The following is a 119,690-nucleotide window of genomic DNA, read 5'->3' as shown; positions in this document are numbered from 1 at the left end:
TGGCAGGGGCACAGGGATGCAGGCTGGCAGGGGCACGGGGATGCAGGCTGGCAGGGGCACAGGGATGCAGGCTGGCAGGGGCACGGGGATGCAGGCTGGCAGGGGCACAGGGATGCAGGCTGGCAGGGGCACGGGGATGAAGGCTGGCAGGGGCACAGGGATGCAGGCTGGCAGGGGCACGGGGATGCAGGCTGGCAGGGGCACAGGGACGCAGGCTGGCAGGGGCACAGGCAGCGGGCAGACGCGGGGCAGGCAGGCACTTCGCTCGCGCGCCGGCACAGGCTTTTGGGGAAAGAGCAGCGCCCGGGCGGAGCGGAGCGGCGCGGCACGGTACGATGTGAGGCAGGGCGATGAGACGCTGCGCGGTGCGGGGCGGTCCGGAGCGATTTGCGGCGTTCTGAGGCGATCCGGAGCGGCCCGAGGCCACCGGAGCGGAGCCGAGCGAACGCCGCCGCCTTCCCCGCGCCCCCTGCCGGCGGCGCGCCCTGCCGGGGGGAGGCCGCGGGACTACATCTCCCGTGCGCCGTTGCGGCGGCGCCGCGCGTGCGCGGTGCGGGCCCCCCCCCCCCGCGCGCGCCGGAGGCCGGGGCGGCCGCCCCGGCCCATCATGTAGGTGCAGCCGCGCCGGCCCCGCGCCAGCCGCGCAGGGACCCCCGGCCCGGCCCGGCCCGGCCCGGCGCGGCCCGGCGCGCCCCGAGCCCCGCGCCGCCCAGGCGGGAGCTCGCGCGGGGAGCGCGCCTCGCATCTTTTGTGTGTTGGGCAACTCGCCCCGGAGGAGCCGCACGGGGAAGTCTCTTTGTGCGCGCGCCCTTCCCCCCACCCAGGCGGGGGACAATGTCTCAGCCCCGAGGTGAGAGGGGCGTGCGCGCGTGCCGGCCGCGCGTGCACGCGCGTGTGCATGTGCAGGCGCAGCTGCGGGTGGGTGCATGTGCGCGTGCATCTGCGCGTGCATTTGCGCGTGCAGCCGCGGGTGCAGCCGCGCGCGCGTGTGCGCGCCCGCGCGCGCGTGCAACGGCCGCGGGTGCAGCCGCGGGTGCGCGTGCATGTGCACGCGCGCGTGCACTCGCTTGTGCAACTTCGCGGGTGCGTGCGCGTTCGCTTGTGCAACTTGCGGGTGCAGCTTGCGGGTGCGTGTCCGCGTGCGGGTGCACGTGCAGCTGCGGGTGCAACTGCGGGTGCAACTGCGGGTGCAACTGCGGGTGCATGTGTGCGCGTGCAGCTGCGTGTGCAACTGCGCGTGCACGCGCGGGTGCATGTGCATGCACGGGCGTGGGTGCACGTGCTGCGCGTGCCCGCGCGTTTGCACGCCCGCGCGTCCTGGGGTCGCCGCTCCCGGTGCCGCTCCCGGTGCCGCTCCCGGTGCAGCTCCCGCCGCATTTCCTGCTCCCTGGCGCTGCTGCAGCCCCGCGCTGGCTCCAGCCGGGAGCCGCTCCCGGGATGACCGAGCCCCTCGCCTGCCTTTGGCACGGCCGGGAAAAGGGGGGTGTTGGAGGAGCAGCTGCAGCCGGGGCTCGGTGCGGGGTTAAAGCAAACTTTTAAACAAGTCCGCGAGGGAGATGAAAGGTGAAACTGGAGTGGAGTTACCAGGAATTAAATATATACCTATGTTTCCATGGGAAAGTATTGTTCTCGTGCCAGCGCTGAGATCATTTTCCACCCATTTCTCTCCCCCCCCCACCCCGTAATATTTGGTAACTTTTGGTCACAGGCAGCAGTGGGGTTTGTCACACCAGCACGCTCCGAGCGTGCAAAAAGGCAGGAACGGAGCGTTTGGGAAGTGCAGGGAGGCAGGAACTGGGTATTTGGGAGCTGCAGAAAGGCAGGAATGGAGCGTTTTGGAGCTGCAGGAATGGGAGCATTTAGGAGCTGCAGGAATGGAGCATTTAGGGGCTGCAGAAGTTGAGAATTTAGGAGTTGCAAAAGGGCAGGAATTGGGCATTTAGGAGCTGGAGAAAGGCAGGAATAGAGCATTCAAGAGCTGCAGGACTCGAGCATTTAGGAGCTGCAGAAACTGAGAATTTGGGAGTTGCAAAAGGGCAAAAATGGAGCATTTAGGAAGGGCAGAAGTTGAGCATTTAGGAGTTGCAAAAGGAGAGGCATTGGGCATTTTGGAGCTGCAGAAGTTGAGAATTTAGGAGTTGCAAAAGGGCAAAAACTGAGCGTTGAGGAGCTGCAAAAGGGCAGGAGTTGAGCACTAAGGAGCGGCAGGAGGGGGTTTGGGAAAGGGACAGCAGTGATTTATTTCTGCCAGCGCGGTGGCACAGAGCGCTCGCTCTTTGCGTTTTAACTCGCTGCTTATTCCGGAGAGGCTCTGCCTTGTGCCCTGCAAGGGCGGGGGGGGTGGGAGGAAGTGGAGAATTTAATATTGCAAAAATGCTGCGGGAATGCAACAGCCCCTGCAAGAGCAGGCGGAGGGAGCTTTAAGGAGGAGTTGCTGCGGCCATTCATTGTGGAAATAGATGCCCATATGTCAGCGAGCGGCCACACAGATGCAGCTTTTGGAGCTTTTGAAGTGCTTGGATTGGATATTGCAGCTTGGCTCTCCCTGCATCCTGCAGCCCTTGCACATACTTGGGATTGGGGATGGGGGGGGTGAGAGGTAGCATGTGGCGGGGCAGGTCCCAAACTGGGTTTGGAGCTGCCTCTTGTTGTGTTTATTTATTTATCTATTCAAACTAAGCCGTCTGTGAAGCCTTCCACAGTAATCCTTGCAAGAGAGGATGTTGGGAAGGAGGTGCCTGCACAGCTCTTGCCACACAGTTTTCCTTTGTAGAAGAAAAATGTAAAGTTGTTGTATAATTTATTCCTAATTTGGGTTTGCTGCAGTCATCCTTTCCAGCCGAGCAGGGAATTGTAAAAGTTTCCGATGCAAAGAGCCAAGAAAGTTTGATAATGCAGGATTGAACCCGGTGGTACCCAGAGCACTCTGCCACTGGCAAGGAGGGTTCCTGGGAGACCCTCGGGGGGGCAGGGGCTGGCCAGGGGGGGCCCAAAAAGCCTGGGGGTGGCAAAGGTGGAGCATGCAGAGGAGGTGACGGGCAGGGACCTGTGCTGGTGGCCCTGCAGGGGTGCTGAGCGTCCCCCACGCTCCCCAGCACCGGCCTTCTGCGTCCTCCCCAGTACCAGGAAAAAGGGAAGATGGAAGTAGCCAACCCACAAAACATGATCTCAATGAATGGCATCATTCTTGAGTCCCGTTCCCGTCCTCCTCGCGCTCCGCAGCACCAGTGCCTGAGCCCGCATTCCTCGCACGGATAACTTTTCCAAGTTCAGCTGTTCAGGCCGAGCTTTTGCTCGGGAAGGGGTTTCAGCTCCGGGGTTTGCACCAGAGGTGTCGTTCTTTGGGATGAATCAAGGGAGGCATAATCTGCATTTCGGGATCGGCTTTCATGTGTTGCACAGGAGGTTCTTCGGCAGCTCTTGAAAATACAGCCCAGAGCCCCAGCCAGCTGCTGAGCCCTCTCCCTGCTTTGAATCCTTTCCAGAGTTGTTCTGAGAATCTGCCAGAGATGAATTTTTTTGATGCAGCTTGTCAGGGGAACATGTGAGCAGCAGAGTTGTTCTTATTCCCTGCAAGGAATCCCACCTGGTTCAGGGGGATCCTACCTATGCCATGTGAACAATGGGAGGGGCTCTGCCTCCTGCATAGTCTGTAAAGGTTAAAACTCTCCCTGAAATCCAGAAACAACACTTTCCTTCTGGCCCTTTCCATAGCAGGAATGAGCAGATGCCTCCAGTGTTGTGCTCGTGGTTCTCGGCCACATTACCTGTCCTGATGGGCTCCCTGAGGGTCCATCCAAATACAAAATCCACCTGAAGTCAATGACATCCCTGCATTTCACCCTGTGCTTGTTCCTACCTTCATTCCCTCTTTTAAACTGCAAACTGGTATTTTTTTGTTGGATGGACCAATCCATAGCAAGTCAGCTTTTCCTGAGCACAGCAGGTTCCTGCAGCCTGTTCCGTTCCTCACCTTGGGAGTTGAGCCTGCTCTGGCCCAGAGGGCCTTGATGTTGATGGGAGTTCAGAAGTTGAATCGTTGCCCAAATCCAGCCCGTTTGGCTGTCGTGACTAATAGGATATTATTTGGGAAGAGGAGGGGGGAGAAAAAACGGAAGTCCATATTAATTTCAAGCCAAGTGCAGTTTGAGGCTGTAAATCTGAACTCTGGTGACAGCAGATATATAGAAGAGTCTCCCAAATTCCTTGCAACGGGGGAATTATTCTCTGGTAAAACCCACATGGGAGAAAACACCTGCAAATATGCAATTTTCTCCATTGAAATCAGAAAAGGGAAGGGGGAGCAGTACCCATTAGAGCACTGATTCATAAATACATGGAAATGATATTTAAACTAGGTATTGCTGCCTGTTGATCTCCCACCTAAACCTCAGACTTTGTTGTTTCAAATACAGTTCTCAGTGCTCCAGCTGCAAAGGGAGGCTGGGATTATGAGCAGCACGTCCCACGTGATGCTGGCTGAGCATGCACCCTATGGACTTTGACCCAAGGCCCTGCACCTATTCCAAACACCAGTTTTGTGTGAGACACTCTTGCTTTCCCCAGCTAGAAGTCTCAGTGGAGCAGCTGTAAAGCCAAAATGTGAGTTGTTGGTGTTTTTTTTGAAGCCCTAGGTAGGTGGCAGGTTGTTGCTGGTGTAAGATTAACCTGCAGGCAGCTCCTGTGGCTTGTGCAATGTGCATTTTGCCTCGTCAGCACCACCTCAGCTTCTCCCCACTTGCACACTCCCATGACACAGGCACTTGGCAAGGGCACGGGGAGCAAAGCCGTGGCACGGTCAGGTGCAAGCCTAGCAAAGCCTGGACTAGCAGCAGATTTCAGCTCGAGCTGTTGATTTATTTTTAATTAATTTTTTTTTTAAGGGTGCCCTGTTGAATTAGTTTAGGTGCTGCCTGCTGTGCTGCAGTGCTGGAGGTGCCTGTGTGTCTGCTTTGGGTGAAGAGGGGGCAAATGTTTATAAAGAGGTTTAAAAACCTCATGTAATGCCAGGCTGGAGGAGTTACCCAGCTCGGGAAGAAGGAAAACCTGGTTGGGGCAGAAAGTGTTTGGCTGGAGATGATGTCTGGCGTGAACCAAAGCACTGCTGTGCCCAGGTGAGCCAGTGGGAGCTGGGACAGCTGGGTGAGCCCCTGCCTTCACCCTGCACTGCTCTGAGGTGTCTGCAGGGTGCCCTGTCCCCGTGTCCCAACCCATCCCAGCACTGCTCAGGGCAGCAGCTCCTGCGTGCTACCCAGGCTCCTGGCAGGGACAGGACATAAACATTTAAAAGCTCAAACTAGAAGCAATTCTAGCAGTAAAAGTGCAAAGTTGCAGGAAAAAGGGAGCAGAGAGCTGAGTGCTCCTGCCAGGCTCCTCAGTGCCACGCCGAGCGTGGCTCCTTTTTGTTGTTTTAGTCACCAAAACCTCGGCGCTTCCTTAGGGGTGAATTCCCTCCCGTGACACATCCACAAGCTGCTCAGGTGAAGCGAATGACGCTCCTTGAAAACCACAGGAGTTGTCTGGAGAGATGAGGCACCTCACTGCTCCCAGGTATGGAGCCGTGCACCGTGGTTACAGCAGGTTTGCACACTCTGGGTCCTGTAGTTGCAAATACACAAGATGACTAAAAAGTTGCCTTTTCCCCCCAAACGGTGCCTGTGTTTGTTGTCACTTGGGCTTTTTTTGTTTCTGAAAACAGCTCTGACAACACCTCTAGAAGTCTCTCCAAAAAGGATGGAAAACCAACACACCTGAAAAAAGCTCTGATCCTTTTTTTAAGCTGGAAAAAGAAGAATAGTGTGGGAGTTTTGTTGGCACAGGAGTGGGGATGCTTTTCCAGCCCTCTGCAAACACACTTGGAGGCCCAGGGCTTGTTACCCTGGTCATTGTGATGATTCCCAACCCTTCCCCAAGGCATTCACCCCATGAACTTGCATTCCTGATGCTGCTGCAGCTCCAGAGGCAAAGCTGACACCTGACAGGGAGTGCAAGCACAGGGCAGGTCACAGCTGATGGCAGAGGGTGGCACAAGCAATTCTGAGTAAGAATTACTCACCAGGTGTCCCTTCCTGCTGTCACTCACGTTCTGGGGGACCATTTTGGGGTGCATTTTACAAGTTGGCAGCATGGCCACCAGCAGCATCATTAGCTGAAGAGTTGAGTCAGCCTCCAGTGGCTGGAGAAATTGCAGGAGTGTTCTTTCAGTTTGAGACATGGACAGAGCTGTAATTAAAAAAAATAAAAATCGGTTTCATTACCTGTGGAGTTACTTAGCTCCTTTCCTTAGGGCCTGTCTGGGAATAGTTGAAGGGATTAGCATTATCAGCTAGAGCAGTGTTAGCAGGGAAGCAGATCCAGGAGGCTGGAGCGGTGCCACGTCAGATATTATGGTCTGTGGTGGCCAAGTGATGAAGGCCATTCGGTGCAATTTCCATATCTGCTCATTGCGCAAAAAGCTGGGGATTTTTTTTTTGCTTTTGTCTTCCAAATCCACAATATTCTGCACTTGACAAGTGTGAATGGAAAATGACTCCTGCTCAGTGACCTTGGCACAGTGAAAAGCAGTTTGGAGAGGGGAGGTCTGGGACTGTTGCTTGTAGGGCTTTCTCTTGCCTCAAAGCCAGAATTAAACCCAGCCTTCAAACCTCCCTGTCCTTTTAAACTGGGAATTCCAAAGACAGAGTGTCCATCCCACCGTGAAAGCCTCCAGGCATTTTTGAGTCATCTTTACTTTGGAGATGGTGCTGAGAAATGCTGGACATCCTCAGTGGGATCTCCAAGAAGCTGCTCATGCATCATGGTCTGCTGGTGCTGTCAGAGCTGTGGCAGTTCCCTTTGCATTTGCATCCCATCCTCAAGCAGGAGCCTGGATTTGTAGGGGCAGGGTCAGAGATGGCATCAGGGAATGCTCTGAGGTAGGAGCTACACTGGCTGCTCCCCCCAGTTGCTGTTGGAGCAGTGGCTGTGGCTTGTTGGGCTGCAAAACCTGAGTGCTGTGAAGCCCAATGCAAACAACCTCTGCAGCTGGGGTAGGGTTTCAGATTTGTAAGGAGAAGAAGCATTTTTTTTTTCCCTTACTCGAGCAGGAAAACTTCACAGGAGCAAAGCTGATCCAGTTTCTTGCTGGTGCTGTTTTGTTAGCCTACTTAGCCTGCAATTTTATAATCAAGGCTGGGTTTTCTTAGCCTGCACCCAGGCAGATCAAAAATCGTGAGAAGAACTGAAGCCTGAGCAGCAGCCACTTCTGCTGCATTCAGATGAAAACAGTGGGGGGACAAAAAAAGAAAGAAAAAACCCAGCAGAAGTTGCAGATGAGATGCCAAAGATAAGGCAGCAATAGAAAATCGGTGCAGGAGTCAACACTTCAGTGTCTGCAAGAAGAGGCCTTTAATGAAGGCTGAATCAGCACGGACTCGGGAGCTGCTTTTGAAGGAGAATCTTTTTCTAAACAAAAATATGTAATTGCACTCAATGAAAAATGCTTATCAGTGCCAAATGGCCTCAGAGCATCGTGTGGCTGCTCTGTGCAAGTCCCAGGCACCGTGCTTGTGTGCCTGTGTTCATCCTGCACTGGGGGCTGATCCCTGAGTTCCTTGCTCCTGTGTTTTCAGCAGGGCTCATTTCACACTCAAGCAACAAGTTATAAAAATTACAGCTTCACTCCATGGTATCATTCCTCTCGTGAATGTTTATTGCTTCTCCAGTAGTTCAAGGTCAGATATAGAAAATGACTCAAAAGTCTTTTGTTGTTCTGACAGCTCTGAAGTGATGGAAGGCCCAATCCAGCAAAGACAAACCTTCCCAGAGAGCTGGCACCAAAAGGGAAGGGAGGGAGAATATTCTAAAGGCAAACCCGGCATTGATTACTGACGTTTAAAGTAGGTTTGGATCAGATACTAAGGAAAAATCTTTTCCTGTGGGGGTGGTGAGGCACAGGGTGCCCAGAGGAGCTGTGGCTGCCCCTGGATCCCTGGAAGTGTCCAAGGCCAGGTTGGGCAGGGCTTGGAGCACCCTGGGATAGTGGAAGGTGTCCCTGCCCGTGGAATGAGATAAGTTTTGAGGTCTTTTTCAACCCAAACCATTCCATGACTGGGTGACTGTTTCCCTGGATCTGCTCCACTCTGCTCTCAGCACCTCCGTGTGCAGCAGCCCTGTCAGAGCCCGCTGGAGTGCCAGGCTGCCTCAAGTACCTGCACACAGGAGGGGAGCAATCCCTGCCAGAGCAGGGCACATGAGCTCAGAAGGTCCTTCTGGCACCGGCTCTGCCTGCAGGGTTTGTGCAGCACCAAGCACAGCCCTGGGCTCAGCTCCTTCTTGCAGGGCACCTCTCCAGCGCTGGCAGCTGCCCCCAAGTTAGAGCCACACTTCCCAGCTTGGATTTCAACACAGCCTTTCTGCTAGGGCTGCTTTAATTGCCTGCAATTAGGGTCTCCAGCGCTGCAAAAGGATGGAGAAATAAAACCCGGTCTGGCTTTGTAAGGGCTAGGATTGATTTCTTCTCTCAACCAGCTGATGCTGTGACCTTTCAGAAAGGAACTGCCAGCCTGTGACTGTGGGGTTTGTGCATGTGACTGCCCAGGGTTAAAGCACAAATACGGGATATTTCTTGTAGTTTTATCCAAGGAGAGGAGCACCTGTAGGAGCTGAGAATAGCTGAAGGAAGAGACAGGGACTTTACGTGCTGTCATCAAAATGCCAAAACCCCTTTGGGCTAAGCTACATCTTAAGTAGATTTGTTTAAGCACTTGACAAAAACGCCTCGAGCACAAGTCCAAGGCACAGCATGGGGCTCTGGCAGCCCTGAGGGGCTCTGGGGGTGCAGGGGGTCACCCCAGCCCCTGCAGAGGGGGGTCAGGGTCTGGCCAGCTGGGACTCTGCTGGCTCTGAGCTGCAGACACAGCTCTGACCACGATGTCCTTGCAGGTCTGGCAGTAGCAACAGGACAGGGCAGCTGCTGCACCTAAATATGAGCAGCACTGAGGTTTAGGACATGGAGATAAAGATAAATTCTGCAGTCAGTCCCCTCTTGCAGGTTGAAGAGGAAGATGCTGCTGGTTAATGCAGAAGTTCCCTCCCAAGCAGACCTTGGTGCTTAACCATGTTAATTAAATGCTTTCAAAAACCACAAGATTGACCTTCACTGCATGCCCACAGATTTTTCTCTCATTTAACAAGCAGAGGGTTGTCAGAGTAGCCTATTAAAGGAGAAGAAAGGCAGTGCTCTAATACTGTTGGGTTTTGACCTGTTCCAAAGTGTTTTTCTGGTTTTTAACTCCTAAGAGATGAAAACCACAATCCCCTAAGAACCTACCAGGAGAAACCAGGCTGGGACAAGGAGTTCTTGCCTGAAACAAGACATAAAATCTGATAAAATAGCGAACATAATACTTATAATTGAAGTTTTTTCAGATATCTATGCAATAAGATATCTGACAACCAAGACAACCATTAAATCTACAGGTCCTTGTGTAGCCAGAGAGCTGTTGCTGTGTGACATGGAATTATCCTGTGGGAGAGACCCTCTGGAAAAAAATAAAGGCAAATAACACAGACTCTGACTTCCTTACCTTGCCCAAGGACACCAGCAATTTGCTCATTACTAATAAAACTTTGGAACCTCTCTACAGAGAATTTGGATTCCTGCCAAGGAATCAGTTTTATAAATTAACCACAAGAGCAGATTGTGCATTGCGTGGAAGGACATCCCACATCCCAAAGCAGCCCCCTGACAGCAGCATCGGAACTGGAGGGAGAGCCCAAAATAACCCCTGGCAGCTGGGGAGGGCGACGCCAGTGCTGCACTCAGAGATGATGAGAAACAAGTTGCTTTCTGGAGACAAGAAATGAAAAAATTCTTCACTGAAAGAGTGATTGGGCACTGGAATTGTCTGCTCAAGGAGGTGTTGGAGTCACCATCCCTGGAGGTGTTTAAAAAAAGACTGGATGTGGCACTCAGTGCCATGGTTTAGTTGATGAGGAGGTGTTGGGTCATGGCTTGGACTTGATGATCTCAAAGGTCTTTTCCAGCCTGGTTCATTCCGTGATTCTGTGGAGTGAGACAAGGCTGAATTCGCAGGGTTTGGCAGAGAGAAGGACGCCAGGGCTTGCACCTCTGCAGGTCCCTGTGGGGTGCCAGCAAGGGAGTGTGCCCTGGGAATGTCCCCTTCCTGGGAGCCACCTGAGCTGGGCAGCACCTCAGGCTTCCTCCTAGCATGACTTCAGCTCCATTCATGTCACCAGGCAGCTTCCTTTAAAGCCAGGCATGCCGTTTTTTCCCTTTCTTTTTTTTTCCTTCCCCTCAAAAACATTTGGTACTTCCCCCGCAAGAAATCAGGAGCTTGCTGTCTGATAAGGGGCTGGAACAGCTTCCTGCAGTAGCAGAGAATTCCTCCTCTGGCTCTTCCTGCGCCGAGCCAGAACAATGCCAGCGCTTCCAGCATCACTTTACCTCGGAGCACCCTCATTTAGGGTCCATCCTGTGCGAGCATCTCCTGCCAAGGGGGGCTGCTTTTCCAGCAGTTTGCTTTAAAAAGGGTTTTAAAAAAGGCACCGCCACAGCAGAAAGGCAGGAGCAATCCTGAGGTTCACTCAGAGCTGAGGCAGAGCAGGGCCCTGTTTGGAACAGTAGGGACTGGAGAATTTTTTGTCTTTTCCCTTAAAGGAGAGGCTAAATAGGATTTTTTTCGTGTCTTCATGCTGAAAGTGCACACGTGCTAAACTCAGAGCGTCCGAGTCCTTTTGCAGGACTCAGTGGGACTGAATGTGCTTGAGTGGGGTTGAGCACACACATAAGAATTTACAAGGTTGGGATATATTCTGTCCTGGTTGCTAAGTGGGATGGACACTGTGGATCTGTGTTGATGATTTGTGTTACCCTGCTTCTCTTGGTTACTTTTTCCCCCCCATTTCTGCTTATCTGCTCATGCACATGGGAAGCAGTATCATTTTGGGGAGTTTGTGTGTGTAAGTGAAACTACAGCCTCAAACCTCTCATGGGGAGTTCTGTGGGGGCTTTGACAGAAAGGCTCATGAAGGGAGGTTTGTATTTTCAGCTCCTGCTTTAGAAGGCTGGGTGGAGAGATGTGACCTGATGGGCTTTGATCCACGTGGACATAAGTAGAGAGAAAAAAAATCTGCCCACTTGTGTCACTTTATTGGGAGGACAAGACTTGCTGCTGCCACAAGTCTGTCACAGTGCTGTTCTGTCATGGATTTCTTCAGTGTGTTCTCCAAACTGAGATAAAATTGCGTGATAAAAACTGGGGAAAGGCTTTTGTTCTTTATATATGGCTTGTGTTTTTTATATTCCAGACAAGCAAATGTGTGCTCTTCAGCCTGGAGGAGGCTGAGGAGAGATCTCGGCAATCTACAGCTTCCTCCCGAGGGGCAGCTGCAATCTCTGCTCACTGTGACAGGGACAGGAACCTGGGGATGGCTGGAGCTGTGTCAGGACAGGGTTAGGTTGGATTATTAGGGAAAGGTGTGGGCACTGCCCCGACTCCCCAGGGAATGGGCACAGCCCCGAGGCTGCCAGAGCTCCAGGAGCGTTGGGACAGCGCTGCCAGGGATGCCCAGGCTGGGGTTGTTGAGGGGTCTGTGCAGGGCCAGGAGCTGCACTGGATGATCCCTTTGGGTCCCTTCCAGCTCAGGATATTCTGGGATTCTTTGGAGGTGTCTGGAAGGTCGTGCTCTCTGACCTCTGGCTAAAATGGGTTTCAACTTGAAAGAGCTTCCCTGGGAGCTGCATCCATCCACCTTGCCCTGCACAGCCTGGAGCTCCTGGAGCCTTCCTGCTGTGCCAGCCTGCTCTGCCGAGGTGTTTGGAGCACCCAGAGCTGGTGCCCGTGGTCGCACGGCTGCTGCCATGGTGGTGCTGGAGCAGCTCCAGTCCTCGCCTCTCTGTGCCCGTGGGCTCCTGGAGCAGCCCCTGTCGCTGCTGGCCGTGCCATAACAGGAGGGCAGTGCCCGGAGCTGCGGCGCTGGAGCCCTGGGTGGTGCCAGGGCTCAGAGGGGACGTGGGTTTGGTTTCCTGTGGCTTCTCCCTGGGAATGGTGTTCCTGGGTGTTTTTGAAGTGGGACCTACCCTTTTGCTGGAGGCATTGCCAGCAGAGGGAGCAGGAGTTAGTTCCTCCCCTCTGCGCTGTCTGGGACTATAAAATGCCATCTTTAATAACTGAGATATAAAAATAAGCAAGCTCTTACATCATTAAAGAATAGCAAGAGAGCTGTGTGATGGTGTGGCACAAAGGCAGGTTGATCAAAGCCTTGACCATGTTGAAACTTAATCACAATATTTGGCTGGACCTTTGCAAAAATTCCCCGTGACTACATACAAGGAAGCAGATCCTCTCCTTCCATGCTAGAGCTGCTGGTGTTGTGGTGTTCCTCTAATGCAGGAAAACTCACTGGGCAAAGTTGCCACCTAACTTCTGACCTGCACATGGATGAACACAGCCCTGCTGTTCATCAGGGCCTTCTGCAGAAGGTGAGGATGCTCGATAAAGAAATGCCTTGTGGCACATTCCTCTGTTTCCACCTGGCTCTAAAAGTCATTGATATTTTATAACTCATGGCATGACCAAATCAATGGGCAGTTTTCTTTCTGTGGAGCATAAATGGCCCATTTTTTCCCAAGGTATCTTTACTCACGAGCAGAAAATTATAACTCCCAAGTTTTACATGCAGAGCATCAGCAGGAGATGTCTGATAGCAGTGCAGCTGAAATGTCCAAATTTACAATATGCTGAACAAACCCAATCTGGGCTTGGTAAAACGAGACTCCTGTGGCTGCCTGGAGCCCCTGGGGACAGCAATAAAACTGTACCTCACATTGCCCTGATTGGATTTTATTGCAGCCTTTTGTGAGGGTGATGGCACCAGGACACGCATCCCACAGGGGAGGTGCTCAGTGAGCAAAAACGTCTCCGTGGGGGAATGGGGCTGCATTAAGGCGTGGGAGCAGGAGCTGAAGGATGAAATTTCCATGCATTCTCTTCTGGGGATGGGGACTGTTGGCAGAGGGGCTGTTGGCAGAGCTCCCCAGGCGAGCCCTTCCTGTCCCAATCACACCCTTTTGATATCCAGGCCCTGCTTTTCTCATGTTTAAACCTCCTGACTCCCTTAGGCTGGACAAGCCTCAGCACTTGCCCACAGGGCTTTGCCAGTGGGTGCTACGAGGCAGCATCAGGAAGCTGTCCGTGTGTGGGGTGTCAGGCTGTCCCTTTTGGGGCTGAAGGATGGGCTGAAAGCTGTAGCCAGCTGCTACAGCTAAGCTGGGAGTCTGGCACAGCCTTTACATCCCTGACCCTGCTCAGCCTGGCACTTAGGCCAGCCTTGATGGGAACGTGAGCTCAGGCTGAGCACGTGCTTAAACCCGAGCAGCAGCAAGGCCCAGGAACGCTCCCAGCATCAGCGAGCGGGTGGCAATGTCACCTTCCTGTCCAAAGCCATTTGCCTTTCTCTGTGCTGGCAGCACAGCTGGCAGCTCCAGGAGGCCCTGGCTCCTCAAGTGGGTGCTGGCACTGCCAGGCTGGCTGCCCCTGCAGCCGGGGCAGAGGCAGGAGCTGGTCTGTGTTCTCAGGGGAGATGTAGCTGTGCTGCAGAGCTCCCACTCTGCTGCTTCAAAACTCCTTTGCAAGATCTGCTGGGAGAAAATCCCAGCTGCACCGAGCACATTAGAAACCCGAAAAACAATATTGGAGCTGGAGAGAGACCTTGAGCAAAAATGTGTCTGTGGAGAAAGAAAACTGGGGTTTGAGGCTCAGCAGAGCAGTGGGAAATGGAGTTGAACTCGATGATCCTTGTGGGTCCCTTTCAACTCAGGATATTCTGTAATTGTATGAGGTGGATGCTTTACTGTTGGGAGCAGTGGGTTTGGGAAGTACAGAAGTGTTTGTAGCTGGGCTGGGGCTCATGTATTTAAGGCAAATCCTGCTCCCCTCGTGACTGAGGCAGATGGAGCACCTGCTTTTGTGTTAAATATGGGACAGTGGCTGCTGCCCGCTTGGGATATGTGTGGGAAGTTGGTCAGAGCCCCGTGGTCACTCACGGTGGTGTTCTGAGGTGAAATCTTGGTGGATAAGGGGAAGTAAAAAAACACAAGTGGAGTACCGGAAGTGATGCCCAGCTCATGGGCAAACCCACAGCATCCCCTCAGCTCACCCACTGGCTGTGGGAGCTTCATCCCCTCATCCATGGGGCTGCATGGGGGGCACCCACTGGCATGGCAGAGTCCCTTGGGAGACTTCATAGGGTGCTGCTGCTGCCCTGAGGAGCAAAGCCCTCCCTGCCTTCTGTTGGAGGGGCAGAGCCAGGCACAAAGGCTGGGATAAAACACGATGCAGGAATATTTGGGAAGCTCTTGGCCCTTCTGTGCTGCTTTTCTGCTGCTGGCAGGTGTGGGAGGTGTCTGTGCCCCTGCCCATGTGTCCCCTGTGCTCGGGCAGAGCTCACCCCCTCCTCTGCCCACCTCCTCCCCATCCCACCTCCTGCTCTGCCATGGGCAGGTGCTCTTTGGCACGGGGAAAACAGACACAGAGGTAGCGGCAGTGAAAGCTGCCTCGTCCTCCAAATCCTCCTGCACAAAAGCCCTTTTGTTCCCCGGGTGAATTCCAAGAGCTTTTCTCCAGTTTTGATTCCAGTAAACTCCCACTGCAAGCAGACAGGCGAGGGCTGAAAACAAAGCGGCAGCAAAATGAAAAGTCCCTTGTAAAAAACCCCGGCCAGGGCTGGAGGCTCTTGTCTAACAGCTTTCCTGGCCTGCAACTCCTGTGGATTTCCTGATTGGAGATAAGCAGCAAAGAAAACAAGCTCTGGGATGGGGAAGCAGCGAGGCCAGTGGACCTTGGCAGAGGGAAAATGGGGCTGTGATTTATGGTGTGCGGGGGACTGGGGGAGCGCCTGCCCCATCCACTGGCTCCCCGGAGCTCCACTGCTGGGATTTCTCATGATATAGGGGAAGGGGAGAGGCCATGAGGCTCCAGTGGCCTCTGTTGCTCCGTGGGGTCTCCATCACCATCACATCTTTCCCAGAGCAGCAGGAGGATGTGGCCATCTCACTGCTGGAAGCCACAAGGATTGCAACCAGCTCCAGTGACCACAAGGAGCACAAAACCCAGTCCTTTAGGGCATCTCTTGGACCCCAGCAGGATTTCCCTGAACCTTGGTTGTATGCTTCTTGCAGCTTCCCTGTCCTGCAGCTGTGAGTGATTTGTAGGATTTGAGGGCATTTGGGACGGTGTGATGGGAGGAGTGGAAGGGGGGCTTGGGCCACCTGTGAAATCAAGTTGCTGGGTAGAAAAACAGTTAAGCAAAAGAAGGTGAGAAGAAGGAAGAGGCTTTGGTCCCGAGGGGATGCCCGTCAGGCTGTTGGAGATGGGAGGGTGCATGGACAAAGCATGGAGTTCTGCATTTGTGGGCTGCGTCCTTTGGCAGCTGCTGACATCCTCATCCATGGAAGTCCCTTGCTTTGGGGGATGTGACTTGGAGCCCACAGCTGCAGAGGTGTTTCTGCCTGAATTCCTCACTGCACACACCAGGCGGAGGGGACACACAGACAGGACTTGTGCAACTTTGGGAGTTGGTGAGGTCCTTGTGGGTCTCTTCTAGCAGTTTGTGATTCTCCATCTCACCCATGGCCATGGGTGGGGTTGTTAGGGATGATATTTGAGCGTGCACATGCTGGTGCTCATCCCTTCCACCACCGCCTCCTCCCCTCTTCATCCCATGGATCCGAGGCACTGCCAGTTCCTCACGGAGCCTCTTGCAGCTGGGGTGAATCAGCAGAGAGCTGAACATTCCCACCTTGCACTCGCCTGGGAGGAGAGTGTTTGGGATCTCCGAGGGCTGATGCAGGGGTCAGCTTGGGGCAGCCAAGCCCCGGGTGAGTGGAATTCCCTGGGATCAGGTGCCCGGCTCAGGTGTGTGCGGGGTGGTGATGCCACTGTCTGCACGGAGGTGCTGCCGTTTGGGAGGAGCTGTTCCCTTTGCCCCAGGCCACTGGAGCAGCTGGATGCACATGCCAGATGAGTTCAGCCAGTGTTGTAACAGGGTTTTTAATATTCCAGTCTCCTGTGGCCTGTGCTGAAAGCTGTAGGCAGGCAACAAACGTGCTCCTATCTCCCATCTCCCATTAGCACCTAAGGGACCAGGGATTTCAGGCTGCTTTGCATTGCAGCTGCTGTTTGATGGGAAGCTGGCTGATCCTGGCAGGGCAGGGTCTCAGGGGAGGGCTCTGTGTGGCCTTGTCACATCTGCAGATGCCAGCGCGGTGCTGGCACCAGCTCAGCAGGAACAGGACGGGTGGCCCCGCGCTGTTCCTGTGATGGATTGGAAGTGATGCTGTGTCTGGGCTGGGAAGGGACATTGTCTGGCAAAGCTGTTTGTTGTCACCTCCCCATTAGCATCAGGAGAGAGCATGTGTCTGCTCTTTGCTGATCTGTGAGTGTGGAAATGGGCACTGAAGGCCTCATTCCTTCTCATGCTGGTTTTCCCGCAGGCCAGCACTGGAAGGGGGTGGAGGGAACACATTGGGGCAGAGCCCAGTTGGGAAGAGAAATCCATGGTACTGGAATGTCCAAGCCATTGTGGGAGCCCATGAAACAGCTCAGTGAGGTGTCCGTGACTTCCACAGGACAAAAAGGATCCCGAACTCCCATACCTTTAGGATCATCTCTATTAGATGACCCTCCTTCATCTCCAGACCGGCCCTGGGTGCTGGTGTCCCACAATACCTGCTGGTTGGTTGCTCCAGCATGTGATTATCCCAGTGCTCCCTGCAGGAGCTGCAGGGGGGCTCAGGTTTGTTTGGTGGGGGGCTCCAGGGGGTACAGAATTGCCCCAAAGCTGTATCAGCTCCCCGTCCCCTCCCCAGCATCCCTGCAGCCCCTCCTCAGGGCATGTGTTAGCACAGAATCTCACATCTGATCTCTATCAAAGTGTCTCTTCCTCTTTGCACTCAGAAGGTCTGAACTCTTCTAAAATTTGGAAATGCACTCTTATCAGAGTGACAGACAGACTCTCGTAACCAAAATGTGCAGATAAACAAGAAGAAATTGCATCCCTCTGGTTTCAGTATTGACATGAGTAATCCAGCAGCCCGCAGCCCTTTTGCAGGGTGTGTTAAGAGGAAAATGGGCAGAGTAAGAGAGATTAGCCCGAAATTACCTTCAAAATTGAATTACTGAAGTACAGAGCTTGAAAGGCGGGCAAATAGGTCCTGATATTTACAGAGTTTGGTGACATTTCTGTCTGTGTCTGCACTGCAGGATCCGCAGATTAAGCCTGCTGGAGTCCGTGTTGTGGAGCTCTCTGCTCTGCCTCATTCCAGTGTTTTCTTCTGGTGCTGTTCAGAGCTTCTCCTGCTGGAGGCCGGTCTGAGGCAGGCACGAAGCCCTGACCTTGTGATTTTACCTCGCAGCAAAGCTGAAGATCTTTGTCTCCTCAGTGTTTGTGCCTCAGCAGGGCTGACCTACGTCAGCCGCCGCCGGTCAGGAGCGCGGCTCCCGCGGCACAGCCAGGCCCTGGGCCGCAAATAACCCTGGCATTGCTCAACCCCACCATTGGTTCACCGGGTGCACCTTGCCTGCTCCCTCACAGCCCTGCTATTTTGGTTTGGAGCCTCTCCTGCCAGGGGTTTATTACAGGTTGCAGGGTTGAGTCAGAGGAGCGAGTTCAGCCCTGCGACAGAGAAACCCCGGGGCAGCTGCTGGCATGGCTGGGTGCTGGGGCACGGCTGGGTGCTGGGACAGGGCTGGGTGCTGGGGCACGGCTGGGTGCTGGGACAGGGCTGGGTGCTGAGATAGGGCTGGGTGCTGGGGCACAGCTGGGTGCTGGGGCACGGCTGGGTGCTGGGACAGGGCTGGGTGCTGGGGCACGGCTGGGTGCTGGGACAGGGCTGGGTGCTGGGACAGGGCTGGGTGCTGAGGCACAGCTGGGTGCTGGGACAGGGCTGGGTGCTGAGATAGGGCTGGGTGCTGGGGCACAGCTGGGTGCTGGGGCACGGCTGGGTGCTGGGACAGGGCTGGGTGCTGGGGCACGGCTGGGTGCTGGGACAGGGCTGGGTGCTGGGACAGGGCTGGGTGCTGGGGCACAGCTGGGTGCTGGGACAGGGCTGGGTGCTGGGACAGGGCTGGGTGCTGGGGCACAGCTGGGTGCTGGGACAGGGCTGGGTGCTGGGGCACGGCTGGGTGCTGGGACAGGGCTGGGTGCTGGGACAGGGCTGGGTGCTGGGGCACAGCTGGGTGCTGGGACACGGCTGGGTGCTGGGGCACGGCTGGGTGCTGGGACAGGGCTGGGTGCTGGGACAGGGCTGGGTGCTGGGACAGGGCTGGGTGCTGGGGCACGGCTGGGTGCTGGGACAGGGCTGGGTGCTGGGACATGGCTGGGACAGGGCTGGGTGCTGGGGCACGGCTGGGTGCTGGGACACGGCTGGGTGCTGGGGCATGGCTGGGTGCTGGGACACATCTGGGTGCTGGGACACATCTGGGTGCTGGGACACATCTGGGTGCTGGGGCACAGACAGGTCGTGGGCATGGCCAGCCTCGGGACAGGACAGTGACTTGCATTCCCACCGTTACGGTGTGGGAGCTGACGGTGCCAGTAGGTAGTTTGGGGTCAGCTGGTGCGTGGTCAGTGGGGCAGCTGTGCCCAGGCCGTGCTCTTCTCTTCAGAAGCCTCGGGAATTCAGATGGGATGCGAACGCAGCATCGTCTGCTCCGGTGTTGTGCCAGTGTTTCAGGGTTTCCTGCTGTGCTGTCAGTCTGATACATGTTGGAAAAATTCACCACAGCCATAAAAGTGCTCTTGCCTTTCCTGCTTCCTGACCCAAAATGTGGCTCCTGGGGGACAGAAAGGAAAATAAGTAATGCTTTAATTCAGACATAAAGGTGTGAGTCACAGTGTGGGCACCATGGGGCCGTGGTGTGCTCAGACCTGGATGTGCCAGTGGCCGCCAAATGTGCCAGCAGCTCCATGGCATCCAAACGAGAGGAGGAAAGCCTGGAGCTGGGAGCCACCTTGGCCCCACGACCGTGGTGGGCTCTGCTCCATTCCCCAGGCAGCCCAGAAGTGTTGTTAAGGAAACACATTCCAAGTTTGCTGTTTCCAAGGAGTTGTTGCAAACGGCCATGAGGGAAGACACAGATAAAGGACGTGTGGGAAATGTCCCTATCCTGCACAGAGGACACACCATCATCCCTGGAGCATCTCCATTTGCTTCCAACAGATCCAGTTGCTCCTGGCAGTGATGGAAGAGCAGCCAGTGGCACTTGGCCACTTACTGGCAGGGCTAAGGAGAGAGCAGCTCCATCAGATTTCAAGGAGAGAAATGAAGCACAAATCTATCTTATCCTGTCCCTTGGCCTTTGGTTGAAACTTCTACAGCTTTTAAACATATTAAATTCTTTTTTTTGTGGCTTAGTGCAAGATTGGAAACCAGATTTTCAGACCCACTTATCCACATCATTGGTGCTTACAGGAACACCTGGTTTTTGGTTTTCTCCAGAAACAAGGGCTTGGCTGAAGCTCTGCATTTACAAACTGGATGGTGGGCACAGCTCAGGTGCTCACCCACCCTGTCCCTGGGGCTCTGCACCGCAGGGATTTAGGCACCTTTACCAAAAGGTTACCAAGGCACACAACCCAGTTATGGGGGCAGAAGTGGTGAGAGAACTTCCCTGGTGCCTCCCCACCACAGTCACCAACGTCACCAACTCCCCTGTCACCTGCGGGTCTGTCCCACAGGCATTTGAATCCAAGAGCCCTAGCCTGGTTCCACACTTGGACTGCCCAAATAACAAATTTCAGAGGGATTCACCCATTTGGACCCTGTGGGAGGAAGGGGGTGATGCAGGAGTTGCTGTGGTCGTGGCTGTGGAGATGCCACATGGGAGGACATGTGCGGCTCCCTCGGGGAAGTGGCCACCAGGGTTTTGTGCTACAAAACCCACCAGAAGTAGCTACTTGAGGAATGTGCCTCCATTTGTGTTCTCTTTGAGGGCTTGATTTCCATTTCAGCTGGAATGGAGCCAGAAGGAGTCTGGGTATGGCTCCAGCAGCACAGCTTCTCCTCAGGCCCACTCACTGAGAATATACTTCGTTATCTCTGTGTATTTTAATTTTCCAGCACAGCAGCTCGGCAGGGAGCCCCAGGCTCTGCTCGGTGGCCGTTGTTTAGTCTGGACTGGGCAGTGTGTGGCTGTGGGGACACCAGGAATGCTCCCGGCCTTCCCGCTCCTCTCACACTGGGCTGGGATATCCCCACGTGTGGGATCCCATGGGGGAGAGACCTGGGTGGGATTAAAGGCTTTTCACCTTGAGAACTGGGCAGTGGTGACGAGCTGGTGCTGGGGCAGGTGACGGGACTGAAGGAGATGAACAAGTCCATCCCCAGCCCTCAGACTGTGCCAAGATGGTTTGTATAACAACCATAAGAATTTGCAAGTATAAATAATGAACCTGTGAGATGATCCTTAATACTTGTTAAAAATATTTCTTTCACTTCTTTGGTCATTTTTGGTCACTTTGTGAAAATACTTTTAAATACAAGGTTGTTACACCTACAGCAGCAGTTGGTGACCCTGCTCTGCCCTGGCTGCCATCAGCAGCTTTGAGATATCTCAGTGTTTGTGTCCAGGAGGGCTAATGAGTGGATTTCTCAGACATTTGGGTATTTCCAGGTGTCCTGTAAGGCTTAAAGTTCTCTTTGACAGCATCAAGCCCACCATTGTTACTGCAGTGTGGGCTGGAACCATGCTGTGGATAAGGGATGCCCTTTGCACTTGCAGACCAAGGCTTTGCATGAAGAACTCTCCTGCTGGGCATCTCCAGGGTGGCTGGGACACAGAAAAAATAATCTTAATTCCTTGCTTTTGCAAGAACCGTCTGGGGCTGGAGTTTTGCACCTAAGCCATCGCCAAGGGTCCTTTCCCTCTGCAAAGTGGCACTTCAGGATCAGGCCAGACATTGGTTGTGGAGCTTTGTGAGCTGCCCATGAGCTGCCAAAATTCACTCTTCTTCTGTGGAAACCCACCAAACATTCCCATTTTGCCCTCATTTTAGGTGTGGGGGTTTGCTCACACAGAGAGTACAGCTGCTAGGGGAAAACCAGATCATTTAGCTTTCAAAACCTTCCAAGAAATCAGACAAAAAATCCTTGGGAGAGACAGGAATTGTAAATGAGCCACTTTTATCTCCTAAATAAATGGGAGAAAGAGGCATTTCCCACCTGTGCAATTTTACCAGCAAGTTATATACTAAAGAGTGTTGTTTGAAAGGAAATGTTGCTACATGGCTATTGAACACAGCTTTAATAATAAATTGTGGTGAAGACAGAACTAGTTAATATCCTTTGAAGGAAATAGGAGCTTTTTGTGGCAAGGAACCATTTATTTTGGATTATATCATAAAAAGTGTTCGACTGCAAGTGAAAAGTCTGGAGACTGGGGAATGGGATTTTCCTTCAGAAGTCAGAGTTTATTTTCTGTTACAGCCTATGTGGGCAGTGAATTCCTCTGTCTTCCCTTTCTTTGTTATTCTCTGTTCTTTTCGCTGTGAAACGTTGAAGTTTCCTTTTTCAATATTGATATTTAGCACTGCCCGAATTGAAGGGGGTTTACAACATCCATCCCTGAGCTTTGTCAGTGCTGGTGGGAAAGAGGTTAACAAGCCCCTTGGAAATGTGTTTTTCTCCCCTCCCTCAGGAATTTGGTTTAAGACCTTCACAGGGAAGTATTTAATGTGTTTTCATTAAGTCAGGGTTTCTTTTTCCTATTGCAGTTTTGCTTTCAGACCTCCTTTGGTTCTCGGGGTTGGTTGGGCTGGTCCAGGCCCTGCAGGAGCAAATGGGGTCAGTGCCGGGGCACAGGAGGTTCAAGTGATGCTGCAGCCAACTGCTGGCATTAGAACCAGAAAATCAGGGAATCATTAAGGGTGGAAAAGCTCTCCAAGCTCATTGAATCCAAGCATTAACCCAGCACTTCCAAGCCCACCACTAAACCATGGCCCCAAGTGCCACACCCTCCTGTCTTTTCGGGGATGGTGACTCCACCACTGCCCTGGGCAGCCTCTTTTAATGCCTGACCACCCTTTTGGTGAAGAAATTCCTCCTAATTTCTAATCTAAAGTTCCCCTGGCATGACTTGAGGCTGTTTGCTCTCATCCTGAGATGGAACTGCTGCCTTGAGCAATGCACTTGCAAGAAAGGCTTTGGAAAGGCGTCCCCTTTTCCAGCACCAGTCGGTTCAATATTTACTGTGGGTAATTTTTTTTCCTAAAAGAAAGTAGATTTAAGCTTCTGCTTAATGTCACAGATACCCTGGACGTTTTGCTGAATCAAAACTGGGTTCTGGAGATGTCTCTCAGCATCCACACTCCAGACTCCAATCCAGGCTCGACTTTTTCCCCCTCAATTATTCTTAAAGCTGTGCTTTTGAGTCAAGTGCTTGTGGATGTCTCCATGTGCCAAACTGCAGGGAGAGCTCTCAAATGAGCTTTAGCTTGAAGGCTCAGGGACCAAGCAAGGCTCCAGGGCTTGTTTACACAGAAAATCCATGGTTTTTTGGGTACTGGGGAGCAGATGTACGATCCCATCTGCTGAGCTACCAGCAGAACCTTCTGCAGAGGGAGCCACATTTTGAGTTTGTGCTGTGTGTGGTGGTTCACTGGGGCTTTCCTTATTGCAGATTCCAAGGGATTGCAGTGAAAACCCTCTGCACTGGTGGTTTGTGCCTCAGGACTGAGCCCTGTGCTGTTACTTTGGTGTCTGAGGCACCTGCGGCCTGTGTGGACACTGGTGCCTGCCGTGGGTGGCTTTTGTGCTTCAGTCCCTGAGCTGGGGACTCCTTTATTTAGTCACCTGCTTTTCTCAGATTTGCAATCTCCAAAAGCTCAATTTCTCTGTCAGATGGGGCTGAAATGGGCCCGTGGCTTTTGCACTTGCCACGAGGGACACAGACCGGCAGATAAACACATGTGGTGATTTTTTCCAGGAAACAAAGCTAAAAATAGTAATGATTCATAAAAACGCTGTGGAAAATACTGGTTTTCTGGTGGATGGAACAGGTACCATCCAATTTTGTGTGTTATTAAGCTGCCTCCACATTTGGAGCTCCTGTGCAGATGATTTTCTGTGCAGTTTAATACGGCATCATCTCCCCAAGCCGACGTCTGCTCTGGCAAACTGGGGGATTTTATTTTGACAGCGAGACACTTGCTTGGCAGTTCCTATTGAACAGAACTGATCTTGAGACTTCCAATTATTTTTTCCTTAAAAAAAAAAGAAGCCTTTTAACTACGTTTGTGTTTGAGGAGAAAGTCAAGCATGTGTGAGCTGGACTGTTGAGTTTTGGAGCTGGGGATTGGGGTAAAGGGGGATCCTGGTTCCTGCATCCCACTGCAGCCTGCTGGGGTGGCTCTGCTTCATATTTCTAGTTTGAAAGTAGTGCCAGGCTCAGGATTGCTGATGCTTCCTGCAAACCACTCACAGACATTGGCCCCAGAGGCTTGGAGAGATGAGTGCTTTGCATGTTGGAACAAAAGGAGCTCAGAAATTTGCCCTGATCCAGTTAAAAGCCATGAAATCGCCTGATTTCAGCCCAGGATTTGTTAAATAACCATGGAGACAGCACATCTCCCCTCAGCACCTGTGGGTGCTGTAGGTGCAAGTCCTGGCCATGGCAATTCCCATTTCCCATCCCTCCTCCCGCTGCCATGGTGAAACCCGTGTCTTACCTGAGCTACTGTTGCTGCTTTCTCCTTTCTTGAAAAGAAAACCCCAAAGAATGTTCAGCTGTGCTTGTGCCTTGGCAGCTCGAGTGCATGGACAGATTGTGCTTCAAAAAAATGGCAAAGTTTCAAAATATTGTGTTCTGTGAAGAAGAGACAAGGAAAATAAACTCCCCAAAGTGCAGATTTTATTTCACCAGGAGGCGGAAAAGCTTTTAGTGTTTATTTGGGTTTGGCATTTTGCTCCCTGGTTCTGCTGACACCACTGGTGAACCACGACCAGATTCGAGGCTGCACAACCTGTTCTGAGTCCAGTTCAAATCAGCTTCATTTCCAGTAGGTTCATTTCCACCCTCCCAGAGCTGCCTGAGGAACCTTCCTGAGGCTTGGGGACAGCACAGAGGGTGGTGCAAGCAAAGCCATGAAGGAAAAAACACAAAAAAGGGAATAACAGAGCAAATCTGTGCCTGTTTCTCACTTGATTTTGGTGGTGCCAGTGTGACTGCAGCAGAGGGAAGGGCTGGTCCTTGGGGTTTGTCAGGAGGCAGCTGCTGAGTGTTCGTAGGGACAGTTCAGCCTTAATAGAAGCAGTTCCTCCACGAGAAATTTGGTGGATTTTGTGTCTTGATTTCCACGTGCAAAATCAGTGTGCAGGTGCTTTTCCTGTGCCTGTGGCTGTGTTGTTTCCTTGAGGATGCAGACAGGGAGCAGAGAGGTCTCTGGGATGACAGCTTGGAAGATGCCAGAGGAGCAGGGATTTTGTTTGCCTGCACTGCCAGACCTGTATTTCTGGGATTCCTTTTTTTGGCTAACATCCAGAACACCCCTCCCCGTTTAGCATCCCCATGGATCTGAGATGCACTTGGCACAGCTTGGGCAGGAAAGGGAATCTGGAGCATCCAGCACAGCAGGGCTTGCTCCTCACTGCTGCCTCCTGGATACAACTGAAAAACTGGAAGGAAAAGGGTCAAAGAGCTGCTCTGCTCACTGTAGGGGTTCCTCCACTGGATTTTAGAATCGTTTTTGCTTCCTTGCAGACCAGCTTTTACTTTTTGGGAAAACTGAGAGCTGTTCTTTGTGCTTCTACATGACCTTGCTGCTTTTATTTTGCTTTTCCTGTGTGAGATTGGGAGCTCCGATGAGCAGAGAGTTGGCTTTTTTTCTGGTTTTTTGTTTCCTATGTACATTCACAGCTCTGTTGATTTCTAATCCCAATAGTGAGTGTGCACAGGAGTTTCCAATAAATGCTTTTCCCACAAGGTGTCAGCTGGGTTCTTGCAGCCTGCCCCATGCTGGAATGACTTTGTCAAAAGGAGTGAGCAAGATCCCATCTTTTGGAGCCAACAAGGAAAAAAATACTAAAAAAACACCCAAAAAAGCACCAAAACCTAAAAAAACCAAACCAAAAACGAAACAACAACAAAAAAACCCTTAAAAAACAAAACAAAACCAAAACCCCCCAACAATAACAACAAAAAAAAACAACCTAAAAACCAAAACCCTAAAAAAAAATTTTTTATTCTGAATTGATTAATTGATTCATGAAGGTCATTTTCCATTCTGGGTGCCTGCCCTTTGATCCAGCACCCCTCTGGCACTGGGATGCACAGGCATCTATTGATGTGTTGAAAGGAAAAACAAATTCAGACATGTATAGGTGAAGTTTGAGAGGGAGGCTTGGGAATAGGGAGTAAAACTCACTCTTAAAGAGTAATGGATATAAATTGTTAGGTTAAAAACACTGTACACCTAAATTAGGTGCTTGTGCCTTTTCTGGGGGGCTGGACCAGGGATTTTATTACCCAGCCAAGCAGCCAGATGTTTACCTTGGGGTTTGGTGACATGACTGATGCTTCCAGGTTATTTTCTCCATGAATTCAAGCCCCCGTGCTGAAATGTGGCTGAATCTGTGCAGTCATAAAAAGGTTCTTGTGTTTCTCTGCTCTGCCTGGCTCTCGTGGCTGGACTCCCTTTCCAGGAGAGCTGCAGCTGAGCTGCCTCAGAGCTTGAGCTGCATCCAGCTCAGAAAAGCTTGGCTGGTCAGTGTGAATAGAAACAAATGGCTTTGGAGCCTGCAAACTTGAATTCTGCTTTATTTTTGCTGGGTTTGCACAACTTTAATGACCAGGAGGTGAAACATGCAGTTAAACAGAATCAGAATGGGGACTTTCAGATGCAATTTTAAAAAGATGTTTCATCCTGCCAGGGTTTGAAGTTATGTATCTGGAATGGTTTTAAATCTAAGAAATGTTTGGAGGGATCCTCCGTGGGTAGGAGGAGAAATACCTTTCCATTTGCATGTTCTCGTGGCCTGCCTTTGCCAGAGCTCTTGCCTGTTCTCTGTACCAAGCTGGCAGCCAGAGCTCGCAGGTTTAAATGAAACCTTGCTGAACAAAGGCACTTTATGTTTGAACTCTGTGCCCTGAGTCTGCCCCACCAGCCTGTCTGGGCATTTATGTGAAATAAGGTCAACAAATATAGACAAGCTGTGTTTTGCAAATTAACCCCAAACAAATTGTAACAACAACAGAAAAATGCCTTTCTTTAACTCTGCCTCTTTCTTGTTTCACAGGCAAGAAGAGAAACCCTGGGCTGAAAATTCCTAAAGAAGCATTTGAGCAACCACAGACAAGCTCCACGTAAGTCTGCAAACACTGGTGCAGAATGAAAAGCAAACCACGAAGCCCAGCTGCCTTCCAGCCTTGGCTGGCGCCTGGCAGTGCCCAAGGCCAGGCTGGATGGAGCATGGAGGCCCCTGGGACAATGGAAGGTGTCCCTGCCCATGGCAGGGGGTGGAATGAGATGAGATTTAAGGTCCCTTCCAACCCAAACCATTCTGGGATTCTGTGATAATTTCACAACCCTTGTATTTCTCATGGGGTCTCAGCCCATCACCCTCTGCCCATCTGTGAGTCTCATGTGCTTCTTACTGATGCAGAAAAAGAGAAAAACCAGAATGGCCCCCAAGTTTGACTGGTGTGGCACTTTGGCCACCAGTTTGAGTAACGTGCATTGGACCAAGGCATAAAAACTCATCCCCTTCCCTGCCTGCTGAGCCTTGCAGAAGGAACGCCTCTGTTTTTAAGGCACTTTGTGCAACTCCAGCCTGCTTGGCTTTCTTTGCTTCTTTGAGGATTGAGTGTTTTCAGCCTGTCAGCCTGTGCTGTGTGACTGAGGTGATGATTTATAGCAGGTTTAGATGTTCGTGCCCATTTAATCCATTTTTCAGCAGGCTGGCTGAGGTTTGGTGCTTGCCACCTGCCTTCCCTGTCCCAGTGAATCCCTCTGGGTTGCTGCAGGGCAAGCTGGCTGTGAGAAATGCCAATTCCAGTCGCTTTTATCCTGAGCCCTTTTTGGGGTGACTTTGTGGATCTTGGCTGTACCTGTTGATCCAGCAAGGCCAGGAGGCTGCTCAGGGCTGCAAGGGCTGCTGGTCTGAAGGTGTGAGGGGATGGCTTGGGGCTTGCATTTACTCACTGAGGGAAAACTGATCTTCGTAGGGGATATTTCACATTTTTTCCCTTTTCTTTCGTGCAGGCCACCCAGAGATCTGGACTCCAAAGCCTGCATTTTTATTGGTGAGGAGGTAAGACTGAGAGACCTCTGGGATCAGATCAGCCATCCTGGGCTGGCTGCTTGTGGGACTGCTTCACTCCAGACCCCCCAAAAAGGGCAGATAATTAAATACCAGCTAGTAAAAACAATGCAGCCCATTTCACTTGAAAGGGAAGGCAGCTGCTGGATGGATAAAAGCTGAGAAGATCCAACCTGGGAGCTCATGAGCTCTGGGGGTTGTCCAGCCATAAATATCTAAGTGACACCTGGTGTTTGTGTGGGTGGGACCCCAGTGTGGCCCTGTGGCCAGCTGGGCCTGCTGGTTGGCACTGCCCTGCTGAACATGCCCCCAGCCCTCACCCTGTGCCTCCCATGACACGTGGGCTCCCTTCATACTTTCCACCATGGAAATTCCTTCCTTGCTGCACTGAGGTGCAGCTAATCCCCTGGAAATAACCATTAGAGAGCAAGGGGTTGCTAACAGAGTGTTTTACTCTCCTCTGCAGTTGCTTTGCTGATTTAAAGCCTTCACCCAAAGGATTTCCCTTTGCTAGTAATGAGAGTCATCTCCTCAGGAGTCTAACTTAGGGTAGATGTCCCTGCACTGGAAGCAAATCCTTCTGACAGCATGGAAACCAATCTACCTGGTCTAAAAAAATAGCAGGGGAAAAACAAACCCCAGGACAGTTGTTTTGATAGAAGAAAAAGGCAGAGCAGAATTCAAAAAAGCACTTTAAAGCTGGACAATGAATTTATGAGGTGCAAAAGATAGGCCTTGGTGTCAGTGAGGTAATTAATGAAGTGAAATGCTAATCCAGTAGTGGTTTAAAATGCCTATCTTTGGAGCCTTTCCTTTCATTTTAGATTTTGTGTTTTCCCTGGCTTGGAGCAGGGGCTGGGAGGTGGAAACAGTGTGAGATGCAAAATGGTACAGCACGGAGGCAGAGAAAATGCCTGCTCCAAGAAAATCACCTCTCCCTGCATTCCCAGGGATGAGGGAAGGCTCCAGTGCTCCAGAAAGGCTCTGTGCAGGAGGCAGGGAGGCCGTGGTGGCCGATGCAAAGGAGCCACGCTCACTGCCCCCAGAGCTCAGGCTGTTTTCCAGGCACGGATCTGTGGCTGTCTCGGAGGGACTGGCACGCCTTGGCTTCCATTTCCCATGGATCTGTGACCTGTTTATCCAGCCAGGTTCCTTTAGGATGGGCTCCCTCTTCCACCAGCATTCCCACACTCCCCCTGATCCTAAGGGGAAGCCACTTTCCCTCCTCTCCTTTTAAACTCTGCTACTCGTTTGAGGAGAGCGCTCCAAGCGCGTTTTTGGAGCGGCTCCTGGTGAACAGCAGGAGCGGTGTCAGGCAGTCAGAGATGCCTAAATCTCTGCTGTGACTCCAAAATATCAGTCAGGGCTCCTTGTGCACATTCCCAGAGTGTCTCCCTGCTCTCTGTGGCATCCCCAGCCGGCTCATTACAGGCTGCAGGGTTTTTTCTGCTGCGCTGGCAGAAAGCCATGTGGGGTTATTCCCTGGGAATCAGTTCCTTCTCACCCGCTGCAGGGTGACTGGCTGATGGGGTTGTGCTTGCAGCAAACAGAAGGGCTGGGTTTAGTGGCAGAGGCAGATTTGAAACATCCAAAATAATAATAATAATAATAATAATAATAATAATAATAATAATAATATGATGGAGTGGCTGCATGATATCACAGCAGAAAGGAGAAGGGCATGGATGCAGGGTCTGAACAAAGTCATCCTTTGTGTCAGGCCAGGAGAAAATGATGATGGACAAAATAAATCCTCCCTGGTTTGAAAATGGGGCACATTCAGCTGGTGTTTGGCCCATCTGCAGGTCTGGAGAAATAAGCTTTAAAATACCTGGAAATGTTTCTGTGATTGTTTGGGGGAAGAGGACGGTGGAAGGAAGACAAAATGGAGTAAGACTGAGGGTGATTCCTCGGGGAGAAGCTGCTGTGGTGTTTTCTATCCCAGCCCTCAGAGGATGGAGAGGCTGAAAGTGCTGCCAGCTGAAGGTGCCTGGGAGGGACAAGACAAGAGCATGGAGTGACAGGGCAAGGGGAAATAGATTCAAAATAAAAAAGAGTAGGGTTAGGTTGATATTAGGAGGAAATTCTTCCATGTGAGGGTGGAGAGGCCCTGGCACAGGTTCCCAGAGAAGCTGTGGCTGCCCCTGGATCCCTGGAAGTGTCCAAGGCCAGGCTTGGACAGGGCTTGGAGCAGCCTGGGACAGTGGAAGGTGTCCCTGCCCGCGGCAGGAGGATGAAATGAAATGATCTTTAAGGTCCCTCCCACACAAACCATTCCATGATTCCCCCTCAGAGTACTCTGTGATCCATGACTCCATGACCCTGGCGTGCAGGTGGCTGTTGGGCAGAGCATCCCACTGAGGGAATGGACCTTCTGTGCCTGCCCTGCTCAGGACACTCCTCGACACAGCCTGAGCAGGGAGGTTGGACCAGATGGCCCCACCGTGGTCCCTTCCACCCTTAGCCATGCCGTGACTGTGGTTTGGTGACACATGAGACACGTCCCCTCAGCTCTGGGGTCGCTGTGGTGGTGGCTGATCCTCCCTGCAGCCTCCCAGGGCTGTGAGTTCATCGCAGACCCGCTGAGCACAGCTGGGGAGGGGATGCACAGGGCAAGGATGTGCCACGCAGGGCTGCACCGTGGGGCACTGCGCAGAGCAAACGCCCAGGGGCCACTGATGGCTTTTGTCCCCCAGAACTTTGAGGTGAAGGCCGATGACCTGGAGCCCATCTCCGAGCTGGGACGAGGTGCGTACGGGGTGGTGGAGAAGATGCGGCACATGCCCAGCGGGCAGATCATGGCAGTGAAGGTAGAGTGAGCCTCGGGGGGTTCTGTCCTTGTGGGGTTGCCGGGCACACTTGGAATCCCCCTTGTTCCTTTCCTGAGATTTGCTGCTTTCCTCATGAAATCCTCTTTCCACACAGGGTCCGAGGGAGATTTGGGTTGTTTAACCAAGAAAAGGGGGGTGTTTTGAAGGTGTAATGCTCCAGCACTGTAGTGCATCAATCACATTGTTCACCTTTATCCACAATATTCCTGTTTTCCTGGGATTTAATTTACCAGCATTTTTTAAATATACATATAAATTTACATTATTTTTTTCTGCTGTAGCCCCTCAGATTCGCTTCATAATTATAAAGAAGAAAAAATCTAATTGCACAAGAGAATCTTCTTCAGCTGGGACTTTTTCACTCTCCTTGGAACAGGAAGTTTTTGTTGGGATTTTCACATTTTGCCTGCCGCAGTGGGATCTTGACTCATGGCAGGCTTCTAGATGCTATCATGAAAAGTTTTCATAACAACGGCTTAGACTCATAAATTTGGAGATTAGGGAAATGGTCATGGGAAAAATTGTGGTTTGGGAAGGACCAGTTTTTGCTTGGCTGAATTTTAGTTTCCTTTCAGAGTAAGAGAAAAAGATCTGGAAGTTGAGCAAACTCTTTGCTCCTCAGTAGTGGGTAGACTTTGCTGTGGGTGCTGGCTGGGCCATGTCCTGGGATCTCTGTGCTCTGCATTTGGTCTTTTTGTTTGCTTTGGTGTTCACCAAACTGCCAAAGACCTCTCTGAGGGTGATGGAAGATCTCAGCTGGGCATGGCAGGAGCATTCAGGCTCTCTGTGACGCTGAGCAGTTTAATTGTGTCCCGTTACTGACCCCGAGTGGCTCTGGCCGAGGAGCCTGGACTGTGTGTGTGCCCTGTGGTGGGCTGTGTGTGCCCTGTGGTGGGCTGTGTGTGCCCTGTCGTGCTGTTTGGCAGCCGAGGGTCTCCGGGTATTTCACATCAAGGACGTCTCTTCCCAGGAGACTGGGAAATGCCCATTTTCCAAAGCCATGGGCAGCCCATGGGCTCTGGTGCAGGGCTGGAGCCCTCTCTTGTGCTCAGAACCTGCTGATGTAACAGGTGTCCACTGGGCTCCAAAAGTCCCAGCTCTCCACCAGCCTGGAATTTGATTTCCTGCTCCTTTCTCCTCTCCCAAGCCACTTCTTTCTTTTGGCTCTTGCAAAAAGTGGTGTTTGCAGGGAAGAGCAAAACCTCACCTGTGGTGAGAAGAGCCCTGGGTGCTCCTGCTGTGGGTGCTGGGCTGGGGATGTGCCTGTGGCAAGGATGGTGATAAAGGGGTGGCACGAGGGGCGGTGGAAGGGTCCAGCTGTGGTGCCAAGGCCCTGGGGCAGCCACCCCTGACAGGCTCTGTCTTGCAGCGGATCCGAGCCACGGTGAACAGCCAGGAGCAGAAGAGGTTGTTGATGGATCTGGATATCTCCATGAGGACAGTGGATTGTCCCTTCACCGTCACCTTTTACGGGGCACTTTTCCGAGAGGTGAGGCTTCTTGGGACTGCCCCTTCTCCCAGGCTCTGAATTCCCACTCCTGCACTTCCTCCAAGTGCCAGGGGTTTAATCTCCACCTGGACATGGAGATCTGCTCAGTCCTGGCCTAAGGATGTGTCACTTACTGTGGCTGTGAGGACAGCCACCAGCTCACAGCCTGGTCCCATAGCGTTAAAATTGCCCTGCCTTGAGTTCCTCGCTGTGGAGGAAAAGTGTGGAAAGCTCTGAAAAGCAGGATTTATTGAAGAGCTTTAAGTACAGCTCTGCAGAGCTGAACTTCTCCTGGCTGCTCGTTGGGAGCCTCAGTTCCTGATAAATTTCTGGGCTCCTAAATCACCGGGGCTCTGCTTTGGGAAGAGTACACCCTAAATGGTAGGGAATGTGAACAGCACTGAATTCCAGAGCAGGGAAAAGAAAGCTTTGCTGAATGAGTTTGAAAAAACAGGGATGGGCCAAACAGGGCAGCAAAGGGCAAGGGCCAAAGGTCTTTGAGAAAGGAAGGGAAGGGAAGGGAAGGGAAGGGAAGGGAAGGGAAGGGAAGGGAAGGGAAGGGAAGGGAAGGGAAGGGAAGGGAAGGGAAGGGAAGGGAAGGGAAGGGAAGGGAAGGGAAGGGAAGGGAAGGGAAGGGAAGGGAAGGGAAGGGAAGGGAAGGGAAGGGAAGGGAAGGGAAGGGAAGGGAAGGGAAGGGGAAAAAGAGAAAGAGAAAGAGAAAGAAAAGAGAAAGAAAGAAAAAGAAAGAAAAGCATGCTTTGTTCCAATATCTGGGTATCTGCCTGCTTTACCCCCCAGGGAGACGTGTGGATTTGCATGGAGCTGATGGATACCTCACTGGACAAATTCTACAAACATGTCATTGACAAAGGCCTGACGATTCCTGAGGACATCCTGGGGAAAATCGCAGTCTCTGTGAGTAGCACAGGGTGAGGAGGGGAGGGAAAGGGGTTTCTGTTCTCAGCCGAGTTCTTCATCACCCAGGCTCCCTGCTGTATTTGCACCAGGAGGAGCGTGGTCCATGTGCCAGCCCATGTGGGCATTCCCAGCTGGCCTCACATGTCTGGTCTCAAGTGATGTTATTTATAAGCCATAAATGACCCCAAATGTGTCCATCCATACACATGATGGAGAGATGGCCCAGTGTGAGATGTGGGGAGGCTCCTGCAGTTTCTTTCCCTTCTCATTGGGGTCCTGGAGCCCCCAGGAGATCCCTGGGTACCCACCAACACCTCAGGCTGCTGGCAGGCTGCAGGACTTGTGGGGGATGTGGTTTTCCTGCCCTCCAGGCAGGTCTGGGGGTGAAGCCAGATACCATTTCCTCCTCCTCGTGGTGCTGCAGCTGCGATTGACTGTGGATTTGTCGTTTCAGATTGTCAAAGCACTAGAACATCTCCACAGTAAGCTCTCCGTGATCCACCGAGGTGAGTGCCAGGCACGCACTGCCCTGCTCTCAGCCTGGCAAGGGCTCCCAAAATACCCGAGATTAGTGAGCCTTTGACAGCAGAAATACTCCCCAGCATCTCATGACTTGCAGCAAAACCCAGGCAGAGGAGATGGCTGATGTTTGCTCCTTAAAATCTGCCTGCTGGTCCCAGTGCTTCCCTGAGGTGGAGGAGGAAGAGCCGGCTGTGAGGCTCTTTCCTCAGGGTAGAGGAAGGGCTGTTTCCCCTGGGTGCCTTTCCCTAAATCCATGCTCTGCTTCATCACCTGGGTGAAATTCAGCCAGGCTTTCCCCTCTGACCTTGGGGAGCTTTGGGCCAGGCTTTGCCCAGGTTTGTCCCCCAGCTCCATGGCTCTGGCTGGTGTGCAGTGAGAGGGATCTCTGCAGCCTCACCCTCCTGCAGGGATCCAGCCATCCTCACTCCCCTCCAGGAGCTCCCCCTGAGCACCAGTGGAGCAGAACAGGTTTGACACCTAAACCAGCCTCAAATGAAATCATAAATTCCCTCCCTTAACTTTTCTGACATTTTCCGCTCTGGAGCATCTCAGGGCTGCAGTGAACATGCTCAGAAACAAATTTGCAGTTGCTGCTTGACACCTTTATTTTTAAAGGGTCATTTTCAATTTGCCATGAGGAGGAAAGAGCCCTCCCCGGAGTGTGTGAGTGCCTGGGAAGCAGCAGAGTTCAGCTGGAGCAGGCAGTGGCACTGGGTATATTTTTCCTGTGGCTGGGTGTTGAGTTTCTGCCTTCTGTGTCACTTACAGGAGGTGGAAGCCCTGCTTGGCTGCTGGGTTTCTGTGAACTTGTTTAATTTCCACTGGAAATTGTCTTATTTCAGTGTAGGAACAGATGGGTGAAGATTTTAGATACCTGAGGCTTTTGATTGCAGAATGCTGATTAGAGAGCAGATATTAGCGAGCTGTAAACCCACAGTTCTGCTAAGGAGGACTCAAAACACAGCTTGTGGCCTCCTTCAGAGGGTGTTTCAGCTCTTCTGTTTAATTCTTTATTATGTGGAGACAGAGGGTCTTCAGGAAGTGACCTGTTATTTCTGGGTGGCAGCAGGGAAAGGATTGCTCCCTTTGGAGCATCCCAAGGAAAGCAGGGTCACCTGTGCTGTGCTGAGACTCCATTTGGGATTAGCCTCACAGAGCAATTGCCTGCTGTGCAGGGAAGCACCTCCGTGCTCTCCTGGATATTGCTTTCTGGCATCCCTGGGTGCCTTAATTTCCCTTTCTGCTGGGGATTGTAGCTGCCCTCAGGAGCCTGACATGAGTGTGAGCACACCAGGGTTTGTAAAGCCATGCTGGGAAGCAGATAAATCTGGCAGTAATAGATAGATGAGACTCTGGCCTGATTGCCATAGGGTGTGGAGCTCCCACTCTCCTGCTGCTGCTCATGCTGCAAGTTTGGTACCCCTAAAATCAGAGGCCATTTCTGAACCTTTGATCCTTGCCTTAGTTTATTGCTCCTCTTCACCCTTTCCTGCCCCACATCCCTCCCCCATGGGTTTTTCCTTCTGCTGGCATGATCCCAGACCCACGGGGCCTTGCCAGAGCTCCATCCCTTTGCAGACACCCCCTGGAATTGCCCCCAGCCCTGCAGAGCTGCTCCTATGTCCATGACCATTCCCTGAGCAGCTGGATGTGGTGGTGACGTCCAGAGTGACTTCCTGCTTCCCTAAATCAGAGAGGGGAGTGTGTAAGTGAAGGGCCACTGGCAAGGACACATGACAGGCCCACGAGGCTGTCACCTGAACGTGCCACAGCCGCAGCTGGCGGGTTTTTGGCATGCCCAGGGCTCTGGGCTTCGCTGGGCTCCTGGGGTGCCGTCTGCTGGTAGGGGCCTCTGTGGCTGTTTGTGGCTTGGCCCAGCCACCACCACGTGACAGTGACTGTGGTCTGTGTTCCTTCTTGCAGATGTAAAGCCCTCTAACGTGTTGATCAATACGCAGGGGCAGGTGAAAATGTGCGATTTTGGGATTAGCGGTTACCTCGTTGACTCGGTTGCTAAAACCATGGATGCAGGATGCAAACCCTACATGGCTGTAAGTGGAGAAGCTGCGTGGGGAGCAGCCAAAGGAACCTGAGGCCGGGGGGAAGGATCAGCCTCCGGCATCTGTCATGGGGATTTGTTTGGGAAGACGTAGCCCTGAAGTCAAGGGATACAATCCCCTTGGGAGGGGAGACAGATCTCATGGCTCAGATCACACCTCCTGGGCACGGCTTCCTGCTGCCTCCTCGCCTCCCTGTGACCTTGGGGAAGGCTCTGGGATTGCTCCCTCTTGCCTGTTTGCCATTTGCCCCGTGGGGACAACAGTACTTAGCATGGGGAGGAAAAACAGTCCCTAGGGACTGGGTCCCTTGGGCTCTTCTGGGGAGCTGCTGTGCAAGATTCACCCTTTGTGGAGCGCTTGAACAGGGTGAAAACAGTCCTGGACAACTGAGGTTTGTCACCCCCTTTGTGCCAGCTGTGCCAGGTCAGCTCCACCACCCCAGCCCCTGGTGCAGGTGCTACCTGCTTCTGGTGACCCATTTCAGTGCCTGCCCTTACTGGTGAGGACGGGGAACCAGCTGGGCCCAGCACAACCAGGAGAGCAAGGTGGTGGTGTGGGCTCAGGGGTGCTGGGCTGCCACCCTGAGAGACCCACCCTGGGGGTGGGCAGGGCACTGGGGCCGTCCCTGCTCCTCAGCCACCTTTGTCTCTGTTCACAGCCTGAGAGAATTAACCCGGAGCTGAACCAGAAGGGATACAGCGTCAAATCCGACATCTGGAGCCTGGGGATCACCATGGTAGGGTCACCTGGGGGCTGGCAGGGCAGCCAGCAGGGCTCGGTGTTGCTCGTGGGTTCATTTTCCTGCCCATAGCGGTACTGGGGGCGCTGGTTCCCTGGGAAGGTGGCGGGCTGGGAACGGGAGTAACTGGGGAGGGCACGGGGAACGTGCCGCAGGGTAGAGGGGAAGGAGGAGGAGCTGCCTTGTCCGCCGCTCGCTGCTGAGGGACGCGGCGGCTGCCGGGAGATGGCGGCATGGGCTAAGGCACGGCAGCTGCCGCAGGCTGCGTTCGCAGCGCTGAGCGGCCCCGCCGCCCTCAGCAGTTCCCGGGCGGGACAGCAGCGGCGGGGGCGTTCGGGGGGATCCATCTGCTCCCAGAGTCGCTTCCCAGCGCAGTTACCCTGTGCAGCCTGGGGCTGGTTTTAGCTCCCAGCCTTTCCCAGGAGGTGTCTGACACACGGGTGACACGGAATTGAATGTGGAGCTGTCTGGGTCTCCTCCAGCCTCTCCTGTTTGCTGGGGGAGGATGAGCAGTATGTTGTGGCCAGGTGGGGTGAGGAAATCATAGAATCCCAGCATGGTTTGGGTTGGAAGGGGCCTTAAATTTCATCTCATCCCACCCCCTGCCATGGGCGGCGACCCTCTACTGTCCCAGGCTGCTCCAAGCCCCGTCCAACCTGGCCTTGGACACTTGCAGGGACCCAGGGGCAGCCACAGCTGCTCTGGGAACCCTGTGCCAGGGCCTGCCCACCCTCACAGGAAGTCCCCATAACATCTAATCTGTATCTCTCCTCTTTTAGTTCAAAACCAATCCCCCTTTTTCTGTCACCGTTTGCCCATGTAAAAAGTCACCCTCCCTCCTCTGTAAGCCCCCTTTAGGCACTGCAAGGGGCTCTGAGATCTCATTGGAATGTTCCTATTTCCAGGCCGAACAGGCCCGTTTGTGTGGAGCCTACAAAAACCCACCCCTGGGTGGGCTCATGGGGATCCCAAATCTGTGGGGTGGGCTGTGAGGTGTCCGCCCCAGTCCTGAGGTGTGGGCTCTGTGTCCCCAGATCGAGCTGGCCATCCTGCGCTTTCCCTACGACTCCTGGGGGACGCCCTTCCAGCAGCTCAAGCAGGTGGTGGAGGAGCCGTCGCCGCAGCTCCCAGCGGAGAAGTTCTCAGCGGAGTTCGTCGATTTTACCTCGCAATGGTAAAATTCCCCTTGGCCTCACTCTCCCCAGCCCCACTCACCTTCACTGTGCTGGTGCCTGTCTCCACAGGCAGCTCTCAACCCTAATTTTGGGCAGAACATTCCCTGGGCAAGGGCTGGGCCTCTGTGCCCTCGCTGAGCCTTGTGCAGGCGCCTGGCGCTGTGCAGGCACAGCAATGCTGGTGGCAGCTGTGGGGGAACAGGCTTGGCTGCTTTGTGGGGCACACAGGATTGAGGAGGCTCCTCGCTCCCATCGCCCCCGCACCAGCAGCACAGGGGTGCTGTGAGCAGGTGCAGCCAGGCAGCTCACGTCCCTCAGTCTGGGAGGGCAGCAGGATAGGGAATGGCTGCATCCTCTCTCGGGGGACATGGCTCTGAGGGCAGCAACCCCGCAGACTTTGGCCCCTGCCGGTGTCCGTCCCTCTCCTGGGGCCCTGGGGCTGCCGTGCTGCTTTGCCCAGGCCTGGGATCTGGGAGCAGCAGGAGCGTCTGGCTGCACTGGGGGCAAAGGGCATGGAGCAGCCAGGCTGCTGTCTGCCGGCTGCAGAGAGCTCAGGCAGCCCCGAGCAGAGCCTGCCCTCGCCGTGGCTCAGAGCACTGCCGGCTGCTCCCTCCAGCTTCCCTGGAACCCGCGCGCCAGCAGGATTTGATTTTCCAGGCGCTGCAGTGCCACCCGCCCGCCTGCCAAGTTGGCAGGTGGCTGCTGGGTCTGCGTGGTGGCCAAGAAAGGACGGCGGATCGACAAATAGAGAAATGTGAGACTGTTCCCGAGCTGCCAGTGCTGGGGCCGGAGCCTGGCCGCTCTGCCATGACCTAGGAAGGGATTATCAGCTGCTCCTGCCTGGGGACTCTGAGTACCCGTGTTTAGATTCTTCAGAGTCTTGCTCAAACACGTTTTCATGTTCCTGTGGTCCAGCTGCTCATCTCCTGACCCATGCTGGGGAACACCTGCCATGCCCACCCTGCCCTGGGCCTGGGAGAGGTGCGAGCTGCCTTGGAAAAACCCTCTCACAAGATGCCCCCTATTCTTGCAAGGCCCACGCTGAGGTTTTGGAGCAGCTGCTGTTCCTCCTAACAGTGCTGCTGGCTCTGCTGTTTCCAAGCTGCCTGCTTGTGCCAGGCAGGCTGTTCCTTCCCAAGGGATTTGCTCTTCCAAGCCCCCTGTCTTGCAGCTCAGGCTGTGGCTGCTTTAGGAGTTACATCCACAGCCACTTTGGGGAGCACGTGGCAATTCCTTTGCAAAGGAATTTGCAAAAGTTTTGCAAATCCTGTCCTCCAGGGTCACTAAAGATCCCTCACATCCCTCAAGTGGGTAGCAAGGACTTGGAATCGTGAACTTTGCACCAGTTTTGTCTTGTTGGGATCTGGGAATTGACACCGAACCAGGTCACATCCACTCTATATCAAGCCTGGCTTAGGTCAATGTTTATTCATCTCCTGCCTGGGGCAGTGCAGTCTGATCACCTGTAGGCACTGCAGGAAGGTTCCTGGGATGTCTGAGTCAGGATCAGATCCCAATATGACTCTTCATTCCTGAAAATTTACATTTATTTCAGTAACTTACCACCAGATTTCCTGGTATTAGTAACCTGGGAATCAATTTTTTTTTTTGTAGGGGGTCTAAATTAAGAGCATTACGCCAAATCTGGACACAGCTAACCTTCAAATTCACCTTGTCATCTTGGCTGGGGCTGCTCCTGAGCTGGGAGGATGTGACACATCCCGAACCTTCGGGCCGGCGATATTGGCACGTATCGGCCCCGGGTTCCTCTGTTCATTCACAACATGACACTAAACACGAGCCCTCTACACACAGCAAGCAGGAAATATCTGTTCAGTGTGTGTCCTCTGCTTCCTCTGGGCTCCAGCAAATCCCAGCAGAGGTTCTCACTTTTGTTTTGCTCAGTGTGACACCTTTTCCCTGCCACCGCCGTGTACGTGTGTGAAGATCTTTTCAAGTTGCTCCAAGTGTCTTTCCCCTAAATACACTGCCAGGAAGTGAGTAGAGATTACGTCCTGTCTTTTAAAAGCTATTTTCTGCTGGAGGGAAACCAAAATAACTTCCAGCTACAACCCTCCAGGGCCATCTGTTGTAGGAGAGGAGAAAAAAAGGATGTCCCATGGAACCGTCCCCGCTGATAACAGCACGGTGATAAACAAACAGTTGTACACGTGCTCTGGAGCCACTCAGTCACTGCTCCCAGGCAGAGCTTGGAGGCTGAATCCATTCCCTGAGTCACTGGCCTGTTGGAGAGCACCCAGACTCCCAGTTGTACCTGGCCCCTGGCAACAGGCAGTGTTTGCAGTGGTGTTTTGGTGTCTCCAGATCTCTTAGTGGGTCTCAAGCTCTTGTACCCAGCACTGTTCCATGTTGGCTGTCACTGTCCTCAAGGCCTAAAGTGTTTGCTCAGCTTGGATGAGTAGCTGAACTTATTCTACAGAGTCTTTAAACCTTGCTGTTGTCACGGTATGATTTTGTGGCCTTGCTTAAACTGCAGGCTGAACATAAATTCTAATTTTTTTCTTTTTTTTTTCCCAATTAAAGCTTGAAGAAGAATTCCAAAGAACGGCCAACATACCCAGAGCTTATGGTGAGTGTGCCTGCATCGAGAAGTGTGTTCAGGGCTGAAATGGGTTACAGTGAGGTGCTGAAGGCAGAGATTCCAATGGTGATTTGGGATGCCTTGCATGCCTATTTTCATAGCAGATGGGAGAATTGTGACACTTCAGAGTCCTGGGAGGGTGACTGCAGATCAGAGGTGCTCTTTGAAATCTCAGCCAGGTGCTTTCCAGTCAGATAAAGGGAGAAAATAAGTGTTGAAGCAGGTAATGGGTAAGAATGACTCTGTGAAGAATCAGCTAATGAGGCTGAAATCCTCCTCTGGGGTTTGTGTGATGAATTCAGACACCTCAGTGCGCCACAAGAGCTGCAGGAGCCCAGTGGCCGACTGGGCTTTGCTGCCCTGGTGCCTTGGAGAGGAGGCTTTTTGGACAGAGTAATTCCTGGATGTTGGGGACAGAGATGAGTCTGTGACTAATTCCAGTTATTGAATTTCATCTGCTGCCTAGATACTGTTTACTGTGAGGGGTAACTGAGGAATAACTAAGGAGGAAAATGCCAATAAAGGCTGGTGATGGGGGAATGCAGGGCACTGCTCTGTGCCCAGCCAGAGCTCTGGGCTGCAGCTGGCAAGAGCAGATTTTTTTGCTTGGGCTCCACAGCTTCATGGCCTCTCTCTCTCTCCTGAGTTTCTGGTATTGATCCTGGTGCTCCTAGAAGCTGGCAAAAAGCAGGAGAGCTCAGGAAGTTGGTGTTTCACTCCTGCAGGCATTTCATCCTTTTTTACTCTCACACAATCTGCAGCTTTCTAAAGGAAGGTGCCTAAATTTGTTATTTCTGAAGATCCTGACCCAAATGCTTGCTTGTCCCTACATTCCCATCCCTGTCTGGTCTCAGTGGCAAGATCACCTGGATTAAGGGTGGAAACTGCTGCAGGATTTCCTCAGGCACTGGTATGCCCTACCCCACCATTTTTGGGACATGCATTACGCCTCCAGAGGGTCAGACCCATCACCACCTCATCTCATCTCATCTCGCCTCACCTCACCTCACCATCTCTGAGGTGAGAAGGTGCCAGGGTTTAAGGTGCTTTTTACCTGCAGGTCGTGCTGGAATTCCATGCCCCTCAGTTGTAAGCAGTGAATAATTCCTGTGGCATTTGGTGCTGGGCCCTGTAATGCAATTAAACTATAGATAGATCTGATTGACACACAGCTTGCCTCCAGACTGGCTTCAAACAAAGGGAGGCCTGAGATTTATGGCTCTTTTTTAAACTTTTTTGGGGGTATATTATTGAATAAATGCATCTCTATATTTTAAGCAAATTTCTGAACTTTGCCAAATGGCCTTTTATCAAAAAGGGTTCACTGAAGCAGCTCCATCTGCTGCAGCATTAATACCCATTGGCAAGGGAGTGCATTTCTATTGAATTAGGTTCTTGGATCACCTCTGGAGTATCTCAATGCTGTGGTATTTTATGGCTGACATGGATGTTGTGAGGTCCTGTGGTTGAGGGTTGCTGTTTTGTTGGGGTTTTTTCCTCTCTCTTATGGCATTAAGTTGTGGTCCTGGATTGGACTTGTCATTTAGGCCAAGGCTGCTCCCTTGCTTTCCTGTGGAATTGAGGTTTCTCATGGAAAGTATGACTCTGTGCTATCTTGAGCATCAGGAAAACTGATAGGGGTGCTTAATTTCATTTAAAAACCCACTTCCCGAGGTGAAGTGGAGCGTGAAACTACTGCAGGGCCGGTGGTCTGCACATCCCGCCTGGCACGGGGGCTCTGTGCCATGGCCAGGCTCAGGCCTTGCAGAGGGCTTGGCTTCACGGGGACTCAGGGCTGGAGGGCACTGCTGCCACCCCTGGCACACTGGGGGTGCTCCCGGGCTGTGGTAGCTCTGCTTTGGGAGTCACTGCACTGGGATGTGAGAGCAGGGACATCGCACTCGGGTGAGAACAGGCCAGGCCATTGGGGTCACCTCTCGGAGTTATCCAGGACACTTCGATTCCTGTGACTGTCTGGCCTAGGGAGACCTCAAGTTTTGCCTGGATCTTTGCCTCAACCCATTCCAGCCCTGTTTCCCACATAATTGTGCTTCCTCTTCCTTACTGGTGTCTTTGGATCGCTTCCCAGCCACTCAGAGCTGCCTCGTCTTACTCCCTGGATGACTTGCCACTCAAACCCACCTTGAAAAATATCTTTCCTTTGCTCTTCTTCTCCCTCCACTTGGCCACTGCCATTAAACATCATTGAAACAGCCAATGCTCAGGGACTGAGGTGAGGGGCAGCTTGGAAAAACTCTGGAAACACCAAATTATTTTTAAAAACCTGACTTGCAATGAGTGGGTTGGAAATCAAACCCCCAACCTTGTTTAGAGCAGAGATCAGTGTGAGCCCTGCAGGGCCCTGGCTACCTTTTGGTTCTCGCTGACACCCTCCACACAAATAAATCTGATTATCTGCCAGGACAGTGGGTGTCAAACAAGCATTTGGGGGTTTTCAGGTGGGATCTCAGCTTGGTGTGTTGCTGAACCAACCAAACTGAATTGCTGGTGCTGATGGAGAGGGGCTTTTGTTGCTGTCGGGGGGATTTGGTTGTGGTTTTTCTCCTTACACGTATTTTTCCGTTCGTGCTGAAACGCAGGCAGGATTTTCTGGCAGGCTGTCTCCCCATGGCGGTCAGGATGAAGTAGTTAAACACACAAGTGTGGATGGTTTGCAGTCGGGATGGCTTTCCTGTGTGGTGGTTGGGGTGAAGGAGCCACTCCTGCTGCGAGGAGGGGCAGTTCAGGGAAGAAATGAGACTCAGGAGTCACCAGAGGGTAAATAAATACACAGATAAAGCAGGAAGCTGAGGGAAAACCACTGCAGTCAGCAAGGTTTGCACTGCTCCAGTTGGAGCTGGAGCGTGTGGGATGGGTAACCATGGTCTGGGAGATGTTATGGGGCAGATGGAGAGGGTTTTCTAAGGCTTTCCCTTGCCTCCAGAGCTGCCCAGCTCAGCCCTCCCAGCCAGGGCAGGGTTTAGGGGGAATCCAGGAGGCCATCACAACTTCATGGAGCAGCCCTTGGGCTCCCCAACTTGCCTTGGCTGTAAAAGCCCAATATTATGATGCTAAGGGCAAAACCTTCTTCACTGTCTAGAGGATTGTCTGAAAAGCTTTTTGCTCCAGCCCTCAGCATGGTGAATAATAAACTCTGCTGGTTTTTCTCTCTTTCCCAGCAACATCCTTTCTTCACCCTGCACGAATCCAAAGAGACAGACGTCGCCTCTTTTGTCAAGCTCATCCTGGGAGACTGAGAACTGGACTTGTAAAAGAATTGCCCTTCTGTGGACTGGTGGGTGCAGGGGAGGGGCGCGTGGCAGGACTTGTCATGGAAGCACCAACAGAAAGTCGCCGTGTTTTGTTTTGTTTTGTTTTTATTCTGAGAAACCCCCGCCTCGCCCGAGCTTTTTTAAAGGGTTCTTTGGTATCCATAGTGACATAGAACGAGCTGGTTAGTGGAATGAATTTTAATAAGGTTGGTAACCTTAAAACAAAAACAAAACAACAAAGAAAACGCATTTTGAAAGAGTGATTTACATATTTAATGACAGTCGAAGTTCCTCTTCCTAACTCGCTCCTCATCCCCCTTCCCTTCCCCTTGAACCAGAATTTGCTTTGTCATGGTAATAGGTGCTATGGTAGTCATGAAGTTGTATGTAGATTTATATTTTGTCCCTTCCATTATTTTAATATTTATGTTAAGTGCTTGATGGAATAGATTTCTGTTTTATATGAGGATGAGTGCGTGGTGACGATGATGATGATGATGCAAAATGAGGCCACAGCAAGCAGCACTCGTAGAGCTTGGCTGGGGATAAGGTGTCCGAGGAGAGGAGAGAGGAGAGGAGAGCAGAGGAGAAGTGTCTCTGTTGCGGAATATATTTAATGTGCATCATAAAAGGAATTGGTAAGCAAGCCTTGCAGCTCAGCTGCTCGAGCTGTGTCAGGGAGGGAGGCCACGGTGTCCCCTGTGGTCACCTCTTTCCGGACACCACGCTCCGAGTCCGGCTGGCGCTGCCCGGCCTCCAGCTGGGCCAGCTCTGTCCCACCGCCCTGCTCTGCTGGAGAGGGCGGGCTGGGAGCTCTGGGAATTGCTGGGACCGTGTCTGGGACAAGAGGCCTGGAGGGAAGGAGGCTGTCAGAGAAGTTGCACAAAGACAAGAGGAGGCTGCCCTGGTCAGTGCCCACTGCCCAGCAGCGTTGCAGTGCCCGAGGCTCCCTTGGGCTGGGGATGAGCTGCTTTGGGCCTCAAAGGGAGTTCCTCTCTCCTTCTCGGGGTGAGGCAGGATCACAGGATGCACAGCATGACACCTGTGAAAAACGGGATGTTTTAGTGGTGGTTTCCAGAGCTCGTGGCACTGCACTGGCAGCAATCCCTCCGTGCTTGCTCACAGAGTCTGGGAGTGCCAGCGCTCCCAGGAGCCCGTGCTGGCACGTGGATTGGGCTGTGTCCAGCTCCAGCTGGGATGCTGCAGGCAGCCAGGAGCACTGGGCTCTGCCCTGGGCTGCAGGTGGGAGCTGCAGCCTGGGAAACCACACAGGGACCCCACAGCCCATCCCAGCCTGGAGCTCCTTGCTCCTGGCCGGGTCCCTGGGGACAAGCTGCAGGCCAGGGGCAGGAGAAGGGGGCAGGTGAGGTGGGAGAGGAGCTGGAGATCACCCTGCCCTCAGGTCATGGGGCACTGTCTGGAGCCGGGGGCACTGTGCCCTGCGAGTGTTGCCGAGCCTGGCGAGGCCGCTGGCTCCACGTTAATGCAGGTCTGAGCCACGCCTGCCCAGCTGCCTGGCCTGGCCATAAGCTCCTCTGCCTTTGCCTTTGCTCCTTCCCCCAGCCCTGGAACAGAGCCTGCCTGTCTGTTCCAGCTGTCCTGGAGGCTGCACAAGTGCCTCGTGCCCTGCACGCGCTTCCATCCCCACCCCTCGCTTGGGCACAGCCTCTGGGAGCCAGGTCTGAGCAGAAACTCGCCTTGCTCTGCAGTACTGAGCTGTGCAGGACATTGTTCCACCCTGCTCTGCAGTACTGAGCTGTGCAGGACATCGTTCCACCCTGCTCTGCCAGGTTAGCAGCTCCAGACTCTGCTGGCGCAGGTTGGAACAGTCTGAGCAGATTTTGGGAAGCAATCCCATGGAAGGGCTGATGGGGAGGGCAGTGTTCGGAGCAGGGGCTGTGGCAGGGGTGCTGGGGACATGCCAACACTTTGAAGAGGCGCACAAAGACACCGCCAGTGCCTGGGCTGCCACTGTCACTGCACCACAGGGGTGGCTGTGAGCCTGGAATGGTGCAGCTCTGCCCTGGGGCTGGCAGTGACAGAGATAGGAGAGCATTTGTTGGGATTTATTGATCCTTGTGCCCTCAGCTGCAGAGCAGGGGGCTCAGAGAGGGCTTGCAGGAATCAGGGTGTGATTCACGGGCCGTGCAGGCTTTGGGGAGGAGGTTCCCCTTGCTCAGCCCTGTCCCAGGAGCCTGCCCAGCCCTCGGTAGAGGATAAGCTCCGTATCCCGCTCTGTGCCGAGGGGAACCTTTCAGGTTACATTTTGTGGCGGATGAAACACGAGGATGTTTTACTTCACAGTGTAATTTTAAGAGGCCTCGCATGGCTCATGATCTGCCCTCTCATATTCCATGGTGTGTGTATGTGTTTTCTCTCTCTCACTTTCTCAGAGTCACAGAGCTGTTTTGATTGATTGTCCTCAGCTGCAGCTGAAAGTCCAGCCAGCCAGTTTATAGACTTGGTTCCAGCATCAATTCTCGCTTTGAAAAACATGACATTTAAAACCACCCTTTGGTTTTCCTACATATGGATCTGATGCTTTTGTTAAAGATTGTTTTTGCTGCTTTTCCCCTGCAATATAAGTCTCGTTTGGACACCGCATCTCCTTGACCTCAGAGCACCTTCATTTCAGTGCCATTGCAATTGACAGGTTGAATTTATGAGATACTGTCAAAGTTCAGTATTAATAGCAGATATTAATGTCACCAGCGTTTTCCAATAGAAAATTAATGGCAGTGTTGTCTGCAGCTGGTAACCCCCTAAAAGGATTCCTCCATGCCTCCACAAAGGGCTTGCTTTTATGCTCTCTGCTCTTGCACTGCTTGGGCTGCCAGATCCCTTTGTTTTAATGACATGACAATAGGGCACTCAACAAATCACTTCCCTTCCCTGCTCCTTCTCCATGACTTTGTTCCTTTTAAAGTTGTTTGCGTCAGCCCAGAGTAAGTGTGGAGCTGTCTGAGCATGAGGATGGGAAGTGCTGTGAGAGATCCCCAGTGCTGAGGGGAGCTGTGGCAGGGGAGGGCCCATGCAGGGCTGTGGGGCTGTCCCTGCATCCCTCGTGGTGGACACAAAGCTGGGCCTGACCCGGGAATTTCTTAGACAGAAGCCTGAGCTTGGTGGCCTCAGCTCAGGGAGGAGAGCCAGGGACTCCTGTGTGCTTCAAAGCCCTGCAGACCTGCTGGGCTGCAGGATGAAAGTCAGGCTCTTGTCTCTGCTGTTTGATTGTAACCTCTGTGAAGATAAAAAAAGCCTTTGGTCGCTGCTCAGATCTTTGCCTGGCCAGAACACGAGCACAGCCTTGCCTGGGACAGACACAGGCTCTGGGATATGAAACCTTTCCTGGCAGCCTTGCCCCCTGAACAGCAAAGCTTTTGAGGCTTAAGGATTTTCTTCACAAAGGTTTTCTGTGTTCATGCAGCACAGGGCTGTGGGGTTGCCCCAAACTGGGATTTTTAGAGAAGTGGGTCTCAAATGCCATAAACTTGAAAGAACCCCTAAACCAGGGATCAGAGAGAGATCAAAGCTGCTGGGAGCTCAGCACTGAGCTGTGACCTGGACCAGCTGTGGATGGATTTGCAGGGCAGGGAGGGCCTCTCCAACCTGCCACAGGTTATCAGGATGTAGGGAAGAGGCACAGCCCATCCCCAGGGGTCCCCAGGTGTGATGTCCATCCTCTTCTTCCCCCCCCCCCATACAGCTCCTGATGTTCCTGCAATCTGCAGGATGCTGGAGGTCTTGCCCTTGCTGGAGCTGTCACTGGCAGGAAAGGTGTTTTCTGGGTCCCCAAGAGCCCTCTGTTCCCTTAAATCTGAAAGGGCAGTTGGAGGGCATTTTCTGGTTGCTCTTTTTAACCACCAGGTTCATGCTGCTGCACTGGGTGCAATGCCCACCTTTCCTGGAGTTGTTCCAGGTGTACAAACCTTGACACAGATATCTCTGTACTGTATTTCTGTGTTTCCCTGACTTTTGTTGAGTTTACTGGTGACAAAGAGGCAACTCTGACCTGTTAAAGAGGTGGAACATCATTTCTGGAGGCAGGTGTGTGACGGAGGAGGCAGTTGGTGGGTCCCTACTTGGAAAAATCCCTAAAAAAAGATCTGCAATTGATCTCCCTGTTGTTCAGCAGGTGCTGCCAGGGGCCAAGGGCATGCACAGCCCCAGCTGGGATTTCTCCATGCTTGCTGCCAGCCAAGGGTGTACCTGCACGTTTCCCTTCTTCCCTACAAGTTCTGGAAGAGGAAATCCTGCTTGGTCAAACATTGCTTTAGTGGCTGGTCTGATGTAGTTCGGACAAGGTTCCCACCACCTCCCTCGTTTAATAGACCTCTTTTTTATTCAAAACAACCCTCAAACTCCTCTCTCAGAAAATCCAGCCAAGATGCTCTTTTTCCTCCTCCCCCCCTTTTCCATCTTGTTCCTCTTAGAGGAACTCTGGGAACCTCTTGGTGCTTTCACTCTTTCACATGCCAAAGATTGCTGCATCCCCCTTAGTTACGCTCCTGCCAAACCAGATCTTCTAGTCTTGCCTCAAAAATCATCCACTTCCCCGCTCCTTGGGGTTCCTTTTGTTGCAGTTGCTTTTTCATTGAATTTCCTCGTGTTTATTGACATGTCTATTGTTGAGCTTCCTGGACACATGCAGCTCTCTTTTTGGGATACAGGGAAAGACAAACAGTTGCCTTCACTTCTCTGCCCCTGCTGTTGGGGAAAGACTGTCAGTGGTGTGATTTCTACAGATGGGATGGGTCTCATGTAGAGCTGGGGTCATGGAGGGTGTAAACTGGCACTGCTCCACTGGCTTGGCTGGAATGAGGCCAGTTTTGTCCAGCTGAGAATCTGTCCTTGATGTCCAAACAGTTATTACACACTAATAAAGATTAATGATTGTAAATCCCCACGGATTAGACATAAAATGGCAAGTTTTGCTCATTAATCTTTATTGCCATGTTATAGTTGTTGATGTTAGAGGTCCTCTCTCTGCTCTGGACATGCCCAGAGGTGGGGGCTGAGCCTGGGGAGATGAAGGGTGGACAAAACACACCAGATGTCCACAGGTTTTACGCTCTGTGTCCTCCCCCCAGGTTCCTGGTTTCCTTGAAAGCCCTTAACCAGCAGCAGAGGATGAATCCCAGAGCTTTATCTGCTCCTCTGGCCTCTGCCTGGGCTATAAAACCCAGATTGTTTCTGGTGAGAAGGGATCAGATCTCCTCATTAATATTTCAGCTCAGCCTCTGCTGGAGCAGATGGAGAATGTGAAATTTGCTGTGTGCTCTGCAGAGCTGGGAGATTCCCCCCTGGACCATGGCTGGAGGAGTGGCAGCTCTGCTGAAGGCTGAAAGGACTCTGCTCCTTCACATAACCCCACTCCATAAAAACAGTGGGTTTTGTCAATAAATAGGGCCAGAAAAAGCTGCATCTCAGTTCTGGGGTGTTTGCAGATGCATGAACACAGCCAGGAGCTGCTGGTGCTGGTGCTGCAGGCACAAAGGTCCATTGCTGGATAGATGAAAAGGACTCTGAGAGTGCAGTGAACTTTATGGCACAGGGACAAAACGAGTCCTCTGCTGGGCAGCTGGTGTCAGTCCACCCTGCCAGGGAGGGTCTGAAGCATCAAGAGAGGCAGGACACAGCCACAGGTCCATCGAGGGCACAGCCTGAGAGCAGCCTGGTTGCCCTTTCCCTCCCCACATCTTCCTTCAGGCCCGGGTTTGTGGGCAGTGGGTCCCAGGTTGCCACTGCATCCCCAGTTCCAGCAAGGGGGGGAAAATCTAAATCCCAAAGAAACCCACGGGGAAAAACCTGCAAGTGAACAAAGATGTGTTGCTGCTGTGTGGCCTTAAACGATGGGAAAAGCCTGGGAGAGGCCTCTGCAGCTGAGAGAGAAGAGGGGAAGCATTTAAGGTGGTCTCTGACCAGCTTAATGCTGGAAATACCCAATTTACAGCCCACCAGGAGGAAGGAATTCGCCAGGGGTCCGCACAGCCGGCGGTGCCGTTCCCCTGGGAGCAGTTGGGGCAGGATGTTTGTGAGGTGGCTCCTTCAGAGCAGCCCTGGGATGCTGGAGAGCTCTTGGCCTCCGTGGACACCTCATTCCAGGCACCTTCGTGGTTGGATTTGCATGTCTGGGACTTTATTGGCAGCCAGCAGGAAGGGGAAGGAGCCTCCATGCGGCTGTCCATGGAGTGCTTTGGGAGAGGAAGGAGCTGCCTGTCCTCCCCAGTCCCTGCTCCCTAATCCCACAGCTGGGGATTAGCTAAACCAGCCACCCTGCAGGTCTCCAGCCCAAGCAAGACTTTGTCCCTTCGTTGTCCGTTCCATTAAAAATCCCTCTGGGAAAGCCAAGCAGCTCCGGAGCTGCAGCAGCCCTGCTCCAAGGTGGCTCAGCCCAGCCAGCAGCCAGGATGGGCCACAGTCCCTTCCTCGAGAGGCTCTTGGTTTTTAGAGGATGGGGCGAGAGTCCAGCGGCCGCAAGGTTCCGTGGGGACAAGCCGGGAAAAGCTTGGAAGGGCCTGAAGTGCACTGGAAGTGGAGATGGAAATCTCAAAAGATCAGACGTCTTTCGGCGATTTCCAAAGCTGTCTGGTTTTAGCCAGACCTGAAAACCCTTCCTAGAAGTTTTATTGCAGGGTATTTTGATCTGTTACTTTCGCTTTTGGGCTTAGCTAAATCCAGGAAACTCGGAATAGTGTAATTTTTGAATAAAGACTAAACACACCCCAAGTACTCCTGAAGCGATCAGGAAAGCTGCTGCTTGGTTTATCTTCCAGGAATAATTCAGGCCAGCTCAGGGTTTAACTCAGTCTGGTTTTGCCCCTAGATAATGATTCTTTTGGAGGAAATAAAGAGAGCAGACCATGGTTTTTCCAAAAGGCCGTGACCCATCACGCACCGAACCGTTCCAGGAGGTGGATGGATATAAATGCTCCAGTGAGAGGGGCCAGTGTCTGGTGGCTGGAAGAGCAGCCTGGAGTATCCAGGACCTCCAAAAACTCACATGGACACGGTTTCCCCAGGAACTGTGTGACAGAGGTATTGGGATCTGCCACATCTGGGATTTTTCCCTCTAGGAGAGAACTTCCAGTCATCTCGAAGTGTCCCGGAACACCCAAAACCCCTCACCATTTGTGTGGGGTGTTTTTCAAGGTGGATACTCTGAAAAGTCAGGAAGGGCCAGGTGTCCTTGATTTGCACAGCCAGAGTGAAGAAATGTGGATAAAGTGCCTCGTGAGAGCCAAAAAAGGGTGTGTTTATAGATAAATCCCAGTCTCTGTCACAGCTGTTGAGCCAGGATCAAATTTTCCCAAATCCAGGCCCAGCTGCAGAGCTCTCCATCCATATTTAGCCCAAATTTAGTCCCAAGTCCTGCATAAACACCTGCAGCATGGACTCTGCCTTCTGGGGGGCTTCTGGCAGGTTGGGGCTCAAAATACATCCCCCAAACCCAGGATTTGGCTCCGAATATTCCCTTTAAAATCCATGTGTAAAGTGAATTTCCAGGGCTCGGCCGCCGTTTTTATTTTGGTGAATCGAGTGGTTTGTGCTTGGTGAGAGCTGTCCCTGTGCCAGGGGCTGCTGGAAATAGTCACAACATACAAAATAGCTGGAATTCTGCATATTTTAGTAGCAATACAACAAGGGGAAGCTGCTAAATGAAGCTTCTTGTAAGCTGGAAATGTGTTGGAGTAAAATTTGTCGTTTCTTGTAGGAAAAAAACCAAACCAAACCAACTGTCTAAAATTGTCCAAAATCTTCAGTTTAAGGAATTACAGTTTTATTGGCAAAGCTCCATGTTTAGCATCAATAGATGGGATTTCTAGACTTTCTGTCTTAAGGTGTGAAATCTGCTTTTTCTCGAGATGGTGGGAAATCTGTAACAAGGATATTTCTACATCATTTTGGCTAGGAAAAAAAAACTCCAAACACCAAAATATGAGCAAAAAATGGAAAAGCACCCAGTTCCCAGTGGTCTCTGGTGTTGAAGAGAGTGCAGGCAAAGCACCTGAAGATGTTAGGAAGGAGAAGACTTCCCACCCTGCTGTGATGCAAGTCCTTATTTTACTTTATTTTTAGCATGTTTTTTTTTTTTACAGTAACATCATTTGGTTTCTAACTGTGAAAGTCTCTGCTTTTCCACACACGTGGAAGGCTGATTATTCTTTCTCATGTTCTTCTTATTTATTATTTATCCTTTTCTGGTACTATCCAAGAGGTGCTGCAGGTATCTCCCAGCCTGCCCTCGAGCCATGTGGAACCCCTGTGGTATCGATACTCCTGACAGCTGGGATGGCAGTAGACAGCTAATTACGATTTTAAATTATATTTATAGCAATTTAGATTAATTTTTTTTAGTGTCCTGGTTTGCTCTAGAATTAGGGATGGGGATAAGGAATCTTGGTTTAAAAAATTGTAATTTTTTGATTTTTCTTTTAACATCTTGGAGGCTTCTGAAGAAACCTGCTCATCTTTAAGGTTTTTAGTAGGAGAAGCACGAGGTGGGTTTCAGTTATTCCTTTGAGAGGGGATTGAGTAGCACCAGTTTAGCTGATAAAATGCTCTGTGTCACATCATTAAAATCGCCCGAATTCTGACAAAGCAACCACTTCCCACCTGAAAATTAAAATCTGGTTGGTGGCAAACTTGGTTTGTCCAAGGCTCATGCCAGGCTTCTCTCTGTCAAATTTCCATGGAGTTTGCTGGAGCCACTGGGGTGGTCAGGATTGCCCAAGGCAGGGCTGGGGGACAGCCGAGTGTCACCTCTGGGGATGCAGGACACGTGTCCTGCAGAAAGGATGGAGCAACTCATGAGCAGCTTCTTGCTCTGTAGGGCATGCTGAGGGGAATCCCGTAAGTGTGGGAGAGAGTCAGGACTGGAGGCTCAAAACCCATCGGGTTTTGTTCTTTTTATTCCCTTTCTCCCCTTGGAAAGGTGCTTCCAAAGCCTCCCCAGCCTTTCTGATAAAGAGTAATAGAATCACTGAACCACAGAGACATTCAGGGTGGAATAGGCCTTTAAAATCATCGAGTTAACCAAAACCCCAGCACTGCCAAGGCCACCACTAACCCATGTCCCCAAGTGCCACATCCACACATTTTAAACCCCTCCAGGACGGTGACTCAAGCCCTTCCCTGGGCAGCCTGGGCGCTGTGGTGCAGCTGTTTCCAGACAGCTCGCGCTGCTTCTCTGGTTTGTTTTCTCTCCCCTATGTATAAGAAACATTGGGTAGCAGAATGTGGAATTGATTAGAAGTTCATAAAGCAGGGACCTCAGAAGGATGTGGGTATAAATGCTTTTCAGGCATCCGAGGTGAACTTTAAATGGAGCTTTGGCCTTCATTCGCTTTCTGCTTTTCAAAAACCATTTATGAGAAAGTGGAGCTGTCAAAGCCGTGCATGAACTTTGCCTTCTTGCAAATAACTTGTCTCAAAGTAAATTGTCCAAATGCACAAGAAACTTGTCTCAAAGTAAATCCAGTAGCTCTACAAAGCTGGAATTTTGTGCATTAGAGGGTGTGTGTGGTGTGTGTGTGTGTGTGAGCACGTGTTGTGCTTGGGGGGGTGCAAGGAGTGACTTGACCATTTTGCAGATTTAAAAAAACACAATGCAAGTGCTTTTTCAAAAAAGAAAAAAAGGCAGCGTAAAATATTTATTTCTTGGCAGAAGTACATCAGACCACATCTCCCATCCTTCTCTTAATTGCTTGGTGTTTGTTTGTGTTGTCTCAGGCTTTGCTGGTTTCCTCCGCAGGGCTCTGTGCTGCTCGCAGCCTGTCACCTCACACAACCCCGCTCGCAGCCAGGGCACGGGGCAGCTCCAGCTCCTCAGGAGAGCCCCCGGGGTGCCATCAGTGCAGCAAAGGCAGAGGTGGTGTTGGATTAAAGGCAGGGCACTGCAGTGTGGGTGATTTTCAGTTTTTATCCTTGTCGAGGGAACTCTTTCCTTTGTGAGAATCAAAACCGCCACATCCTAAGGCAGGACCCCGAATCACAGCCTTGGGGAGGGTGTGTTGGCCAGACAGAGCAGGCTTGGAGAGTGTTACTGAAAAGGAAAGAGGTGCTGACATTGGTGTGAGGTGGCACTGGGATGGTTGTCAGTCTCCCTCTGGGCTTTGCCCAGGGTTTGGAGCTGCCCCGTGCAGGATGGACGCTCTGAGCTCCTGTTCCAGCCAGGTGCAGACACTGCCAGGTTCCATCAGTCAGATGCTGCCAAGGTCACAGGGTTCTCCCTGTGCTCCAGAGTCCTTCCGTGGTCACCTGGCAGCCCACCTGTCCAGCTGCACATCCCCTCCCTCTGGCTCCATCTGCAGCCCTTCCCTGTGTTGTCTCCTCGTGCTCTGGAGGTGAGCAGGAGTAGGAGAGTGACAGCAGGACCACGTGTGTAACGTTTGAGAGGCTTTTAGTTGATGTTGTTTTAATGAGATGCTTTTAGGTCCATGCTGCACTGGTATTCTTTAACCTTCACTGCCACAGATTCTTTCTCCCCACCTTCTTCACTTAAATCAGATTGGCAAAATACGTTTGACTTGGAAAAAAACCCCAAAACAACCCCAAACCCTGCTGATGGGATAAGTTAATCCTCTTCACTGCGCTTTGATTTGATTTCTCAGGATACCCAGAGGTTTTTCACTGCTGCTGAGAGGGGACAGGACACCTTTTTGGAAACTTCAACCACTGTAACAGTTTTCCAGATGTGCGTGTGCGTGTGTGTGTGTGTAGCCCGGCACTGTGCGTGCGTGTGTTCTGCTGAATATTGTGTGCATCTCTGAAATGCTTCAAACAACTGCCTGGAAGTCAAAAACCAACCACCTCTTTCCAGTCATATGTTTGCCGTGACTTTTCATAACCACACTTGAAACTAGTGGTCTTGGATGGAAATATTCAAAGAGCAGGGCATCTTTATAGCAATGGTATGTCAGTCGAATTACGGAAAATGTACACAAAAATAAATAAATGAAATTTAAAAGGAACATTCTCTCAGCCTACCTGTGTTTCCCTCAGTGGAAGTGCTACCAGTTGTGTCGGGACACGCTTCGGGCAGCTTCTGCCAGTCCTATGGGAGGTTTTTAGGGATCATCTTACTCCCAACAGCTTATCGTACATTACTGAAAACTCAGGAATGCTCAAGCTGCTCGACAGGGATAATTGTCAGCCCTGCTGCCGCTGGTTTTCCTTTCCCTGCTCGGGCTGGCGGGAGCAGGCGCAGCCACATCCCGTCCAGCCCACATCAAAGGCCCGGCCCGGCTCCGCCGCCGCGCTGGAGGGACGGGAGCAGCGGCTTCCTGCCCCCACCCTCCCCAAGCCAGCTTTAACAGGGGTTCCAGGGGACACGGCCCCGTGCCCAGCATCAGTTTGGGGTGCAGCTCTCGGGGCTGGGCTCTGCTGGGGTCGGAGGCTCGGCACCTCCCGGCGATGTGGCCGAGGGGCTTTGGTGCAGCTGCGGGCTGCAGAGCAGATGTGCTGCTTTGCTCTGTGATTCCCCAGCTGCCGCACCCAGCCCCGGATCCCCTGGCAGCCCCGTCGCTGTTATCTGCAGCGAAGCTTTTCTCAAAGGGTGACTCTCAGGCCGTGCAAGGCCAGTGTTCACCCTGGATTTGTTGGCTGAGCCAAAGCGCTTTGCTGGAGTGAAGTGTGCTGGGCTGGCCATGCTGAAACATGAATCGCTGCTTCCCTCCTCCTCGTGTAAATAAAATTACCCTGCCATTTATGTTAGAACTGCTGAAAACAATATCCCGGCTCCCTCTGCTGATCCTGCAGTCCCGGCAAGGCGAGAGCACTGGCTGCAGAGCTGAGGTGCTGCACAGTGAACTCCAGAGAAGCAGCCTGGTTAGCAAAAGAACTTTGAGGGGCACAGCTTTTAAACCATGCTGAGCTTTGTAATGCAATTATTTGGGTTGAAAATGGCAGATCCTGTTCCCTCTGCCTCCCCTGCCTGTTTCATGTATGAAATTGTGAAGTAATTCCTGCGTTGTCCCACCTAATGTCACATGGAAGTGATGAAGAGAACAGGGGAAGTTGAAGTGTGAGGAAAACCAATGTTTATCACCTGGAAGGAGCACAGAAGCCTGGGCTGAACGCTTTGGGATTGCAGCAGGAACGTTACCCAGCAGCGGGAATGCCGGTGATGCTGAGATTGCCATAAAAATGTTGGAAGGGAAGAGTTGCAAGAGGCACAGACCCATTTCTGAGAATCCTAAACTGAACAGCTGCTGAAGTTCTCCCTGCGCTGCGTGTGCGTGTGTGTTCTGTTTAAAAGGAAGAAATTAAGAGCCATACTTTTATTTTATCAAATCAAATTACCCCTGTATGCTCAGAATATTTATGCACCAGTGCTTTTTTTCTTTTATTAGGGCTTTATCTCACTGTAATCAATTCCAAATACAAACCTATTTTTATCGCCGTAATGCAGCAGTAATTTATAAGATGTAGACGGAACGCACACGAGATGCCAAAAGCAATTTTATGGAGCCTCTTTTGTTGTCATCTACAATGCATCAGCTCTTGCCTTCAGCCTCCCATCAATTTTAAAAGCCCCAAGACGAAAAGAAAAAAAAAATAAATAAAAAGGAGCAAGTACAGCGAAGCAGCTGCCAAGGCCTGGAACAGCCTGAGATCCGTGTGCACCTTTGGGATGGAGGTTGATTGAACGCGGCACAATAATGAAAACCGTGCTGAGCTTTGTAATGCAATTATTTGGGTTGAAAATGGCAGATCCTGTTTTCTCTGCCTCCTCTGCCTGTTTCATGTATGAAACTAGGAAGGGATTCCTGCGTTATCCCAACGAACATCATGTGGAAGTGGGGAAGAGAACAGGGGAAGTTGAGGTGTGAGGAAAAGAAGATGGGAACTTGGGGTCCTCGGGGCTGAACAGAACTGCCCTTCTTCATAGTGTCCTTTCTCCTCTCATTTGGGAGCCCTCCTGGACGGGCAGTAATATTGGCTTCCAAAATGCAAATATGCTGGATGAAGCATTCCAAAATCCCAATTTTTACACCAACCAGCTGCCTTTGAGCACTCACTCCTTCCACCAAGCTCTCGTGGCCCTGAGGGGCACCTGCAACAGGAGCACCCATTGGTGTCCATGGTTGGGCTTCGAGCCTTTCCAGTCAAGATCTTGCCAGTCAGACATGGCTGCTGCTCTCCCATATTTTCCCAGTGTTATCACTCCAACACACTTCTGTTCTAGTTCTGGCTGTCTGGTGCTGGAAGTGCTTGGAGTGATGTTGAAATCAATATAATTGTGATTAGACAAGTGGGAGTGCTTTCTGACTGCCAGAGGGCAGGCTGAGATGGGATATTGGGAAGAAATCCTTCCCTAGGAGTGTGGGCAGGCCCTGGCACAGGTTCCCAGAGCAGCTGTGGCTGCCCCTGGATCCCTGGCAGTGTCCAAGGCCAGGTTGGACAGGGCTTGGAGCAGCCTGGGACAGTGGAAGGTGTCCCTGGACTGGATGATCTTTAAGATCCCTTCCAACGCAAGCCATTCTGTGAGGCCATAAATCCATAAAGACCTTGCAAAGGTTTTGAAGGACACACTGCACCTAGAGGTGATGCAGTTCGTTGATGTTAAGGACACAGATGTTTCATTCTGTTTCATTTGCTTGCTGAATCCTACTAAGAGACAATTGGAAGTAGCTTCAGACTAAAAGCACATCCCGTTTAACACCCAGTGATTGCTTTTAAGGCATGCACAGAAAGTGGTCTCTTTCAATAGGCTTCTATTAACCACAGGTACCGAAAATAAATGCAGGAACATTACAGAACGCTGACAAATTATTAATGGCAAACACTACCAAGCCACCTTTGTTGTTCGCCTCCCCCTTTCATATCGGAGGGCTTTTGGGAAATAACAATCAAAGCAGTCCCTCCTGGAGGAATCATTACTAAAGCATTTTGCATGCAGATTACTTCAGGCCTCAGCACCGCGACTCTCGGCTGGGTCAGGAGAGGAAGGCCAAGATTTGCTGATTGAGATCAGATGGCTGGTGGCGAGAAGGAATCTAGATGACTTAACTGGAGGGATTAAACTCAAGTCTTTTGGCTTCCACTTGGCTGTTTTATAAACTGCACAGTTGGGCCGCGTTCTCCTCGGCGTGTGTGCGATGCGAGTGGGGCGGCTCGGGGCACCAGCCAGTCCCTCGGTGCTGGCAGGGCAGCCCTGCTGGGTGAGAAAGGCAAAGGCAGTGCAAGTGGAAGCTAAAATTAGCCCCTGGAGCTCCAGCCCTCGCACCTCCAGCCGGGGTGAGCCGGCAGCGCTCTCCAGCCCCGCCAGCACCGCCGCGGTTTGGTGGGTGATGCTGAGGGGCAGAGCCGGCATTCCCAGAGCTCCAGCCCTGTGTCTCTGCCCTCCCCAGGGTTCTCTGAGGTGCCCAAACACTACCAATGTCCCCATGGCTGGCACTTGGCTGCAGGGTGACGAGCCTTCAGAGGGTTTTGTTACCGGCCGTTCCCATTTGAAGCCTCACCCAGTGGATGTGTCCTCACGGGAGCAGATGGAGCTCTCTCCTTCCTCAGAGCCCAACCTTTAATTTTACAAGGCTGATTGAAACCAAGAGTGGAAATAAAAAGTCAGAGCTGCTCTGTTTTCCTTCCCCTCCCTTCCATTATCTTCTTTCTTTTCCATCCATCCCTGTCTCACATGCCTCTCGGATTGCGTCCCCCTGGTTTCCCAGTTATTTATTGACCCAGACCTAATTCCTTATTTCCAGAAATGTGTCATGAATCCTGCCTTTGAGTCATTTGCTTTTTGCTTTCCAGGCTCACCTCTTTGACCATGTTTTCCTGTGAAAGATAAGGATACAGGGTTTGTGGAGTAATCTCAGCAGGATGCCTGGGTTCCATTCATGGATCTGTTGCCACTGGCTCATTACGGAAAATTAGGAGAGTTATTTCACCTTTCAGTGCCTCACCTCGGTGTCACCATCTGTAGAACAAGGCTAATAATTGTTATCTCTTCCTCGCAGGAGAACTGGGGAGCTTCACTAATGACCATCTGCTAAATGTTCTCAGAGCCTCACATGAACATTTCTACTGAAGTGCAAATTATTATTAGAAACCAGGGATTGTTACTGGATTGATATCAAGTCATTGTCGACAGCTTCTCTGCAGGGAAAACTTAGGCACAGCCAACAAGAACAAGCTGCATGTTTTGAAGTTGTGCAGTTGATTATGTTGGCTTTCATCTTCTGGTAAGAGGATCCTCTGCCATCTGAACTCTCTGATCTCTGGGAACACAATTCATCCAATCAGTCTGGAGGAAAATAAACCTCTGCAGACAAAAACATTAAGTATCCACCTGAGATCAGATGAAGATGGAAGATGTTAATTAATTCCCAGCCCCCAGCCCTTAACTCTTGCAAAGCCAGCGCTTCCGTGGCCCACCAGGCAGAGCTGAAGGGGAGCACAGGACACATCCATGGCCCATCCCAGGGTTGCAGAGTCTCCTGGGCTCGTTTATAAATGGAAACATGCAAATATTCAACAATGAGATTGGTGCCACTGAAGGCTCCTATGGACAGTCTGGGGGTCACGTGTTGATCTCATGGTCGCACTCGGAGATTCCAGGTGCCAGCACAGATTCCAGCTGTGGCTCCTTCCCAGCTGTTGTGGTTTAACCCCAGCTCCAGCAGCTTGGCCCCACGGAGAACCAGCGGGAGAACCAGAGGGGTAAAACTGAGAAAACTGAGCTGAGATAAAGGCAGTTTAATAATTACAGCAAAAGCCACACATGCAAGCAGAGCAGAACAAGGAATTCATTCCCCACTTCCCATGGCAGGCAGGGGCTCAGCCATCCCCAGGACAGCAGGGCTGCATCACACACAGCAGGGAGGCCAAAGGCCATCACTCCAAATGTCCTCCCCTTCCTCTTTATCCACTGAGCCTGACACTGCATGGCCTGGGATGTCCCTGGGGTCAGTTGGGGTCAGCTGTCCTGGCTGTGTCCCTTCCCAGCTCCTTGTGCCTCCCCAGCCTCCACACTGGAGGGGTGAGGAGCAGAAAAGGCTTTGACTCTGTGTAAGCACAGCTCAGCAGTAACAAAAACATCCCCGTGTTACCAACCCTGTGCTCAGCACAAACCCCAAACATGGCCCCAGAGTGGCTACTGGGGAGAAAATGAGCTCCATCCTGGTCAGAACCAGTCCACCAAGGAGCCGTTCCAGGCTGAAGGACATCCCTGCACCTCTCCTGAGCCTAACCCAGTGAGTTTCCTCCTAGCTGAGCCTCAGTGCTGGCAGCTGATGCCTTTAGTTGAGCTTGGAGCCCACATTTAGGACATATGGACACAAACCCCCCTGGGACCCCACTGGGATGTGCCCCGCGTGCCCAAGGCCCTGGAAGCACCACTGGAAATATTACAGGAACCTCTGTCTTAAGAGAGAGTGGCCTCCCACCCTTTTAGTGCCTGGCCTCATCTGTGGTGTTTTCCCGGCGCTGGGAATGGGGAGGGAGGGTGGCTGGAGGCTACAACGCATTAGGGGCATTCAGGAGGAACGGCATCAGTAGGGACGGGCAGAGATGGGGCTGGGGGCGATTACCGGGGCCAGGCTGTGAGGAGCAGAGAGCTCAGCTCTGCTGTGACACCAAACTGACAATTCGCAACTGGAGAGGTTTGGGAACAGCCCCGATTCTTCCCTCACTGATCCCATTAAGTGCCATTATGGTCACTGTCTTATTTTGCAGGGTTTAAGTGAAATAAATTTGGTTTAATGATGCTGCGACAATCCAAAATCATCGTGGGTGCTACACTTGCACCACCAAAGCAACGCTGAGGGGGAAATGGGGGACTTTTTGGGAGCTGCCAGGGGAAAATCAGTGTGGAAAATGGGTGACTGAATTTTGGGAGCTGCCAGGGGAATATCAGTGTGGAAAATGGGTGACTCTGAATTTTGGGAGCTGCCAGGGGAATATCAGCGTGGAAAATGGGTGACTCTGAATTTTGGGAGCTGCCAGGGATATATAAATATGGAAAATGGGTGACTTTGAATTTTGGGAGCTGCCAGGGGAATATCAGCGTGGAAAATGGGTGACTCTGAATTTTGGGAGCTGCCAGGGATATATAAACATGGAAAATGGGTGACTCTGAATTTTGGGAGCTGCCAGGGGAATATCAACATCCCTGCACTGCGCTGGGGCTCTGGAGACAGGGCTTGGTTATCCCCTGCAGTGCAGAGCATGTTGAAAATGGAAAAAAAACCCAAAAAACCCAGTAATTTTTAAATTAAAAAAGGATAATAACCTCTGGTGTTAAAATTGTAAAAATCAGTCCTCTGCATTTAAAAATGGACTTGTAAAAGCATTTGTGCCTTTTGGCTATTTCCTATAATGTATAGCTTTGGTCACATGGCTCTCATTAAGACACCAGAAAATGTTGTAAACTGGCATTTATTAGCTCGACATCGGAAATTTCTGTATTTTTATTTTGAATTTATAATCCCACTCCAAGATTTGCTGAAAGATATGAAACTTTACTTGAGGTTTTGGAAAGGGAATGATGTCTGAGCAGAACAGTCTCCTTTTGGTAAAAACTCCCATCTGTTCAAGTTTTGACGTGTTCTTCAGGCAAATGCGATTTTTTTCCCCTACATGTATTAAAAAAAAACAAAAACAACAAAGCAGATCTGGCTAAGAGCACATCACTAATATTCAACTGTTAATATTTCATAACATTGCATTTTTTAAAGATAAAATTACTTAAAATCCATATAAACACACTTGCTCCCATCTCTGCAGAGCTGAGGAGGCTGCTGGGGATCCCTGGGTGAATTTAACACAGAAAACAGGGAAGTTTTGGTCTCAAAATAAAAAGGAACATTAAAATCAAGGAAAATTTTAACCCCATGTGTTTTACACCAAGGTTTGGATAACACCACCCCAGGCTGTGAATAACATCACCAGCTGGAAACTTCCCTGTTTCCCCCGAGCTCACATCTCTGGACATGGCTCAAACATTAAAATTAGACATAAAATAAACTAATTAACTTCTCCAACGACGAAACAAGGGTTGTTGCCCGTCACTCCTGAATAATCGAGGGATTTGGGAGCAGCAGGTGGAGGAGCAGCCTGCAGGGCTGATTCCAGCAGCTCTTTTCCAAGCAGGCTGCAGGTGGCAATGCTCTTATTCCTGTTGGTGTCTCTCCCCGAAACCCCCGGGATCCGGGAGGAGGAGGCTGCTCTCGGAGAAGGAACCCATCAGGAGGGAAATCTGACGAGTGTAGCTGCAGGGAAGGGGTCAGAAGGAGATCAGATCGGTTTCCTTTCGGTGGGAAGGGCTCCTTTCTCCGAGCAGCCGCTGTGGGTTTTCTGTGTCACCCTCCCAGCCTGTCCCCAGCCCCTGGAATTCAGGTGGAGAAATCATCTGGGAGATGGGCAAAGCTCTGGGGCACATCAGGGAATATCCTGAAAGAGAAAAAAAATAAAATGAGGCATCCTTAATTCCCCTTTCCCAAACCCATTGTTATGTTGTTCCTCCAGGAGCGAGAATCCAGACTCGCAGCTCTCCCTCCTTCCCTGAGGAAGATTAGGCAGAGTAAAACTCAGATTAATTAGGTGATGATTTATAACATCCCTGAGTGCATTAGAGAGCCCTTGCAGTGGCCATGCAGCAATCCCACTCCTCTGGCTGCTCCAGCAGGGCTTTCTGATGACTGAAGGCATCTCCGAGGGGTTTTTCCATTGGGGTTTTGCTGATCAGCCCTAGGGCAGAGATTTAATCCTGGGAGATGGAGGGGGGCAGCCTGGCAGAACAACCTGGGAACACAGGAGGGGAGAAAAATCCCTTTCCATGTGGAGAAATGCTCCTGAAAATGGGGCAGCTTTGCCAGGAGCGCAGGAGAAGGCTCTGATGTCACCCAGGAGCTCGGGCGGAGCAGGGATTTCACCCGGCTGAGCCATGGGGTCTGTCTGGAGGTGCAAAACGAGAGGCTGGGAAAGGCTCAGGCTCTGTGGGTTCTTCACATCAACCCAGAGGAGGGAGTGGAGCTTTCTGCCTTTTTGTGTGGGCTCCGAACCTTTAATCTCCACTAAGTGCCTCCTCTGGAAAACGGCCCTTATTTGCTCTGCTGTGGGAACAGGATTATTGTTAAATGGTGACAGGGAGTAAGTGCTTTAAAATAATATTGCAGAGCACTTGCTGTGCTCTTGCTCAAAGCTCCAACAGCGGCTCAACCAGCCCCGAGTGATGCCACTGCTAATTCACCACGTGGAGCACGCACAGGAGCCAGCCCGAAGAGGCCCTTTCTGACAGGGAAGAATGGCCTGTTCCGCTGAAAAGCAATGGTGCTTTAACCAAACCATGCCTGGGGAAGCAGCCCGGTGACACAACTCTGGCTGCTCCCTCAGGGATGCGTCACTGCAGCTGGAAATATTCATGAGAGCGTTCCCTGCAGGCTGAGGCCTCTCCCTGCTTTCTCCACCTCATGCTGAGCTTTTTTTTTGGGGTTTCCTTCTCCCCTGAGCGATGATGTGCCCTCATTGGCTCACCCGGGTTGGAAGGGACCTCAAAGATCACCCAGGTCCACCCACACCTTCCAGTATCTCACACTGCTCCAAGCCCTGTCCAGCCTGGCTTTGGACACTGCCAGGGATCCAGGGGCAGCCACAGCTGCTCTGGCAATTCCATCCCAGCCCCTCACCACCTTCACAGGGAGGAATTCCTTCCCAATATCCCATCTAACCCTGCCCTCTGTGAGTCTGGAGCCATTCCCTTTGTCCTGTCACTCCACACTCTTGCCCTGCACCCTTCTGAGCATGAAACCTGCTCATTAACACCACGATTTCCATCAGGGTCTGGGTGGTGGATGGGCAGGACACCTCAAGAGCCTCCGACCTTCCTCTGGGAGCTTCCAAAGCAAAGAACAATCAGTGGGGTGAAGGCTGGGGAAAGCAGCTGGGGATGGGGATTTCCTTGGAAGGGATTTCTGTGCTGACCCAGGGGTGCAGCAGGGCCCACTCAAAATGTGGGTGCTGCCTCTCTTCCCTGATCCCATCCCAGGGAGCAAAAGGGCAAATCCAGCAATACCTCTGGCTTATCAGTGACAGGACAAATTGATACCAGACTTTTAAGAGGGTGGGGAAACGTCTCTCCATAAAAAGAATCTAAATTTACCATCGTGTTAACAATTCTGTAAGAGTTTTTGGCAACTCCTAATGGAAATTTCAGGAGCAGATGGAAATATTTGGAAACGTATAGAACACATGAGCCTGCAACATCCATTTTTATTTTCTCATTGGGAGTGTGGAGTGGTTTCAGGTTGCCTTTAATTTTTTTTTTTTTTCCTTTCTTTCTTCTGGATACTAAGAAAAGCAAGAGGGGAAGCAGGAGATGATGGATATAGGCAGGAGGGTTTTTTTTTTGGTGTTGCTCACTTGATTCCCCTGTGTGGTCTGTGATAGATTCGAGGGCATGGCACCAGCATGAATAACCTGGTCCCAGGTTATCTGGGAGCTGGGCAGGAATGGGAGGGCACCTGTGAGGTCCAAGGAGCCAATTAACCTTTTCCAGCTTAATTTGAGGTGGATTGCCTGTATCCACCTCCCAGGCAGCACATGGGGTTTAATTAATGAGCGTAAAACCAGCCTCAGGGTTCTCTGATGGGAAGAGAATGTCAAACTGTGCAGCATGGGCTGGACTACCCCTGATGCCCAAGGTCACAGCTTCCCTCAGAGAGGAGGATCCATGGAGAGCAGTGAAAAGGTGGAGCAAATATTTCCAATCCCTGGTGCCCACAGGGCAAGAAAAGCTCTTGCTTTTTAGGTGTTATGACCCATCCTGGAGCATGGAATTTGGTGCTGTAGGAGAGGAATCAGTAACAGTAATAGACACACACAAAAGCTGAGGGAAAAAAACTCCCAGCTGCCAAATTTGTGGATCTCTGCTGATCAGGAACAATCGGGAATGAAGGAGTTTTTCCACCTCTCCGCTGTCTGAGCAGCACAAGGACCAGTGCACGGCCTTCACTGCTGGCCTGCCCTGGTGGATCAGGGTTTATGTGGGGAGCTCATGTGGAAACTGAGGCGTTTTCTGAGGTGTTTACATTGTCCCGCTTCCACCGGATCGCGGCGGCTCTTGGAATATCCATCCCTAAAGCTTTTAATTAGGAGAGACTTCTGGGGCTGGTGGTCGAGGCTTTTATTGTGCTTGGAAGGGGCCTGAGCAGAGGGGCCAGCAGCAGTTCCGACAGCGATCCCGGCTCCGGGATGGGGCAGGAAAGCGAGCAGCCCGAGGAAACAGAGCTGGGTGATGACAGAGAGGCTTCTCTCACAGCCACCCGAGCAGCTCTCGGGGAGAACGAGCCTCCAGCCCCTCGCTGTCGCTGTGCATGAGCAGAGCTTCCCCTGCTCCACACTGAGCGTGGGACACTTCGGGAACCGCTGCCTGTCCTGGGGCTGTTGTCAGCCCCTGAGCCCTGCGGTGACAGGGAGCAGCTCTGTGGCATTGCCCAGCTCATCCCTGCTGGCTCTTGCCTCCCCTCTGCACCAGTGAAACCTCCGCCCGTTCTCTCTCTGCTTTCCCTGCACAAACCCTTTTTCCATGGCGGGATTAACGTGAGGGGTTCGGGTTCAATTTCCCTGTGTGTTGGCTGTGATACAGGAGCACGTCTGCCCAGACCTGCAGAAGCCGTTCAGGTCCGAAATCCTCTCCTCTGTGTCCCTTCCCAGTGGTTTCTGTGACAAAGGAGCACTGGCTGAAGAGCGTGGCAGGCTCGTGTCCCTCCCAGCGCTGCAGGAAGGTGACACTGCTTTGATCCTGTCACCTTTCCCTTGGCCCAGAGGCAGTGGGTGCTGAGCCACAGCACCTTCAGGATGTCATTTCTCCCTGGAAAAGCTCCCTTTGGTACCTTGTAAAACACCCAGGAAGCATTTGGAGTGATTAACTGTGGCCTCTTCCTTCCTAATTTCGGTGTGATCCCATGTGTGGCAGGGAAGCTGTTGGGATAATTCCTTTTTTATTGACTAGTGGTGAATAATTGTGTCATAATACCTGATAAATATGCAGAACACACTTGCAACTGCTCCGAGGCAGGTTGGAACCACATGCTCACACAACTTTACCAGATGCTGTGTGCTGGTATTTGTCCCAAATCATCACAAAACCCCCAAAAATTCCGATTTTTTTAATTCAAAACAGGCATCAGATATAAAAACTGAAATTAATAAGATTCTATGGGTTGAGAATAGCATGTCCATGAAGCCAGCTGATGGCAAACATTAAAAAAACTTCTGTTCTCTTTGCAGGCCACTTTTTTTCTCTGTAACACTTGATGTGAAACCACTTGAAGATAAAAGTGAATCCAACCCAAATTAATTTTATTTGCAAGCATCAGGCACCCAGGTAGGACATTAATAATAAAAACCAGCTGGGTTTTTAAAAATTAATCCTTTTTTAGTCAGCCAGGGAAGGGGTGTTGTTCATAACGCAGGCAAATGTCTTGCCTGGACCTGTGACTCAGGAGCTGGCAGTGACTCGACTCTTCCTGCTGTCCTTCCTCTGAGCTACTTCACCTTTCTCTCCAGACCTTCCTGGATGAGATTTTATCAGCCAAGATCTGTGAACATGGAGTGAGGGCTGTGTATGGCCAGAGTGGGGCTGAGGGAGCTTCCCTGGGCAGAGCAGGGCTGGGGGTGCTTCCCTGGGCAGAGCAGGGCTGGGAGAGCTTCCCTGCCCTTGGCCACCATCATTGAGAAGATTCTGGGAAAATAAAACACCTATGAGTTAAAGGGGAGCCCCAGGAGCTGAACGGGAGGGGCCACAGATGCCAAAATTGAGGTTCAGGCCCCCTCAGACACTAAAGGGAGTTTTCCTGCCCTGTGGCCTGTGTGGGCTGGACCAGCTCCTGATCTCTGATCCCTCTGTCCTGTCTTCTATTAAATCCATTCCTAGAGCTGCATCCAGTCCCTCCAATGCAGCTGTACCTCTCCAGCCTTTTCCTCTCTCCACTTTGGTCTTCTCCAGTCAGCACAAATCCTCAGGCCTACATTCTCTCTTTTGTGCCCTGCTGAAGGTAATTCAGCACAAAAGCCAAAATGGCAATTTTTAAGGCTCTCCATGTGTTTGGATTCTTTTCCTTGCTAAGAGGTGCTGCTGCTTGGGGCCAGAGTGGGGCCAGAGTGGGGCCAGCTCAGGAGCTGCTCCCCAGCCTGCCCCAAGGCAGTGGGGACAAGTGGTGTTTGAAGACAGGCAAATGAAAAAAAACCCAAAGCACAAATTCCCCCCTTCCTTGGAAGTCTGGAAAACTCTGACCTGCTGGGGAGAAGGAGGGAGGTTAAACACCCTCCAGGTAGTGGGGTAAGATGAGCCTCCCCAGGCTGGGGAAAATGATGCTGGGTGCTGAGTGTTTGACAAAAAACTGGCTTGAGTTTCACCAAATAGTTTCCTCATCATCAGTCAAAATTACCCTGCCCTTCCTCCTCCTCCTCTCCCTCCTGAAATGCAAGAAGATGAAAAGAAGAAGGGAGGGGGACAAGAGGAGGGAACCAGGACAGCTCAGAAAGTGCAGTGGTGGAGCTCTGACCACTCCGATGCCTGCCCCGCTCATCCTGCACGAGGGGATTTGGGAAGGACTGGGAGCTGAAGCCTTGCCGAGGATTCACACCTGGCCTTTGCAGCACTGAGCTCTGGAAACACTCTGGGGAAGGAAAGACTCGCTGGCACTGTTCAGGATGAAGCATCTGGCGTGAACTGGGGCAAACTGGGACCAGTTGGTGCCACAGTGGGTCCGGCTGAGGGTGGCACGGGGCAGGGAGAGACCAATCCGTGTGTGATGGTGCTCCAGGGATGCTGCACAGTGGGACAGACAGACAGAGCCTTCCAGGAGCCCTTTCTGCAGCTCTGCAGGATGCCCCAGAACAATTAAAATAAAACTTTTGATCAGGCATAATTCCATGCCATCAGAACAGCCCACTGGCATTCTGGCCAAAATCCAGTGGGTTCAGTTTCTCCACGTTTTCAACATTTTTTATAGAAAGCACCAAAGAACACCAAGAGGAGGAAGGTGTTGCATTTAGGGCACCTGCAGGGGGTTTGGGAGATGTTCCTTCAGACACCCCATCCCTTGTTTGGGGTCCATTCCAGTCCTGGCTCTCCACACCAACCATTTCCCACCCCGGTGTTCAGCACCGACTCCCAGAGCACCACCACGGCTTTCCTTTTAAAACTTTCATTTGATTTCCTTTTTTTATTTCCCTAGGGCCTGGAGAGTTTATGAACACACATTGTAGGGGCAGTTTCCAGGCTCTCATCTCCCTGGGGCATGCTGGGCTGTTGGGAGGAGCACTCCAGAGCACACCTGCTGGGTTTTCCATTGCCCAGGATAATTCAAATGGGCCTGAAGGAATTCTTTAAGACACCAGAGGGAATCAGGCATGTGAGCACTTAGAGCAGTGATGGCGTGGAGGTTCAGCCAGCAAAACAAACCTGATCTAGTCAGAGTTTTGGCCGTGATTTATTAAAGATGACATTGGTTAAAATCTTGCCTGGCCAGGGCGTAACTGAGACCGACCAGCTCGACTGGGAAGGATCCTCCAGCAGCCCATAAAAATCAACGTGCTCTGGGTTCTGCAGTGCAGCATCCCTGGCAGAGGGATGGAAGTCTGGCCCACGGAGAAGGGGATTGCAGCAGGGGGTGCTCGCCTCCATTTCTTGCTCTAGGAGAACGTGCTCAGCTGTTCAAGGAAACCCTCGAGCGTGCGCTGGGCAGTGAAATCTTTGCCACCTCGCACTGAGTGACAGAACCCTGGCTTTCCTCACCCCAGAGCAATTCCAGCACTCCCTGGTGCTGCCCTTTTGCTCTGGGGCTGATCCTGCCATGCAGAGGTGGCCAAAATGGGAGAATCCCCCTGGAATCTCAGAGCTGCCCAGACGACAGCACAAAAACGAGTGGCTGTGCTCTCCATCCCTGCGGCAGCAGGGTCGTGGCTGGGAGCAGAAATCGCTGTCCTGGCTGGCAGCAATGCTCCTTTCCCAGCTGCTGGGCAGAAAAGGCTTTTGGAGGATTTTTCCAGGATGCCCTCGGGCTCTGGGTTGGCCACTTGTGCCTGCAGACAGGCATGTGCTGGTGGCTCAGGGCTGTGGGCAGAGCAGGGCTCACCCCGGCTCACCAGCACCTCCAGCCAGCTCTGCTCAGCTGTTCCCCATTAGCACTCTGACTCCAAGGCAGCTCTGCCCCTCACCGCCCTGCCTGACCTGGCCCCACAAACCCTTTCTCGGTTTTTTGTTGGTTGTGGCTAATCTGTGAGCAGATAAAAAATTTCCCCTAGTTTCTTGGCTTGCTTCACAAACCTTTATTGATTGATTTATTTGTGTTTACTCTGGTGATAGACAGGATCCCTTCCCGTTGCAGGCAGGCTGCCTGTGACCCATCCCAGGCAAGCCGGGGATTTTTCTTTTCCCTGCTCCAGTGGATGCCTGAGCGCTTCCCTCACAAACCCCAGCTGGGGTGAAATGCAAAATTCAGCTTTGCCTCCTCTCCCTCTGCACACGGATCACCGTGGCTGCTGCTAATTCACGTCAAGATCTACAGGAATAACCATGGAAAATACTTGGCGTGGCTCAGCCCCACACAGAACACAATTAAATATATCTCACAATTAAGCTTTGTCCAAAATTATAGCCCCTTAAATACCTCACGTGCCTCTCCCAGCTGGTGGGTCTAAATTTAGGGATTCCCTGTGAGTGGCATGGTGGGATCACGCACTATTGTGGGAGGGGATGTGGTGGGGATGCTCAGGTCAGCCTGTGGCCACAACATTTTGCTTTCCCAAATCTCTCTGTGAGCTTCCACAGCTGTTTGAAGGCCCCACCACTGTGCAGGTGTTGCACAGCCACTGGCACAGCTGGGAATGAGATTGTGGTTCCCACTCATCCCAGCACTCACCCACCCATCCCAGCACCCCTGGGCACGGCTCTGCCCCTGCCCAGCAGCCCCAGGGAAGGAAAGGACTCTTTCAACTCCTTCTTTCCCAGTGGGACTTTATTTTTCTTTCCACCACCTCTTGACCCTGGATGTGGAAATAATGTCCAGGGAGCTGAGAAAGTTCTCAGCATCTTCTTTCCTTCCTGCAGACATCAAAAGGGGATTGTGGGCTCCATCATGAATTACATCACAGCCAGTTTTGATCCTCTCAGCAGAGGAGACATAAATCTTCTTCCTCTTTCTTTCCCTGTTTGGGTGTCGATTCTTTCCTGTGTTCTGAAGTTTCTCAGGAGAAAATGTAAACGGGTTTCATAAGCTGATTTTCTGCCTGCAGGCTTTTACCTTGGTGATTCTTATCCCTGCTGCTGGGTGGAAAAAGGACTGGCAGGGTTTGGAAAGGACCAGGGCAGGGAGCAGAAGGGGCAGCAGGAATTTTATCAGCCCTGATTCAGTAAACCCACGGCTGTGCTGCTGTGGTGGGGAGAAGCCTCCAGCAGTTTGGTGATGCTGGTGTCAACTTCTCAGCCTGGCCAGGCAGGGATGGAAGCAGAACCAGGCTCCCCAGATAATCCCCTTCATGGATATCCCTGGCATTAACTGGGGAAGCCTCACTAAGACTGGAAGTGCAGGCTGAAAAATCAGTATTTCTAATTTTACTGCAAGAACTGAGCCTGGGTCCCCCATTCCCACAGAGCCTCCCAGTTTGGCTGTGGGGCTCTTTCCAACATCCACTGGGTGAGGGAGCAGAAAAGGGGCCCTGGGATCTTCTCAGGTGAGGAGCAGCTGGGCCGAGGGCTGTTTAATCCATGTTTAAGGTGCCTGAAATCTTAAGTCTCTACCTGGGAGCTCTTTTCCCAGAGGGGTCTGCTCCTACCCATGCCTGCCCCAGGTGCCTTGCTCAGAGCTTCCTTCACTTCTCTGATGGAGGCTGGAGGACCCAGAGGGAAGGAGGAAAGCGAAAAAGGTGAATTACACAGAGCAGGAGTGAACAGGGCCAGATCTGCAGCTGCTGGAGCATTTCTTGAGCTGCTCCTGGAGCAAGCGAGCATCGCTTGTGTCACCAGCAGCGTCACCTCCGTGCCTCGTCCTCTGTGTGCGGGGACTCCTGTCTGGACAGGCTTCTATGGGACAACACTGGTGGATTTGTGATGTCTTTTTAATCTGCTGGAGAAGGTACCAAATATATTCCACGGAGGAATTTCTCTTTTCCCGTGTGCGTGTCGGTGAACTCGCTCTGCAGGCAGCACAGGGACATGGGCCTGGTCCCCGTCATCATCATCATCATCATCACCATCATCATCATCATCATCATCATCAAATCACAGAATCTTCGGGGTGGGAAAAGATACTTCAGATTATTGCATCCAACCACTCACCCAGCACTGCCAAGGCCACCGCTAAACCACGTCCCCAAGTGCCACATGCACACATTTTTTAAATCCCTCTAGGGATGGCGACCCCAGCACTGCCCTCCATCCATGCCCAGAGCTGTCGTGCAGGCTCAGCTCGGCCTCCAGCCCCGGTGTTTGGGCATGCAGCAATTCCCCTGGGGACACCTGGGAGCACGTCCCCTGCCACAGCTCCCTGCAACACCCCCAGCCCCGTGCAGGACACCACGGAGGGGACACTCACAGCCTGGCATCACCCAGCCCCGTGCAGGACACCACGGAGGGGACACTCACAGCCTGGCATCACCCAGCCCCGTGCAGGACACCACGGAGGGGACACTCACAGCCTGGCATCACCCAGCCCTGTGCAGGACACCACGGAGGGGACACTCACAGCCTGGCATCACCCAGCCCCGTGCAGGACACCACGGAGGGGACACTCACAGCCTGGCATCACCCAGCCCTGTGCAGGACACCACGGAGGGGACACTCACAGCCTGGCATCACCCAGCCCTGTGCAGGACACCACGGAGGGGACACTCACAGCCTGGCATCACCCACACAGGCCCTTCCCTGCTGCTTTTAATGAAACCCAACCACTGTAACGCAGAAATTTCAGTGATTTACAACCAGGAGCTGTGGAAAAAAAAAAAACAACCATGGGAATGGGGTGGGGGGAGGGAAGGTCATTCCAGTTTCTTCCTGCTTGCAGCCCTCGCAGCTTTCGGATACAGGATATGGCTGAATGGCAGCCTCCACACTGCATTTATTTTTAAGCCACTGATAGCTTGCGGCGTGACCTCGCCATGCAGTGGCAACAGCAGCCAAGGAGCTGTTTTTTTCCGGCCCTTCGACGTCAGATTGCTTCCTTTGACACCTCTAAAAGCCAAAAAATGGGAAGCATTCTCTTCCCAAGGTGTCCTGGGTTGCAGTGTATTCTATTACCATCCTCATGAGCTGTTGAAATCAGGTGGGGCAGTGTCTCCTTGCCTCCTCCCCCCAGACTCTCTTTCAAACTAGTACATAATTTGACACCCAATGTGAGGCTTGCTCTGAGAGAAAGTCAGAATTACAATTTTGTATTAACAGAAACCTATTCACCATGGTGCTCAGCTTGTCTGCATGGGTTCTTATCTTGCTCTCTGTATTTTTCCTCACATGGGAAACTACCTGCCTGTTGTGTTACTCCTGTTAAAACCAGGGAATGGTATGAGAATTGCTTTAATGGTTTATTATGTCTATAGCATAATAACCTGCGAGGCGATGAATACCATTCAGAATATATACTCAATTTTGTTTGGCTGTCCTAGTCTGGGCTCCTATGTCTGGGTTCTCCTCAACAATCACACCCAGCCCCTGGTGGGAGGAGTAGAGAGTGGTTTTTTCCAGCCTTTCAGGCCAGGCACAGCAATTTTTGAAAATATTGAATTCCCTCTGGATGTCAAAGACAGTATAAACTTGCTGTTAGTTCTGCTTTGTCTTCTCTGTACAGCCTGCACCATGTACACCATGCTCAGAATCAGAGCTATGGCACAGCATCCTCAGGATGAGGGAGGGAAAAAGAGCAGAGCAACAAACACCATGTCTGCACAGACTGTCGCAGAGAAGAAAGAAACCAAATGCAGAACAACAGCGTCCATGTCTACGCAGACTGACACAGAGGAGAAAGAAACCAAATGCAAAGCAACAGCGTCCATCTCTACACAGACTGACACAGAGGAGAAAGGAACCAAATACAAAACAACAGCGTCCATGACTACGCAGACTGACTCAGAGGAAAAAGGAACCAAAAGCACTGTCAGCGTCTCCATGCAAACCATCACTGAACCAGAACAGCCCAAACCGATTGCAGTTGCCCCCGTGCAGAAGAAGAAATCAAAAAGCAAATCAGTCCGCATAGGGACTGACGAGGATGCAGCAGGACCTTCGCACCCAGCAGAAGAGGCAGAGCCAGAGATCATCACTCGGTCACTATCCCTGGGTGAGCTGCGTGACCTGCGGAGGGAATTCACGCGCCAGACGAACGAGTCCGTCCTGACCTGGCTGCTCCGCATCTGAGACGCTGCAGCCAATGACACCATTCTGGACGGAAGTGAGGCCAGGCAGCTGGGATCTCTGTCCCGGGATGTGGTCATTGACCAGGGGGTCAGGAGAACCCAAGAAATTCTCAACGAGTCAGCGACTGCTGACAAATGTAAGGGACAGGTACCTTTGTAAAGAAGACCTCCAGGTGCACCAAGGGAAATGGAGCACAATGGAACAAGGTATCCGGTGCCTGAGGGAATTGGCTGTGCTGGAGATCATTTTCTCAGAAGACGAAAGATTTCCTAAGAGCCCAGATGGTGTCCAGTGCACGTCACAGATGTGGTTGAGGTTTGCATGCCTTGGACCAGAGATGTACTCCCGTTACCTGGCAACGCTGCAATGGAGGGAAGGTGAGGACAGGGTGGGCGTCTTGGTGAACAAACTGAGGATTTACGAGGACACTGTCACAGCCCCGTTTCGCACCCATGTCTCATCTGTGGAAACAAGGCTGGCTGAGCAAGTCTGGAGCTTGATTGAAGAAGGCCATCAGAAACTGAAAAAGGAACTTAAGGAAGAGATTTACCAGATCCCGCCAGAACCAACAAGAGTCTCTGCCATTAGGAGCCGGCGTCCCCCAACCAGGGAGAGAGGATACACCCCACGAGGTAATCTCTGGTTTTTCCTTCAGGAACATGGAGAAGACATGAATAAGTGGCATGGAAAACCCACCTCCTCCTTAGCAGCCAGGGTACGGGAACTAAAAAGAGGGACAACTACCACAAGAAGCGCATCTAGAGTCAACATTGCTCCGGTCTCTTGCACACAGAACTCCAGACAGTGTAGGAATGATAATATGACTGATTCTCTTGAAAGGACCTCAGGAGCATATTCACTGAAACGGAGCAACGTGTACCATGACCAGGAACAGAGGGGCCCTGCCTCTAGCCAGGTAGAGGAAAGGGATAATCGGGTCTTTTGGACTGTGTGGGTCCGATGGCCTGGCACAGCTGATCCACAAAAATACACGGCTTTGGTTGACACCGGCGCTCAATGTACTCTGATGCCATCAAGGTATGTGGGAGCAGAACCCATTTCCATTTGTGGGGTGACAGGAGGATCCCAGCAGCTGACTGTACTGGAAGCTGAAGTGAGTTTAACTGGGAACGAGTGGCAGAAACACCCCATCGTGACTGGCCCGGAGGCCCCATGCATTCTCGGCATAGACTATCTCAGAAATGGATATTTCAAAGACCCAAAAGGACATTGTTGGGCTTTTGGGATAGTTGCTGTGGAGACAGAAGATATCAGACAACTGAGTACATTGCCTGGCCTCTCAGATGACCCCTCTGCTGTGGGACTGCTGACAGTTGAAGAACAACAGGTACCAATCGCCACAGCAACAGTGCACCGTCGGCAATACCGCACAGACAGAGACTCTGTGGTTCCCATCCATGAGATGACTCGTAAACTGGAGAGCCAAGGGGTGGTCAGCAAGGCCCGTTCACCTTTTGACAGCCCTATATGGCCAGTGCGTAAGGCCAGTGGAGAATGGAGAAGACTGACTGTGGATTACTGTGGCCTGAATGAGGTCACGTCACCACTGAGTGCTGCCATGCCAGATATGTTGGAGCTTCAGTACGAGCTGGAGTCCAAGGCAGCGAAGTGGTACACAACCATCGATATTGCCAGTGCCTTCTTCTCCATTCCTCCGGCAGCAGAGTGCAGGCCTCAGTTTGCCTTCACCTGGAGGGGTGTGCAACACACCTGGAACCGACTGCCCCGGGGTGGAAGCACTGTCCCACCATTTGCCATGGACTGATCCAGACTGCACTGGAAAAGGGTGAGGCTCCAGAACATCTGCAGTACATTGATGACATCATCGTGTGGGGAAACACAGCAAAGGAAGTATTTGAGAAAGGAGAGAAAATCATTCAGATTCTCCTGGAAGCCGGCTTTGCCATCAAAAGGAGCAAAGTCAAGGGACCTGCCCAAGAGATCCAGTTCCTGGGAGTGAAATGGCAAGATGGACGACGTCAGATTCCCACTGAGGTCGTCAACAAGATCACTGCGATGTCTCCACCGACCAACAAGAAGGAAACACAAGCTTTCCTAGGCGCCATAGGCTTTTGGAGAATGCACATTCCTGAGTACAGCCAGATTGTGAGCCCTCTCTACCTGGTTACCCACAAGAAGAACGATTTCCACTGGGGCTCTGAACAGCAGCAAGCCTTCACCCAGATCAAGCAGGAAATTGCTCACGCCGTAGCCCTTGGCCCAGTCAGGACAGGACCAGAGGTGAAGAACGTGCTCTACTCTGAAGCTGGGAACAATGGTCTGTCCTGGAGCCTTTGGCAGAAGGTGCCTGGTGAGACTCAGGGCCGACCACTGGGATTCTGGAGCCAAAGCTACAGAGGGCCTGAAGCCAACTACACTCCCACAGAGCAGGAAATCTTGGCCGCCTATGAAGGAGTCCAAGCTGCCTCAGAAGTAATCGGCACTGAAGCACAGCTGCTTCTGGCACCCTGACTACCGGTGCTGGGTTGGATGTTCAAGGGAAAGGTTCCTTCCACGCATCACGCCACCAACACTACATGGAGCAAATGGATTGCCCTCATCACACAGCGTGCCCATATTGGAAACCCGAATTGCCCTGGGATTCTGGAAATTATAACAAACTGGCCTGAAGGTGAGAGTTTTGGATTATCTTCTGAAGAAGAGGAAGAGCAAATGACTCATGCTGAGGAAGCCCCACCATATAATGAGCTACCAGACACTGAAAGACGTTATGCCCTCTTCGCTGATGTTTCCTGCCGAATTGTAGGTGCTAACTGGAAGTGGAAAGCTGCAATGTGGAGCCCCACATGACGAGTTGCACAAGCTACTGAGGGACAAGGTGGATCGAGTCAGGTTGCAGAGCTTAAAGCCATCTAGCTGGCTTTGGATATTGCTGAACGAGAGAAGTGGCTGAGGCTCTATCTCTACACCGACTCGTGGATGGTAGCTAATGCTCTGTGGGGATGGCTGGTTCGCTGGAGAAAAGCCAACTGGCAGCGCAGAGGGAAACCCATCTGGGCCGCTGAGATTTGGCAGCACATCACTGCTCGAGTAGAGAAGCTGACTGTGAAGGTTCGACACGTGGATGCGCACGTACCCAAGAGTCGGGCTAATGAAGAACATCGCAACATGAGCAGGTGGACCGAGCTGCCAAGGTGAAAGTATCTCAGGTGGATCTGGACTGGCAGCACAAGGGAGAATTATTCCTAGCTCGTTGGGCCCATTATGCCTCTGGTCATCAGGGGAGAGATGCAACATACCAATGGGCCCGTGACCGAGGGGTGGACCTTAGCATGGACAGCATCTCACAGGTCATCCACAGCTGTGAGACCTGTGCTGCAATCAAACAGGCCAAGCGGGTGAAGCCTCTGTGGTACGGTGGACGATAGTCAAAGTACAGGTATGGGGAAGCCTGGCAAGTTGATTACATCACCCTTCCCCAAACTCGCCAAGGCAAGTGCTACATGTTGACCATGGTGGAAGCAACCACTGGATGGCTGGAGACCTACCCTGTGCCTCATGCTACAGCCCGGAACACCATCTTGGGCCTGGAAAAGCAAGTCCTGTGGAGACATGGCACCCCTGACAGGATCGAATCAGACAACGGGACTCATTTTAAGAACAGCCTCATCAACACCTGGGCCAGAGAACACGGTATCGAATGGATATATCACATTCCTTATCATGCACCAGCTGCCAGGAAAGTTGAACGCTGCAATGGACTACTTAAAACTACCCTGAAGGCACTTGGTGGAGGGACCTTCAAAAATTGGGAAGTGAACTTAGCGAAGGCCACCTGGATGGTCAATACCTGAGGGTCCATCAATCGAGCTGGTCCTGCCGAGTCTGAACCCTTGCACACAGTGGATGGAGATAGAGTCCCTGTGGTACACCTGAGAGGTATTTTAGGAAAGCCTGTTTGGATTAATCCCACCTCAGGCAAAGGCAAACCCATCCGTGGGATTGTCTTTGCTCAAGGACCTGGTTACACTTGGTGGGTAATGCAGAAAGATGGGGAAACCCGTTGTGTACCACAGGGAGACCTAATCTTAAGTGAGAACTGTGGGGGGGGTTTCACTGTATATATACATATGTTTGTGTGTGAGTGTAGAGTTTAGGGAAGAAATTGATTTGGGACGATGTAGATGGTAATAGAATAAGGGGTGGATAATGTCCTGGGTTGAGGTGTATTCTATTACCATCCTCATGAGCTGTTGGAATCAGGTGGGGCAGTGTTTCCTTGCCTCCTCCCCCCAGACTATCTTGCTGTTAATGGCCCATCATTGTCCTGCCCATGATTCAGAGATAACTCCCTCCGGACTATCTTCTGTTAATGAGCCTAATCAGCACTTGGCCTCATGACTCATTACCCCATTGTGAGATGCTCCACCCAGAGGGAGGAACCAAGAATTCCATCGTGGATATAATCTGGGACTCTGAACACCAGAGACACTCTTTCTACTGGATTTCCAGAGGACAGGAGCTACACAGCCACCACTGGACCTTCTGAGGAAGAGCAGACCCCTTCTACTACAGGATCACCACTTCAGAGGACTGCAGCCACCATTCTACCAGACTGCTACCACCACCCTGCCTAACAGGGTGTCAGGTTGTATCTTGACTCTGTCAGTTTGAACCAGTGTTTTCTTTTAGTTTTTTCCCTTTTCTTTAATTTCCCCATTAAATTGTTATTCTGACTTGGTGCCTCCCACTGGTTTGTTTCCAAACTAGTACACACGGTGACTTTATTTTTTCCCCTGTGCTGCTGGGGCTCGCTCGCAGGCTCGGGGCTGTCGAGGCAGGGATGGCACTGCCCCGGGGACATGGCCCCTGAGGACAGATGGAGGTCACTGCTTTAGGGCAGAGGTGCCCAAATTATCTGATCCTTGGGAAAAAAATTGCCTTGGCTGGAGCCAGAGTTGGGGCAACCTCACCTCCATCTAAAAGACTCTGGAATGCACTTGTGACTTTTTTACCTTTTTTTTCTTTTCAGGGCAGCTGGGGTTTTCCAGGATATCCCAGCTCCCATCTCCATAACCTGTTTACTGAAACTTAGATTTAGTTTCCCAAGCTCATTCACAACTGAGTACAAACGACTGAGCACTGCTCGAGGCTTTGGACAGCAGAAAAATGCTTCACCCCCACCTTTTGAAAGCACAGGAGATTTTAAGCACCCTCACACAGAAATAAGCCTAAAATCTCCCAGGGTTTATTTGTGACTCCAGCATATTTCTTGCCTCAGTTTGCCTGTTCCTAAACCACAGCTTTGCACTGAGCTCCTGATTACACCCCACGTTATCGGTGTGGGGGAGATGTCTCTGTCCACTGGTCCACTGCAAACTGCAAGAGAGATTTTTATGTTAAAACAAAGATGGAACAGGTTCAGCTCAAGGTGCAGGTGCAGGTCCCAGCTCATCTGATTTTCTCAGAACCTCTCCGAGCAACCTGGTCTGGTGGGAGGTGCCCCTGCCCTGGAACAAGATGAGCTTTTAAATCTCTTCCAACTCAAACCATTCCATGATTTCCATGATGATTCCACTAGAAAATCCCTTGGAATTCAACAGGAAGAGGTTGGCTGGAGGACACCTTCATGTGGGTAAGTGAAGCTGCCCAGTGCTCCTCTGCACAGACCTCCAGGGTTGTTATGGGGCTGGGAAAAGGGGACAGCCCCAGGCTGTGGTGGGTTCCCATCCCCGGCCCTGCTTTGTCTCTGTCCTGCCTCCAGCGCCTCAAAGCCACCAGGCACAAAAATCTGCCAGAGAGGGATCCTTCAAAGGCGCTTCTTCCTGCGTCACTTGTCAAGGAGAGGGCACCAGGGCTCAGATAGGGATTTCTGAGCTCAGAAATGTCAGGAGGAAGCGATGGACTCGGAGGAAATTCTTGCGACGGTCTCGGAGGAAACGGAGATGTGAAAATACACGATGTATTTTCCTCCCACAAGCTGCGCGCTCTGTTTTTATTATCATAAACCTGGGCCCGGAGGATGTCAGCTTGTTTATTTATTTGTTTAAATGAGGTTTCGCTCCTTGTTCAAACATTCCCATGTTGGCAGCTGCTGCGCTCCTGGGCCCTGTCCCGGTTCCCAGCTCCCCTCCTGTAACCAGGGACGTGCCAGCTCAGGCAGTGTCCCTGGCAAGGGGGAGATGCCAAAGGCAGGGGGAGAATGTGGGTGTCCTCCCTAGGGTGTCACTGAGAGCCCCTTGGGATGGTGACACCACCATGGCCTCATGCGTGTCACCTCAGCCTCCCTGAGCTCATGGCTCCTCTTCAAACTCCTGGGGTAAAATTAGGAATATCCCATTTTTTGGCCTGTCCCTCTGAATCAGTGTCTTCCTTCTTCTTCCTTGCCACCACCAGTGTGCAGAGCAGCTCCTGCAGGTGCGTGCTGGAGATGGGTGCCACCAGTGTCCACTTTTCTGTCATTTTGAGGCGTTTGTCTGCATTAACTGCTTTGGAAAATCCCACTGCACACCTGGATCCCGAGGGCTTTCCAAGGGCTGCCCAGGCAGTGTTGGATTTGGTAGTGGTGGTGGCCCCTTCCACCCTGAGCTCCCCCAACACTTGGAGCTGTTCCCGGGGAGTCTGAAGGATTCCAGGAGCCCCACATGGACCCAAATAACACCGTGCTCAACTCAGGTCCCGCTCTTCCCACCAGAGGTGAGGGGGACTTTATTTATCACCTCACGTCGGATGGGCCAAGTCTCTTGGCTGGGGGGCTTCTCCCCTGGACAAGGGGCTCGGTCCCCCTGGCTGATCCCAGCCTCTCCCGTGGGGTCACTCTGGCAGGAAGCCACTCTCGCCCCAGGGAGCCGCGGGAGATGCACCTGGGAGGAGAAGCACTTTGCTGGAGGAAGAAAACAGGATCTAAGATATAAACAACATCCTCAATGGCTCAGCAAGTGAGTCGCTCTTTCCAGAGCCTGTTTTCGAGCCATTGTTGTGTCCCCCATGGCCCCCCCCAGCTACAAAGTGCAATTAAACCAAGCAGGAGCCACCAGAGCCCCCGGGATGGTGCTGTCCCACTGCTTCTCCCAGTGATCCATCCCTGGATGGACCCAGTGAGGGCAAGTGCTGCAGAGTTGGAGGGTAAGAATAACTCCTGGCTCCTTTCCAGGGGATATTTGGGGCTGAAATCTACCTGTGGGATGGGAGTTCCACCTTGCAAGCTGTTCATGATTAATCCAAAGCTTATTGGGGGCTGAAAGGTTGCCAGTGAGCAAATGGGACAGAGCATCTCTTGGGACAAAGCCGGGGCTTTCCCACAGACTCACTTGTGCTCCTTCCAGAGAATTCCTCACCATGAAGAGAGTTTTTCTAGATTCTGCACCCAGGTGGTAGAATCCCCACGATTCTGGAATGCATCCTCCTGTATTCTGGACTCCTTGGTCATGGCACTAAGCAGAGCACCCCACATAGATCTGAATTTTGACTATTTTTCATCGGGAAAAAATTTAATTTGAAAAACAAAAGCAAACAACTTTTATTTTTCATCCTCTATGCCTTCATTCTCTCCACAAAGCATGGATAACTGAGGACAGCATTCCTGGCAGCCAGTGAGTCCAAATCAATGCTGTTCCCCAACGGGATCCCACTGGACCAACATGGGACATCCCAAAGGGTTAAGCTGCTGCCCAGCACAGGAAACCTGCAGGCAGAGCCAGATTCCCAGGGAGGAAGCCTTCCGTTTGTGGTGGGAGAAAAGGTAAGCGAAGTGTTAACGCAATCCGCGAGCGGAGCAGAGGTCAGCGGCGTATCCTGCTGCAAACTTCCTGAGCAACCTCCGAGGAGAAAACAACAACCCTGGCATGGCATGGGGTGGGATGGGACGTGGTGGGTTTGTTTTTCACTCTGGTTACCTTGGACCTACTTTCTCACCCTGGCTGGTGGCTGCACACTCTGTCCTGCCCCAGCTCCATCTCCTCCTGCTGCTCCAGCACCGGAGCCTGAATTTTTTAAATGTTTCTCTGGTGTGACTGGTTGTGTTTTTATGCCCTGGATTAGACTGGAAGGGCAGGAGAGAAGGGAAAACAAATGAACCTTTCAGGCTCTTTGAGATGCTCAGGTGGGAGCAGGAAGAGCAGAGCAGCCCCACAACAGAGCTCAACAGAAGGAAAATCCACCAAAACTTCCTGTATTGTCTCTTTTTGCTCCTGAATCTCAGGACACGGAGCAGAGGGCTGGGGGATAACGGTGGGAATGCTTGGGGAAAGCACCAGTGAGACTAAAAGTGCCTCCTTGCCTTCCCCAGCCTGCAAAAGGGAGCAAAAGTTGGGACAAAAGTCCCAAAAAAGGGAGCAAAAATCTCTCTGCTGCTTCATCCATCCCTGATTTGCATTAAAATTAAGGTTTTTATAGTAGCTTGTGCTCTTTCAAAGAAAAAAAGCCAAGGTAGAAAATGCCTAATATTTTAGGCCAAAGATAGTGTTTAGATAGAAATGGCTCCAAAGTCTCAAAGCTGAAGGGTGATGTAAATAGTTTTATTTACATACATGCATAAGAGCAGGGGCAGGTCATGATCAGTGTGAGAAATTGGTTCATTCAGTTCAGCTTTTCTGTGTGCTTCCCTAGTAAATATTTGGGAGAAAGAGGAGATTTCTGGAGTTTGAAATTTTCTTTTTTGAGGACATGGATCCAACACTCAAACAGGGCCTGCTCAGATCTCACTTTGGGTATCTGCTCATTGCTGTGGGAGGAACATCCCCGGTGGGATTTCAGTGGTGGTTGGGATGCTGGGATGTGCAGCCCATGGACATAGTGGTGGGACACTGCCAGGGTGTGTCCTGCTGTCCCCCACAGCCAGGTCCTCCTGTTCCCTTTCTTTCTTCCACCTTCCCTGGGAGGGTGGGGAAGCCCTGGCACAGATTCCCAGAGCAGCTGTGGCTGCCCCTGGATCCCTGGCAGTGCCCAAGGTCAGGTTGGACACTGGGGCTTGGAGCAGCCTGGGACAGTGGAAGGTGTCCCTGCCTGTGGCAGGCGTGGAACAAGATGATCTTTAAGATCTCTTCCAACCCAAACCGTTCCATGATTCCACGATTCCGTAGATCATCCTATGGATGATCTAAGATGGAAAGTCCAGGGCTCCCAGGCCCAGCTCCTCTTCAAGAGGCTCAAAGAGCTTCCCAACACCCACTGACACCCCGGCGATGGCCAACTCCAGTGGACTGAACTGAACTGTAATTCTTTCTTTTCCCTTCCCTGGGGACCCAGCCACAAGACCTGTCCCTCAGCCACCACCATGGGGCTTCCTGTGCCCGAGGGCTGGGCAAGAGGAGAAGGAAGCTCCAGGGATGAGCTCTGGAGCCCAGGGCAGCGGAGCAGCCTCGGAGCGATGCCGGGGAGCGCCAGCAATGCCGTGATTGGTTTTGCTAAATTGGAATCTTATGATCCCGGGGGTGGTTACATAAAATGCCAATTAGGATGCGGTCGGCATTGTTGCATGGAAATGTTTTCCATTATATTTTGCTGTCAGCAGATGCTAGTGCGAAACCAGTTTGCAGCCCTCATGTGGCCACCACGAGGAGGTTGGGGAAAGCACTGGAGTCTCACTCCAGCAGGATTTGTTACCCTGGTCACCTGGTGTGGCAGCAGCATCTTTCCTTGGGCAGTGGGATGGACAATTTTGTGTTGGAAAGGACAATCCCAGAGGTCTGGGGGCTCCACAGGAGCCAACACGGCTTTCCTGACGAGTGCCCCCAGCTGTTCTCATCTGCAAATGCTGCCTGTTGCCTCTTCCAGTTGTATTTTTCACACCATTTCTGTGAGGATGAAGTGCTGAGTCACAGGATCCAAGGAATCCTGAGCAGAAGAGCCGCAAGGGACTCCTGCTTGTTAAGATGTCTGGGATGCTTCCTATTAAATAATAACAAAATGCTGCAATAATAACTTGGCAGCTCTCCGGCCCCGCCAGGCTGATGCTCAATGTGAATTTGCCTTCCTAAAATTCCTTTAAGTGTCTCGACAAGTTGCAGGGTAGGAAGGAAAGACACTTCACTCTCGACTTTTCCCTGATTAAGTTCTCATAGTGAGCCTTGAGAAGATGGGGAGGAGGAGAAATTCCTCTTTGAGTCGTGTTCCTGGCAAGGGCGGGGGCTGTTGCATGGTGAGTTGGTGGATAAAGCAGGGACAGGTCGTGGGTCCTGCAGAGCTGTGGCCTTGGCAGGGGTCACCAGATGGGCAGGTGTGGGGTAGTGACTTGTTTTACCTCCTGGGGAAGGATTAAAACCCCCTCTGTGTTTAAATTTCAAAGATCAAAAGCAGAACTGCTGTCAGCATCTACTTTGCATCTCAATTTCCGGATCTCACTTAACAGTCTTCAGCAATTTTAATTTGTGCATAATTATAAATCAGTTTTAATTTATGTGTAGTTTAAAAGCCTTAGATAAATTTGCATCTATATCTTGTGGATATTGTCTTTTCATCAATAATTGAAGACATTTGTCTCCTGGGTTGATCAGAGCAGCTCTCCTGGCCTGGGTGGCACCTGCTGTCCCTGCACACGGGGCAGGCACTTCACAGCTCTCCAGGGCTGGGAAATCTTCCCGAAATCCTACAATTTTATCCCCTGAATTCAGGATGGTGGAAGTTGAATAAAATGAAAGATCAGATACATTGTGCTGACCCCAGTATGAGTTTTGGTTTGGTATTTTTTAACAAGACATACCATACAGAGGGTTTGTTAAAATATTTTGTACGAGTTAGTGCTTCACTTTGGAAACCCTCTGAACAATCTGACCTGAAATTCCAGAATTTCAGTCCGTATTTGCCACATATTCTGCATTTCTGCTTCCCCCCATTTGCCCCTTAAATGTCAGGGATTTTCATGCTCCCCTTGAGGTCACCTGTGTTAGTGGGACATGGATCTTCCCTCTAACAGGAAAACAGGAGAGGTTGGTTTGGCTCATCCCTGTGCGGTGAAGGCTCAAAAAGGCATAAAAGAACATCAGGATGAACCTATAAATAGTGAGAGGATCTGTGAACTATGGGAGAGGGCAAAACTGTCCTGGGGTGCAGTGGGGAAGTTTTTTAACCATCAGAGCAAAAGGGACTGGAGGAACCTTCACCCACAGAAGAGGAAAATCAACCAAATGTGAAAGGTGGAGCTGAATCCCTTTGGAAATGTGTGTGGGCAGTGGGATGGGGTGTAGGGATGCGATGCCCCTGTGCATGCCTGGCCTCACAGCTGGCCCAGAAATGGCCCTAAAACCAAAAAAAACCCCAAAACCAATAATTTACTCTGTCCTAAACTGAGCTACAATAGAGTGAAAGGCAATTTACCACTGATTTAATGTGATTAGGATTTTTTTTCCCCATGAGCTCGTGCCTGTCTTTTTATATTATCTGGAGGATCATTGTGGAGTCCTGAGTCAGGAAAAGAGCTCTCCTCAATCCATCCCCTTGGTCTGACTTCAGAGTGGTCCATGCATGTGCTTAACATTAAGGTTCTGCTTCCAGGCTGTCCTGAGTAATAGGCTCGAGTGTATTTTGAGAACTCGTTTTTACTTTTATTACAATAATAACTTCTGCAGTGACATGAATTCCAACAGGGAGCCCTGAGGAATAACATCCCCTTCCAAATGATTTTCCTCTTCACACTGGAATTAGAGCTCATATGAGCAGAGCAGCCCATTGCAAGACAAAGCACTTTCCAGAAGGTGAATTTTTCTCAGCCTCACAGCAGTTCCTTTAGAGTCAAAGATTAATTCTATTACCAAGTCTGCTCCTGCAAATTGCGGTCAAATGGATCATTAATGAAGGGAACCAGGGTCTCTGCTAAGGGATTCCTTCTGAAGGGTGCAGCTCTTGGAGGTGCCAAGCTCCTGCAGCTTAGGTTGGCCTTTCTTTCCTTTTCAGATTTCACACTGGAATTCCATAAAATGATGTGTGTGCAAAGCTGTCCTGCTGCCATTCCGACAGGATGTTGCACTGCTCCCAGAGCAAAGCCACCACAGGTTCTAAACCTGGGATTATACCTCTGTGTTTAATGGGAATTGCCATCCCAGCCCTAAATAGCACTGTCAGACACTACAAACCCTGCCCATGGGCCTTGGTGGGGGGAGAGGAACAGTCCCAGGCAGTGCAGAAAAACCAAGGAAGGTGGAAAACAGCTTGAACTCCAAGGGAAACGCTGGGACAATGTCTCGGGCACAGGGTGGGATTGTTGGGGTGTCTGTGCATGGCCAGGAGTTGGACTTGTGGGTCTCTTCCAGCTCAGAATATTCTGGGATCCTATGAAATGTAGGTCCATCCTCTGCTACTCCTGGAGTTGGTGGTGGGATGGGATGAGTGGTGGCTCCTGTGGGTGTGTGAGGAGGAGAAGGGAAGGACCACATCCAACCAGGAGTGCTCCTCTTCCATGCCTTCAGCCCTGTACATTCACATTCCTGCCAAATCCTGTTTGTCCATGGGAGCTTTTAGACAAAATTTGTCTTATTTTTTAAAAAAATAAAGATTTCTTTAAGTGTAAACTAAGAGGAAAAATCAAACATTTACTTTCAGGCTGATGTTTTATGTCCCAATTCCCAGTGCTCTGACAACCTGAGCCACGTCTCCTCTGCAGGAAGGAGGTGATAAACTCTGCTTACTCACACTCCCCTCTCTGTCTTCAGGGGAGAGCAGTGATGACAAGATTTCCACTTAAAACCAAGCTGCAGAAAGCAAAATGAAACTCAGACTCAGCTCATTTTATCTGTGGTTTAAAAAAGAAACAACAACCCCCAAAAAAGCCAGTTAAAAAAAACCAACAATGGGACAAATGAGTAATATCTGCCAAATAAAATCAGTCACTCGCTGCTTGCATTAGTCAGGAGAAGAATAAACTTTTAGATGGGCACACGGTAAAACAGCTCCTCAAGAGGAGTTGGAAAACCAGGAGTCAAGATTCCTGCTGGAGCTTGAACTGTGCTGAGATTTCCTGGGAAACAGCACCTTGCTGCAGAATGGTACCTGAGCTCCCAGGATCCGGAAATAGGGAGTTATTGAAACCAGATTTTTACTGCAAACTACACAAGAGATGGAGCAATTGAGCTGGTTTGGGTGGGACTGCAGAGATTTGTCTCACTTCTCCTGTTTTTGGGATGCCACCTGGGCAAGTGGTGGCCGAGGCCAAGCAGGAGGTGCTGGGACTCCCCTGAGGAGCCGCTGGTGGTGCTGGACTTCCCTTCCTGCCAAACCTTTCTTCTTCCCCAAAATCGGGGAGATTCCTGGGTTGGAGAGAGCAGAGCAGTGACCCCTGGAGCATCTCTGAGCCCCCAGCAGTGCTGGGTGCTGGGGAGGAGGAGCAGTTTTTGTGTAGAGGGTGGTGAAGAGTTCCCGGAATTCCCAAGGATTGCTCATGCAAATTGTGCTTTGCAACACAAACTTCTGGGGAATTTTTCACGGTGATGGTTTCACAGAGAGGCAGAATCCTCCAGTGCATCTCCCTGGCTCCTCCAGCATTCCCAATGCTCGTTGGAGACCCCAAAACCATCAGGCCCCCATAATCACTGTTCCCATTCTTCATGTGGGATCTCATCCCACCCCCACGGCGTTTTCCAGATATCCACTTCCCATGGGAGCTGGGGGCTCCAAAGAGCTCCCACATTGCTTTTCCCAATGGAAATTCCACTCATTTCTAGCTCAAAGATCCCTTTTTGAGAGCCCAAGGATCTTCCCCGCCTCCTGCGTGTTGCTTTGTGTGTTTTGGCAGGTGCCTGCTGGTCCCACAATGGAGAAGCTTTTGTGCCTCTCCAGACAAATTCTTTGTAGGTGCAACTCCAGCAAAACCTTTGATGTGTTGGGCTTAGAGGTCACCCAAGGAATGTCCATGTTTGTCATCAGTAATTGGGGCCAAGTCCTGCTCACCTACCAAAATAACGCCTTTGAAGTCGGGAGAAACACTCACAGGCACAAGGGGAATTTTTGGGCACTGGAACATAAAGGTAAATTTCACACTGTGACCTTTTATTCTTTTTTCTTCTTAATTTATTGTCCCATGGAAGTTTTTCCTCCCTCCTTTCCCCCCCCCCCACCTCCTTTTCCCCGAATTTGACACCGCTGTTGGTCAGGCAAAAAGTCAAACACCCAATAATCCTTGGAAAACTGGTCCAGGAGAGTTCAAAGGGCTGGGAAATGTAATTTCGTTGCTAAATGTTGAATATAAACCTGAGTTTATGCAACTGCATCCTTCAGGGGGAGTTGGGAAGGTGCTGAAAACACGGCAACAAACGGCTTTGTTTTTTGGGATAAAATCCCAAGGATACTGAGAAATCCCAAAGATACTGAGAAATCCCAAAGATACTGAGAAATACAACAAATAGAGAAAACGTCCTGGGGAAAATTTGGCAGAACCTTTTCAAAGACAGCACCAGATGCCCCCAAAGAGGAAATTACAACATGTGGCAGCTGTGTTTTTTTTTTTTTTAAGCAACTTTTTCTCAAAGTTCAAAGCATCTGGGGAAAGTAACTGCTAACAGGGTGAGACAGATTTATGGAGCCCACACATGGCAATATTTTGGTATAAAATTAGTAAAAAATGATTAAATCCCCGAGATGAAGAGATTAATCCCTACAAGTTTGCATTCTTTGAAGAGCAATCATATTTTGACTTTGTCAACTGGAAGAACTGAGTAATTTCTTGGATTAACTGATCACAAGAGTTGTAATCCATAATAAAAGTCCAGGCAAAGCTGCCAGGCTTTGTTTCTCAAAGGATTTGGGTAATGAGTTGATTTGACATTAACAGAATGCATCCCAGACTGCAACCCCATGCCCTGGATCTAAAGGGGGGATTCAGGAAGATGAGGCAGTTAATCAAAGCCTTCAACATCTTTTTCTAATATGGGGGAAATTATTGTTTATAGGAGTTGCTGGATTGATCAGTTTGGGAGAAAGGTTTTGCATGAACCTCTTGTGCAACGCATGAGCACTGCCTGGACTTAGGAAGCCATCCCCCCATGTGATATAAATACATAAAAATATATATAAACCCCTGGAAATGTCCCTTCTAGCCATGAAAAGGACAATTTGCAGCACTTCCCACTGCAGGTTTGTTTATTCTCTCTTTTTACAGCACTTCTGTGGTTTTATGCTTTGTGTTTCGGTGAGAGCCAGAGGAGACCCTGACCATCTGCTGCCGGATTCAGGGTTTTAAATACTTTCTGTAGAGCTAATAAAGCCCTAAATTAAATTCCTAAATGAAGTTAATGTTCCCGGAGCTCGGGGAGGCACTGGGTGCCTGCAGGGATGGCAGCACGAGGTGTTTCCCTGCTTGGTTCCCTCCCTTTGCAGCGGCTCCTGCTCCTCCAGTGCTGGCACGTGCTGCGAGCCAGATCAGGGAAATGATGCTCCTTAAAACTGAACCAAATGTTATTTTGCTGCTGGGTCCTTCCAGAGCCAGCTCAATCCCCAGGCTGCTCGGTGGTGCAATCTCTGGCTGTGCCGGCGCGGGAGGAGCCTGGCTCGGGGTGCTGGGACCTGAGCAGAGGGCTCAGGACCAGCCCTGAGCACTCCAGAGTGTGAAATCATGGTCAGGAGAAGCTTCAGAGGTTTGGGGTTTACTGTCTTTCACCTCCCTCCAAGTCTGCACCGAGTGCAGGGGGTGACACTGTAACAGGAATTATTAAATCAATTAAAACACTCCTGGATCCTTCCCCAATCCTTGTGACACAGCAGGGCCCTCTCTGCACTCAACAGCCGGCTCGTCACATGGATCTTCTTTCAGATCGTCTGGGTGGCTTTGGATTTTCATCCCAAAACCTTTGGTGGACCCGACCCATGCGCCCAGACTGAATTAACCCTGCTGCTGATGAGGCAGGGCAAAACCCTGCAAGCACCCTGGAATGGGGAGGGATAGGGAGATGCTGAATGTGCTTTTTAACCCTTTCCTCCTTCTGACCTGCCTGTCCCTGCTGTGCAGTGACAATCTCTGGTGTGCACTGAGCATCCCTGGTGTGCAGTGACCATCCCTGGTGTGCAGTGGCCATCTCTGGTGTGCAGTGACCATCCCTGGTGTGCACTGACCATCTCTGGTGTGCAGTGGCCATCCCTGGTGTGCAGTGACCATCTCTGGTGTGCATCCCTGGTGTTCAGTGGCCATCCCTGCTGTGCAGTGACCATCTCTGGTGTGCAGTGGCCATCCCTGGTGTGCACTGAGCATCCCTGGTGTGCACTGAGCATCCCTGGTGTGCAGTGACCATCTCTGGTGTGCAGTGACCATCTCTGGTGTGTAGTGGCCATCCCTGGTGTGCATCCCTGGTGTGCAGTGGCCATCTCTGGTGTGCAGTGGCCATCCCTGGTGTGCAGTGGTCATCTCTGGTGTGTAGTGGCCATCCCTGGTGTGCATCCCTGGTGTGCAGTGACCATCTCTGGTGTGCAGTGACCATCTCTGGTGTGTAGTGGCCATCCCTGGTGTGCATCCCTGGTGTTCAGTGGCCATCCCTGGTGTGCAGTGGTCATCTCTGGTGTGCACTGACCATCCCTGGTGTGCACTGAGCATCCCTTGTGTGCAGTGGCCATCCCTTGTGTGCAGTGGCCATCTCTGGTGTGTAGTGGCCATCCCTGGTGTGCACTGACCATCCCTGGTGTTCAGTGGCCATCCCTGGTGTGCACTGACCATCCCTTGTGTGCACTGAGCATCCCTGGTGTGCACTGACCATCCCTTGTGTGCACTGAGCATCCCTGGTGTGCAGTGGCCATCCCTTGTGTGCAGTGGCCATCTCTGGTGTTCAGTGGCCATCCTTGGTGTGCATCCCTGGTGTTCAGTGGCCATCCCTGGTGTGCAGTGGTCATCTCTGGTGTGTAGTGGCCATCCCTGGTGTGCAGTGACAATCTCTGGTGTGCACTGACCATCTCTGGTGTGCAGTGACCATCCCTGGTGTGCACTGACCATCCCTTGTGTGCACTGAGCATCCCTGGTGTGCAGTGGCCATCCCTTGTGTGCAGTGGCCATCTCTGGTGTGCAGTGGCCATCCCTGGTGTGCATCTCTGGTGTGCAGTGGCCATCCCTGGTGTGCATCCCTGGTGTGCAGTGGCCATCTCTGGTGTGTAGTGGCCATCCCTGGTGTGCAGTGACAATCTCTGGTGTGCACTGACCATCTCTGGTGTGCAGTGACCATCTCTGGTGTGCACTGACCATCTCTGGTGTGCAGTGGTCATCCCTGGTGTGCAGTGGCCATCCCTTGTGTGCAGTGGCCATCTCTGGTGTGTAGTGGCCATCCCTGGTGTGCACTGACCATCTCTGGTGTGCAGTGACCATCTCTGGTGTGCACTGACCATCTCTGGTGTGCAGTGGTCATCCCTGGTGTGCAGTGGCCATCCCTTGTGTGCAGTGGCCATCTCTGGTGTGCAGTGGCCATCCCTGGTGTGCAGTGACCATCCCTGGTGTTCAGTGGCCACCTGGGGTCACCACACTGCAGTGCCCCACCCATGCCTGTCGCCAAGGACACTCTGCTCCCCCATCCCAGGGACACACAGGTGTTCCCACATGGAAATGGCACTTCCAGCAGGCAGGAGAGGCCGGAGGAAGCTGCAGTCACGTGAGCTGCCTGTGGTTTGAGGAGCAAGTGCCAACATCTCTCACTCTCACTGTCCCAGTGTTGCACCAAGGGCAACCTGATCTGCCTTTAATCTGCTCTGACCACAGGACAAATGGTTTGAATAAAATCCTGCCCGACTGAGTCACTCCACTCTGGCTTTTGGGGGATGCGCTGAGGAGTGATGGTTTGCTCTGCCCGAGCGACAAAATTAATGTAAGAGAAACGTTTTTGTTGTGTGGTAACTAAGAAAAAAAAAGAAAAAAGAGACGAAGAGAAATTTGGGTGGGATGTTTGTGTGTGTTGGAAGGAAAATTAAGGGAAAGATAGAAGTCACTTTTCTTGGAACAGCAGGTAAAAGTAGGAAAGATAAACAGCTGAACAGGGAGGGGGAGGGCTCTGCTTCAGCAGCTGAGCTGTTTTCTGAGAGCAGGTAAATATCCGTGGGTTCACTGGGGTCCTTCCTCTGCCTGCGCAAGGAGAGGCAGGGCCTGAGCAAGGACAACACGCAGGAAAGAGGAGAACCAAGGAAATGTCCTGTGCTCTTGGTGGCAGAGCTGGCCGCAGCTTCCACTGGCATTGGGGTCACAGGGGACATGGAGCACCTCGTCTGTGGAGATCATGGATTGGGATTCCAGGATCAGAGCCAGTCTCTGCCCCTGCCTGGGCTGTGGTTTGCAGTAAAACCTCCTGGGAGCCCCTCCTCTGACTCTTCCCCATTGTCACATCTTGTCCAGGCCTTGTCACCAAAAAACCCCCTCAGAGCTGTGCAATTAATCTCAGCTGGGGAGTCCAGGCACTTCCAGCTCATCACCCTGAGCCTCGTGGGAATCTGGGAATCTGAGCTCCAGTGGAGGCTCTGAAGGGGTGAAATCCTGGCAGATTTCACACAGCCCAAGCCACAGGACAAGCTCTGCCTTTTGCCCTCTTTCCTTTTTAATGAGAACACCCCTAATGATTTTTGGGGAGCTTTAGGCCCTGTAAGGTAATATCCAGCTCTCAGTGGGAATAATAAGAAATTCCCACTGATTTTTGGGAGTGTAGAAGAGTTTCATATCCAGCAATAGCTCTGCAAGGAAGGGTTTGCCATGTGGAGCATCCCTGTCCATGTCCACACCTTGTAGAAGTGATCCTCCAGCCTCTCCTGGTCTGGCAGCTCTCGTCATCCTCCCTGATTCCCTGCAAAAGCCATCAGGGTGTGAATCTTGAGATCCCATCACCTTTTTCTTAGGACATGTGGTTGCACTGTATTTTTAGGGTTATTTCTCTGTTGAGTTTCATCAATGCTGTCCAGAACACATTCCTAATACCCAGAGATCCACTGACAAGTGGGAATATTAGTGCTTTCACAGGAAGCAGGGCAAGGAGAAGAATGTTCCCTTTGATGCTGATCAGTTGTGAGCATTGCTGGCCCCTGTTGGAGCTGATTCCATGCATGGTCCCCTTTAAAAATTGGAAATGCGTTTTCCCAGCATTTCAAATGTTACGAGATGCAGCATTTTGGTGGGAAAGAAAAAGACAAATGGGAAAAATACGGGGCTTTTTCACTCTCTGAAAGAAGTTATAGCCAGAAAAAAATGGGCTGTGTGTGCAAACTTGAAATACTGAGCTCTGACTCCACAACTTTTGCAGCTCCCTCTGTTGGGAAGGAGTCTCTCCCTGATTTTTCAGCTCTCTTCTATTTGTAGCCCATACTTTGCATTCATGGGACACACTTATGGATATGACTTTTGCGGTGTTTTGGGGTCACAAACAAAACAAAGTCAGCAAAGACCATGAGATCCCCAGGTACTTCCCTTGATTGTCTCTGGATTACGTTGTTGAAGGTGAGTCAGTGTTTATCGATATAAAAATATAAGAAACAATGCAGCATCAGAGCACTGTGTTTTCCCACGTGTTCACTGTCCCGTCACTCGCCCTAAAATCCCTGGGATGAGGAATTAATGAGGGGACACCTGTTTTCTTGGCAGAACCTGGCTTTTATTTTCAAATTTTAAGTATTTTTAAGCATTTTCTGAAAGTGATTGCAAAGGCAGGAAAACAAACCCTGCTCTCGCAGCTGGGGAAGGGGCGATGTTTGCTGGGCAGAGGCGGTGCTGGTGTTGCAGATCCAGAAACTCCAGGCTGGCTGCAAGGAAGGGCTCTCAGCTCTCAACTGAGACTTCTGTGTTTTATTTGCAACCCAGGAGTGTGAATTTGGGATACCCCTCCCCACGGAGCTGCTACAAGGGGAGTACCAAAGTTTCCCTCCCACAAAAAACAGGACATGTCCCACCATGGTGCTCCGAGCAGTACTGAAGCATTTCATAAAACACTTGTGTGTTTGCAGGGCTTATTTTTCCCATCTCCTCTTTATTTCCTCACTCATTGATGGCTCCAGTAGCCCGAGACACTGAAATCTTGCAGCCAGATTTCTGACTTGAGAAACTCTTTGCTGTTGCTACAAGACCAGACGGGCTCTGAGCAACTCCCCCTGTCCTGTGCTGCTCCTCAGACCTCCTGGAAGCACAAGCTCTGTTTTGCAAGACGATGTTTACACTCAGCAAACACACAGGGAAATGGTCATCTGCAAAGCAGCCTCAGCCAGCAGAGCAACAGCCACACCAGTGAGTCCAAAAATAGCTGGAGGAGCGAGCAGAGGGGAAAGAGAAGTGGTGAAGCCTCGAAATTTGTCACCCAGTGGGAAAAACAAACTCTCTGCCCACGTCTTGTTTTCTGCCTGGCAGACAGACAGATAATCCCAGCTTACAGGAGGTGAATTGCAGGAGACTTGCAGAGTTAAAGGTGACATTAATGCTGTTTTGGAGCAATTTGGCCACACGTGTAACCTGGGAATGCCATCAGCTTGCGAGGAGTGAACAATCCATCAGGAGAGAAAAGGCAGAGGGCTCTAAGCAGGACCTGCCAGCCTTTGGTAAATGTGAGGTTCTTCATTTAATTCCGAGTTACCTCCCAGCCCGAGGACTCCGGAGTGACCCCACAACTTCTTTGGGGGTGGTTTGTTTGGTTTTTTTGTTGTGGCAGGCAGAGCAGAAGGCACAAATTGCCCCTGCTCCTCAGAGATGGATTTACCAGCCCTCCTCTCATTCCCATGGAAGTGTTTCTATGGAGGGCATCCAAATTTATGACAAATTCCGCTCGTTTCCAACCAAACAGGGATCCTCTCCAAGGACATGGGATCTGGGGGTGCACAGCTTCCATCAGATCTGCACTGCAAGCCTGGAGCTGGGGGCATAAATAAATAATAATAGTGTCAGAAAGGCTCCTCTGGAGACTGCTGAGGGTCTCCCACCCCAATTCCCACTGGATCCAATGCAGGAGGGTCTGATGAAGATGATGACCATGGATATGAGGTGAGGAGCAGGCTGGTCCCACCTCACTGGAAACCCATCTGAGATATCTGGGTTCTTGACATCATGCAGGACTGGGGTGTCTGCTGGTGCCTCCAGGCTTGGAAAACAGGAGGCACCTGCATGGTGGAAACATTTTTGTGTCAGATTAGTCCCCACAGATGAGGGAATACCAAAAAGTACCCATTTCTTGCTATTATTTTAGCCAGCTTGCCAGGTGTGGGGCGTCCTCAGAGCCGTATTTTCCACTCCTGGATAATCTGTTATACCTTTGCATGCACAAAGATGTCCTGAGTGCAGAAATTCTGGTGCAGCTGTGACATCAGATGGCTGTAGGTGACATTATGGTGTCACACAGAACGTGACAATACCAGAATTCATAAGCACCACGTCCCATCTGACACAGTAACGAGCTGATTTTTGTAGAACTACCCTCAGTTTTAATAAAAAGCAGAAAATAGGGTCCACAGCAGCAGAATAATCTCAAAACAGGATGTTCCTAAAGTTTCCATCGAGGATCAGCTGCTTTTTAATTAGTCACCAGAGGGACAGAGAAGAAAGTTGCTAATTACGAGAACATCATAAAAATGTAAACACCGTGGGCCAGTTTTATGGTGGCAACACCTTTGTGTGGATGCAAGAGTGAGCCTGGATTGGCTAATGAATGGAAAAATCTTGGGATTTTTCTTGAACAGCTCACGAAGAGGCATCTGCAGTTATAAAATCAACCATTTCCTTTGGAAAAAGAATGGAAATGTTTGACAAAAATGCCTTCAAGATTGGTTGGTTGGGCTTGTTTTGTTTTGCTTCTTTTTTTTTAATATAGCCCAGGAATAATCAGGATGTGCAGTTTTCTGAAAGAGAGATCCTAAATCAAGATGGCTTTCTTGAAAACCATTGGTACTTTCAGCATTTTATGATGCCTGAAATCTTCTTCTTTCCAGCTGCTTTTGTTTGCTGGTTCTGCCTTTTAAAAGGATTCTGTGATTCTATGGGTGATTAAGGCAGATAATGAGCTCCACTCAAGTTTGTGCTCCGGGAAATAAGAAGAGAAGCAGGGAAGGTGCCTGAGGCATTTCAGATCAACGATTTAAGCTGATTTCTGATTTAGATTTCTTCAGTTTGGGAAATCCAGGCTGACCTCTCTCAGGCCTGACTTTCAGAAATGTTCTTGGAAAACGAAGGTGCTCAGGACTCCTTTAAACAAATTAAAATTATGTCTTCTTGGGCACAAAACTCAAATTGTAATTCCCTATTATTTACCAACCTGAAGGAACTGATAATTTAATGTCTTTTCCATGAAGTGTATAATACTATTGTGCTTTTTTTTTGTTAATGGGTTTTTTTTGGTTTGTTTTGTATTTTTGAGGGAAAATATATTAAAATAATCGATAAAGAAGAAAAAGACGTTGTTGAAACATGTTTTTCCTTTCTTATTAAAGCTATGAGGGGCTTGACACCTACTTATGGAATGATTCAAAGAAATATAGACTGTGGTAAACCCTCCCCAGATCCTGATGCAACTACACAGAGGTGGCAGCTCTGGGGCAGCTCTTGAGGCCACAGCTGAATAAATCAGACCAAAATAACAATTCCCAAATATTTCCCTCTCAGGATTCAGTCCCATCACAGCAACAAGGCTGCAAGAGAGGAGTTCATGGGAGGGTGCTGCAAAGGCAACCCCAAACTCCGAGGTGAATGAGGCAATCCCGAATCAAAGGGATTCCCCAGAGGTGGGGGATGGCTTTGAACAGGCTGAGGGATTCAGGGATGTGGGGTTGAGGGACAAACCCTCAGGACTGGGTCAGGGATGTGGGGTTGAGGGACAAACCCTCAGGATTGGGTCAGGGATGTGGGGTTGGGGGATGAAGGCTCAGGACTGGGTCAGGGATGTGGGGTTGGGGGATGAAGCCTCAGGATTGGGTCAGGGATGTGGGGTTGGGGGATGAAGTCTCAGGATTGGGTCAGGGATGTGGGGTTGGGGGATGAAGCCTCAGGATTGGGTCAGGGATGTGGGGTTGAGGGATGAAACCCCAGCAGGGGGATGATCTGTGGCTGTGGGGTGCAGGGGCTCAGCCATCTCCCAAAAACAAGAAGGAAGTTCATCAATTACCCTGGAGTTATGGAAACTCTCTCTGCAGAGGGACCCGGGGAGCAGCAGCGTCCCTGGGGAGCCCATCGGTGTCCCATAAAGAGATGGATCCCTGGAATTAGCCCTGTGAGCTCTCAGCATCCGCACGGCTCCATCCGAGGGGACAGCGCTTTGCACTGGGAGGGTTCTACAGGGAAAGAACCAACACAGCTGAAAGTTTCACTGCAAGGTTTCCAGTCTGAGGCTAAAGCTCGCTCCTGCCAGGATGGGAGAAATCTAAGATTCGCAGCTGATTGCATTTCCAAGAAATAAAACAGGGAAACTAGGACAGGGCTGCAGAGAAGGTGCACTGGAGTTCATCCCATGCAGCCCCACAGCTGGCCCTGCTTCCAGCTCCAAGGTGCTCCAGCCAGGTGCCAAAGTGCCCCTTGGAAGTTGGATGTATCGGGAAGATCGGATTTTTGTTTGTGTTCTTCAAAGCCACGCAGCCGAATGGGGGAATCTGGGATCCGTTTTCCCTCCCTGTTCCTGCCTGGCTCTTTGCTGAGACTTAAACAAAAGGCCAAGGAGGCCACTGCAGAGTAAAGGAGGTCCTTAATTTGCCATCAGGGAGGAGGAGAGGTTGTTAAGGTTTTATCGGATTACAAGAAAGACTGTGGTTTGATTCCCGGCACTGCCGGCAGGGCTGGGAATCACAACCACAGATTGCAGCAAAAGCTTCCAAATTCCCATATTCCAGCCAGGCATGGGCAGGGCCTGCAGCATCCCCCAGGGTGGGACCTGCAGGCTCCAGGTCTCTGTTGGCATCACCAGGCAAGGTGAGGATCCAGCCTGGGGCTGCTGAGACCTTTTCAGCTGGGAGATGGCAGCAGGAGTGAGGTCACGCCCCATTATCAATTTAATTATTTAACAAGAGTTTAAAAATAAGCTGCCTCCAATGTTATGCTTTCAGACTATAACTTTTCAGCTCAGGAGCTTCTTTTCTTCCTCCCAGACTCCTCCCAGCAGCCACCACAACAGGGAGAAGCAAAGTGGATTATGGCAAACAAATTTTCCCCTCCATGGACAAACCTTGTTGGGTTTGGGGTTTTTTCAGGCTTAAATTTCATTTGGAAAATAATTTTATTAATATAACACATCTCCTTTCAGCCCAGGGAGTGCTGGCATTTTGTTTGCCAGAGGGAGCAGGTCCAAAGGACGCATTTAACCCTTTAAATAAGGAGCAATGAGAAGGCAAAGGGAACAAGGTTCCCAGAGAAGCTGTGGCTGCCCCTGGATCCCTGGAAGTGTCCAAGACCAGGTTGGACGGGGCTTGGAGCAGCCTGGGGCAGTGGAAGGTGTCCCTGCCTGTGGCAGGGGATGGGATGAATTTTGAGGTCTCTTCCACCCAAAGCATAATGATTCTATTAATGCCCTTGAAAAGTTGTTCTAATTGTAATGGGTCTCCTTGGGAGGGAATTCCCTTCTCCTTGACCCGTGTCACAAATGTCTGACAGGGTGGTGAAGGATCCCATCATAATGGGATGGGGACAAGTCCATAAACTTTGTTTATTTCTTCATCATTTGTCATCGCTGCCTGTAAGTCTGGAGGAATCTGGTGGGAAAAGAGCTGGAAGCAAATGTGCCACTCTCCATCAATTTACCTTTCATAAAACAGCACCTGGAGCTTTGAATCCAAGCTGGAAGTCTGATAAAAATGGATCTGATGGGTCCTTCAGCAGGACTATGAAAGATGGGGCCAGGTTCTCTCTGTTGCCTCCTTCAAGGCCAACACAGCCTCCAGCCCTTTGTTACAAACCAGAGTCTGTGCAAAGCTCCAAAGTCACATTTTCCACAGGAAGAATCCAGAAAATGTTTTCTGTAGATAAAATCTTTTTTTTTTTTACATTATGGCTCTCGAACTTTTCTTTCTATAATACAATATAATGTATTTATTATAAAAAAATATAACAAAACCAAAAAATCCAAAACAAAATCCATCTCAAAAAGGAAACTCTAAACATTTTGTTCTGAAATAGTCAAAACAGAATATTTTGACATTGTCAGAATTTTTTCCCTCAGGTTCTCTTCCAAAACAAAATTCCAGAGGAGAAAACCCCCCCAACATTAAATTATATTTAACTTCCACCTCAGCCTTGCAGATTCCAACAGAATACAGGATTTTTTTGTAGGAACTTTTGCAGTCAGCATTTTCACACAACCATGCAGGACAGATGACCAGGCATTTTGGTTTGATAGGTGCTTTTATGGCTTTGTATGTAAATAAGTTGGATAGTAATTAATCAGATTAGAAACCTTGCTGAAGTCAGTTTGCATTTTAATTCAGCTCCTGCTGAACCAGTAAAATAGATGCAGTGGGTGATCAGATTAATAGTAATGAGCATAATTACCTCTCTGTTCCAAGGATGGCATCTTGGTAATGGTGATATCCTTGTTAACCAAGGAAGGTCGTGGAACTGATTTACACCTGTGTGGGGATGCAACGGAATTTATGGGAAATTAATTAAATGCTGGTGCTGAATTCCAACATGAAAATGTCCACAAATATTTTTATTTTTTCCTCAGTGTGGAGTGATCCTTGAGGTGTTGGTCAGTACCTGAAGGTGGCCCTGAAAGGACCTGCAAGATCTGCAAAGATTGTCCAGGAATGGCTCCATGAGCTGTCTCCTGTTATTGCACACATTTGGGTTGAAAATGGAGCTTTGCCAGAGGCAGGATCACGATATTGCACAAAATTCCACCCAACGAGTGGCAGGCTATAAGAAAAACAATATTGATGTATTTTTCCCCCCGATTTGTGGTTTCTTTTGTCCGCAGAGTGTTTTTTGTCTCGCAATGACGTCAAAGCAAAAATTGTCTTGCAAAATGACAACTGGAAAATAACCCTGAGAAGATATTGGATTTCCTACCTAGTAATTAACTAACTCGGGCTTAATGGAAGCTATTATATGTTTTACCAAGTCTACAGAAGATTAGTGAAACAAAAGTATTACTTTCCTTTGTTTTGATTGCAGTGCTGGAGGCAGAGGCAGCTTAAGACCTCACAAGGAAGTGTTTTGTGTTCCGAAAGTATCCGTAAGCTCCAACATCATCCTCATGGGAGGTGACAAGGACCACACCGTGTGTCACACACAGGGGATGCCCCAGAGCAGGGACAATGATGACGTCACAGTTTGGTGGCAGGGATTTTATCCTTCACAACAGTAATTCCCCTTTTTCTAGGAAAAAAGGAAAAATGGTCCTGTATTTCCCAGCTCTCTCCATTGCCTGTGGACAGACCTTTGGCTGTTTTTCCCATTTTGTGCTTCCCAAAAACAGGCAAAGGGGAAAACGCTCCCAGAAGTCGTCAGTAGGAGTTGGGACCTTTGACAAGCCCTTTCCTCATGTGTGAGAATGAAGCTGTGGCCACCAGAGCTCAGGAAATGATTCCAGTCACTCTGTTTCTTCACTTCTATGAAGTGGGCACATTCTCGAGGACAGAGTTTTATTTCACATTCCTGTTGGTGGCTTTCTAGAGGAGAAAACTCATCACAGAATTCCCTGTCTTTAGGGCTGCCTCATGGAATGGGAATACAAATTCCGGCTGCACTGTGGAATGTCAGAAGGAGCAGGTTTTACTGAGGCTCTTCAGGACAAACTCAAACAACAAAGGATGCTTTCCTTTCCTCTATAGAGCAGCTTTTCCGTGCCTTTACACTCTCAGGTGCTGAGCAGGAATGGATAAGAACTAAGACCCAAACCTGAGTTTAAAAGGTGCCAAAACTCTTTTTGGTGTTTCCGTTGCTGTTGCTGAGGATGTTCTGCCCTCACATAACATGGACCAGCCTGAGAGTCTGACCACGGTCAAATGACCTTGGCATGGCCCCAGGCCCATGAGGAAAGAGTAAGTGAAGAAGCCCATCAGCCTTCTCAAATTTATTAGTACATTTTAATTAATTGATAAAGTTTTATATAAAAAATGGTATGAACTTTTATACACTTAATAAACATTATTAATTTAATACTTATTAATTTATGTAGGCAACTTAAATGCCAGTCATCCATTGCTTCAGTAGAGCCCAAACTGCTCTGAAACTCCAGATCCCTTCATAGGGAATATCCCCCTGGAGCCATGGACCACAGCACCCACATGGGTGTGGTGGCCTAAAATGCCTTTCTAATCTTATTTTGGATATAACCTATTGTGGACCCACAATTACCATGGGAAAAATTCGCTTGTGATTTTTTGTGCATCTTCTCACATTTAGTGAAAATATTCTTTCACTTATATCCCATGAAACAAGGCTTTGCCAGAATTTATTCCGGGCTCCTCAAAACAGAATTTTGGTTTCCTGAAAAAGATTGAGTTTCCCAGGGAGAGGCTTTTTCAGCGCTTCAGTGGAGAACCAATGTGTTTTAATAAAATGCAATAAAGGGGATCTATGTCAGGGAAGATTTAATGCTGATAATGGCGTTGGGCTTTGGAAATTCAATTTTCCTTGGGTGGAAAAGATGGGAACGTTCCTGAGCGCACCAATGAACAGGGGAGATGAAGGAAAAATATCCTCTTTATCCAGCCAAAGGGGGAGTCAGGTGAATGAATAAGGATCTGGTTTAGCCACAGGAGAGGCTGAACATGTGTTCTGCACCACGAGGGACCTTCCTGTCCAACCGACAGTGGGGTTTGGAGATCTGGGAAACAAATGAGCAGCAAAATTCACCCTGTCAGGAACTGAAGCTGACATTCTCTCCTAGAGCTGGAAAACTTCCCAGCTTTGAAACCATCGACCCAACACTCAACCAGGGCCAGCTCAGATCTCACTTTGGGCATCTCATTGCTGTGGGAGGAACATCCCAGGAGGGATTTCAGTGGTGATCAGGATGTGCAACCCATGGACTCAGTGTCCTCCTGTCTGTGTCCTGCTGTCCCCCACAGCCAGGTCCTCCTGTCCCCTTTCTTTCTTCCACCTTCCCTGGGAGGGTGGGGAAGCCCTGGCACAGATTCCCGGAGCAGCTGTGGCTGCCCCTGGATCCCTGGCAGTGCCCAAGGCCAGGTTGGACACTGGGGCTTGGAGCAGCCTGGGACAGTGGAAGGTGTCCTTGCCCATGGCAGCGGTGGAATGGGATGATTTGTAGGGTTCCTTCCAACCCATTCCATGACTCTGTGATGTAAGACAGTATCAGTGAGCATTCCATGTTGCTCTGGATCTGGAAAAGGGAGGGCTCCTCTCCACGAGTGTTGAGTGACAACTTCGAACCTGTTTCTTTCCAGCTGACCTGGGAAAAGTGCCCCCAGATTTCAAGGGAGGGGAAACATAAAGTGTTTCCTCATCAAACCTGGCACTAGCTCTTTAGCAGGCAGGGCTCTCTCCCTCTCTACGATAAGTCTCCATTGTGTAGAATCGAACTTTATCTTCAATTCTTCTTCCCCATTCTAATAATAACAAGTGTGGCTTCCCAAGTGATTAATTGGCTCAATGCTGCTGATTGGGACTTTACACCATTTCAAAGGCAGGCAGCAATTTGGCTTTTTAACACATTAGAGATAACAATTCTTTTGCATTGGGATGAACTCATTGTGGGCTGTAGGACTGGAACACGATTATTTGCAGACACTTTTCTGCTGATAGCAATGAAGAGATGAGGCAAAGTAATGGGTTGGGGGAGAACTCATTAAATGTCGAGTCAGAACAATGGGTTCTCCCGCCTTTAACTCCCTAGATTCATCTGGATCTTTCCATCTCAGCATCCTCCAGCCACTGGAGACTAAAACAACAATGGGCTGAAGGCAGCAAGAAAAGCCAGGCAATTACTGCACTTCAGTAGGAATTTAATGAAATTCTCCTGGTCGGAGACAGATAACGGCATGAGGAGCAAATTGGGTCGCTGAGGCTCTGACGTGGGAGACCAAAATGGGAGAAGATCAGTGAGTAACTGCTCGCCTTTGGGGGCTGGCAATGGTTTTAGGAGGAGCCCTGAATTCAAACACCGACACAACTTGAAGGGTTTGTCTATCAACATCTATGTACAGATGCTTGGGGTGCCTCCAAATTCAGCACCTAAATATAGACTTAGACAATTGTCTAGGCCTTATATTCAGCTGGTGCAGGTTCTTTTAATGTCTCCTGGATTGCTTTACAAGCCTGACAGGCCCTGGTTTTTCTATTGGCCCTACAAATGCAAAAAGGCTGCTGCAATAGGCAACTCTTCCTCCTCTGAGGTTTACTTTATCATCTTTGTCTCATTACTCCTGGAGGGCTGCCCATCATTTCTGATAGGGTCTTTATTCAGAAGACAAAAGGAGAAAGGTGTGGGGAAGGGAGGGGCAAGAAAGGGAAAAAATCTTTTCTAGAAAAAAAGAGAAAATAATCCATGGAACAACACAGGTTTTATTATTTATGCACCATACTTGGGAATACTAACTGAGATGAGAACAGAGAGAAGTTAAAATAGAGATGTCTCTGCTGTCAAGGGGAAAAATCCCTCAACACCTCATTTCTTTCCCACCTCTGCTGTGGCTTAGGGAGGAGGTTGCCCCGAAGAGCAGAGCCAGGTTAACAAATCCAGGCTGAGGGGATGGTGGCATTGGCTGTGCCATTGCTGTCACTGCTGCTGCAGAGCAGGGGCAATGTGGCACAGGTGGCAGTGGCAGATGTGGTCACAGCTGCACACAGCTCGTCCTTGCACAGTGGGAGCTTCTGCCCAGCAGAAATACCGATGTTGTCTTTCAAGAGCTTTTTCCTGGTGTAACTCTCCAGTTCTCTCTCGCCAAACTTTACAAGAGCCATTAACAATTAACATTTATGTCGGTGCAGAGTTTCAGGTGCCCTTTCATGGGACATATTCCCTGAGTTCCCACATTCTCACATTTCCAGGTGCCAGAGCTCCATTTGCCCAGGCTGCCTTGCACCTCAGATTTTGCCATATCTGAAGCTACCCTGGACAAAGCAGCCAGTCCAGCCCTGAGAGCCAGGGAAACACCTCCAACTTTTATAAATTCAATCACAGTGTTGACCACAGCAGGTTTCCAATAGTTTTTACACTCCTGTCTGAGCCTGACCTTTTTTTTAATCCTGTTCCCTCTGCAGTTAATAAGAATCTTCTTTTTTTCCTTAATAACTTAGCTGAGGTCCCATGGGCAGAAGAATTTTGTCCCCCCTGCAGCTGCAGCCTGTATTTACCTCCACTTAGAGGTTACCTGAGGGGTCTCCACCGAGGGAAGGGAAGATGATGAAGACCTGCAAACCTTGAATGTTCAGTGAACAGCTGTGTCCTTAATAGAGAATGAAATTCCCAATTTCGCTGCCTTTAGGATCCTCTCAATTTTCCATCTTTACTTGTTGAAATTCACACCTGAATCCCAGTATTGGGAACACTCCCACCCAGGCAGAGATCTTGAAGAGAACACACTCTGGAGGTGTTGGAGAGATGGCTTTGCCCTGGGAGTAACACCCACCCTTCTGCTGGGGTCAAGGACAAGCAGAGGTGATGATGCCCCAAAACCCCACAGCTGCAGGCTGCACTCACAGCCCAGCAAAGAGGGGGATATTTTTCCTCTCTGTTGTTTCTTGCAGGTGAATTCCTCAGCCATCTGCAGAAAATTTTCCCCTTCATGGCCAGGAACACGTGGCCCAAGGCTTGGTGGGGGTGTGGGTTTAACTCCCCCCTTCCCCCCCCAGGCTGAACAAAGCCTTTGATTGAGAGATCAACTCTGGGCTTTGCAAGAGAAGCGAGCTTGGGGCGTGTGAGCGTGAGTGAGTGTGTGTGTGTGTGTGTATTTTCCTTTTCTTTCCATCATACTAATGAAATTTGCAGACACAGAGAGGAAACTGAGAGTTATTTATAGGAGTGAGAGGAATGTGAGGCCTAATTGTGCTTAGTCTATTGCTAAGTGTGTAATCTGTTTGCTATTACCCTTCCCAGTCCTGCACACGGGTCCTGGGGGGGGTTAAATGGAACACAGATATTTGATGAAGAAAAAGTATCAGGTGGAGGTGTTTGCAAGCTTTAAGAACAAGTGAGACAAGGAGGCAGAGGCACTTTTAGGGTTAATTAGGTTGGGAAATTAAGATTTTTTTAAATTTTTTTTTCTTAATTACCTTTTCCCAGTTTCAAGGTTTCTGTGTCCTTGTCCACAATGTGCTGGGGTTACCTGGAGTGGGTGCATGCACAGGATGAGGGTTTAGGAGCTGTGGCTTTGCCCTCCCCTCCTTTGCCTCCCTTACCAATCATCCCACTCTGAAGGGCTGATGATAAGGGGCTGAAATGCTCTGTAGAAACACCAAATTGGTGAATCCTTGCACTTTTCCACGTTGTTTTACACAGAGCCCTCTCCAGCTCGCCCCTAACCCCAGCGCAGCCCTGCTGCATCCTTCCCACTGGATCAGGAGCAGCTCTGCTGCCCACAGGCACCTTCCATGTGTCCTTTGCTGTCTCAGACGTGGGGGACAAATGGGACCAGGGCCAGGGACACAGGGACCCCTCCGCGGGGCAGCCCCAGGGTAAAGCTGAGCCTGGGGCAGGGGCTGAGCGTGGGGACCTGAGCTGCTGAGCTAAGCCTCATTCCTCATGGAAAAAGAGGAAAAGTCAGGCATGCAACTCGACACGGCTGCTAGTATGTGCCAGGCCAGAGTGGAGCACTCCACAGCTCGGGAACGAGCTGCTTTCTGCTGCTTATCACTGTCCACTCGTGCTGGAATATTCCATTCCTACAAGTTTTGAGAGGCTCTGAAGGATCCTGTCACCTCTCCTGGGTCAAGGTTCCTCAGCTTTTCAGACAAACACTTTTCCCGGGATGTTTTGCCAAATGCCATGGTGAATCACCCTTGTCACTCCTCCTGGCTGGGATAACAACACTTAGAGGGAAAAACAAATGGTATTTACTGCCATGCCCAAAATTGGCTTTAACACTGCGAGCAGAATTTAGAAAGGCAGAAATAGAGGAGTGATTATGGAGTGCATTGCAATTAAGAGACAGCCCTCAGGATCCTCCTCCAGAGGTGGACTGGCTCCACGCAGGCTGGCTGCCCTGCATGGGATGTAAAACTGCTGGAAATTTGGGAGGGATGCAGGATTCTGCTCCCAGCTGGGCTCACTGACCAGCCTGCTCCTTCCCAAAAGGATTCAGAGACAATCAATGGCAGCAAATCCAAGGCAGGGATGAAGAACTTCAGGAATTTTTCTCTTTGGCTGGTGAACCCCCAGCCTGCCCAGCACACACCCGTGGCTGGGACCATCCCCTGCTGTGTTCCCTGCAAGCAAATACAAAAGAAGAAGGAAAAAGACTCAAGATAAACAGCAGCAGGTGACATTTTGGGCTGAGTCACTGAGAGATGTCCCCTGTGCATCCCCATGGGAATGATCCAACCCTTCTCCATCTTGCTGGCATTCCCCTTTCAAGCCCCGCTCCTAACTCTCAAATAAATTGACTTTATTCAGTGGGAGAGTGAAGAACTGTCCTGGTTACCACATGTCTGCCAGGCCACCAAGGAAACACTGATTTAGGGTGTGACATTTGGGGTTTTTGTAGGATAAACAGTAGGAAATGCCAGGCAGGTGATCTGCAGCCAGGCCCGTGAGCCTTCCTCCACTGAGAGTAAAACATGGGATGCCAATTGGCCACTGGCCAGTTATTTGGCCACTGACCAGCTGGCTGACATTCCTGTCTTCCATGCTTTCCTCCTGGACCAGGTGGGAGGGGGGTTTTACAGCAGCAATGAGTTTATTCCTGGGGTAAACAGCAGAAATTGGAGGGTAATTGCAGCAGGGAGTTTGCTTCCTGTTCCAGTGCAAGGAACCCTCTGGATGCCAACTGGATGTCAGCCCTCCAAAAGTGAGGCCAGTTGGCAGCTGCTCTGCATTTGTCCCTCTCAGGGCTTGCAGAGGGACGTTGGGAAGTGTGGGAATGGGGATCCCATCAGTCCATCCCTCACCGGGGCCAGGTGCAGGGCCAGCAGCGAGGGGATGCTGCAGGCAGGGCACGGCGGGGCCAGGGTGAGGGCTGTGCTGGGAGGCAGAACCAGCAGGTTCAAAAGGGAATAACTGCAGCAACATCTTTGCCTCGTAGAAACAACAACTTCAACTGCATTTCAGCTGCACGTGGCAGAAAAAAGACAAGTCTGAAATGAGAAATTCAGCCTAGGCAATCTGCTCTGTATCGTGCACTGAATTGGCTCAGGGAGAGGACACAGCTGGCAAGAAGCTTTTGTTTTATTTTTGTTGTTGTTGTTGTTGTTTTTTGGTAATCAATTATAAATCAAATTCTTTCAGTTGCCTTCTGCTGCTAACAAAGGCTCTGCAGTGCCAGGTTGGTGTGTTTGTGTCATTATTTGAGCATTGTTTGGATGTGGGTGTGACGTCAAAGGGTGTCATTGGCTGCCTGAAATCCCAGGCCAGGTTCACAGTTACAAACATGCAGGCTTTGAACTTCTGCTTGCTGACTTTCCCAGCATCCTTCCTATTAATTAGCCCTCAGGAATTAATAATTCAAAAGTCTTTCCTCCCGCTGCAGCGTTCTGACAACAGCGAGTGTGGCTGTGCTGCTGTTGATAACAATAGTGAAATATCCGTAATTTAATATCCTTGTTCTCTCCCAGCTGTGAGGCAGAGGCATCCCAGGCTCCCAGCATCTGCTTTAAAGCTCAGCTCAGCTCAGCTTAGACAACATCCACCTGCTTTGGGTGCCTGAGCTCAGAGGTGGCTCACGAGATGTGTCCCCACTGTGGCAGGGCCACCATGCAAGGACAAACCAGTTCCCTCCCATTTCCATCTGCTGGTGGCAGAGGGACAGCTGAAATGTGAATTAGGATAAATGCAAAACAGGATAAATTCAGGATTGGGTTTGGATTTGCTTTCTGTTCACTTTGTATCCTGGTTTGGCCACGTTCACACCAAAAAGCACAAGTCCCACCAACGCTGGGAGGGAACTGTGCTGAAGGAATTCCCTGTAATGACCAAACAAGAAAAAATCTCTTGGAAATCTTTCAAGTGATGGGCATCTGGGGGTAGGAATGCAAACACAGCACTGGGATTGCGGAATGAGTGACCAGCCACATACTCAGCTCCCCAAACAGACCAGCCCAATGGGTGAATAAATCCCAGGGAGGACCAGGAAGAACCTCCCCTGGGACAGAAAAGCATCTCTGTCCCTCCATGGACACTGGGAATGCTCTGTCATGGCCCTGTCCCTCCATGGACACTGGGAATGCTCTGTCATGGCTCTGTCCCTCCATGGACACTGGGAATGCTCTGTCACGGCTCCATTCCTCTCATGGACACTGGGAATGTTGTGTTATGGCTCTGTCCCTCCATGGACACTGGGAATGCTCTGTCATGCCCCTGTCCCTCCATGGGCACTGGGAATGCTCTGTCACGGCTCTGTCCATCCATGGACACTGGGAATGCTCTGTCATGGCTCCATTCCTCTCATGAACACTGGGAATGCTGTGTTATGGCTTTGTCCCTCCATGGACACTGGGAATGTTGTGTCATGCCCCTGTCCCTCCATGGACACTGGGAATGCTCTGTCATGGCCCTGTCCCTCCATGGACACTGGGAATGTTGTGTTATGGCTCTGTCCCTCCATGGACACTGGGAATGCTGTGTCATGGCACGTGCAGGAGCCTTGCCCTGAGAAATGCACAGGCTGTTCCAGGAACTCCCATGAAAACAGCAGCAACAGCAAAAAATGATGCAGCCAACACAAAGCAGAGGTCAAAGGGTGCAGCTGAGAGGAGGCTTTGCTGTCCCTAAATCCACGCAGGAAGAGCTTCATGGCAGACTCCCTGCAGTGCTTTGGGTCCTGCCTTGTCTCCTTTGGCTGCTCAGTGAGAAATGTTAATTTTCCACATGTTATTCTGTCCACAGTTAAGAAGATTCATAATATATTGACAACATGAAAAGAAAAAAGAGGTTTTTTGGTTAGAAAGTTTCAAAATAAAAAGTGTCTCTGTATAAGATGAGACACCTAAACCATAATCAACAACTTCTCTTGAGTCAGAAACCATGAATCATGCTCTGAAATCAGATCACATTCAAGATTAGTTTCTCATGGTACTGCTGAGGAATTTCAGATATTTCCATTGGGAATAGAGTTATGTCTTTAACTACGCCAAGGTTAGTTTGTTCAGTCCTAATTTTTTCTTGTATAATGAAGGTTGCCCAAAGGTAAGGAATGTCGAGATCTAAAAGGGGAGTGGAAAAAAAAAATAGTGAGATCAGGACAAGATTTAGAGACCAAAGTGAAGTGGAGACACAAATTGGACTATTTTATCCTGGCAGAAAGCTCATAAAGGCTTATGACCATCTTGTTTAATACTGCACAAAAATAGATCAAATCACTGATAGAAGCTTTCTTCAGCCAGCTGTGGATAAAGCAATGGAGCTATGGATTAGAACATGGGTTTCACGAGCTTTCCCTGTTGTCAGGGAGAAAAATAAGTGTTGGGGGGTTGGGATGGATTTTAGGGACAGGTTCTTCCCGCAGAGGGTGCTGGGCACTGCCCAGGCTCCCCAGGGAATGGGCACAGCCCTGAGGCTGCCAGAGCTCCAGGAGCGTTGGGACAGAGCTGCCAGGGATGCCCAGGGTGGGGTTGTAGGGGAGTCTGGGCAGGGCCAGGAGTTGGATCAATGATCCTTGTGGGTCCTCCCAGCTCAGGATATTCCATGATTCTCTGTTATTTCTGTGAATCTCTTTGCTCTATGACACATCAGATAGGATGAGCACCCACAGCTCCTCCTGTGCTCACACCAGGGAGTGTGGGGAGAGGAGCCTGTGCCAGCTCCATTCTGGAGCCCCCTGGATCATGCACACTCTGCCTGTGGCAGCAGGGAATGGCAGGAGCATCCAGAGGGTGATTCATGCCTGGATGGGGTGAATCACCCTCTGACACAGCCAGCTCCCATGACCAGTGACTCCAGAGGCTTTGCAATGGGCTTTAAATAGATGTTATTGATAAACTTGGGTGAAATCAGTCCCATCCAGTGGGATTTTCTATCCCAGATCCATTAAGCACGTCCCATGCCTACTTTCACTGGGAATATCCTTCGAGCCATGACGTATGTTTAGGTAAAATCTTCCCTGCTGCTTGGACAATGGTGGGAATTTTCTCAAGTGTAGTTTTTTGGGTTAGATCAAGGCTTTGGCCAATCTCACTGAATCAGCAGCTCTGAGCAACAGCAGAAAGTTGAGCTGCAAGTGCAGGGGTAGAAATTTTGATGCAGAGGATGAATAATACATGGAAGTGAAAAGTATCCTGCTATTTTCACCTCCTGCTTTTCAAAGGGAGAGAAGGGGAGGGAGAGAAGGCGCTCGCTGAAAATCCTGGGTTCGATTTTTAATAGCGCAGATTTCTCCCCCACTTTTCTCCCCTCCTTCCCCTTCACATAGTGAGAAACTTCCTGAGGTTGCCAATGGCACTAAAACAGCCCGTCCACTTTCAGAATTTCAGTCACCTCTTAAACACTTAGAGGCTGAATTGAGTGAAAACCCGTTTTCAGAAGAGTTTCCAAGGAAGTAGAAAGTTTCCACACCCTGAATCTTGCACTCAAAGAAGTGGAAACTGGCTGGTGGCTGCCAACAGTCTGAATTGTTGTATCATGGGCTGCTGAATGCTTTATTCTGTCATAAAAGACACGAACATGCTTGGTGCTCCACTAAAACACACAAGTACCCTTTGAGAAGTGTAGCTGCACAATATATGACTTGTGAATTCTTCTCTCCTTGCATTTTCTTGGCATAAAGTTGCTTTTCGGCTGCTTCATACGAAATAAATTTTGATGAAATTGCACAGCTTGTGTTTTGCAAAATTCAAGCATTGCAATCACAGTGAAAAAAGAGAGGGGAATGTGCCTCGTACTAAAGACACCTGGATGAGAAAATCTGTAGCCCCAACTGTTTGGGAATGACTAATCAGGGACCACATGCTATGTGAACTTTTACTGATCCTACCTATTTGTGGCTTAAAATATAAAGCCTGGACTCCACAGAGTGCTACAAAGCAAAATAAATGATCAACAAGGCATTGAGTTAAAACTGCACTGGAGATGAGAGATTTGGAGGCTCCTACTTTGAGGTAAATTTGGGGTATTTTAGGGGTGCTGAAAATTCCCACTCTGCAGTGAGGAGGGTGAAATTTGTGCCCAACCTGTCCTCATTCCTTCATGTGGGAGAATCCAACAGGAGAAGCAGGAGTGACCATTTGGAGGATTAATTCCCCAGCTGGCCAAGATGTTCATCTCAGAGTGGGTTTTATTATTGATTGGGTCTCTTCCCCACTTGCACCTCATGGGGCTGAGCAGTAAACACTGGCAAAAGGTATTTTTCTGCTGGAGATCCATGGTGAAAGGACGCTGGAGAGCTCAGGTAGAAAAGTCCTCTCAGAGATGGATTGAGCTTTCTGCCAATTCCGTAAGACCTGACCATACCAAGAGGACCTGTACAGTAAGCAAAATCTAGAGTTTAAAAAGCCTTTCCATGCTGTTCACCCTTTCTGCTTTGTGCAGCAATATTTATTACTTACAACATTCCAGTTAAAGGCTGTTTTAACACAAGGGTAAGTGTAATAAAGCAAGAGACAATATCAAATTTTAAATTTCATCCTTATTCAGTGCTGAAAGTCTTTGGAAAAGCTCTGACTGGGCTTAGAGGTTCTGGGTGGGACATTATGTGGTTCCCACTGCTTGACCCTGCTTGATGATTCTGCACTTATATTGTGCCATTAAACCCCATTTGTCAACTCATTCAACCACCTTCTGCCAATGGTTTTATTTAATTTCCAGTTTAGTGTCGAGTGTAAATGATGACATAGCTGTCCAAGGTTTGAGAATGCAGTTCCCTAGGGCTGCTGGTTAAAACACTGGAGAGTGTTCCATGAGGTCTTGGGATTCCTCTGTGCTCAACACTGAGATCTGCTGCCAGTGTCAGGCTTAGTCTTGTTATCATTTTGGTACAGCCCGGTAAAGTTGAATTGAATTATTGTAATTAAATGGTTGTTATGTAAAAGCTCTTTGCTTTGCATTGCCTTTCATATTATACAATAGAAAGCAGTTATTATATAAAGCAACCAATCAAAGGAAACAAAACCCCTTTCCAGAAAATCCTTCTCCTTCTAAAGTGTGATCAAATCCTAAAAGCTTTTGTAATGAGCAAATAAAGTTTGTGAACGAGATTTATTTCTCTACAAACCAACTTATTTTCCATTTCAGTCCAGAAAAAGAAATCATCACCTTTTCCTGTTGATAAATTTCAGGATCAAAATGCCAAGTCATGGGTGGGTTAGGAAAATCTTGTTTGTAATCAAAGGCTTGGCCAACTCCCTACATTTTTTACATTTTAATTATACACCGCATTGGCATCCTGCTATAAAGACATTACTTTCTGGAAACTCCCAACTATTTACATGACTAAGAACTTAATTGAATCAAGAATTTTTACTCTTTCTTCTCTCTCTCTTTTGTTTTTTTTTGTTTTATTTTTTTAAATAAAGAGCCATCATGCCCATTCCTTGCTGCGGAAAACATTCCTTCGCTCCTGTTGGATGTTGGTAGCAAACACAAACAAGACTTTTGTGCTCAAGCAGCATTTCAGACACGTGGTCTGATGTCTCAGGATCTCTGTCTTTCAAAGAAATGTTAATTAGTGCTGCCAAGTGAGGTTAACAATTCCGACAAACCCCACGTAGGTGTCCCAAGTTCTGAGGTTTTCCGCTGGCTGAAAGAGTTCAGATACGGTTTGGTACCTCCTTAGGAGAGTTAATCCCCTCTAATCCTGCACATCTGAGATGGGGATTAGTGCAGTTTAACAAATTCATTGGGGAAAAGTGATCTCAGATCACCTTTCCCAAGTGGCCATGGGGAAGGAAAAGAAAAAATTGATCCAATTTTGGTTCAGGGGGAGTATCAGGAAAACCCAGAGCCATTCTGAGCAAGGCCATGAAGGCAAACGTGGTCCCTGAGGGCATCCAAAGGGCAACAAAGCAGGGAGAAGACGTTGGATTTTCATTTTGGTGCCTCAACACCATCTCTCCAAAGGATGGATGGATGGAGGAATGGATGGATGGATGGATGAGAATGGATGGATGGATGGATGGATGGATGGATGGATGGATGGATGGATGGATGGAGGGATGGATGGAGGGATGGATGGAGGGATGGATGGATGGATGGATGGATGGATGGATGGATGGAGGGATGGATGGATGGATGGATGGATGGATGGATGGATGGATGGATGAGGATGGATGGATGGATGAGAATGGATGGAGGGATGGATGGAGGGATGGATGGATGGATGGATGGATGGATGGATGAGGATGGATGGATGGATGAGAATGGATGGAGGGATGGATGGATGGATGGATGGATGGATGGATGGATGGATGGATGGATGGATGAGGATGGATGGATGGATGGATGGATAAAGGGATGGATGGATGGATAAATGGATGGATGGATGGGTGGAGAACCTCTGCCCCACCTTCATCACACAGGGCCAGCAGTGGCTTGAATAAGTGTGACCTGCTCAGAGTGCACGATTCACGTAATTTAAATCTTAAGAAGTAACAAAAGATCAAATTCTAAGGTGCTCCAAGTCTTATGTTTCCAAGCATTCCAAAGGGAGCTGACAACACCGGCTCCTTTGAGCAGGATGCAATGAAAATTATATGTCTGCCTAAGAAAAAGGGCTGTAAGTGCTCTTCTCTTCTCCCCATTAGGAGACAAATTCAATTTCTGGTAATTACAGCTGTGCCTCCCTTTTTCGAGCTGTTTCAATGGGTTCAGCACACTTCTCATTAGTGCTGAGAAACTCAGAATGAAAGGTGCTGCTGAATTGGAAAATATTATCATTACAGTAAAAGTCACAAGGAATTGGATTTGTACAAAACTATAAAGCAAAACACACCGAGATGATTCATTATGCATCACATGGAGAAAGACGTAATGTTGCTAATATGGGAGAACAGATGTGTCTATGTATTTTAAGTATCTCTTTTTCTTTGCTCTGATGAAAAGTTGTTTTTTATCCAAAAAAAAAAAAAAAAAAAAAGAAAAAAAAAAGAAACAAAAGCCAACCTGATCTTGATTACTGGTACTATTGAGACAGTTCACTGGGAAATGAAAGCAGTCACTGCTGTTGCCATTAATCTCATTTTATGTTAGTTTGGCTTTTACTGCAGAAAGTAAAAACTCTTGGGTTTTCTTTCCTCCCTGGTCCCATATGTGAGTTAAAGCAAAGCTGACAAGCAAGTCCTTGACATAACCTCACGCAGGCTGTGGTTAGGAGCTCTCGAGCAGCCACGGCCCAGATGTGATTTCCTCACTTTATTCAAATTAATTGGGCTCAAATTAAAAAGGCAGTGCTTTGTTTTGGTTTGGTTTAAAGAGACAAGGCTGGGGGGCAGCCGTTGCCTCGTTATCTCTATTTTTTCATGGTACAGTTGTTTGGCTGTGTGTGTGAAGGAAAGTTCATCCTTTTTCCATTCTGTCAGACCTCAAGCACTTGGTGCAAGGACCCAAAAGCTGCTGCTGAGTTGAAGTGCTCCGTAGAACAATCCCCTGGGATTTCACAGTGACTGCACTCCCACCTTGCCTTTGGGACTGAGGCCACTTTGTCACTGTCCAGTGGATAAATCCTCCGTCCTGAGGGACTGAACTCCCTCCTGTAGACATGACATATTTTAACATCCTTTATTGCACAGACATGAGGAAGGTGGATCTATAGAATTTATGAGATGATCCTTCTGGATTTTAAAATTATACATTTATACAGGGGGGGGTGATCCTTAGGAATCCCAGAGCACTTGTTTGAAATGCACAGGAGTTTTTCTGTCTGTGTCACACAAGGAACTTCCTCCTCTCCTCACTAAGGAGCAGTGTAGCCTCTTTATTATCTGTTTTTAGTATCCAAGTTAAAGACAAAAATCCAATATGTTAAACACAATGCTGAGCAGCAAATGGGTGAAGAAGCCATTTGGGATGAAGGGATCTGGTTCTAGAAATGATTTAGGGGAGCAAAAGCAATCGCAGAGTCTGACCTTCCAAAGGAAAAACATTGGAAAACATAAAACATCCTCCTGGCATGAGAAACCTCACCTGGCACTGCTTGGTGACCCTCATGATTACTGTCATTAATTAGGGAGTATTTTATAAGCACCCAAAGACTTGCTAGGTCTGAGCCACTGTTGGAAGTGATGAGTTCTTAATGGCAACCAGCGTGAAAAATTCCCATGTTGTGGAGACAGACACATCCCTGGGGAGCCAGGTGCCTGCCCTCTCCTGGCTCAGATATTGGGGTTAATTGGGGCAGCAGAGAGCTCTGAGTCCCCACTGCAGTGTGCCAACATCTCCGTGCTTGGTTTGATGCTTGGTTTCAGAGCCCTGCAAACAGAGCAGGACGAGGTTTAGCTCTTACAAATCACATTAAACCAGGGGACACATTTCATTGTTTGGCAGCAAGTTTATCTTCTGTGCTGAAACTGAGCCCAAAACAAGTTTCCCACTCGGGTTTGTTTGCTCACTGGGAAGTGCAGATAGAAAAGGGAGGATGCTGCAAATGAAAAGTCTGTTTAGGCCACATAATCTCCTTCATTAAAGTATCAGTGATGCTGGATAAGGCTCACTCGGGGACCTATTAATGGAAACACATCTGCTGCGTTCATCATAATAAAAGACCAGCTCTAAAGTGATTAATTGCTGTTAACAGAAACAGGTCCAGCTTTGGGAAGGCAAATATGTGGCACATTTGGGTGTGCACAGAAGGCTTTGCACAGATGAGCACAGTTCTTGCTAAGCTCAGCTTGCGGCACTGCAAGGACAGCTCAAAGGCTTGGGATGGGTCAAGTGGGGCCACCTCACCTCTGGTTGACAATCCCACCTCCCAGGCTTGCCCAAGTTAGGAAATAACTGGAAAAGTAGTATCATTGCCCTTTTATTCTGATTCAAATGCATTTTATTAGCACTGCTTGTATTACAGTAGTCACAAGAGACCCTAATCAAAGTGGGGCCCTCCTGGGTTAGACACTGTCCAGGCCCATAATACAAACCAGCTCTTCCTTTTAGGAACTGAAAGGCTTGCAGATAACCAGAGCTTGGGAAGGGAAAACCAGACACAAAGTGGGGAAATGCCACGACCTGCCTGAATTTTAAGAAGACAGCTGAGAGCTCGTAGGCCACGGGTTTGGATTTCGGGCCCTTCTTTAGGACTGGGAAATGATGGATGAGATCCTTGGCAGTGAGACAGGAGCACAGAGCCCTCAGCAGAGCCACAATTCCTGGTGCCTGCAGAGGGCTGGGGGAGGCTTGGCTCCGGCACAGAGGGGCCAAGAAACCCGGCAGAAAAGCAAACACTCCTGTTGGAAAGATGCTGGGGGTGCCTGAACAGGGAGCTCAGGCACATTCCCAGCTCCCAGGCACTCTGGAAGCAGGCATGTCATACCCTTTCAGAGGGAGACAGAGCCTGAGCCAGACTGGCAGGAAAATAGGGCTCATTGCCAGCACATTGATTAGAGCCCAGATGAAGATAAAAAGGCTGGAGATCCAGTGCACAGTCTGGAATTGTGTGTTTCTGGGGAAGATCTAATGTATTCATGCTGTCAGGTCACATACATTAGGCCCAGAAACCTGAGGTTTGCTTTCTTCTTTTTTCCCCCCTTTTTTTGGAAGCACTTGGAGCAAATATATTGAATGAGACATTTGCAAGCATGGAGCCCATTAATAACACAAGGCCAGTGCAAGGCTGCAGCCTCATTCATGCTGCTTTGGGGAGCCAAGGAAATTAAAATCCTCTCCGTTTCTTCTCTGCACTGGGGAAATCAAAGCCAAGCCCCGAGAAGGGGCTGATTGGAGACAGGTGAAATGTCTGTTTGTTTTTAAAGCCTTGCAGCTCTCATTCTTGATAGTCCCTGGGTTTTCCAAGTGCGTTGTGCAGATACCAGAGGAGACATGTCTGGAAGAGAAGAAAACGAGGCTGAGGAGCATCAGAGAACCAGGAACTTTTCAGATACCAAAGAACAAAAGACTTTACAGCAAAGGCTCCTTGCTGACAGCTGGTGGAGGTGCCCAACTTGTGCTTTATCCCTCTACAGTGTTCCTAGGCTCAAGTCTGTGAGCCTGCAGTCTGATTTGTGCTCAAAGAGCAATAAAACCTTCCAGGATTCTCGGAGAATGAGGAAACAATAAACCAGACAACAATTATTCAGTTCTGCACATGATACATTGTGCAGATAAGATGAACTCAGGGGTATATGGATGTTTTATTGCTGGATATGACACATCTTATATAAGGTGCACAAAGAGCCCTTCCTGTGCATCCACAACCCTCAGCACTGCTCCTGGGCCAGGCAGCCCCTGTAAATCTCCATGCAGATGTCCATTAGCTGAGTATTAAGTGGGCAGACAGGCATCAGAATGGCCTTGTCATGAATCTGATGTTCTCATCTAAACAGATCTAAACGGTCTTGTTTTATAACTGCTTCCTGCAGGCAACCTCCCATGATAGCCCCGACTTGCTAACGCTCCTTTTATTGCTGCCATCTGATTGTATAACTCTGCACTGATAGCAGCTCTTCATATTGCATCGATTAGGCAGAGAACAGGAAAATGAACAAAATGTACTCATTCTGTTTATAGTTTGAGCTATGATTTTGTGGCCCTCCTTGGACGCCTTAGCAGGAGAATCAGATGCACTTTTCTCCCCGTTTGGCAACGTGCTCCTGCACTGCCTGGGAGCTGTGGCCAAGCTCACTCAGCTCCTGCTCTCACAAATGGCTTCTTTTAGGACATGGGAGACAGAGAGGGCTCCCAGGGCAACTGCTGGGACACAGGAGCTTGTGTTAAATGAGAATTTCCAGAGGAGACAGGCTGTTCATCAAGTGCTGCTAAGCACCTGCTGTGGGGTGGTTGGGAGTGAAGGTTCAGAGTGGTGCATGAGGGAGGAGGAGGAGGATGATGATGAACTTGCACAGGTTCTCTTTGCTCTCCCAATTAGGAGCACAGGGTTATTGCTCTCCATCGTGGGGGCACAGGCTGCTTTTATGGACAAAACCTGGCTGCCTCCCTGCTCTCAGTGCCAGCCTTGCCTGCCCTTGATTTGAGGGGCTGAGATGGACATGTGACTCGTTTTCAGCTGGGAAAAAGCTCTTTTCTTGCTTTGCTGCTCTTTGGTCAGTTCAGTGGTGAATGACTAAAGGTTACACTGGTTAAATTAGAGGTTTCAGGTAGTGTGAATCTGGTCTTTGGAACAAGCAGAAACAGAGAACAAAAAGGAAATGACACATCTATGTCTCCTCTAGAATTCCTATTTAAACTGAAGTATTTTTAATAAAATCACTTATTTGTTTCAGGGCCACAGGGTAGAATCTCTTCTATATGGCAAGAAAAATTCTTTTCCCGGTGTATTAACTACCTAAGGAGCGAGTGTCAGTCTTGGACCTTTCCCCTCAGATTAAAGGATTTAAAAAGAAATCAGTTTGGTACAACTGTGTAACATTGAGAATGCAACTCTCTGCAAACTGGGCTAGAATAGGATTTTTTACTGGGTTCAGAGCCAAGCCAAACTCCCACATGAGGCTAATCCCAAAATGAGAGACCACCCTGGTTAATCCTCACCCACTGCTACTGGAACGTGTGCACCAATGGTTTTGTGGGAACGTAGCTTTTTCCTGTGTCACTATCAAATTCCTCTGTTTGTGGCCGTGTGAAATGGATAATTAAAGGACAGGAAAATTGAACCCAGTTTCCTCAGTTTCCCTGTTTGCTGAACTTCCATATTCAAACCAGTTGCTGACTGAATATGAAGTTTCTCCCAAGGAGATTTCATGGCATTTATTTCCCAGGCCAAAAAAAAAATCCCACCATTTTTCCCAGTGCCCATTAGCCATTATCAGCCTAATAATCTACTTAAACTGCAGGCAGGGAGATCAGGTCAGATAGCAAAAAAACCCCAAACCAAGTAACTGAATTAGGCAGTAATGAGGGAATAAGGAGGCCTAGAAAGCTGTGGGGTGTCACTGGTGGATGTCCCAGCTGATGCCAGCCCAATTCCCATCTGCAGGAATGGACCTGCCCTAGGACAAGCTCTCAACCACAGCCTCTCAAGTTTTTGTCCACTCCTATTTCCCAAGTCAGGGCAAAAATTTGTCATTGGCAAAACAAGGATTAAATCAAGCCTGAGTAGTGTGAATGGAGATCTGGCAGTTATCTTGGCACAGAGACCAATTTCCTGCTCTGACGGATTTAGAAGTGCTCAGGTTCCTGCTGTGACTGGAAAGTTGTTTCAGAACATCTTTCCTGTGATGCTCAGAAAGCTCCTGCATGTTTCCCCCTTCTGTTTACTCACAACCAGTCTGATTTGGGGCCAACATTGTCCTTTAGTTTAAATGACTCTCTCCCTTCCCTGGGGGTTTACCTGGGCTATTTATAGAAAGCAATCCTTTTCCTAGCCTTTTCCTGCCTTTCCTGGCCCAAACAGAGCTATTTTAGCTTCTTCTGCCCCTCCCTGATTGCCCCACACCTTCCTCTGCACCTGCTCCATCAACCAGATCCAGGTCCTGGTGCCCCACTCAAGGCAGGGACCATTCCTCTCCCACCTGCATTTCCAGCTCTCCTGACACTCGTTTATCCCACAACCTTTAATGCAGCCACATTTTCCTTTTCCATTCATGATTTCCCGAGCCCTGTTCCTCACAGCAGCCTCTGCCATTTGTCCCTTGTGTCATTTTCGTGCCATCCTCTGCTGCTGTCCCTTGTGTCCTCTCCAGGCCCCTGCCAGCAGGAGGAGATGTGTGATGGGCAGTGGGACATTATTTGGAGTTTTTTATTGCCACAACAATATAATTTCCCTGATTTATTCCTGAAATCCTGTAAACAGGCCACTGACACAGTCTGGGATTGCTGTCTCTGATCCCTTTATAGCCCACGGTTTTTGTCTCATCCTCAGACTCGTGCACACAGGGAAATTTGGGTGATGTCTGGTTTTCTTCAGTGGATATAAAAGGAGGCCAGGGCACAAGCCCAGGATTACTCATCTAACTTTGAGACACCCTGAAGTCAGATAAGATTAATTTCACTTTTAAGTATCCCCATCAACAAGGTAGTGATGACTTTTAGGTACATCAGCTCCAGCGGCTGAGCTGCAGGTCAGAAACTGCCTGACAGTAAATAAATGGCTTTTTTCTGAAGCTGAGATTCTCTCCCATTCATTTTGGGCACCTGCATATGAAAAGAGAATGAGGACTTTGAATTTCCCCACCATTACTCAAAATCTGCTGGTTTTAGGCTGTTATCAAGTCGAGGAAGTGACGTAACATTGCTGAAAATGCCTTTAATTGTCTAAAAAATCTGGTGGAGTTGATGTTGGGCACTGTCAGCCCTGAGTGAGACATGACCTTGCTCTGCTCTTACACCAGATCAGGGCTGAGGCCAAATCAGCCACACTTGGCCATCCCTGCTCTCGGGGTGATGGCCCAGTCCTCAATTCCCTCAATTTCTTCAATTTCCTCAATTTCCTCAATTTCCCTGCACCCCTTCACTCTTGCCTTCACAAAACCTGTACCTCAGGCAGTCAGATCACCCCCCAAGGTAAGTGACAGGCACGTAAATCCTGGGGCTCTTTGTTCTGATGGAATCTGGGCAAGAAACAGGACTTGGAGTTCACGATGGAAAATATTTCCGAGAGCAGCTACTCCAGGGCAGCAGTTCTGCTCAGCAAGCACAGGAATTATTTTGGCGCACAATAAATCTTTGTAGTGCAGTCTCACTTGTCAGCTGGAGCATCCTCCCCAGCCCAGAGCCTGACAACTTTCGCTCTGGATGCTGTTCCTGGTAGGAATTCACTCAGTTTTCCTCTTTCCCCCCGTTACATTCACCTTCCACGCCACGGAAGCTGAAAATACCCAAACTGAAAGCATTTCTATTTGTTTCTTGGGAGAGGAAGATTTTTCTGCATGTGAATAGGAGCAGCTTCATCCCTCACATCAACTTTCCAAGTGCCTCAAGTTGGGGACTCAACCTTGAAACCTCCTGCTGTGGGTTTGGAGCCTTTCCCTTGAATAGCCCCCGAGCAGATGCCTGTAAAAAAAAAACCCTCCTGGAGGTGTTATCACAGAATCCTAGAATAAACTAGGTTGGAAAAGAATCTTTGAGATCATCGAGTCCAGCCTATGGCATGGGCAAAATGATGACTTCAGGGAATGAAAAACTAGGATTTCAATGTTAAAGTTTGTTAACAAACCTGACCCCACTGGCAAAGGACTGGTTCCATTTGGCTTTGGAGGCAGCGTCCAGCTTGAGGCCAGTGGTGAGTTAAGAACTCAGATGTCTTTGGGCAAATGCAGGGACAATCTGCTGGCACAGGGAAAACAACACTGAGATATTCCAGGGTAGATTATGAGAGAGTGGGAGAAAAACCTACAGATGCTTTGTAATCAGTCTTGTCCCCTGAAATTTGCTTATGTTGTTTCTTTTCTTCT

At 50.3% G+C, this 119,690-nt stretch overlaps 1 protein-coding gene across 2 annotated transcripts; it reads left to right on the top strand.

The window, feature by feature from the left end:
• Window positions 1-675: 675 nt before the first annotated feature.
• On the top strand, window positions 676-53,890 carry MAP2K6 (mitogen-activated protein kinase kinase 6). 2 transcript variants are annotated; one of them, XM_069032906.1, is made up of 12 exons: window positions 676-850; window positions 26,294-26,360; window positions 27,259-27,307; window positions 30,013-30,126; window positions 31,517-31,636; window positions 32,435-32,551; window positions 33,009-33,060; window positions 35,000-35,127; window positions 35,795-35,872; window positions 36,910-37,049; window positions 39,595-39,640; window positions 42,832-53,890. In XM_069032906.1, the coding sequence occupies exons 1-12, from the start codon at window positions 835-837 to the stop codon at window positions 42,907-42,909; spliced, it is 1,005 nt and encodes a 334-aa protein (XP_068889007.1). In that variant the 5' UTR covers window positions 676-834; the 3' UTR covers window positions 42,910-53,890. The 2 variants fall into 2 exon arrangements, with proteins under 2 accessions (XP_068889007.1, XP_068889006.1); XM_069032905.1 differs by lacking the exon at window positions 676-850 and adding an exon at window positions 15,324-15,580.
• Window positions 53,891-119,690: the final 65,800 nt, after the last annotated feature.

Source organism: Aphelocoma coerulescens, chromosome 18, assembly GCF_041296385.1.
Source record: "Aphelocoma coerulescens isolate FSJ_1873_10779 chromosome 18, UR_Acoe_1.0, whole genome shotgun sequence".
Lineage (NCBI taxonomy): Eukaryota > Metazoa > Chordata > Aves > Passeriformes > Corvidae > Aphelocoma > Aphelocoma coerulescens.
This window is presented reverse-complemented; position numbering and strand designations above follow the sequence as displayed.

Excerpts from the sequence above, each read along its gene's own strand:
- MAP2K6 (XM_069032905.1), top strand. The coding sequence starts at position 15,352 with ATGCCCGTCAGGCTGTTGGAGATGGGAGGGTGCATGGACAAAGCATGG. Across the intron at positions 31,637-32,434 it reads ACGGGGCACTTTTCCGAGAG|GGAGACGTGTGGATTTGCAT; the intron begins GTGAGGCTTCTT and ends TTTACCCCCCAG. Across the intron at positions 37,050-39,594 it reads GTCGATTTTACCTCGCAATG|CTTGAAGAAGAATTCCAAAG; the intron begins GTAAAATTCCCC and ends TCCCAATTAAAG.